Source organism: Nyctereutes procyonoides, unplaced genomic scaffold (assembly GCF_905146905.1).
Source record: "Nyctereutes procyonoides isolate TBG_1078 unplaced genomic scaffold, NYPRO_anot_genome, whole genome shotgun sequence".
NCBI classification, from domain to species: domain Eukaryota; kingdom Metazoa; phylum Chordata; class Mammalia; order Carnivora; family Canidae; genus Nyctereutes; species Nyctereutes procyonoides.
The window spans coordinates 14,356,079-14,477,974 of NW_026575147.1; the positions used below are offsets into that span (position 1 = coordinate 14,356,079).

General features: G+C 46.0%; 1 protein-coding gene across 1 annotated transcript; it reads left to right on the forward strand.

Moving 5' to 3' along the window:
• Window positions 1-42,957: 42,957 nt before the first annotated feature.
• On the forward strand, window positions 42,958-121,075 carry PTGFRN (prostaglandin F2 receptor inhibitor). The gene is made up of 9 exons (XM_055312145.1): window positions 42,958-43,141; window positions 80,369-80,737; window positions 84,120-84,533; window positions 89,571-89,951; window positions 102,538-102,963; window positions 107,485-107,904; window positions 114,193-114,297; window positions 118,858-119,163; window positions 120,655-121,075. The coding sequence occupies exons 1-9, from the start codon at window positions 43,093-43,095 to the stop codon at window positions 120,819-120,821; spliced, it is 2,637 nt and encodes an 878-aa protein (XP_055168120.1). The 5' UTR covers window positions 42,958-43,092; the 3' UTR covers window positions 120,822-121,075.
• The last annotated feature ends 821 nt before the right edge of the window (window positions 121,076-121,896 follow it).

The window sequence follows — 121,896 nt, forward strand, 5'->3', positions numbered from 1 at the left end:
CAGAGGGCACCCAGTAAATGGTTATTATTATTACTTGGAAACTCTTGGCAATCAATCTCATTAATGCCAGGCAAACAATGGATCCAGAATGTGAGTTACCCAGATAAACAGCTCAGGGGTCTAGTTGGAGAAGAGAGCTGACCTATGCCTGTTGACTCACCATGTAAACACAAGTCAGGGTAATTCACTAACAGCGAGACCTATTTCCTGCAGAGCACTTCCAGCTCCAGCTCCAAATCTAGTCACAGGGGAAGAGGTCAAATATGCTCCCATGGAACCTGTCCCCCTTTCCACTAACCTCTGAGCGATTAGACACTTGCTTGTTGCAAAGTCATCAAAATGAGACACGGAAATTCTTCACCTGCCATGAGCTAGACAGAGCTTTTGAGATGCAAACTATAGACATTCTCAGAGGAGAGGAGTGAAACAGAAGAGAGAAGTCACTTTCAAAGAACCATCCCCCTGCCTTCCCTCTCTATACACATGCTAAGCACACAGAGCTTTTGCAATCTGCTACGAAAACAGAATTTTAAAATAAACCCAAGTCTGCTCTCTCAAGTCAGAATCTAGAGGAAGATGGATTTTTGTAAGGTGAATTTGTTTTCCCAAATTAATTTCATTCTCACGCATGCACATCCACACTTACGGGCGCACGTGTGCGCGCACGCACAGACACATGCACACACATGCATGCACACACCCGCAAAATGAGGCATCCATTAATAGGCCAAATACAGACCAGCCAAGTTCACCCTGAGCACAAGAGAGACGGTTGATAATTATGAGACCGGCTTGAAGCTGCATAAAAATAAAACCCACAGAAGCCAGCAGATGGCACTTAATCATAATTCTTCCTATGATTTCTATTAATTGTTAAATATTCTTCATTCTGTCTTCCCAGTAAGATGAATGATATGCTAATATGGCATAGTAAGTAATGTTTTTCCTTTGAGATATTAAATAGGCTTGTTACATGAAATTTCCCCACCTATATAACTAACCCAAGACCCACTTTCCTCATGCATATATTTATATCACAGTAAGCATATGCATGCCCATATATCTGTGTGCTTCCAAGCATGCAGCACATTTGATAAATGCACGAAGTAAAAGCTCACACCTTCATTTCTTTCCAGAAGCAAATCCAAATCAAGGAGCTGTTGTTCCTGAAACAGTCACATAAAACCATTTAAACCACATTGTCTGCCAAAAATAGAAACATAGAAATACCTCAGGGAGGCCACTTTGGCAATTTCCTTCAGGGCTCCTATTACCAGCATTAACAAGGTGGGCGACCCCTTCCAGGCTGTTGTGCTTCACCTGCCAATTCCTGGATTTCGTCCCCACCCCCCCATCCACCTCCCCCGCCATGGCTCTCCTTCCTTCTCCCCAAGCCTCTACAATGCCTCCCTCTGTTCTGCTAATTCCCCTTCTTTTTTTCCGCTTCTCCCATCTTTCATCTCTCCTTCTCCCTCGTAAGCCCTGGAGTTGGTTTCCTAAGTCTTGCAGGGACAGATGCTATACCAGTCAGGGGTCTTGGTTTCTGACACTTGAAATTGACTCTGTTAAGCAGGAAAAAAAATTATTGGAAAGTGATCAAGTAGTTCACAGAATCAACAGGAAGCCCGGAGAAGCTGGCTTGGCCAACAGGCAAGAACCAAAGGAGACTGGCACCAGAGAAGACAGCCAAGGTCACACCACTGAAAACTGCTCAGTTGGAACAGTGCCACCCGCACCGCAGCCACCAGCCACTAACGGCCACCACTGCTGCCGCTTGACGGTACTGAATTAGCATGTGCTCACTCCAAGGGCTTGCTTCGTTCCTTCCAGATTCCCAGTCCAAACCAGAGAGCCCAGTGCCAAGGCGGGGAGGGCAGGCCGCATGTGTTGCTCTCCAAGAGCAGAGCTGTAGCTCTGGCTCCTCATGAAAGGGGGTTGGGTGCAAAGTGGAGGGCTGAGGAATCTAGAGAAAGCAGGACAAAGCTGATCTTCGGGGCGCCTGGGTGGCTCAGTGGGTTAAGTGTCTGCCTTTGGCTCAGGTCATGATCCTGGATCCTGCGATCCAGCCCCACATTGGGCTCCCTGCTCAGTGGGGGGCCTGCTTTTCCCTCTCCTTCTGCCTGCCACTCCCCCTGCTTGTGCTCTCTCTCCCTCTTTCTCCCTCTTCCCCTGCCCTCAAATAAATAAAATCTTTAAAAAAGAAAGAAAGAGAAGAAAGCAGATCTCCAGAAACACTCGAGGTTAGGAAACTCCCAGAGCCACAGACACCACTCACTTCAAACCCACCCTCTCTCTGGTGCACAGATGGGAGGTCTGCACTTCTGCTATGTAGAGACAACTTGGGGAACCGGAAAGCTTTGGGGCAGGATACAAATCAATCATGCCGGTTCTAGAAAGACAGACTGAAGTGAATTTCGGCTGATGCTGTAGCCCTGTGTGGTCACCCTGATTATCTCCTACATACTGTATTCTAGACAAAGCAAGGAGCCACACTTACTAATTGCAGCACCCTTTGTTTGCCATTTAAATTCCAGCTCCTGAGCACTCTGCCTTTGACCTCCCACATCTTAACCCTTAAAGGAGCAAGTCAAGCTTCTTTCTAGGGATGAAATTTGTAACATGATTCCTGGCTCTGCAGGGGCCTCCTTTCTCCTCCTGCCAGCTGGTCCCAATTATGAGCTGGTTGGGGTAATTTAAGAGTAAGGAGGGTGTCTGTGCTGTAGGAGGAGCGTTCTCTAAGTACTTTGCTTCCCTTAGGATCCCAAGCCCAACTAGAACTAATGGATTCTTTAATATTCTGAATTATGAGGTGATTTTCACCGGTTTTCTAAAAAAAAGACAGAGAAAAGGAAATAAAATATATAAATAAAACCACTCGGTAGCGTGCCTGATAACCACTGCCAACACAGAGTGAGAAATGAAGGCAGCTGTTTATATCATTCTGGCAAAGCTCCCAACTTCGCCTACATATTTTGGGTGCTTGCCTCAATTTTCCTCTGTGCTTTAACAGAGTAGGCCTGTGTTGCAGCAAGTTTCCTTTGTGATAGGTGGCACCACTGGGGAAGTCCAGTTTTAAAGGGCCACAAGCCTATCTGAGGTCAAGTTAATGTTTGGCCAACTTAGTGTTTATTGAGCATCTATTACAGCAAGGCCCTGCCAGTCCTGCAAATTCAAAACTAGATACAACTCACTGTCTAGGAAGATGGATCTCATCCAACCAGTGGCATTCCAGGGTGGCGGAGGGTAGAAGAGTCAGCCTTTGGCTAGGAGGAGCATTTTGTCACTGACATTGTTTAGGATCACCATAGTACATGGTGATAATACTAACCAGATGGCTTTAAGTTGGTTTTATTATTTTTAAACTCTCTACAGACTAATACACTCCTTATTGGCTGCACCTGGGCTGACTTCTCCCACAGGCCCCTTGGCCATAGCCTTCTGCTTCCAACCACTCCCCCAACTTAGGCCATCAGGGGCAGTCTGAGTAGGTGCAGGAGGGAGAAATAATGCATTTGAAGACAGAAATGTGACCGGAAGACAAGGGCCCATCGCTGAGTGGGCATGAGCTCCCCTGGTGGGTTAATGCCAGTGTTAGTGGGGGAGACTTCATTGTTGTGGGGCCTGAGGCACTCCCTCGCCCTCACCCCTTGAGTCACATTGTTGGCATTTCTGCACCAGCTTCTTTCCTCGCTAAGTTATTATTTTCTGTCTTTGGGCCCAAGTGTTTTCACTTGTAGAAGAACTAAAAACTGTCATTCCCTAAAAAAAAGAACAAAGAAAACAAACAAAACAAAACAAAACAACTGTCCTTCCTGGAAGGATTATTGTAAGGATTAAACAGTAGAGCATATGTAAAGCACCCAGCACATGGTAAGCACTCAATAAAGGTTACCTGTTATTACTATTCCTTTTTTTTCTTTTGAGAAGAGTCTTCATTTTATATGTGTAACACCAGTAACCAATTAAGTGGGAAGCATGCCACATGGTTAAATTGCCAATGCTTTGTTGCTAATTTTTAAAATCAGTGTGAGGGTTTTTTTAAGTATAGTAGACGCATAATGCTACATTAGTTTCAGGTGTACAACATAGTCTATACATTACGCTATGCTCACTACAAGTGTGGCTACCATCTGTCACCATACTACGTTATTACCATATCTGACTATATCCCTTATGTTGTGCCTTTTATTCCCATGACTTATTCATTCCATAGCTGGGAGCCTGGGTCTCCCACTCCCCTTCACCCATTTTGTCCTTCTCCCTTTGTCATTATTCTATTAGAAGACATGAGGTATATGGTGCTTAATTCCAAGGAATAATTTTTTTTAAATCTTTCCATAAAATTCAAGCTTGTGAATTAGGTTGTAGACAATAAAAAAAGAGAGAGAGAGAGAGAGAGAAGAAACCCAGGAGACAGGCAGAAGTATGTACCCTGGTCAGCTTTATTCTTTTTTTTTTTTTTTTTTTTTGTGAGAGAGAGAGAGAGAGAGCAGTACGTGAGTTCATGCGGAAACATGCAGAGGGAGAGAGGGATAATCCAATGTGGTGCTCGATCTCATGAGCCTAAGATCACAACCTGAGTCAAAACCAAGAGCTGAACACTTAATGACTGAACCACCCAGATGCCCCTGCACATGTAATTCTGAGGGACTCTTGCCTGAGCACTACCTCCCACTCTGATACAGGAATGGCCAGGAGATACAGGGTGGAGAGGTTAGTTCTTTCCTCACACCATATTACCCATATTCACCACTACCTATTGAGATTTATTTCCTAAATTATTACACCAACAATTGTCAAGTGGTTACTTCCTTATACCATTATTTCTTCTGCATTTATTAGTGACAGTCTACTGTAAGAAATAATTTTCCTCATTTTTTTCATTTATATCTCTACATGGACTTACAGTTTTCCATTTTATTCAATGGGTTATCGTTATTTTGATCTTCAAATTGTCCCAAAGTTGATCAACAGAAGCCCCCTTTTAGACTGTTTCTGTGTCCTTTGATACATCCTCATCATTCTTGGAGAAATTCCTTACATTCTGGTACAACAACATGTTCTTATACCATCTTGATCTTTCCCTGCCCCACTCCTGGAATCAGCCATTTGTTCAAGGAAGCCAATGTCTCTGATGGTGGAGAGTAGTGCTGGAAACTGACATCCGAGCACAAGGAATTCTTTTTGCTACATTGGGTATCAATCCTTCTAGGTTCTTTCCCTGGACAGAGCTAGCAAACACATATGTGTACACATACACACACATTTATTTTATTTTATGTATTTATTCATGAGAGAGGCAGAGACACAGGCAGAGGGAGAAGCAGGCTCCCTTCAGGGATGCAGGACTCGATCCCAGGACCCCAGGATTATGACCTGAGCCAAAGGCAGACACTCAACCACTGAGCAACCCAGGTGCCCTATACACACACATTTATATTTCCTTTCATTTCCTGTCTATCCTCTATCCATCTGTCCATCCATCTATCCTCTATCTATCCATCCATCTACTTATCTTTCCCACAATTTACACTGATAGATCCAGCTGCAATCCAACACCATAACGTTTATTTTTGTTTCCCCTTGCCCTGTGTGCCTCCCTTCTCCAAGAGAAATAAACCTGGCTTCCATTAGCTCAACCTACCTCTAGATAGCCCATCTCTCAACACCACTGACTCATGCCACACACGACCACCCCTCCTTGAGCTTGCAGTTCCCATGTTCATGTTTTTTGTTTTTTTGGTTTTGGTTTTTTTTTTTTTTTTTTTTTTTTTTATGAAGAAAGAAAGCAGGGACGCCTGGGTGGCTCAGTGGTTGAGCATCTGCCTTTGGCTCAGGACGTGATCCCACGGTCCCAGGATCGAGTCCCACGGGATCGAGTCCCACATCAGGCTCCCTGCATGGAGCCTGCTTCTCCCTCTGCCTGTGTCTCTGCCTCTCTCTCTCTCTCTCTGTGACTATCATAAACAAATAAAAATTTAAAAAAATAAAAAAAAGAAAGAAAGAAAGAAAGAAAGTGAAAAAGCCAATCAATTTTTTTCTAAGACAGGAAGTAAAAGGAAGAGAAAGGAAAGGAATGGAAAAGAGGAGAGCTGGGTCACTTTTTTATTTGCATGTTTAAAAAAACACTCCAGAAGATTTGTGGAGAAAGACTTGCAAGTAAACAAGAATAGATTCACCACCACTGACTCATCTTGGCATTCCTAGCACTTGGTAGCACGTTTTCAGAGAGGCACTATATAAATGTTTGGAGAAGGAAGGAAGGGTGGGAGAGAAGATAAAAAGGGAGAGAGAGGGACCAGAGGTTTCCCCCAAGGGATACACCACAGAGGAACTTGTGGTTTGCTTTTCTATGGTGGAAGTTGCCTCTTTCTATAGTCAAGGATAGAAAATCACATTGAAGTGCTCTGTGAAAATCTCTTAAGTGGCTTCCTGCAGTCCATATAAATGGAGTAGGGTTAGGCCATTGTCCTGTTGAGGGGTAAATCATCCTGAACCAGATATTCCTTGCTCAGTGACAAGCCACTCACAATCTCTTTTAGTTCTATAAATGTAGGACAAGTGGGCCCTTTGTCCTGGGAGAAGTTGTAACAGAAATTTTTTCCTCCCTCACCTCACCACTGAAAAGCTTCCTCATTCTTTTATTTTAATTATTTATTTATTTATTTATGATGGTCACAGAGAGAGAGAGAGAGGCAGAGACACAGGCAGAGGGAGAAGCAGGCTCCATGCAACGGGAGCCCGACGTGGGATTCGATCCCGGGTCTCCAGGATCATGCCCTGGGCCAAAGGCAGGCACCAAACCGCTGCGCCACCCAGGGATCCCAACCTTCCTCATTCTTTCACATGTAGATGAAAACATTCTGGAACCGAGGACCTGTTTTCCTGAAAGCCCAGTGCCTCCTGGGAGGGAAAGGATTAAAATCCATGACCCTGCTCCCTGAGGTTCAAAGTTAAGAGTCTATTGTTCAGTGGCATGACTTGGGCTAGGCAGTAAAGTTCCCATGAGGCTACAGTGCACCTGGCATCTCTAGCTCTTGATAGCAAGCCTCACAAGAGGGTGGGATCCTCCTTAAGTCAGATGGGTCCTCTAGGTAGCAAAGGCTGGCACCTGGCCTGAACTTACTACTTACAGCTAGCATGATTCCAGGGAGGTGGCTGTTTGTTGGCGTGGACAAAAGAGTTGACTGGTAAGAGCTGTATAAACCAGTGGTGTTCTGGAACGGGTTCCTACTGGCTTGCAAGAACTCATTGTCAACTTGTCAGGAGTTTTGCCAGCCAGTTGTTCAATGTACCCATTATTAAATATTCAATGATGTAAACTTTCAACTAAATCATTATATCAAAAACAAGGGTAATAAATACTCAAAACTCATCACTTACTAATTATTTGACCACATCTTACTATTTTTTTATGCTCCTGAGATTATATACATCTCTTGTATCTGCATGATGCAGACTTTATACCTACTGTGGTGGACTGCTACACACCTGCAACTCTGCCTTTAGTGCCATGGTTTTGGTAGCTTGCAAGCAGCCATGGTGGGAGTATTTACACCATGAGAATTGGCAAACTATGAATCAGCACCCCCTCCTCTCCCTCCAGCCAGTTGCCAAACGGTTAGCTGCACTTCTTTGACCAACCCTTGAGACTTATTCATTCTATCAGCCTTTATCAACTGAGATCAGCTAGGGTGCAGGTCCTCACAACTGAGCACACTAACAGGGTGGATCCTGAAGGAACTGGAGCCGTGGACTCAGGTACTATCTCTATCCTCCAGACTTGAAAGATTCTGGAATTGCTTCAGCTTCCTGAAATTTTTGCCTTCTACCAGGGAGATTCAACAAACTATGAAGTTTCTATTCCAACTTTTCTTCTACCGAGTTTCTAAGTCACCTTGTGGCAATATTGCTCCCCAGTCCAAATCTCTGCTCTTGTGTGTCCATGAAATGCCTTGAGGGAGGAACAAAATGAAGGACCCCAGGATCTTTCTTCTGAGCAGTCCTGGACGTTGGTTGAGGAGTGTCTATCACAAAAACATAACTCTGGTGAGTGGACCAGCCCTCAGAAAGATGCTATCACAAGGCATAGCATTGCATTGTCAAACCAGTAGCTGTTACAAGAGGGGCTTGGCACAATTTCCACGTTTTGAAACATGACCTATGATGATCAATCTCTGTTAAGTAGCTAGCATCTCTCTGCCCAGTGAGCACATTAAGAGAGGAGCAAACTGGACTGGACACTCATTTTCCCTCTAGAATTCCTGGACATAATATGGTGGTTACAAACATGGAGGGGAAAAGCTCTCCCTTTAGACTTCCTGTGTATCACCAACATACAGGGTCATGAATAACACGCTCTGGAAACCAACTGGACACATTATTTGCATCTCCAACTGGGTAGAGAGAGAGCCCACTTCAACAGGAAGGAACAAAGGACATAAGTTAGGAAATTAAGGAAGAGCACCAAATATTCTTCCTCAGACTACTTCCTCCCCACTATCCTCCATCTCAATTAATGGTATTTTCATTTTACAATGGCTCAGATCTTGGTATCATCCTTGATTCCTCTCTTTCTCAGCCCAAATTCAAACCGTTATCACCTACACTTTCAAAATAAACCCAGAATTCAACCTCTCCTCACCATTTCCCACTCCCATCACCCACCTAAGCCATCATCACATCCCTCCTGTACAGTCACAAAGGCTCCTAATGGGCCTATGTTTACCTTCTCTATTTTCTTTTCTTTTTTTTTTTAAGACTTTATTTATTTATTCATGAGAAACGCACAGAGGGAGGCAGAGACACAGGCAGAGGGAGAAGCAGGCTGCCTGTAGGGAGCCTGATGTGGGAGTTGATCCCAGGATCCCAGAATCTTGCCCTGAGCCGAAGACAGATACTCAACTGTTGAACTACCCAGGTGTCCTGACCTTCTCTGTTTTCAACACAACAACTGGAGTGATCTTGTCCAGTCACAGGCCAAATGACATCACTCACCAACTCGAAGTCTTCCAGTAGCTCTCATCTCATCCAGAATGAAGGCCAAAGTCCTTCCTCTGACCCACAAGGCCCTGCTGATCTGCACCCCCACCCTCTTCAACCTCTATCACCAGCTACTTCACCCCCCTTCACTCTGTCCCAGCTGTATTTGCCTCTGCTATTCTTGATTTTCCCAGAGACACTTCCACTTCAGGGCTTTTACAGTTACTATTTGCCCCTTGAGACACTCTCCAAGTAGCTGCATGGCTGACCCTTCATTTCTGACTCACAAGTCATCTTCTCAGTGATCTTTCCCCAGCCACCTTAACCAAACTTTCCTCAACCCCCACTCCTCCATAGTTTGTATTTCTCCTTTCTACTTTATTTTCTCGCCTTGGCTTTTATTGCTATTTGTGTATTGACTATCTGGCCTGCTAGACTGTGGATTCATGAGGAAACAGATTTTCATTTGTTTTGTTCACTCTCCAAATTCTAGTCTGGCTCATCTCAATTGCCTATTGCTATGTCATAAAGCATCCTGAAGTGTAGTGACTGAAACAACAGTTTGTTCTAATCTCACAATCCCATGGGTTGACTGGGCTTGGCTGGACGGTTCTTCACTGGGAGTCTTACATGTGGTTGGAGCCCATGGCATCTAAAGAATACAGCTGGCCCCTGATGCTCACTGCTGGCTAAGAGTTCGGCTGGGGTGGTGGTCTGGAGTGCCTTCACATGACATTACCTCTCCAATTTCATTGGAGGGGGGGTGACATCTACCACAGCATTCAAGAAGTATCTGTGGGCAGAAGGAAGGCAGGAAGGGAGCGGAGGTGGTAGTAGAGAAGGGAGTGGAACTTTGGAAAGATGGAAATGAGGAAGGAAGGGAGGGAGGGGTATATGAGGGAGAGAGGGGAAAACGGAGCTCCACTTCCATTTCTGAGTGTGATGATTCCATGTGATAGCCCTGGAATAAAACCCTTCTCCTGCTAGACTCTCCTTTCCCATCTTCGTCAAGTTGCACAATGACCTGGCTTGGAAGCAGAGATTCATCCAACGCTGCATATCAGAACTTGGAGTGCTCTTGGCAGAATCTTTTACAATTTATACCCCAAGTTCCAATTTGAACCAAGGCATATTTCCAAGGGAAGAACAACACAGCACTTCATCTTGATGTAGCTTGTTCCCCTTGGTAATTTCAAAGCAGTTTTATAAACAAGCACTATCATTGTACAAGAAAGGAAACGGAAGGGCGCTGGTAACATTTAGGTAACCAAGAGCAAAATCACTGAATCCATGCTATACAGAGGTGATTAAATAATGATGTGGAATCAGAGGCAGGCTTCAACAGTGTCAAATTAATAAAATATACTTTGAAAGAAATAGAATATGAAAATTTCCATATAAAAACTCAGCCAATAGAGATATAAGGAATTAAGAAATAAAAATGGGTTTATACCAAACTAGATGGAACAAAATTTAAACAGTTGTTGGGATATTAAGAATAGATTTGCTTTTAAAACAGTTTGGAATAGTTTAGTCATTTTCCAGAGCCACAGATATTCTGTGCCAGTTGGGAAATTTTTCCTAAACCAACCTGGCAGACAGTTGTCTAATAAGGGAGCTTTGCAGACAAGCTCCCTGGCTAAAACCCAGAGAAGTAAATGAATTTGGGTTTCTGAAGCTCCAGTATCTCAATACAGAGGGTTAGGTATTAGTGTTTCCTAGAGAGACTGACATTAATGTAAATTGTGGTGTAACAGGATGTGAATTCCCTGAACATGGAATTCTCCTCTAACTTATATATCAAGGGCAAGGTGACATCTTGTTTACTTCCATTTGTGGCCTAAGCCACTTTTGGTCTTCAGTCTCCAAAATATCATCATCTTAAGGAAGTTGGGATAACTCAAGCAAGTCATTTCTCATGTAATAGTTAAAATTAACTTTGGCACAGGAGGTTGAACTCTTCTTACCCTTCTCCCCTATGAAACAAAGAACAAAAACAAAAAAATACAGTGGCTTAAACAACATGGAAGTTTATTTCTCTTTTCAATGAGCCTGGTCAAGTAGTTCACCGATTATAAAGTGCTCCACAGTATCAGTGACTCAGATTTCTTTTTTTTTTTTTTTTTGAGATTTTATTTATTCATGAGAGACCCACAGAGAGAGGCAGAGACACAGACAGAGGGAGAAGCAGGCTCCCTGTGGGGAGCCTGATGCGAGACTTGTTTCCAGGACCCCAGGATCATATCCTGAGCCAAAAGCAGACACTCAACCCCTGAGTCATCCAGGTGCCCCAGGGACTCAGATTTCTTTTCCTTAATTTTCTGCCTTGTATGAAATCCCATGATGTTACCAAATCATCTCATAGTCCAAAATGGCTGCTTCAGCTCCAGCCCTTTCATTGCACTCCAGAGAAAGAAGAAAAAGATAAAGAGAAGGAAACTCGCCCTTCCTTTAAGAACACTTGCTAAAAGGTGCGCACACTGCTACTTACATCCAATTGACCAAATCTTAATCATGTGAACTTACGTAGCTGGAAGGGAGTCAGGAAGACTGGGAAATGTAGTCTTTCCAGCAGCATTTGCCTGCTTAAATATTAAGTATTCAATACTCTAAAATCAAGGAAAACAAATGTTTTCAGACAATTTAGCAGTCTCTGCCATAGTTTGCCCCTTTGACTTCCCCAAAATATATGGGTACCCTTCTTTTACATGCGGGATATATTCCTTCCCCAAAAGAAGAAACACCAAAATTGTATCAAGGGACTACCTCCAGCTTAAAATGAAGATCAGTGGATGATGTATAGTCTCTTGGCGTGAGTCCAGAGATGATGTTCCGTGGTCTTGCAAACCATCAATTAAAAACTGGTTATCTGCCCCCTACCACAAAATATATGTGCACAAAATATGTGCCCCATACACAGTGATGGAGTTAGAACCTGAAAACCACCATTAAAACTACTATTCAGAAAATGGGAAAGCCCAAGAAGTCGCAGTGTACAGCAACGATCAAATCCTGCTGAGCAAGAATAGAAGAGGCCAACCTCTCAAACAGAAGAGGCCAGCCAACTGTCCTCTGGGAGCCTCCCCTGTGTCCATTATCTCTCATGGCCTTAGCTGAGGCATGGAGCAGGGAGTATGAACTCTGCACAGCTTTCATAGCTTGTTTTGGAAGGTGGAGGGTGGTGGAGGAACAAGGCTTGCTTTAGCACTGAACAGTCTTTGGCGTTTGCAGATTTGGTCTATGGTTCCTCTGGGAATGCAATTCTTTCAAAACTCGGTAGGCCTCTCTTCCATTTGCCTTCCATCAGTCCCATGCATAAGGAACAACAGCCCAAGATCTTGTCTAAAAATGGTGTTTGAAGGTGAAGACTCAGGTTTTTACTTACAGACATTTGTCCTCTGCCCATCCCTCCCTCCAGTTTAACAGCAGTTAGTTGAGCTACCCCAAAACAGTACATTTTAGAAGGAAAGCAATACCTTTAATTGGATATTAACAGCTAAGCTGTCACCCATCGTCTAGCAGAGAGCTTTTAACGGCACTCACCAGAATGGAACTTACTACGGTTTTAGAGCCATTGCTTATGAATGGATATTTTGGGCAGGGGCGGGTGTCAGAATATCTATCTTCGTCACTTTTAAGTTCCCAAACCACGGGACTGCTAGTCAATTTAAATGGCAGGCAAAAGGTGGGAAGCATATCCCTTCTCACTTTCCTAACATCTTATAAATTGGATAGATTTAGCTTTAGTAGCTTTTTCTACTCTTCCTGCTGTTCAAGGATTTTAGGATTGTGTAATGACAAGACCCCCCAAACCCCAAATCCCAATACCAACTTATGTCTTAGCTAAGATGGGCAAAATGGTTCCTGGAATATACCTAAGCATTTAATCATGCTAAGACAGAAGAAGTCAATTTCCCTTTGACATAACTGATGGGGATAGGTGCTCCAGAGATTTCGGGTCCCAGACCATACGAGGCCATCTTCAGACACAAAGCAGCTGGACTAATATTAGTGAATAGGCTGACTAAGGGCCTCTTTTCGCAGACCCTGGCCTCTGAAGAGGTGTTGAGAGAACCTACCCACAACCTGCACAGCAGATTGCTATGTAGGCAAAATTCAAAGTTTTTAACTAATAGAGTTTCATGAGAATGACAATAGAGCATCCATATAAGAGAATGTCCATTCCCAGGACGCCTGGGTGGCTCAGTGGTTGAGCATCTGCCTTTGACTCAGGGCGTGATCCCAGGGTCCTGGGATCGAGTCTGGCATCGAGGTCCCCTCAGGGGGCCTGCTTCTCCTTCTGCCTGTGTCTCTGCCTCTCTGTGTGTGTCTCTCATGAATAAATAAATAAAATCTATAAGCATATAGCACAGCCATTATTAGTACGTTATAGTCATTCGAGATGAGATTATCATTTTTGCTTTTTTTAAAATCATTTTTGCTTTTTATTTGTTATTAAGAAGACAATGTGTGCTCCACTAAGTTTGAAAAATACACAGAGTTAGGAAGGAGAAAAATCAGCTGAACTCCTACTACCCGGGATGACACCGTCAATGTTATATCTCGATGACTTCATTATAGTCATCCTCTTTCTATCAGGCTATTATTTTTAAGGCTGTGGACCACGAGGTACCCTTTGATTCTATTACACACAGGCAGTTCCCCCGCCCCCGTGTTACGGAAGGGAAGCCAGAAGTCATCAATGTGAAAAATAACTCCTCCATTAGAAACAAAAGGGCTTTGTTAATATATTCCAAGTTTCAAGGGACTAGAGAGTAGCCTTTCCTAAATTAGGAGGCATTGGGATGATCCAGGGGCGTGGGTGAGACTAGGGCTTCTGTAGATGTTGAGCCAATTCACAGTCTCGCCTCAGGCGAGTTCTGCTGAGGAACGTCCAGTGCTCATTCCAGTCAATAGGGTATTCTAGTCACAGAGGGGTTGTGAGATTTGGCAGTAAGCACAAAGCAAGAAATGCAGACAGAAACACTTAAAAAATTGCGACTTGGCACAGGGCAGAAATAAAACCCCAAACTCTGGATTTACATATTCTGACATACCCAGTCAAACCAGAACAAACATCAAAAATTTAAATTGGACAGCCACCACTCAGGACTTATTTCTTCCCCCATGGACTACGTAGAAACTGGCACTCAAGGACGATATGTATAATAATCAGTGATAATCTGATAATAGGATAACAGATCAGTTTGTCATTTTTAATTTCTATACCTCCCCTCGCTATTATTGCCACCTAGGCATTTTGCATTCGCCTTTAAAATGTAAATTTACCTGCAGCTACTCATGCTGCCTATTCGAAAGCCTGTCAAACCGAGATAAAAGAACGCCGCACCAAGGCAAGTCTGAGATCTTCGTCTCAATCAGTAAAATCTTCCGTGGAACCTTGCACTACTCAAGCAAGACAGATCTGAGCTCCTGATATGGTTAGAAAATGTGACCTACTTTAAAACCCAGCAGTGTGTGTGTGATGAAATGAAAGTGAATTGTTTTTGCTGAAATCTGACACTAAAAATAGGGCACCGGATCCTTCCCCTGCTGGAAAAAAAAAAAAAAAAGGCATTAAAATGAGTGTGTGTCTGTATGTCTGGGAATATGTCTCCATAGCAACCATTGTCCCACCTACCCTATCAACAGCATTACCCCTTTCTACAGAAAGAGGTCAGATGAACGCCTTTCCCCAAACCCCTCCCAATCCCTTGCTCCATGAAATCTAATTAAAGAGTGAAATGAATTTTAGTGATGGTTCTTGAGGCTGGGAGAAGCCCAAGGTTGGGGGAAGAGGATGGGAAGATGGCTGGGGAGAGGGACCTGGAGACCTGCCCTTCCACCTCGGAGCCGCAACACACAACTCTGTTCTCCTGTTTAAAAAGAGCCACAGCTCCCACGCTGAGGAGCTGCAAGGGAGTGATAAACCTGCCACGCTAAGATGTTATTACTTTAATGGATACAGGACTGGTTGAGCACTTTATTTCCACCAGGGCTTTTTCACGTGTATCTTCTTCCCCTTACGCAACATCCAATTTTCCTCCAATGCCCCCCCCCTTTATTAAGGAACACTGTCCCCATTTCCAATCCCACTCCCATGGGTAGGGGGAGAGCATCACTGGAAAGAATGGGTCTGTGTCTAGAATGGGGTGTGTGAGACAATCACACTTACAAACACCCCCCACCGCCCTCAATACCCTTTTTTGTATAGATTAGAAGTCAGGAAAGGATGAGTGGGGCAGGGTGGGGTGGTCTAGTGTCTTCCTGACCCTGGGGGAGGTTGAAGCAGTTTTGTGCAAACCAGCCTCATGGTTTTTTGGTTTTTTTTTTTTTTCTTTTAGCATCTGCTAGGGACCTCCCTTCTTCCTTTCCAGCAGCTGCCTCCTCCTCTGTCCTCATCCCACATCTTTAGTGCCCAGTCAGCAGCTGCAGGAGGCCCCCTCTCCCTCCACCCCTGGCCATCCCTGACCTTGCTGTGTAGGCATCTGTGCCTCATTTCTGCCTCCGAATGTTTTCCCCAGGTCGGAGGTCAGTCTGGCATTGAGCCACGGCGGAGTCCCAGCTGGAGCAAAACCATCCTGGAGTGAGGATCCGATCAAGTCTGGACTCGTCCCTCTGGCAGGGCAGGAGGCGAGTGGCAGGAAGGCCTGTGGGGCTTGGGGGAAAGAGGGGAGAGCCAGTCACGAGTAGTCTTCATCCCTTGCACTGGCTCACTGGCAGAGAGGAGGTGCAGTGTGAACAGAAACACAGCATCTGTCTCCAGACTTGTGTCCATCCTAACAGATGGAGCTTGTAGGGGCTGCATGCATGTGGGAAGTGAGAGCCAGGCTTTCACCGGGACAGGGTAGCAGGGCCCAGAGGAGATGTGTGGGGGGTGGCTGGCATGTGACACTGGGCATCCACAGGAGACGGCACCAGCTGTGGCATCTGCAGTAGCTGACACCTCGACTGCCAGCCCTGTGGCCTCAGCAGCAGGCACCCCCCTGTCCTTGGTAGAAATCACCAACCTTTCTGTGGTGGGCAGTCAGCCTGCAGCTAGCATGGCGGGGCTTCCCTCTTGCCAGCCTGCTGAGCTGCAAGAAGCCCTCGTATGCCAGATAACCCCCCCTCCCCGAGGCTTCCCAGAAAAACCCAGGAAAGATCTGCAGGACCAGGTTGTGGTCAAGCCAGAGAAATCCTATGATTTTCAGGGTTTTTGCCCAAACTGATGTGGCTTAGGGAAAATGGCTTATCCACAATACAATCATGAGAACTAATATTTATTGAGTGCACGCTCTGGGCCAGGAAGCTTTCCAAGCACTATACATATACTAACGTAGGCCAACGTTCGCCTATGGCATGGACATCATTCTTATCTCTCTCTCTTTTTTTTTTTTCTTCTTATCTCTCTCTGACAGGTGAGACCAGTATATGCTCAAGGTCATATGGCTAGAGAGTGGCCAAGGGTCTCCAGCCGGACAGTTAAAGCCAGCAGACATGCTCTGGCCTCTCAGAGTGAGATCTGCACGTTCATTAAAAGGCACAAACCTCTTGTCTTCATCAGACCATCTTCATTTTCTTCAAAGTGCTTAGGAAGTTTTCAAACACCAATATCTTTATATAAATAACATCATGAAGAACATGCTCAAATGGAAAAGAAAAAGCAGTGACTGCTAAAATTGCTCCTTTGATTTTATACATACAGGAACTCATGCGTTTCACAGAGTGAACATTTAATTCTGTATTCTGTGGGCTTTTTCATGTAATGTTATAAGGGTATTTTCGTCATATTTTCTTACTAATTTCGTAGTTTCTTACTATCTTAATTGCTACGTAGCATGCCTTCAAGTTGATGTACCAAAATTCACTTAGCCAGTCCCCAGTTTTGGACCTTTAGATTATTTCCAGCATGTGACCATTTCAAAAGGGAAAGACAAAAACAGAACAATCTTTGCTCCCATTTTTTTCCTTTTATTGAACATGTTAAACTGTGTTTAGACAGAGGAAAGGCATTTAATCTGGGCAATTGGAGCCATTCTGATAACCTTTGGCCTGCTCTCAAGATTTATACTCAAAAGTTAGAAATGTGTGAGCTGGATTTCATAGGTGCTCTTCTTTACCGAAGGATTTGGAAGATGCAAAAGAGTGACTAGAATAATGCTCAAAAGTTAGAAATGTGTGAGCTGGATTTCATAGGTGCTCTTCTTTACCGAAGGATTTGGAAGATGCAAAAGAGTGACTAGAATAATGCTCATTCTGGAACGGAACATTGCCGCCGAAATGTCAGTAGTGGTGTGTGTACCAGAGACCAGCAGGTCTTGCAGGAGTGACATTTTTAACTTGGTAACAGATGGCCCACGAGCCAAAGCTCAAAAGGTCAGGGCTCCTTCAGCCAACGGGACACAGGCATATGATTCAACTGCTCCCCATAAGCTGAAGAACTGCTACCGTCCACTTGCCAAAGGCCACAATGCCTTGTGTGAATATGCAGGAGACGTGAATTATTTCTGCTCCTCTAACCTACCTAATCTCTGCTATTTCATTTTTCCAGCCTCAGGTCGAGGTTTTTTAAAACTCTGAATCACCACCAACTGCATTCCCAACTCCATCTGGGCTCAGCTCCTCTGGACTGATGGGAAAACCTCACGGTCTAGTGTATGTTTAGACCAGATGGAATTCTGCTTAAACCCTGGTAAAAATGATCCATCTCAAAAAAAAAAAAAAAAAAAAAAAAAAAAAAAGAAAGAAAGAAAGAAAAAAGATCCATCTCCCCATAGCTATTTATTTTTATTTTATATTTTATATTTTTTTAAGACTTATTCATTTGGGGTGACTGGGTGGCTCAGTCAGTTAAGTGTCTGCCTTCGGTTCATGTCGTAATCTCAGGGTCCTGGGATCAAGACCCATGTTGGGCTCCCTGCTTAGTGGGGTGTCTGCTTCTCCCTCTCCCTCTGCCCTTCCCCACCTCCACCCCACTTGTGCTCTCACTTGAGTGCGCTCTCACACACTCTCTCTCTCTCTTCCTCAAATAATGTGTGCATGTGAGAACAGGGGTGGGGTGATGTGTGGGGGAGGGGCAGAGAGAAAGAAAGAGAGAGAGAGAGAGAGAGACTCTCAAGCAGACTCCCTGCTGAGCACAGAGCCCAATGCAGAGCTCGATCCCACAACAGTGAGATCATGACGTGAGTCGAAAACAAGAGTTGGACACCCAACCAGCTTAGCCACCCATGTGCCCCTCCATATCTCCATATCTTTAAAGGCATCTCACTGGCCTCACCCCAGTCCTAGCCCTGCCCTAAAATCATAGCAAGGTGCTGGCTTGATGTTTTCTACCCTTCAGAAGCTCACCTCCCCAATAGATTCTAATTAAACGTGACATGTTAAAAAAAAAAAAGGCACCTCCACTTAAAGGTAGCAATAATGGAAGGGGATAGGCTGACAGCCTTCCCATGCCCCTTTTGCAAGTATAAGCCTGGGTACTCCAACTGACTGGCCAGGGCTTTTAGTATAGACAACCCAAAGCCTGACTTCCAGCGGACTGGTACTCGTGGGTTTAAGCCTGCTGAGAGAATTAACATTCAACAGCTGTGAGTATTCACGCTGCTGAATGCATATTACACAATATTATCAGACATTCTCCTACGCAGAGCAGTACTATTGGCCCACTGGGTGATTCATGGGGTTCCAACACCAGCCGCCAGCGGAAGAGACCTATCAAGATTTTGGTGATGAGAGAAATTATAGCACATGGCAACAGAGGAAGATAGACCAGATACCTTCTCAGGATGGATCAAGAAAAAGCTTTGACAGAATGAGATACGATTTTTCCTTTATTTGAAACGTTGTAGGTCTAGAAACTCACTGCAATTTGTTCTGTGTGTGGAACAACCCAATGAGTATTCCCACCTGAGCAGCTGGGAATGAAGCGATGTGAAGAGCATGGGGGGGAGGGGGCAGCCAGGTGAGTTCACATTTGAATAAGAGGTTCTCTTGGTAACAAAACCAGGGAGAAGGCTAGGGCTGGCCCAGGTCCCACAGATAACAAGCCCTTCTTCCTGAGTCTCAACTAGCTTGTATTTTCCTTATATGCCACCTTGACTATGTCTGTCCCCAGAGCAAGAAGCTTTCCCCATATCTGAGCCAGTAGGGTAGCATGCGTGTGCATTGATCAGTTGGGGTACGGAGAACATACTAGATCATGTTTGATAATTATTTGGCCTCTGCCACGGTTTCTAGTCTCGAGTAGGTTGTATAATGTAAATCGTATGTTAATACAGTGGTGATGAGTATTCATTTCAATGAGGGGTGCTCCAAAGGTGTCACACTAACAGGCTGCATGATCAAAAAGGTTTGGAAGTGACTGGTCTGAGCAAGCAGAACCGCCTTAGCCTGCTGCACAAGGTCCCCTGTTCTACCTCCTGCCCCGCTGTTTCACTCCCCAGTGCACCCACTGCAGTAAAGTGGATCCAATCATCCAAGATTCCTGAGTTGCATGCCTGTTTTTGTTTTTAACACTTTCTTGCTTTTGTGGCTTGGCTGGTCGAACACCCACAAATGAGGTCGTGTTTGCTGGGATACATTGAGCCTCCAACCACTTTACCAGTAGAGATTCCAGTCCTTTCTAGGATACAACATCCTAAATAGGCTCCCCAAGAGAAACTAAGATGCTTGTAATTCTGAACGAAGCAGAGCCCATTGTTGTCTGGAGAGGTGGTGACTCAGATATAATCAACTCTCACGGACAAATGCTCTAGTTGCTGCCTCCCCCACTCCCAGCTGCTCCCCGTGCTTGGTAGACCGCAGAGCATCCACATCAGAGGAATTATTACTGGCCATGTACCTCGCCACACCAGCCTTGGAGATAAGATATTGGCATCACAAAGTAAAACTAATTCCAGGAGGTACAATATGGGGATCCAGAAAACATTCCGCTCCTTCAGTTCGCGCAGTCAGAGGTCTTCCCTGGGGCCAAGGGTGCCACGTGCGTTCCTGTAGCAGGTACACTGTACAATGGTGCTTGGTGGGGCAGTAGTTCAAGCCTTCAAACTGCTACCTTTTCCCAAGGTACCTCCTGTCAGACAGCATTTTCCAAACATGGCAGCCTTGATATCTCCTATGCATCCTGTTCTTCTGGCAACGTGACACAGACACTCCTCCCACCTACTGTTAAGGCCCAAATCCCCTCCCTTTAAACACGGATAGGTCTTTGTGATTGCTTTCATCAACAGAAATGATGTGCAACCTCTGAAGCTAGGTCATAAAAATGTCATGCCCTGGGCAGCCCGGGTGGCTCAGCGGTTTAGCGTCGCCTTCAGCCCAGGGCCTGATCCTGGAGACCTGGGATGGAGTCCCACGTCGGGCTCCCTGCATGGAGCCTGCTTCTCTCTCTGCCTGTGTCTCTGCCTCTCTCTCTCTCTCTCTCTCTCTGTGTGTGTGTGTGTGTGTCTCTCATGAATAAATAAATAAAATATTTAAAAAATAATGTCATGCCCTTCTACAAGGTCTCCCCAGATACTTCATCATCTGTGGCACCTGCCACAGTATGCTGTGTGACTGTGGGCAAGCTGCCTAAACTCCAGGAACCTTCATTTCCCCATCCATAGAATGGGGATAAGACTAACACTTGGTACATGAGGATGAAATCAGGCAACCCATGCAAGTGCTCGGTGTGATGCCTGGCATATAGTAAGCACTCATGGTTAGCAATTATTTCTATCACCACCTGCCATTTGGTAAGTGGCCAACTAACATCTGTCCACTAATTAATCAAATTGTGCTATACACAGACTGAAAAGAAGACAAAGATCCAATCTGTATCCAAAGACATGTTAGGCTCTTTGTGTCCTGGCTCTGTGAACACCTCTGGCCTCAAGCCTGGGCACCAGCAGCCCTGTGCATACTACCAACATGGCATTCCACCACTGGGCCTCCTTCCCCCAGGCTTCTCTGCCTCTTCCCTCAAACTCCATGTTGACTTTTAGCCTTGGCTTTTGAAGGTTCCTTTTCCTAAGGGATTCCCTTCAGCTCCTCATTTCCCGTTCAACTAGTTTTCACCAGTACTTCAGTTCTCAGCATTGAGGGCACCTTGTTAGAAGATCTTCCTGTCTTTGAGATTCGATCAAGTCTCTCTGCTTACCCTGGTGTACAGTCCGTCACCGTCCGGCAATTGCTTGCTGATTTCTCCATCTCCCACAGCACCTGAAAGCTCTGGGAGGGCAAGATTGGTGTCCTGTTCACCAGTGCATCCTCCCTGCTGAGGAGTGCCCAACCGGTAATAGTCACTTACCAAACACTTATTGAACAAATGATTGCACATCAATAGCAACCCTAAACTATTAAACCCCAAATAGCTACATAATAGCACCATTGCTTTAAGAAAGTAGAGGCCTGTGCAATACATTTTGAAAAAATTTCCATCCCAACAGATTCAGATCAAATCTTGGCACTTAAAGGAGTCAGCTTCAGTTATCTGGAAAAATAATTTGCTTGTAAGGCTTTAACAGAAGATGTTGAGTAAACGAGAAAATGTGCTCTAGTTTTTTCATGGACTTCTCAAATGTGGAAGCTCTTGGGAGGGCGGGAGGGAGGGGAGGAAAAAAAAAGCACATAATTTCCAGAGTGCCAGCGATGGAGCATGGAACACTTAGTCGCACAATCGATATTTGATGACAGACTTATAGAAATGTAAAGCTGAAAGGGACCTTGGTGGCCGACGGCAGATGGTTTGATTGAAAACTGAACCGATTAGAGCCTGGGGAGTGGACCACAGAGCAGCCGTCACTGGCCAGGAGAAGAAGGGAATACCTCCGCTGCTCCAAGGATCTGGCCTCAGGTGTCCACACTGAATAGCTTTCCAGGAACCCCAGCGGTCCCTGCCAAGACTGCATTTTCTGGTTTAACTGCTACAGCTTTCTGTATGAGACAAGGAAATCTCTGCAATACTTTTTGTCCAAATGTGATTAGCGCAGCATTTTGTTGTATTCCTTCCCAAAGAAAGCACACCCTACTTAGGCTGGGAAAACACCCAACATTTCCATTGTGATGGGATCCACCAGGGTGAGGTTCACTTCAATTGCTACCATAACTCATAGAAAGGTTTCCCCACCTTGCTTTGTGTGGCCAGGACCTGTTGGAGTACTGCACGCCATAACCTACACTTCTCGGTCTGTCGGCTGTTAGCAGAAAGCCCAAGACTCTAACATAATAGCAATACTCGGCATAATGCCCAATGAGTCTCCTCCTTGCCTGGGGAAGCCCTCTTCTAGACAGGATACGGCATGTTGGTCTAGGAGGTAGCGGGTTAAATTTTTCTGCCGCCACCCAGGGGAATGTGGAGGTTGGTATGTCCCTTCACGCTGTGTCTATCGTTTTTAAACCTTCCTCAGGTTCTTGCCCCGCAAAAGGTGCCACATTGACCGTCCTGCCCAATGACTTCTAGGAGAGCTGATTCAAACTCACATCAAGTTTTATTTTATTTTTTTTCACATCAAGTTTTAGTACAATATGAAAACATGTGGGGGAAAAAGTACCTGAGCTGTGGGTTGCACAACCCCAGGGGCGCTGTTCACACAGAGTTCTTCTGCCAACAATGTGAGTTGGCTGTCTCACATCATTTCTTAGTTCTCTCGAATGTGACATCTCTAACATTGGATTCCTAGGTGTCTCTCTCATGTTATAGCCCCTTCCCCTAGGCTATGACCCGGGGAGTTGACATTTCTTCTGGTTAATAATGACAGCTTACTTTCATTTATAGTTAAGAAAACACTTTCAAGTACTTTGTACTTGAAACTCTATTCTCCTTTGAAGGGGTCAGGCAGTTATTGAAAACAGGCTCACAGAGGTCACTGACTTGCCAATGGTCACCCAGCCCAGGAAAAGCAGAGTTCTTGACTCCTGGCTTACTGTGTATTCCATCAGACAAAGGAGCTTTAGGATGCAAACAGGATTACCCTCATAAGTGCTGTTACTGACTCTCCAAGTAAGGCCCCTTTATTTTACTTATTTTTGGGACCTCCAGAAAACTCATGTGTGCTCACACACGGCTCCTCCAGCTGTCACATGACATCCTCCACTCTCCCTCTCTGCTTTTCCATTGGTCCTGTGATGCTCTGCTGCTAGTGCTGGCAGTGAGGAACCGTGGAGCTAGTCCTGGATGCCAGAGCTGCCATTCCGGGTCAAGTCCACCATTCTGAGTGGAAAGGGGAAGGGCAGGAAGCTAGGGAACATCCCAACAGCCCCTACTCTTGTCCTAGGGCAGAGAGGTGCCACTAGAGAACGGGAGATCTTGGCACAGGATTGTAGGTCTCATTCTTTGGGATGACTCTTTTTCTGATAGTCTAAACACTCCTTGCCCCTTCGTGCAAATTGTCTGCTGGCAGCCTGTGCTTTTGATCCTCCAAATATGCCCAAAAGCATCTGAATTTCAATCAGAGATAGATTAAGAAGATCCAGCCAAGCAATTGCCCAGTGTTTCAGAACACCACCGTTATAAATAGGAATGATTGCCACTTAATTCAGATATCTCCCCAAGTCACGTGAACATTGGTGTCTTTCCTGAAAACACACAGCATCACTTGAGTGACGAACTAAAAAACGCTGCCAGATTGACCTATCTCTGTGGATTATTCTCAGATATGCCACATACACATGCTCGATGCAACCAAACCTGAAGCCAAAAGTCACAATTAAATGAATTCTGAACCGGAATAGGGCAACAGAGTGCTACTTACTGAGATGGAATGATCTAATTCTTTTTGTTTAAATTGAAAACACTTTTGTATTCCTATCATGAAGCTGTCTTGTTTAGAAAATTGTGAAAGAAAACTGAATCGAGAATAAGAACATCAGAAAAGAGGAAAATATTTTGCCAAGTTTTTTTGTTTTTTTTTATTTTCAAAAACAGAGAGTCTGTTTTGGCCAGTGGGTATAAATGAACAAGAGGATCTGTTTCTAGATGCATTTTTTTTTAATTAATAGAAGATCAATTTATTCCTAAAGTCACTAAATAAGCGTTGAACAAATATTTCAAAACAACTCATTTAGCCTGCCAGGTGCTGGCAATTTTGGTCTAGCGCTGATCCTAGGGGGCAAATCAACTCAGGTTCCTCCAAGCTCAGTTGGCCTCTGGTTTGCTCTCCTGTGAAATGAAGGAATTAAAGTCGAAGCCTAACAAATGCTTGTTAATTGAGTACCTTTAAAAAATCGCATGTATCTTTGCAGTTCTTTCCTGAGAGAAGTGGACCGTCAGCTGGAATGTAGAAATCGTTACTGTGCTAGGGATTTTGCCAAGCCAGGTTTGCTGTGGTTATAAGATTTGGTCTGAAGGAGTGACTGAATGGAGCTCCACCCACGCTGGCTGGATTCCTCTCCGATGCAGCCCATTTTTCTCTACTTCTTATATAATATAAGGAAAGTTGTGAGCAAGACCAGAGCCAGCTTGAGTGATCACAGGGGATGCTTCTAGAGGCTACCAATTAGGGCCTCCTTTGGGGGTGCTCAGACCCCATAAAGAGTGCGTGTTGAATTCATAAACCCAAACACATGCTACACATGCTCACCATTCACCTCAACAGCCTCTAACCCATGGCTTCTCAAAATGGAATATGCATACAGATCACCTGGGGATCTTTTATTATAAAAGGCAGATTCTGATTAAATCAGTCTGGGGCGGGGCCTGAGAGTCTGTTGTTAATAAGCTGCCAAGTGATGTTCGCGCTGCTGGTCTCCAGACCACACTTTGAGGAGTGAGGTTCCCATCTGACACAGGAGCACAGCCTTCATGGAAGTAGGGTCTAGGGACAGGGGGCGAGGCAGGGAAATCAAGAGTCTAGAACAGGAAATAAATACATAAGCCAATGATTACATTACATACAACACAGTGTTAACAAAGGTTCATAGAAATGCAGTTAAGTACAGGGGAGAAGGCGGAAGAGTAGAAGAGCATAAAGGCTTAAAAACAAGATAGAAAAGGGCCACGCAGAATGAGATGGACTTGTATCTATGGATTCTCTTGACAGACTTCAGGAAGGAAACCAGGCCAGTTTGGCACCACTGTATTTGGCACCCTGAAAGGGGGCAGTAGTATTTTGTGCTCACTTTTGTATTCTTAGGACGGCACTGGCATTTAAGTTCATCATAAATTCTTGCAGATTGAATGAATGACTCAGTTATGTATTATGTTTCATTTAGTCTTTTTATTCGGCAAACCATACATAAGTTTACCATTTTAACCATTTTTAGGTGAACCTTTCAAGTGGCATTAAGTACATTCACATTGTTGTGCAACCCACACCAGTAGCCATCTCCAGAACTTTCTCATCATCCCATACAGGTGTGCCATACTCATTAATAATAACTCCCCATTCCTCCCTCCCCCCCAGCAACCACCATTCTATCATCCGTCTCTCTCAATTTGACTACTCCAGGTACCTCATAAAAGTGAATCATAAGACATTTATGGGTTTTGTGTTTGGCTTATTTACAGAGCATCCTCCATGTTGTAGTATGTGCCCGGATTTCCTTCCTTTTGAAGGCCAAATACATCGTGTCTTAACACCACATTTTGTTCAACCATCCACCTATCCATGGACATTTTGGGTCATTTCCACCTTTTCTGCTCAGTGAATAGTGCTGCTGTGAATGTGGGTGTGTAAATATCTGTATGAGTCGCTGCTTTCAGTTCTTTGGGTTATATACTCAGAAGTGTAATTGCTGGGTCATATGGTAATTCTATGTGCGACTTTTTCGAGGAGCCTCCATACCATTTCCTTTCACTTTGAATTTTAAGAACTTAATTAAGTAGAACAGGAGATAAGCAATTTAAACATCTAGGTTCTCCTTTTTGGGAGAAAGGAGGAATGACTTTCAAATCTGGTGGTTTATAAAATGGCTTAGCTTTGCTTACCCTCCCCCATAAGATGTCCTGTAGGTAAAGTTGGAAGGCGGGCTGTTGGTGCCATCATCTTACCCAGGCAGGGTGGACCAGTTAGCAAGGGGACTGTCAGGCCTTGGCAATTCTTCACTGACCAGCCCATGCCTTTCAGGGAGCCTCTCTACAACTTCTCTACAACTGCAGAGAAGGGAGATGGCCCCAGATCGGTGCTGTGTGGCTTTCTCCCACGGGAGAGCCTAAGGAGAGCAAAGCCAGCAAGGCTCCTTATGCCAAAGGCAGGATGGTTTCTGCAACTAGTGACACTAGCAGAAACATTTTCCAGGGAGCCAGTCTAACTCAAACAGCCAAACCTCGGGAAGCACGGTCTGTCCAAAAAGCAGAGCCCACTGAGGGTGTGGCTAAGGCCCAAGGGAGGGGCTGGTCCAGCAGCTGGAGGCCATTAAAATGTGGCAAAGCCTCCCTTCTTTGTTCTCAGGATCAATTTAAAGTGCTTACCAGCCTCTTGGGCAGGGACTTCGGTTCCAGGAATAGGGGACTCAGGACTATCCAGATAGAATCCTGACTCAAACACAGGATGTCATTTTTCAAAAGCTCTTTTTTGAAATAACAGACTTAAAAAAAATGCACAGCCCCACCCCACCCCCCAGCAGATTCTGTTTTCATTTTTCCATGTTCTCCTCCGTAGCTAATGCGATTTTTATTGCTCTTTTTACTCAGTCATGCCTAGATTTCTCTTGTCTCCTCCCCACCTCTGAAGGCAGTTCTACCCAAACTATTGTCATCCGCAGTTTTCTGGGATTGGAGTGGGGAAAGAGTGATGACTCTCCTTCCTTCTCTATGTCTCTTGGCTCACTCCCCACCAACACACACACACACACACACACACACACACACACACACACTCCCACACTCCTTCCCTCCCTCCCTCCAGGTGCCCTCCTCTGATGTGTCTTCAATGACTAGCTGACTCGAGTTCATTGTCCACCTTCTTTGGGAAAGGCACTTGTTAGGAACAGACATGTGCTTTTTTAGCCTCATGCCCCCATTCTGGTTATGAGTCTGCCGGGAGTGTGTCATTGCAGAAGGATGTATAAGTGCAGTTGACCTCCCAGAGTCCAGCCTGGGCATGCTGCCCTGTGCCAAGATCACCCCTCCCCACTCCCTGCTGCTGTTCCTACTACTGCTCCAGAGTCCTCTCTCTCTCTCTCTCTCTTTCTCTCCCTGATAACAGCTCTCGGAACCTTCGCTTACATTAAGTGATTAAGGGAAGGGTTTTTCTAAAGGATTTATAGTGTTTGTATACCATCAGAATGGGTCTCATCTTTTATATTTCTCAATGTCTTAAAACTGTGACATTGGTATTCCTAGCAGGCAGAGAGTGTGATTTAGGGATTTTGGTTCTTGACAATACCTCTAAACTAGCACTGGTCAGGTTCCTGCCCATAATGGGACCACGACACAGGCTCTGGGGCCTCTCCCCGACAACTTCTGTTTCCCCCCTCCTGTGTCACCCACTTCCAGTTCAATTCCGATGCCCTGGATGATGGTCTCAACCTCACTGCATATCGGGGACTCTCATTTCAGAAGACCTTACTATTTCCTGGATGCCTGTTTGCTTAAGTTTGCTGTTTGGGTATTTTGTATTAAGCCTTAGCTAACTGTCATGACTTTGCAGAAAATGTTCAAACTGTTATCTCAAAAATGGGTAGGCAGGGGAAGTTAGGATACAGGCTCAAATGAGAGCTCTCCCCACTATTGAGTCTGGACTAACACTCAGTGTCCTAGCCCCCTGTCTTGATGGGTCCTCTTTTTTCTTGATCGGTTTCCTCTTTTCTAGTGAAAAGAACTTTGGTCTAGATTAAGCTCAAGGACTTGAAAACTAACGCTGGAAGAGACTAAATAACTGTGCAACTTTGAAGACAGAGAGGCCATGATTGGATCCTGGCCGTGCCGTAGACTAAACATTGTAAGCTTGAAAAAATGTGCTGCTGTCTTATCTTCAGATTCTGCATGTATAAAATGGGGTTAATACTAGGTACCTCCTAGGTTTGCTATGATAGTCAGTGAGATAGCCTATATAAAACTCTTAGCACACTACCTGGGTGGCACACGGTGCTCTACTATTGTATTTTAAAAATCACCTACTGACAATTACAGAGCAATTACTATTTTATCAGTACATGAATTCCTATTCATTAGGGTACTTTTATTTTTTTATTTTTTAAAGATTTGATTTATTTATTCATGAGAGACACACAGAGAGGCAGAGACACAGGCAGAGGGAGAAGCAGGCTCCCTGCAGGAAGCCCGAATCCCGATCCCAGGACCCTGATCACGACCTAAGCCGAAGGCAGAATAACAAAAATCCCAATCCAACTGGTGAAAAATTCAGAAAAAAAAAAATTTACGTGGCAATAGGTCTCCAAAGTGGGGGTGGGGGGCATGCTCCAGAGTTAATTGGATCAGTGAATCAATGTCACCAAGGACCCAGGTAATTTCCATCTTTGTTCCCTGCCATTCTCATAATATTGGTTTTGTCTTCATGTCTATAAATTGCCTTACACATAAACAGCATCACAGCCAGGCGTAACACCATCCAAGTAAGAGGAGATCATATACGTATGTGAGTTTTTGTTTTGTTTTGTTAAAAAAGAGAATTTTCTATTTCTGGCCATGAAAGTGTAGCTGATATTGGAACTGCCTTTTTGCCATAAAGAATTACAAAACTGGACAAAATATATGAAAAAACTGTTTTCCAACATTGGACACAGGCAGTGCAGGATGATTCTCAAGAGAAGTGGAAAAATTAGATGAGCTCTACAATTATCCTGGCTTTCTTCCTGGAGACACTTCTGGATCCCAGAGCAGGAGGGGGACCCACACAGAGCATGACAACCTCTCTAAGTTTGGGAGACAGAGATCAGAGTTTGGGGACATGGACTTTAGAATGGGCGGTCAGAATCCTGGAGAGATGAAACCACACAGAAAAAAAAAAAAACCAGTAATATGCTCAAGGGGAAACTTTGAGTCTTTGGTTGAAACTAAGCTGCATTAATTCAGAGTAAAACTGCATGAGACTGCGCAATAAAACAACTCTTGAAGCTGACTAATAATGTGTTCACACAGGAATGACAGCTGTTTGTATTCCAGCCAGCTAGAGTGGAGAGTCTTCTCTTTACACCTGGGCATTCACTAGGGACTCCAGAAGGGTCATGCCTTAGTAGTAAGGCTAAACCAACCCTAGATTAAAAGCAACTTGCTTAACAATGGTGAAAAAAGTGCTCAAAAGAATCAAGGTTTTTGTTTTGGGGGGATTTTTGTTTTTGTTTTTTATTTTGTCTCATGCAATATTTAGGATATACTTGTATAAAAAATTGCTCATTGAGGTTCAAGATTAACTGGGCATTCTGTGTTTTTAGTTGCTAAATCTGGCAACACTGGATAAATGTACTATAGTAATGGAGATGTTAATATCAAGGGAAGCTGGGTGAAGGAGCTGTGCTACCTTTGTAACTCTTCTGTAAATCTAACATTGCTTCAAAATAAAAGACTAAAAAAATTAAGCTTATATAAGATTTTTAATGACATGAGAAAATGTTCTTACATGGAAAAGAGCAAGGAACAGAGCTGTGTATTCATTATGATAATATCTATGTATTTTTAAAAATAAAATGTATCCTTAAGAGGCAAAAAACCATTGAAAATAAATATATAAACAGTGATTATTGCTGGATGATGATATTCTGGACTGCTTTATTTTATTTTTTTATACTTTCCAGATTTCCAACTTTTCTATTAAGAGCAAACATTACTTCAAATAATTAAAACATTTAAGTTGTTAAAAAAGAAACTAAGCTGATTCACAGGTAATTGCCTAATTGCCTCCTCATGCAAAGCCTATTACTCTTTTAAGGAAGACAGCAAAATCCAGATACTTAATATCACAATCACAGTACCCAGCAACCAATATGCAAAGAAGCAGAGAAATGTGACTTCTAACTGAAAGAAAAATCAGACTTAAAGGTGAGAGTCATGGTGGAATTTTCAAAAAAGGAATTTAAATGGCTATTATAAACGTGTCCAAGAATTCCAGACAAAACATGAAAACAATAAAAATGTAAATGGAAACTACTACAAAAATAATGAAATAGAACTTCTAGAACTGAAAATACAATACCGGAAATTAAAAAATTGACTGGATGGGCTTACCAGAATAATCAACACCACAGGAGAAAAGATGAATGAACTTGAAGACATAGCAATAAAAGCTATCAAAACTGAAACACAGACAGAAAAAAGCTTTTCAAACAAAGGGCAGAGCCACAGTGACCTCTGGAATAATATCAAGTGACTAATATACACATCACTGGAGTTCAGAAAGAGATAAAAGGACAATGAAGACCAAAAATATATTTGAGGAAATACTAGCCAAAATTTTTCAAAATTCACTACAAACTATAAAAGCACAGATCTTAAAATTTTAATAAACTCCCGACAGGACAAACACAAAGAATATCACAGCAGAAAACATCATATAAAATTGCTGAAAACCAGTAATAAAGATGAAAACTTAAAGAGAAAGAAATACATTATAAACAAAGATAAGAGTAACGGCTGACTTCTTGTCAAACACCCTGCAAAGCAGAGATAACAAAATGACATCTTTAGACTCCTAAAGAAAAAGAAACCTTACAACCCAGAATTCTATATCCAGGGGAAATAATATCCTTCAAAAATGAAGACAAAACAAGACATTTTTTTGGTAAACAAAAGCTAAAAGGATGTATCACCAGCAGCCTTACAGTACAAGAAATGTTAAGAAAGCTTTTGAAGTGGAAGGAAAACAATACCAGATGGAAATTGTGAACTGTGCACACAAAGAAATGAAGAGCTCTAGAAATGTAAGGATGTGGACTAATATGGGACATTTTTCTTATTTAAAAAAAAATTAAGTCATTGTCTAAAGCAAAAATAGCAATGATGTAGTCTGGGATTTATAACATATGTAGAACAAAATTAATGGAAAAAATAGTACAAAGGAGAAGAGGAGATGGAAGTATGATGTTGTCTTTTATATTTACATGAGGTAGAATATGACAAGTTGAAGACACTGTAAATTCAGAAACTACTTTAAAAAAGGGCAGCAAAGAGGTATAGCAAAAAGTCACAAGAAGAAATAAAACAATACTAGAAAACAAAATAAAATTCAATCTAAATTAAAAGAGAAGAAGAAAAGAACAGATGAGACAAATAGAAAACAAATATCAGGATCATAGACTTAAACTCAATTACATTGAAATTGCATTAAATATAAATGTTTCAGATATCCTCAATTATAATGCAGAGATTGTTAGAATGGATAAAAGAGCAAAATTCAACTACATACTATCTGCTAAAACTGCACTTTAAGTATAAAGTCACCAACAGGTAAAGGTAAAAGGATGAAAAAAGATAAATCATGGAAACACAACTCTGGAAATAAACATCTGTATAAAATGTATTGGATAGAGAACTTATCTTCAAAATATATAATGAACTCTTATAACTCAGGAATAAGAAAACAGACATCTCAATTAACAATGGGCAGAATATTTGAATAGACATTTTACCAAAGAAGGTAGACAGATGGCAAATAAGCACATGAAAAGATATTTCACATAGTCACTATGCAAATTAAAACCACAATGAGATCCTACTACAGACCCATTGGAATAGTTTAAATTAAACGTGTCTGACAATACCAAGAGTTGATAGGGCTCAAAGGAACTGAAACTCTCATATGCTTTAGGGAGGAATACCAAGTAATATATTTCAAAATGTTAATTTAGAAACAGTTGGGCAGTGTCTTATAAATTTAAGCGTAAAACTTAACATATGATCCAATAATACCACTTCCAGTTATTTTCTCAAGAAAAACTAAAAGGTACATCTACACGAACACTTTCCTGTGTTTATAGTATCTCTGTTCATAATAAACAAAAACTGGAAAGAACCAAAATGTGCATCAACTGGTAAGTGGATAAACAAATTGTGTTATATCTATATAACAGAATACTCCTCAGCAATAAAAGGGAATGAATTACTGATGCATATAATGACATGAATGAATCTTAAAAGCATTATGCTATGTGAAAAAAGCCAGACATACACGATTATATGTGTATGATTCAATTTATATAAGATTTTAGGAGGGTGAAACTACAGTGATAGAAAGTTGATCAGTAGTTGCCAGGGCCTGGGTGTGGGATTGACTACAAAGGGGCACAAGGGTCTTAAGTGGGAGATGGAATTTTCTTTTTAAGATTTTATTTTTTTAAGTAATCTCCACACCCAATTTGGGGCTTGAACTCACAATCCTGAGATCAAGAGTTACATGCTTTTCTGACTAAGCCAGCCAGGTAACACTGTAAAGATTCTTTACCATGATTGTGGTGGTAAATTTTATTGTATATAAATTATACCTCAATAAACCTTAAAAACGAAGGAAAACAGAAATGAGAAAAAGCAGTAATCATAAAAAAAAAAAAAAAAAAAGCTGGAGTGACACTCATGTAAGAAAGAGACTTTTGCAAGACCCTTCCAGAAGACTTGCCCTCACATCTCGATGGCCAGAGTTTTCTCACCTGGTCATGCTTCAACCAATCACTGATGAGGGAATTAAAGTTATAAGTCTTCAAGTTTAGAATTTTAGAAATCTGGAGTTGTAGAACAATCAAGAATTCCCCACTGGGACTGCAAATGGAGCCAGCCTCCCTTGCTGCATAGGGCTCATCAGAGGTGGGCAGACCCATCAACAGTGAGGTTTCTTAGGAAGCTCCTGGGTGGCTCAGTTTGTTAAGCATCTGCCTTTGGCTCAGGTCATGACCCCAGGGTCCTGGGATTGAGCCCCAGGTTGGGCCCATTGCTCAGTGGGGAGCCTGCTTCCCTCTCTCCTTCTGCTCCCCACCCTACCACCCACCCTGCTAATGCTCACATGTGCTCTCACTCTCAAATAAATGAAATCTTAAAACAAAAACAAAAAACAGTGGGGTTTCTTAGAAAAAAAGGGAGGAAGCTGTGCTACTGGGATAACTGTAGCAGCTGAAATAAGTAAGCCCCACATTTCAGTGACTTAACACCAAGCTTATTTCTCAGTAGTATAACAGGACCAATGCAGGTGTTCCTCGTTGAGTGGCAGCTTTCCTCCATGTAGAAATTTGGGGACTCTTGTTTGTTTCCTACCTTGAGGATCTGTCATCTTAAGCCTCTGCTTCCAACTAGCAGACGGGAAAAGAGTATGAAAAAGCCACATGACTGCTTTTTAACTTGCTCCTCTCAAAGTTCTATGTGTAATTTCTGCTGTTTCATCTAGGTGGAAAGGGAGCTGGAAATGCAGTCCCCAGAAGGAGGAGCAGTTTAGGGTGATGATTCCACAGTGGGGAATGGGGCACGCTCTTGGTAGGAGGTGGGGACACTCATTGTTGAGTAACAAACCAACAGCTTCTGCTTCATCAATATGTAAGTAATCCTTTCTCATGTCCCAAAATAACACTTTGTCATAAATATTATTATCATCCCCATTTTACAGATGTGCTCATTGAAACCCAGAGAGGTGAAATAACTCCTGCCAGGTCAAAGGGCTTTTGTAAGTGGGAAGCCTGAATGTTCACCTATACTGTGTGAGTCCAGTTCAGTCCTCTTAACCTTCATTTCCACCTTTCCTAAAGAAAAACATCGTCACTTCTTTAGCACTTGACTTTTGGAGCTTTTGGCCTAGTGAGTGTCGGAAGGAGAACTTTTGAGAATGCACCACATGGATGAGAAGCAGGTATCTACTTTACACTCATCAAATTGGTGGGGTTTTTTGTTGTTGTTGTTGTTGTTTTGTCACAGTATTAGGGACTGTAAAAACCCTAAGCCAGGCCCTCTTTTGTAGAGTAATATTGGCCCATGTTCAGGCAAATAAGAAAAGTTTAGTCTGTTCAAATGAGCTCTAACTCTCTCATTTGGCAGGACGACTAGTTCTTATGACTCACAATCTCCCCTGCCCGCTCAAATTAAAGTTTTTCACTGTTTTTTTTTTTTTTTTTTTTTTTTTTTTTTAATATTAGCATGCAGTGAGGAGTGGTAAACTTTTATCTTTCCCGGTTTTCATCAAAATCTTTGACTAGGGATCCCTGGGTGGCGCAGCGGTTTAGCGCCTGCCTTTGGCCCAGGGCGCGATCCTGGAGACCCGGGATCCAATCCCACATCGGGCTCCCGGTGCATGGGGCCTGCTTCTCCCTCTGCCTGTGTCTCTGCCTCTCTCTCACACTGTGTGCCTATCATAAATAAATAAAAAAAAAATTAAAAAAAAATCTTTGACTATTTCTGGCATTCCGTATCTCACACATGTGTTCAAGCCTGCAGCAGCAGATTTTCTAGAGGTAGGAGGGAGCACAGGTGACGGGGTTCAGAGAGTTTTTTCAATTTATTAAGATAATACCATCCACATCTCATCTCTTTTTTAAAAATTAAAAACGAAAACATCTCAGGGTGCCTAGGTGGCTCAGTAGATTAAGTATCTGCTTTTGGCTCAGGTCATGATCTCACGATCCTGTGATCAAGCCCCACATGGCGAGGGTTTTCTGCTCAAAGAGGAGCCTGCTTCTCCCTCTCCTCTGCCCTCCACCCTGCTTATGCTCTCTCTCTCTCTCTCTCTCACTCGCTCTATCTTAAATAAATAAATAAAATCTTAAAAACAAAAAACAAAAAACCTAAAACACCTCTCCCTATAGCTGTCACTGTCAGATGAATGGGTTGGAGGAAGAGAATGCTAAGTAAGTTCATTCTGATTCAAAGTCCTTGGTACATTACTTGAAAATGTGTTTACAGAGGGTGAATTTTTTCTCCTGGAAGAGAGAGCCCCATTCAAGCCATTCACCTCTTTAATCAGAGCTCAGGAACTTTCCAAGTTAATTTGAGCAATTTCCTGCTGGAAATCCAACACAGAGTGGTCATACCCTCCATTTGAAGTGCTAATAATTTACATTGTAACTCCCACTGGCTCCCTTGTCTGCATTTGGCATACTTTGTGGAATCATTTTAATATTCTGTAATCACTCTAATATACTGTGTAATCTCAGACAAGTTACTCAGGCTCTCTGGGCCTCTGACGCCTCATCTGTAAAACGAGGGAGTTGGACTAGATAAGTGGTTTTAGATTATTTTTCCCCCAAATAAAATTTTATGTGACCCTCCATCAGATGAGAGAGCTACAAACTACACAAATTGGAGCTGATGCATTTACTGACCAGGCTTACTCTGTGTCGGGCACTGTGTTGGGTACTGGGGTACAGAGCTGAGTAGAATGCAGCCTCCTGCTCATTAGTGGGGAGACGAACATGTAGAGGAATGTTGTATAAGACACACATTAAATGAAGAGGTAGAGATATCCACCCCCTTGTGTGTGTGTGTGTGGTGGGGGACACTAGCCTGGAAATAGGAGTGATGGGTATCTATAGCAGATGCCCGGAGTCGCATCCCTTGGCCTCTCCTGGGGTTTCCAGGAAGCTGTGGGGGACAGTTCAGTGCATGCCATTAGTGACCCACCTGGAGCACACCTGTGCCTCTCTACTTGCCTGCATCAAGACTCTAGGCTAAGACAGGTGCAAATCAGAGGGATAGAAGAATTAATGCCACAGCAGGGGTGGGGGGTGGGGGAGGTAAGGAGGTAGGGAGGTGGGGAGCCTGGAGAACAAGGGAGTAATACTTGAACCTTCTGTTTCCACTGGGGACAGAGGGGACAGTCCCGAGGCACATTCTACACAGTTGGCCCACAGCAGTCCTCCCTCGATAACACATGTTTGATTGACTCTCTCTCCCTCACTGACTGGCTCCCCCTGCTTCCTCATCGTTGCTTTCTTAAATCACTTCCCAAATAAATGATTCACACCCAAGTCAGTGCCATCTGCCCAGACCCCTCCAACCCTCCACCCATTGTGTGCCTAGAGAAAGCACGTGAAGTCTAATATTTGCCAGCCGGTGCGGACAGATGAACGAAGGCTGTGCCCAGGGTTAGGGGAGGTGAGGCATCTGTCTGCTGTTCTCAAAAGGGATGTCCTTTCTCTGGAACTCCTGGGTGCCTGATGGGATGCCCTTGCCTCTCCCATACGGGACCTCGAGTTCTCGGGTGGCCGACTCAGCCTCATCACATGCCAGCCTTTCTCTGGAAGCAGAGTTCATTGCGATTATTACCTCATTGGATTTAGTTTGCAAATGAGGAGTTAGAATTTAAAATGTCTCTTGCAGGGCAGGAGGTGTGGAATAGAATATTACAGTAGTAGGGAGGATGGGAAACAGGTTACTGTGTTATACATGTGAATGAGCCTCAAAGAAAGGAAGTCAATAAAAAAAGTCAAATGAGGGAAAGGGGAAATAAAGTGGCAAGTAAGGTTATTCAAAGTCTGTGCTTTTTGTCCTATTCATTTGCGAGGGGATGGGGGGTGCGTGGGAGGGTGGGTGTGCACAGATCTGACCAAAAGCTTTCTAATCTCAACCATGAAAAGCAAAACACCACCAGTTATAACACGTACAGAGTCCAGAAGGTAAAAAGAAACCAATTGCTAAGGGAAAGCACAGTCATTTGTAGTACTGAGAACAGAGTAAACATTTTCCACGAGTCCTAAGTAGAGAGGCTGCTGCCTGACGTAATGAAGAGCATCTGTAAACCTGTCCTTCCAGGGAAGACAATGACAAAGTGCACCGGGCTGTTTGTTAGGCCATCCCTCAATATTAACTGATGGCATCATGACAAAATGGGATTCAGTAAAAGCAACTTTATGGAGGTGCCAATATGCTATAGCTAGGTATCAAGCTCACTGATGGTCTACTTAACTCATAATTCAGGGGGATCTTAGGGTATCTAGAGGAGTGTACAGACTGCATTTACTTCAGGTAATCTTCCATAAATATTGTTGCACTCAGTTGGGCTTTTAAAAATATCATGGAGTGGTGAGTTTGCAATCATCATCTGGACGGTGGCTGGGACGGGTGGCTGGTAAAGCACAGAAACACTTACCCTACCCATCAATCAGCCCACCTGGGGTAGGTCTGACATCCTCTCGTGAAGATGCCAGGGCCATGCCAGGACAGCCTACCATGGTTCAGAAGTGGACCTCTAGTGTTTTCATGGGCAAGGTCCCCAAGAGTCTCCTCAGGAAGGAACTTTGTATTCTTCCTAACTCAGAGGCAAATGGGTGATTAAGAACCTCCCCCCCACCCCACCCCCGCCAGCTTTATGTCACAAAGCATGGATACGATTTCAGACCAGAAAAAAATATTCACACAGGTGCTTCAAGCCTGCTTCTGCTACAGGGGACAAAGGTCATTCAGTAAAGTACCGTGAAGTGGCTAGCTGGCAAAATGCCCCTCCCCATGTACCTTCTGAGATAGACAAAATTACAAAATGTACCCCTCTGCTAAGTGACTCGCTGAGGGGGGTTATGAGGTACAGAGTGCTTAAAAATGGGAGATGTTTACCAAAAATGGCAAATGGGTTCTAGAATAAACTTATCTGAGTAATCTCCAGTAGAGAGTAGGTAGGTAGCAGGGGTAGTAATCCTAGTTTTTCACAATAAAGCTGTGGTGTCTGCATGAATTTGCTAGGTTCTCTAAGCTGCAGGATAGACACCTAGCCCAGCCCAAAGGGGTAGAAGTTTCAGAAAAGGTAGGGGCAGAATGGACAAAGATTTCACTTTGGAAGAGGGACTAGGCAAGAGAATTGTCTGGCCTTAGGTAAATCACAGGATCTCAACGTTGGAAAGGATTGCCTCTGAGAGCGGCTTCTCTGGACCCCCCTACTCAATGCAGTAATCCCCCTATGGCTACCCTTACAGGTAGGCATTTAGTGTCTGGTCGAATGCTTTTTAGAGAGGAGAGGATTCCAATAACATAGCTCCCCTCATCACTGAGCTCACTCTGGTTATGACAAATGAAGCCAATTCTGTCTCTTGGCAATTTTTACCCAGTGACTCAACATAACACCCCAAAGCGAGTCTACTCCTCCTTTGAAATGCAAAACTTCAAAATAATAAGAAGATAACTACTTAGAGCTGCCCCCCCCCCACCCTTGTCTTCTCCAAGTCTTCCAGAAGAACCTATTTCCATATAAGGTAACTTCCCTGGACGAGGGTTGCCAGATTCAGCAAATAAAAATACAGGATGCCTAGTTGACTTTGAGTTTCAGATTAATGAGGAATACTTTTTAAGTATGAGGGTGCTCTGGGCAATATTTGGGACATCTTTATCCTAAAAAGTATCCCTGATTTATCTGAAATTCAGTTTAACTGGGCATCCTGTATTTTAGCTAGCAGCCCTACTCTGCATGCATTTTAGGTGGCAAATATTTCAAAAATATAGTGCCTAGGACTTGAGATCATATTCCAGTTGAATCCCGAAGCAGAGCTCAACTGGGGTGAGAAAGGCTGGTAGGGGGGAAATGGTAAGGGGAAGGAAGGAGGGCATCCCTTCCCTTCCCCTCCCTCCCTCCCCATGCTATGGTGAAGTGCTTCCCTGTGAGGGCAGGAAGGCCCCTCTGTGGCACACCAGCTGCCAGGACAACAAGGTCAGGCCTGGTGGGGCAGCCCGGGCCTTAGGTGAAGAGCCTCCTCAGACATGCTGAAGCCCCCTCTCGCTACTTCGGACCTCTGGCACGTGGCAGCTCTTCTCCATCATTGACTCCGCTGAGTGTGCTCATCATAGGAGGTGTTTTCAGTGCAGCCGCAGGAGGCTACACAGAGTGGCCGTGCCTCCCTTACCTGTTCACCTCCTGTTGCACTTTGCACTGGCATCAGTCTGCTTCCCTTCCTTTGCAGCACTGCTGCTCTTTTGATACATTAATCTAGATTATAAACTCTTCTAGGGCAAGGGCCATGTATATGCTGTACTTCATACTAATGCCTCACTTTTCTTTCTTTTCTTCTCTTTTTTTTTTTTTTATAGATTTTATTTATTCATGAGACACACAGCGAGAGAAGCAGAGACATAGGCAGAGGGAGAAGCAGGCTCGCCGTGGGGAGCCCGATGTGGGACTTGATCCCAGGACCTCTGGATCACAACCTGAGCCAAAGGCAGGTGCTCAATCACTGAGCCACCCAGGTGCCATAATGCCTCACTTTTCTAGCGGGCTTTTATTGCAAAAGGCCTGCCTCCATCCATTCTCTTCTTTTTGCCCCACACTCTTGATGCCCTGTGTCCCTGGGGGAGTCAATGCTGCGGGGCAGAGACTCAGGAGACACTTCTGACCTGGCACAAGTGCAATCAGGGGCAGTCCTGGTCACCTAAGGACACTTTCTCCGCTATCTCCTGTGCCAGCCTGAGACCCAAGGTCACAGAGCCCAGGCCTCAGCAGAGTCATGCTTAACTCCTTCCAAACAGATGAGGCCCTCACTGTTTTCCAAGCTTGTAGGTTGGGTGTTTCATAACTTCCCCCATGGTCTTACTGGCGCCGTTGAATGACTGTCACTCATCAGGAAATGAAGGCCTCCTCTCTTCACTCTTCCCTTGTAACTCTTTTTTTTTTTTTTTTTAAGATTTTATTTATTTATTTGAGAGAGAGAGAGAGAGCATAAGCAGAGGGAGGGACAGAGGGAGAGGGAGAAGCAGACTCCCTGCTAAGCAGAGAGCCCAATGCGGGCTCCATCCCAGGACCCCGGGATCAAGACCTGAGCTGAAGGCAGATGCTTACCCGACTGAGCCACCCAGGCACCCCATTCTCAACTTTAAATAATAGGGTGACTTTCTTGATCTCAGTAGGAAAATCTGTCAGGAATGAGAGTGTGAGGACCTTCACCGGGTTTCCAGGGGCAATGCCTATAGACAGATATGTATAATCAAGAGCCAAAGGCTGGCTGTTGTGACCAGAGCCACCCAGGGTCCCTGAGATCTGGCAAAGGAAATGGTAGGGCTCCCAGGGTAGGGCTCATCTCCTTGGGGATGGGTGTGGGTCCGAGTTGCTGGAGAGTGAGCCCTTCTGCCCCAGGCAAGCCTGCAGACTAACCAAACTGAGAACAAAAGGTTGGGGCAAAAGCCTTACCTGTAGAGGAGGTTACTCACTCTGGTAAATAATTATCTTTCATAATAAAAGCATCATCAGATTCCAGAGTCGTGAATTGTCAAAATGTGCTGGTCGGCTGCAGGTGTTATGTTTCCTTAGGATTTTATCCTTTGGTAGTCAGAGCTATGCAAAGGGCGGTGGTTATGACCAACTGCCTGGAGTTTTGAGTTATTAATTTACACTCATTTTCTGCTACAAACGGCTGTCTTGGGCTGACTCTCATGACACAGCTGACTGCCCACTGCCAACAGGCTATCCACTTTAGCCCTTATTCTGCTTGCCCTGCCTGAGACAGTCTTATTTATTATTTCCATTTCAACTACTAACCACTGCTATTTCCATGATTGAAAATGCACCATTAATTTAATAACACCTGGTGGAGAGGGCAGAAGAATCCCTACCACATTAAATACACAACATCTACTGTAAACATCCTACACCTCACAGCTGAAGATCTCCCGATGGTTCCAAACTCATCTCACAGACATCCCCTTTGAGCAGCTTTTCTGGACAATCTTTCCCAGGACTGACTGCTCCCTGTATCACACCTGGCACCTTGCATTTGTTGCCACACCTACCAAGTCACGAAATGCAGACCATAAACACGTCAAGGGCAGGCACTGTCTTATTGATCTCTGCATTCCCAGGGTCTGGCCCAGCACCTGGATCATTCACTCTATAAATATTTATTGAAGACCTATTATGTGCCAGGCACACTTCCAGACTTATACTTATTTGTTAAACAAAGGAGTTTTTAGCACTGACTCATTCCTTTATTAGACAAACATGGGAGTGGTGTGTATGTTGCGTTGTTTTAGTGGGCTCAAGCTGCCATGGCAAATGTCATAGACTAGGCAGCTTAAACAAGAAACATTTATTTATCATAGTTCTGGAGGCCTAGAAGTCCAAGATTTAGTTCCCGGTGAGGGTCTTCCTCCTGGCTTGCAGACAGATACTGTCTAGCTGTATCCTTACGTGGTAAAGAGATCGTCTATATCGTGTCTCTTCTTACAAAGGCGCTAATCCCATTCAGAAGGGCTCCATCCCAACCTTAGGACCTAATTACCCTCCAAAGACCCCATCTCCAAGTATCATGAGGTATTAGGGCTTTAATAAATGAATGGAGGTGTCTGTGTGAATACATTTAGTCCATAGCATGTGCTAACTTGAATGTGACCAAGTGCCAAAATGTGTGGTCCAGACATTAAGTGCTGTGGGTGGTTAAGAAAGGAAAAGATGGGAGCTTCTAGGAAGGCCAGGCCTTCCTCTTCTCTGTAGTTTCAGCATCTTCCAAGGCGTAACATTAGGCTTGCATTTGAGGCTGATTGAATTAAATTCAAAGACTTCCCAGAGAAATTCTAGAGAGTTCCACGGGATGGGAGGTGGAAAGAGATTTCAGGGTGAGTGAAATGTGTGAGGAAAGGCTCAGTGGCACAAACGAAATAAAAATCCTTTCTTTATCGTGTTAAAACCCAATTTACCATTTTTTAAAAAAAGATTTTACTTACTTATTCATGAGACACAGAGAGAGGCAGACACAGGCAAAGGGAGAAGCAGGCTCCCAGAGGGGAGCCCAATGTGGGGCTCGATCCCAGGACTCCGGGATCACACCCTGAGCCAGAGGCGTATGCTCAACCACTGCGCCACCCAAGTTCCGTTTTAACCATTTTTAAGTGTATAGTTTACAGGCACTAAGACATTCACATTGTTGTGCCACCTGGAAAGAATTTTCGAGTCCCTTTTATAGGGGCCCATACCTGGCTAATCACACACTTGTTGGTGGAAAGAAGAACGCTTGTTAGTGGAAATAATGATACTTCAGAGTAGAAGCAGTCCTCCTCTCCCGGATCTGGGCGGTTTGTCCATTAACATCTGTGATGTGTTTTGCATGTATTAATGAAAGGCTGTGGTCTTGGGGGGCACTGGGCCCCAGGGTTGCTCCCTATAGGCGCACCCCCTTGTGAGTCACCCTTGTGAGGTTTTAAACAATGAACACTAATTTTGTTTCAATACTAGGCCTTTTGTATTGAAACTAGAAGCACAAAACCCTATTGTAGGGAAAAGGAGTCTTTATTGGTAATCAGTTGTGTCCACTTAAAGCAACAAATATTTAGTCTTAAGTGTACATTCCATATGAAGAACTGTAGCTATCTATACTCTTGGTTGGCTTGTTTTCCCCCCTTGGGTGTATTCGTGGGGAGTGTTGTAATCACTGCCGGAGGCACCCTGGAAAGGGAAGGGAGGTCCCCCCAGCCGCAGGGCAGCGAGCAGAACCGGGGAGACGTAGGTTGTGCTCTGGCCACGTGGCCGCGAAGCCTTGGGTAGGTCACCTGAACACTCGAGGCCGCTGTAGCGCGGGGAGGTCGGAACTCATGACCTTAAGGTCCTGTCCTCTCTGGGACTGTCCCGCCTGGGTAGATGCAAGCCGGCGCCCGGGGGCTGGAGAGGGGGCGCTGAGCCCGGGGCGCGCGGGCGCGCGGCGGGGAGGCAGCTGCGGGACCAGCAGACACGCGTGGGCGCCTGGGGGGGGGGGCGCGGGGTGTCCCGGAGCCGAGCTCGGGCCACGGGGTTTCCAGGCGCGTCCTTCCCGGGCCAACTTTTAAAGGTCGGAGGAAAGTTTGTCGCGGGGCGGGGGCCCGGGGGCCCGGGGGCCCGGGGGCAGCGCGGGGAGGGCTCCGACTCCTCCTCCCCTTTAAGCGGGGGGCCGGGCGCGGCCTCCGTTACCTGGAGCGGGGAGGGGCTTGGGAAAGTTTGTGTTTGTTGCTGGCAGAGCGCCGGGTGGGAGGCGCGGGCGGGCGGGCGCGGCGGCTCTTCCTTCTGCTTTCGGGAAGCGGTCGGGGCTGCGCGTCGGCTCGGCGGGGCGGCTCCGGCGCCCGGCTCCGGGTCCGGGCCGGAGGGGGGCGGGCGGCGGGCGGCGGGCGGCGCGCGGGGGCGCGCGGGGGCGGGCGGGCGCGCGGACGGCGCGGGGCGGCGCGGGGCGGCGCGGCGCGGGGGGCGGGGGGCGCGCGGGGCGGGGGGCGCGCGGGCGGCCGGGCGCTGGGATTCCGCGGCTCGCGAGCAGAGCGGAGCAGGCGCGCGGCCCGGGCGGGGGAGCGCGGACTCTGGAGCAGCCGGAGCTGGCGGCGGCGGCGGCGGCGGCGGCGGAGAGGCGGCGGGGGCGAGCATGGGGCGCCTGGCGCCGAGGCCGCTGCTGCTGGCGCTCCTGTGGCTGGGTGAGTGCGCGCGGGGCCGGCGGGGCCGGCGGGGCCGGGGGGTCGGCGGGCGCAGCTGCGGCGCGCGGCCTGGGGCGCGGGGGCGCGGGGGCGCGGGGCGGCTCCCGGGAGGGGCGGCGGGCGGCGGGGGCGGCGGGGGCCGCGGGCAGCCGGGCATCCGGGCGCCGATCCGGCCGGGGGGCCCCGCCAGGCCGCGCCTCGCCCCACCTGTGCCGGGGGGAGTGGCCCGTGGCCGCTTCCCGCCGCCCTCCCTACCTGTTGGCCGCCCGCCTCCCGGCTCACCTTGAACTCGGGGCCCAGAAGGTGCCCGCGGTCCGGGCCGCGTCCGCAGCGGGGGGCGGAAGCGGGCGCCCGCCGTGTGCCCCGCGGTGGCCGAGCCGGGCCGGAGGGTCCCCGGCCCACGCCGGCCCTCGCCGAGTCGCCTTTCCAGGGAAGGGACACGACCCGCCAACTTCCTTCTCCGAAGGTCACGGGGCGGCCCAGAGCGCTCAGGGGAAAAACCGGCGTGCGTCCTTCGTCATGTTGGCGGTGGCTCGATTTTCTGCCTCAGTCTCTTTCCTCAGCTCCCCTGCAAGCTGCCTGGCTGCACATTTGCACACAAAGACCCGGGGGCCTTGGCGTCTCCAACTTTTCCTACCTGTTACTTTTCGTCCCTGGACGGTCCCCTGTCTTCCACCCTCCCCAAGCCTGGGTGCCTCCTGGTGATTTGACCCAGCACCCTCCCCCTCCCCCCGCCCAAGGAATCTTTTGATTTTTTTTTCCTCTTTCTTCCTCTCCATTTTCCTTTTACCCCATACACACAGACACCATTTTCGTGTATATACACATGATTATGGTAATATGGTTATTTAACATAACGATGCAGCCATCAGCCCTAGAAATACGTATGTTTGTAAGGTGCTGGAGGGCTGACCCCAGTGCTTTGATATTCTTTAATATTCTTGGATCCCTTTGGTCTGTGTCAGCCAGAACTGAAGGAGTCCTGTGACCTGCCCAGGGAGTTCCCTTCCAGGCCTCTGAGGAAGGCAGATCTGAATCTTTCGCAGAAGGCATGGTGTGTGCTGTTTGTCCCAGCCAGGCCCCAGCTGCACACAGGGCAATCGACTACTTTGCACTTAGAGTCAGAGGGTCCCAGTGGAAGACTTCCACAGCCATCCCCATCCTGCTGACACCGGGGCCCACGTTGTCTCAACCCCTATGACTCCTGCTGCTGATGGGCCCGCCTTTCTAGCTGCAACCGTGTTTTCTTTCTTCGTCTTTGAAGGGTTTTCTGGAATTCACTTCTCAAGAGACCTCATCTAGTCATATTGCTCTAGTGGCAACCATGTGCAGGAAGCTTCCAGATCTTTCGCTTAGTTTTGTAGCATGTCTTGTATGGTCTCGTAGGGCTTTCCCTTTCCTCCTGGGACCCTTGAAGTTCTCTGTTTGCTGTGATAGTTCATGCCCATTAATTGGCTGATGTGTCTGGGTCAAACCAGGCCGTCGCCCATGGTTGCACAGATTGTGCACCGCACAACTCTAGGAGCTGCTATTTAGTTTGTAGCCGATGGGAATGACCCCCTAGAGTTGTGCAGTATACAACCCACGTGCCGGCCCAGTTGGTGGGCCCATGTAGAAATTTGAAACAAATGCCCTTGAGTAGCTATGAATGAGGGAGAAAAAGGGAGAAAGGGCAAAGAGAGATGGGCAAAAGCCAAAATAGAAGTGGGAAAGCCTGGACAGGTCTTGGTTATATGTGCACCAGGGTATCCTGCAGTGGCTGGGCATTTTATGTTAACTGCTTCATGTTAACAGGAATATCTGAGGTGTCACCAGCCAGTGCCTTTCCACCTAACAGCTCTCAAACTTGGTGTTCCAGATGATGGCTCTGCCCTCAGCATTCACTCGGTGTGGCTTCTTTGTGACCTCTGGGAAGCCCTCCATGTTGTACTGGCTCCTGAAACTTAATATGTTGATACACAAGCTCATCTTTCCTCTTGTCTTGCATCCTGGGCATAATCTTGCCGCCACCGTTCTTTCTGACCTCCACATTCACACAGTCCCTCAATTTCGTGGCTTTTCCGCCAGCACAGACTCAAGTCTTCCCATTCTTCCTGTTTCTATAGCTATAGCTCCCCACAGATAACTTCTAACATCTCCCTGGTTGACCTTTCCTTCCAGCCTCCCTTCTTAGTTCATCATTTTCCAGAAGGATCAGTTTGGGGGAGGGGGAGTCCCAACTTTGCTTGTTGGTTATTTATGGTTTTTCTTCCAAGGACATTTCTGCTGCCCCTTGTGTTTGCTTCCCTCCGAATCAAACACTTCATTCTAAGTTTCATTGTGTGAATGTTCTGGCCTTTCCCTTTTGCATGATCTGGGAGCATCCCTCCTGCTTCTTTCTTCTCACCTGTGTATTTTCTTTTCCCCGAAAGTTCGCTTCCTCCGTGAAATTTTCCTAAGTCTGCCTCTCAGTGATCCCATCAGAACCCACTCAGCTTCCTGGAGCAGGTTTTCACTTCCGTTGCCTGTGCCTGACCCGTCTTGTCCATCCATTCCATACAGCATTTCTTGAATCCCCGTGAGAGTCCACAGAACGTCCCAGACAAATGTCTCCCTGAGTGGTTGGTGCAGGTGGATGGTCAGATAGTAAATAAAACAGCTAAATACCAAGACCAAATGAAATACCTGACAGAGAAACCAAGTGCTGGTAGGAAGCAGGGAGGAGGATGATGAATTTTGACTTGGGGTTGATTTTGCTGAAGAGGTGACATTTGAGCTGAGCCTTGAGGATAATTAGAATCTTGAAAGAAAGGGTAGAAGAGCATTCCAGGAAATGCACACTTGTGGAAGGGCATTAAAGTGTGGATGAGTGAAAGTGCTCAGTTTATTCAGGAAGGGCTTGTAAGTTCCATGGCACAGGAGATGGGAGGGGGGAGGTTGTAATGGGAGAGCCTGCTGGAAAGGGATTTGGGGTAGGCTTTTCGTGCAGGGCTGAGAAGTCTGGGCCATGGGGGGTGGATACATTGGTTTTGGGAGTGCTGCCTGCACTTTTCCTGTCATGTCACTTACTTATCTCACTGTGTATAATTGTCTGTTTCTGGTCTAAATCCCCACCCTGATTATATCACCAGGGGCAGGATATCCGTCCTGTTTAGTTGGGTGTCTGGCACATAGTAGGTATTTGGTAAATGTTGGCTGACCGAATGAATACATCTGTATATCCCTTTACCTGTGGGTAATAGGTGGCCGTTAAAAGCTCTCAGGGTGAGATTGACACAACACACTGATGTGCTTGAGGAGGCCAGTCCTCACTAGAATGCAGCATGAATTAGAGAGTGAAAGGTAGGAGGATCATGGGGAGGGATTAAGATATTCTCTTCATTTGTGTCTTAAAAAATATTCTTTCGAATCCATTGAAATCGCTTTAAATGACAAAAGCACTACATCTATATTTTCAAATTCAAATAAGAAGAGTTTTCTATTAATTAGGTAGGCCAAGCTGCTTTAACAAAGAAAGAGGCTCAAAGCATAACTGTTCAAACAATGAAAGTGTCTTTCATAACAGTGCCAAGGGGATGCTTCAGATGAAAAGCTTCTGTGGTATCCCTGCTCCTTGGAGCCATTTTGGCTCCCAGGCTGATGGCAGCTCCCCTGTTTTCCACCCATCTAAGATCACTTCAGTTGTCCTCATCCCCTCTCCAGCTCCATAAGGGGGAAACAGCGTGGAGGAGAATGCATGGAGGTTTCACAGGCCAGGCATGGAAGGGGCATGCATCATTTCTGTTCACATTCCATTCAAGAAAACATAGTCTCGTCACACTAGCTGCAAGGGAAGCCGAGAAATGCAAAGTAGCCTGGCAGCCTCAGAGCACCCCGGCTGTGGAAGAAAAGAACGGATTTGAGGGGAGAGCTAGCAGTCTCTGTGTCAGTTGCAAAGGATGTAAGGTGAAAAGAAAATGTGCACATCCTCCACTGCCCAGGCTAAGCCACTCCTATAACGTGCACGTGTTCATATGCTCAATGTCCTGTTTGTTCTGTTCTCTTAGTTTCTGCAGAGGCCTCTGTACCAAATGGAGTAATGATGGTTGCCATTTAGATAGTAAATCTTGAACATCAGGTTTTATTTGATTTCTCTTATTTAATCCTTACAACACTTTGAGAAAGGTGCTGCACTTTTCTCCATACTGCACATGAGGAAGGTGACACCTGGAAAAGTTAAATCACGTGCCCAGAGTCGTACAGCTGTTCCGTGGCAGAGCCAGGATTTGGTCACGGGATTCCATTCTGCCTGTACTAAGGAAAAAACATTGACTAATGTTCGCCATAACCTTACACTGTGCGTTGCTTGAGACTAGTTTCTGCAGAAAAGGGTGGTCGTGTTTTGACGGCCAGAGCACAGTTGAAAATAGGAGGGTGAGGGGCGGGGGGGGTGAGTACAGTCCAGATGCGGTTCCTGGAGGGGCTGGACCAAGAACCACCTCCCAGATGTGGTGACTGCAACCCCTCTCAGGTCACCACGCCTGCTCAGAGAATTGGGACCAAAAGGCAGCTTCCTCCAGAAAGGACTGAAGGAGGGGGAAGGCTGGCAGGAGGAACCCTAGTGAATCCATCCAGCTTAACGGTCTTTGAAGTGTTGTGGCCTTCAGAGATTCCTTGGCACTCATTTTAGCCTTGTTAACAGAATTCCTGTATCTGCCAAGCTGATTAATGCCTGCCCTGGCTATAATTATTCTTATTAGCCTGCTGAATAGGGACCGTAGTTGTCAGTGATCGTTCCTTACAAGGCAGTGGGGCTGGTCGGCATTTATATGGCTATTTTGTTTCAGTGATGAGCTGCTGAGCGGATTTTTACCCTGTAGATTGAATGTACATTTTCATATCGGCGCCGTGTCTGGCAGTTAAATAAGGTGTGTGCTTGTCTGTCACCGTGTGTCTGTGTCTCACTTTATCAAATGAAGTTGGGGGGAAGCTGTCAGGGCAGTTCAGAGCTATTCAGTTTAATTGCATCGGTTTCTTAAAGGCAGGGTAGCAAGGCCATTCGACTTTCTGCTTTGGGAAAATAACTTGAACTGGCAAAAATTCTTCATAATTTATCTTCTGGAAAAGGCGAAGTGCTGCAGTTGGCACAGTTAGTGGTTTTCAGATCTTGGAATATTTTTCCTCCACACCAACTGTACAGTCTTTGCAAAGCAACAGAATTAGACGCAGTAGTGAATACTGTTGTGGGCCAGCGATGTGATTTCCAGTAGACTGGAGATAACGACACTGTGTACACGTTTGTGTTCTGTGAATGCTGGTTTCTCCACAATACTCGCTAAGTGTTCGTGTGAGATTATGGAGTCGCTAAGCAGCATGATTCAAGTTTAAGTATGATGTTCTGAGACCTTAATTGCATCCTGCTTCGCACCTTTATAAGCAGCTGGAATGTGAGCATTTACATCACTAAGGGTATTTCAGGGGAATCGGGAAACACTGGCTAGTGTTGCTCTGTCGAGGATGAATTTTGCTTAGCACCGTGAAGAACAGAATTATGTTTAAGGGTTCAGGGCATGTTTCAGAATGGGTGCTACCTTTGAATCCTGATGAACCAGAAGCAGTGTACAGACCCATTGGGTTACCTCTCGGGCCTTAAAAGTGACACCAAGCCAATAACATCCTGACAGTGGCTCTTCTTTGTCCTTACTCAGAGCTGGACTGGACCAGAATTTGGCAGCCTGTGGGCCTGATAGGGTAGCTGTGTCATGATGCTGAGGCCCTCAGCTCCTGGAGCTTAGAGGTAAGAGCTGCCTCTAAACCAGAAGCCCTGTTTACTGAAGAGAGTCATATGGATATTATCACTTCCTGTGTGTGCTCTGATCTGATGGAGATTGCTAGTTATCTCTTTTACCTGGTGAATCACAGCCTATTAGGCCTGGCCTGGCCTGGGGATGAGCTGTTTGCGGACGGAAGTTGAGCAACCCAGTGACCTGGCAAGGAGGTCATTTATTCATTCAGTGACCCCCAAGAGTATGCAGCCCAGGCACTATTCTGAGTGCTGATTCCTCAGTGAACTGAGCTGACTCAGGTGGACGATCCTGGGTGGGACAGGTTGCTGCACAGATCTGTGGTGGGTGGTATCACCCCAAAGCGTGGCACCTGGATGACTGAGGTGAGGGTCAAGGGCAAGTTCTTGGGAATGGCTGCAGTGAGGGGGCAGGACCAGGAAAGAAGAGGAAAGGAGAGGAAAGGAGGCGTAGTCAGGGACAGAGGAAGGTCCAGGAGAGCACTCTGTCAAAAGCCAGCAGAGAAGGTTTAAGGAGACTCCTTAAAAGGGATTGGTCAGATGCTGCCGAAAATGCGGGAAGATCAAGAGGAAGAGGAGCCCTGGCTTGAGAGATTGTGTGTCTAACTCAACAGTGAAGGAAGAGGCAGCATTCACTGACGTGGAGGCGTGAGCAGAGCCATAGCAGATGCCACAATCCACCTTTTCAAGTGGTCCCCAATAGGAGAGCACTGTGAGGGGAGTAGCTTGGGGTGCAGGGACTTGAACAGCACTCGGGGCCTCCAGCATGCCTATGGGGAGGCCCAGGCTGGGGAGGACTGTGGGTCTGCACTCAGGGAAGGTGGGGAAGTGGGGGGTGTTCCCAGGGTACCCCTGGCCTTGAAGGTCAGAGTGCCCGGTCATCTCCCAGAGAGGAGGGAAGGGCCAGGTGGAGGGCGAATATGCTGGGAGCAGTACCGTGTGGGAAACATGGTCTCAGCTCTGCTTTCAACCTTTTTAGCCCAAAGAATGGCCACAGAGTTCCCAGGCATGCCAGTTAGAGGTTCTCTGTGTGTTCCCTTTCAGTTTCTGCACAAGTGGAAAGTTCTCCCCCTGCTCTCCTGGATGTCTTCTTCCATGTTGATTGGTGGAATTAACCTACTTTCAATAGCTGCTTTTAGGCCTTCAGCTGTTAGTGGAATCTCCAGCACAGGGACTCTGTGGCCGTTTCATAACCCATCTTTATCTCCTCCTCATCAGCTAAGAAGATTTCATGTTACAAATAAGCCATTCCATGTGCTTTTCTAAAATGGTTTCTGCTCTTGGAAATCCCTTACATAGAGGAAAAGTAGGCCTCAGGCTTTGGAATCTGCCCTCTAGCAGCCCTCCGGCCCTGGACAGGCTTCTTAACCTCTCTGAACCTCAGTTTCTGCATCTGTAATATGAGATGGATATCTCTTGCAGGTTTGTCAGGAAGATTAAGAAGAACGTATCTAGAACAATGCAAACATTACATTTTATGTGATTCCCTCAGACTTCGCTCCTCAAGGTGGGGTCTGGGGGCCAGCAGCATTGGCAGCCCCAGGGAGAATCTCAGGGCCCAGTCCAATCTGCTGAATCGGAGATTGCATTTAAACCAGATCCCTAGGGGATTTGAATGCCCACTAAAGTTCGAGAAGCCCTAGCCTGGAAGGGAGCTCATCATATAGGTTATCTTGTGGCCTCGGCTTCCTTGTTGAACTCTGAGGCAAAGGCCATGGTCAGAGTCAGAGCTAGAGGAAAGTGGGCCGGGGAGGGCTCTATGGGCACATGGCAGGTGTTTAGTTGGCCATGAAGGATGGGATTAGTGTAGGTCTGTCATGTCGTCAATTGGCCTGGTTTCATGACTGTTACATCAAGTTTGGCAGCCTGGAAGCAGGGGAGGGATACGGTATGATCGATCTCTCCATGGGATGAGGGATGCAGGAATCTGTAGGGAGCTAGTGACAGCCGTCATGGAGAAGGTTAGCTAGGGAGTATGGCTAGAACAGGCAGGTAAGTGAGGTTGGAAGCCCTGATGAATTGCAGAAGGTTGGAGGGTAAAAAAGATTCAAAGGCTCACAGGAGTGAGTGGTTTGGGAAGGTAGGAGGTGAGGCTCCAAAGAGGTAACTTCTGAATCTATGGTCTCGGAAGTGGAAATCTGAGGGGGCAGTAGGCTGAGCGGGCAGTAGCCAATATAGACACTTGGCCAGTTTTTACCTCTCTGGGCATTTTGGCCAATTTACCTCTCGTGACTGACTGGGTTGGGCCTGGGTGGATGCAGAGACGGTGGTGTAAAGTTTTAGATGCATTATGTTCTGGTGTTGTAGGGAAAAGGCAATAACCTGAGACTAAGATGAACTCAGGGCTGGGGAGAAACCAATATGGGGGTTATTTCCTCCCCAAGAAGTTTCTTCCTGTTTTTTACATAGCCCTTCTTTTGTGCCAGGCACTGCACTTAGCATATGGGAACTCATTTAGGAGGGCTTCATAACCCATGAGGTAGGTGGTTATTACCCCCATTTGATAGATGAGAACACTGAGTTGCAGAGACATGAAATAACTTGCTCAAGGTTATAGTACCTGACAGAGCTGCTGGGATTCAGACCCCCAGGCCTGGCTCCAGAGTCTGGACGCAGGACCACAGTGTGCTGTTCTGCATCTCCCCATCAGTACAGATGCTCAGAGTCAAGCATGTGGTTGAAAACAAAACATAAGAGCGGGATTGATACAATTAGCCAAAATGTGATAACATTTGTTTCCTTGTCTTTTAAAACAGGAGGCGTAGATTCTGGCCCTTGACCTTCCACTCACTAGCTTTGTGACTTTGGACAAGCTGCTGATTAGCCCTTAGCCTAAGTCAAGTGGGGCCTGGGCTAGTTGACCTGGAAGGCCCCTTTCCACCTCCAGAACTCCTCAAGTCCATGCTGAGCCCCACTAGTGGCCGTATAGGCTGCTTGGTCCAGCCCTGGCGTCCCTGGCTCCTAGAGCATCTTCCCCAGGACTCACCTCTCTGCAGCGTGCCCCTCTCACCTCTCACCTGCCTGCCACCTCTCCACAGAGGGTTGGCTGGTGCCTCAGAGGGCTCTGGGAATACTTTGTTGTTTTGTCCCATATTGGCAACTACTTTCTCCTTCCAGATCCTCTTCCCTTGCTGGGAAACAGGCCATCTTTTCTGGCGGTTCTTCAGGTTATGAAGGTGTCCGACCACCAGGCTCTCTGCAACCTTAGATGGACCTCTGGGAGCAGTTGCAGAAACAGAGAAAGCAACTGGCATTTCTAGATGGCAGACTTTTTCTTATTACTAATTTTTTTCGCCGGGGGGAGGGGGGGCAAGTTTTGTTTGAGGGAATCAGCCGGAAGTAAGTTGGGGTTAAAATAATCAAGTCTCAGTCCTCAGAAAGGTGACTTGTGTTTTCTTCCCCCTTTAGCCTTCAAGTCTAGGGGAGAGCCTGGCACATGGTTTTGCTGCTCAGGCTCTCCTTTTCCGAATACTCTCCACACAGAAGAGACAAAGACATCTTAAAATGTGTCCAAATATTGACACTAGTTTGGATTTTCCACTTTCCTAAAGGATGGGAGAGTCGAAATTCAGACGTTTCCAATCAATAGCCTTAATTGGCTGAGAAATGTGTTCCTCACGTTTGGGGACTTTCTTCCTTTTCATTCTCTCAGTCTGAAGGGGCAGGTAGAAGTGATTTGGGCTGCAACACTAGCTAAAAGGGTGTAACCTCCATGTTGTTGCTAGGGAGCTGTGTTTCTGGCCTTGGTCTTTGCTGCAGCCTGGCTACTTTGGGACGGAACTCTTGCTGCTGACCTAGTGGTGTTCTCTCTCACTCATCTTGGATGTGAAGATTTCTCAGGCTTACGGAGAGCCTTCTAGGGAGTGAGTTCTCGCAGATGTTAAAAGTGGCTGGCTGGCTTGCACAATCTCGGAGGTGAAGGGGTGCATTGTGCATCATAAACGCACTGTCCCCTAGGATGTCCTCAAAGCAGAGTATTAGCCGATTTGGTGTCTGTCCAGTGTTGCTGCTGCTTTGCTTAGATTGCAGTGAGGACTTAAAACAAAAAACAAAACGAAAAAAAAAAACCACTTTTGGCACAGCTATTCATTTTTCCATTTTTCGAAGGCTGGCATGTCCAAGTGTTTTCTTATTTATTAGAAGACATTATAGTCCATCATCTTCGATTGAGAAATTCATCCAGTAAGTTTCAAGTTCAGGCCGTAGTGCCTTGCCCAGAGCCGGGCACTTGGTGGGTGCTTAGGTTAGGCAAAGTGAATATGGTTGTGAATAAATCATTTGTGCCCAAGCACCACCCTATTCTACAATATAAGACATTTCTGCTCTTTCTTGTGATCTTAATTTTTAGGACCTCAGCAGCATTTAGGGACTGTGTACTGTTTTTCTGACCCTGGGAGATGGCAAAGGAATTAGGAAATGGGGCCAACCTGGAGACCGAATCCATTATAACAGAATTGATTGTTGGTGTTTTTCAAACATCGAAGTGGTTGAATCATTAGATAGCTGTGCATATGGGGCTGTCAGAATCAGGGGCAGAAGCAAGGCCAGGAGCTGTTATTATGGAAAGGCTCCACGGAGCAGGTGGGACTCGAAAGCCGTGTGAAATGCAGTGCAGAGCATTTCAGGTGGAAAATGACCAGTGCCATTTCTTAGAGGTGGGAGATGATCGGCGTGCGCAGGTTGGCATTCCAACTGGGAACTAACTGACTTAAACTGGAACAGTAAGAGAGACCTCAGGGGACATGGATATTAAACTCTTAGGAGGGGAGGTTGGCGGAGAAGCAGAATGTGAGCAAAGTCACCCTGAAAGGTGTTGGCAGCATTGTCAGCACCCACAGAGCAGCTCAGAGCCTGCATGCACAAGGCCGGTGAGGTCTGCTGGGGCCTACAGGAAGTAGCCTGCTAAATTAAGGTGATAAGTCAGGCCATAATTCTATTTGGGATTGTTTCCTACAAGGATAATGGCTCACAAAACAATCACCGATAGTACCCTTAGGTAGTTGATCAGAGTGTTTCTTCAAAGGCCTAACACCTGATAAGAGCCACAGATAAGTTTTAGAGGAAAGATGGGGAATTTTAGATCCCTTTCTGTGGAAACCAGGTTTATGCAATCATGCGGTCTGTTCAGAGTTCCACTTCAATAACAGTTTATCCCACCAATAAGCTGCATTCAGGACATCAGTACAAGTCCCAGAAAGTGTCATTTTGTACCTGGCTTGTGGGTAACCGGAGGAGGTGGGCTTTGTCAGCACACCTCTGCAGTGTCACAGAGGTAGCTCCATTTGCAGCCTGAGGACCCACGGGAGTCATTACAGACCTGGGTGAAAGTTTGGTCCTGAGGAAACAGCAGTGCTAAGGCAAGCTCTGTGTTCTGTCCAGCATGTTCGTTGAGGGCACCTGAGCCTCAAAACAGAGAGCAGTGTGAAGAAAGGAACACACAGTCAGGTTTTGAGGACTCCTCTTGATGTTTTCCCAGGTGACCCTCACTCCATGCCCTTGGAAACGACCACATAATCTAGGTATGGAGCACTCCCCTTTTGTTGATATGTCGTCTTGGAATTAATTCCATCTGTTTGATCCTTTGGAGCCCAGGTCCAGCTTCGCTGCCCCAGAGAGGATGACACATTCAGATCCAGGGCAAGGTGGCCCAGAACACATTCCTTTTTCGCAGGTGCTCATTGAGCCACTTCCTTCAGAGCGCAGCCATCAGTTGATAATGATCTTTTTATTAGGAGGGGTATTTGTCTCATTCCAGCCATGAAAACAGGACAGAGTCCATTTTCATTTATCTGAGTATCCAGGAGTTCAAGTCCGTGAGTGATTAATTTGTGCGCTTAGAAAACATCTGTAGAGCAGTATGCATGTACATATGGCATCTGTGCTGCCTGTGACATAAGACACCTGTGTGAAATGCACATATGAAATCTTGAGATGCAAAGGAGGCAGAGGTTATCCATGTGTCCTTGCTAGCTTTTTTTTTTTTTTTTTTGTTACTCCACTATTCCTGAGAGAATGGCTTGTGACTCCATTTCTAGAATCGAGCATTGGGGAGCAGAGTAGGAGAAAAGAGAGTGTCCCCCCCGCCCCCCCCCGCCATGAATACAAAAGGATGGACAAGTCTTCATTCTTCCTTGTGAGAGTTTCTCCATGTTTCTTCCTTGGCAGCATGTGTGGAGGACAAACGACTCATAGTTTCTCATTACTGTCTCCACATTCCCTCCACCCCTTTCTCCCTTTGTGGTGTCGACACAATTTCCCCCATCCCAAACTGGCATCTCCTCCCTTTCTGGGCTTCGTCTTGGTTGTCTGCAGCATGGAGAAACAGACTTCTTTCCTTGCAGGGCAGGCTTCAAGTGTCTCGCAGCTGCATTAGTCCCAGCCGCAGACCTGACTGCTTGTCATCACTGGCCAACAGCCAGCTCTGGTCATGGCTGAGGGCAGGGGCAGTAGAGCTGCCCGTGGCAGGTGCCTTGTCTTTCTGTCTGCCTCCTTCGAGACTCCTACTTACCATCTACCCTGTGCCAGACATGATTCTCAAGCTCTGGGCACTTGAGGACGTAGACACAGTCCTGTGACTCCTGTAGCTGCCTGTCTAGATGTGGAGGTGTGATACATGCACAGGAAGAGAGGTGGCATTGAAGAAGTGTCCAGGATGGCTAGAGTCAAAAAAATGTTGAAAGTTTGGAGAAAAGGGAGAGTATTGGAGGCCAGTTCAGACAGAGGTGCTCTTTACAGACAAGGTAAAATGACTGACCTAATCCTCTCTGCCTGTTTGTATTACTACCTGTGTCTCCTCTGTACCTGTCTATGCATTTTTTTAGGCTTCGGTGCCTTGTCCAGAGTGAGAACCTTCTACAAGGTTCCGAAGCACCCGAATACGTTGGCTTCTCTAGCCCCAAAGAAGAGTGGTAATAAAACTGATCATCAGAACTTGGGATTTGGAATATTGTGATTTGTGTTTCACATCCCAAGGGGCTGAAGTCCCCACTCTGAGATCTCTTTTTTTTTTTTTTTTTTCACTCTGAGATCTCTTGACTGCTACTGTGTGTTACGGTTGCTCTAGCCATGTGTGCTTCACTTTCTGTGATGAGCTTAGCAAACAGCTTTTTTGAAAATGATTGATCAGGGGACTCCAGATTAGTTGAGCGTCAGCCTTCGGCTCAGGTCATGATCTCGGGGTCCTGGAATTGAGCCCCATGATAGGCTCCCTGCTCAGCAGGGAGTCTGCTTCTCTCTCTGCTCCTCTCCTCACTTGCATGCGCACTCTCTCTCTTTCACTCTCCCTCTCTCTAATAAATAAAATCTTAAGAAAGAAAGAAAAGAAAATGATCAGGAGTAATTTCTTTCTTTCTTTCCTTTTTTTTTTTTTTTTTAAGATTTTATCTACTTATTCATGAGAGACCTAGAGAGAGAGAGAGAGCCAGAGGCAGAGGCACAGGCAGAGGGAGAAGCAGGCTCCATACAAGGAGCCCGACTCAGGACTCGATCCTGGGACTCTAGGACCACGCCCCAGGCTGAAGGCAGGCGCCAAACCGCTGAGCCACCCAGGAATCCGATCCGGGGTCATTTCTGATATACATGAGATTAAGTAACTCCCATTGATTTACTAGACAATGATCCAAAGATTGGTTTCTAAGATTCCAGTTTGCAGAAGTTCCTTGAGATCGGCATGATGACCATCATTCTGTCACCAGGCATGTTGCTGGGCTGGGAACGTGGTGATGAGCTGGGAATGATCTGGGGCTCCCAGTCCCATGAGGGAGGCAGATAAGCAAACAGGCTGCTAGCAGTGGCTGAGCCAAGTTGACCCTCAGCAGACACATTCAGAGCTCTGGCTGGGGACCAAGGCAGGGGAGGATCAGGAAAGGCTTCCGCAGGGTGGACTCATGAGCCCACTGAGTCTTGTTTATCAGTGGGGTTTTGTCTGGCTGAGAAGGGCTGGGCTCTTTGTTTTAGGCAGAAGGAAGAAAATGGGTAAAAAGTGAACCTATACCTATTTATAAGAGCGTGCTGGTCTTGCATGAAGGAAGAAAACCCTTTGTGGTTGGACTGGAGGGTTGCCTTGCAGGTTCTTCAGAGGGAATGAGCTGGGACTGGAGAGAAAGGCATGAGATTGGGAAGCACTTTGAATGTTACCTGGAGGAGTTTAAGCCTGATGTCATGGGGGAATTTGTCTGGTTTGTCTGGTTGTTTGTTTTCTTTTTTTACTTCCTGGTTCTGTCTTCCCTAGAATGCTTTAAGCCCCTCAGGTCCTTTGGTTACTTGTATTTTAAGATTCCCACTGTTGGAGAACTCATCTCTTCCTGGCCTTTCTGCATAGCTGCCACCCTGTTCCCTCTCCTCAGCTCTGATACTGGGCAAGGTACTGGCTCATCACCTTCCCTGGTGATGTGGTTCAGCACATACTAGGTGTGCAATAAAGAACTGCTGAGTGGAGGAGTGAAAAATCGGATTGAGGGAGCCAGAGTCTTCTGTCCAAGGCAGATTACCACACTATTCATCACTGGGCCTCAGTGGGGAAGCTGGGCAGAGACTGCCACACCACCCACGGCATCTGGCAACATGCCTAGAGATGTCAAGGGTGGGCCTGAAGGCTTTGTGGTGGAAGAAGGGTGGACAAGGCAAAGGAAAAGCAGGAAAAGGATACCAGAAATAGTAAAATGGGGAGAGAGGACAAAGCTGCTCACCGTAGGGAGTGGAGGAGAATTTCAGCTACTACCGTAGGTGCCTTTCATATCCACATGCAAGTTTAAATCCAATAGGAAGCCCCATTCTCTTTACTAGAGGCTGAAAGGAGGACCAGGTGTTCCCACAGAACTTGGCAGACAACATTGACTAGTTCGAACATGGGGAGAATTGAAAATGGTTGAGTAGTGACGGATGCTGGGCAGTGCCTGGTCTGCGAGCGCTGTTAATTTGATAGAACGCTCTAGAGTAATCCTTGTGGATAGATAGGCCTTTTCTGCCTCTGGTCCCCGGACAGAGAATCGTTCCAGTCATTGCATGAGTATTGAGTTATTTTGGTTCTTCTTCAGTGTGGCCTGCTGCAAAGCGGTTTTTGCACCTGTCCTTTGGTCACCTGACTTCTCTGAACCTCAGTTTCCTTATTTAATCCTCTCAAGGTTGAGTATTCAATCATGTGAACAGGATTTGCAGACTATAAAGCAGTGCTATCAATGTAAGGTGGTTTCTGTCAATTACTGAGTCCTTGAGGGCAAAGCGGTCTGCTCAATACTTGGTGTACTGTGTCCGTTAGGGTTCCATCAGGGAAGGAGAGCCCCCCTAAATAGAATGGGAGAAGGCGTGTGTTAGAGGGATTAATCTTTACACAATTACAGGAGGAGCTGGGGAAGTGACAGCTTGGAAAAGGGGACCTGGAGGATCAGAAGAGAAGCACTAGTCAGCCCTCCTGAAGCACGGGTGGACAGGTGGAGGCCTGCAGAGGGACCTGGGAGCCATGCAGAGTGGGGTGGGGAAGAGGATGGCTTTGCAGCCAAGCACCTGGTAGTCTTGGGGTACACGATGGTCGGTAAGGATAGTAGTTGGGAAGGAACCTGGAGCAGAAAGAAAAACAAGGACAAACTAGTGCCGGCCAGCACCTGTGCATCCACCTCTCATCACCATTAATGATGGTGATTGCCAGAGCATGAGGGCTGCGGCTTCCCTGGCTTCTACCTCCCAGATTCACACGCTCTTCTAGTCTGTCTAACTCTTAACCTGGAACTGCACAGGGAGGAGGAGTCTGGGAAAGTAGTTCCAATTTGGCCAAGCAAACACTGTATCCTCACAATTTCGTAATAGAGGATTCAAGATTTGGTAAGGCTCTGGCCTCCCAGTACCTCTCAAAGGCCACGGAACTGGAGGTGACATCATGGTTATATGATACAGCATTTCACTAGTAAGAAGTGCAGTTAATGATCCGGTCTTTTAAGAAGTGACTTACAGTTGTGTTTCTCAGTTGCTGGTGGCCCTGCAGCTCTGTCTTCCCTGCCATCTCCTGTCTGTAGAGCCACAGGTGCTGGTTATCTCAGCCCCAAGAGCTAAGTCAAGGTGGATTGGTCCTGAAGAGCCTGTCCCTTCCAGTAGAGTCTGTCTCCTTTCTATATCAGAGTTCTTGTTTGGCTCAGGGATTATAGACACTTACTCCTCCTTGCCCTGTGTGAAGACTCCAAGATCTCCAGGTATGAATGGCTACAGACTAGAGCCAGAAGCTAGCATGTTCAGATTAGGTGAGAACCAGGTTCCGGACCACCCTTCTCCTCCCTGTGGTCTGTTGGGCACACCACCACTTCCTCGTGCTTCGGCAGCCAGCCTGCGCCACCAAGGAACCAGGGAGTGCCTTCATGGTCATCCCAGCCCCTGGGAAAATAACACAGTTTGTGAGATTTAATGGCCATACCTGGACTTGGTTGTCACTCAGAAGTCTTTCGCCTTCTTGATTGTCCTCTCTGATATCTTCCTCTGTGACCACAACCTCTTCCCTTTACTCCTTTCAAATTCCCCTGTGTCAAAACAAAACAAAACAAAAAACAAATTCCCCCTCCCGTCTCTGGAACCTACTCTTCATCTTCACTGTGATCCTTGATCTAGGACATTGCTTTGTCCAGCTCTCTGGGCCATTCTCACCATCCTGGACTCTACTCCCTGTGATGTATGTTTCAGCAGTGGGCTTGTTAGCATCCCGGGACCCTCTCCCATGCTCCTTTGCTGGTCCTCACACTCCGGTTGAGTGATCCCCACTGACCACTGTCTCTGAGCCTGAGCTGTATCAGCTTGCTGGGGAAAATCTCAAGCCCTGCCCACCCAAGTTTCCCAAAAGTCAGCGTGTCTTTGCCGTGTGTCAGTCCTCCTTGTGTTCATTCTGTGATGGCTTCCAAGTACCCTCCTTCTAATACTTGTTCTGAACCTTTTCCATGGTAAGGGTCTCAACCCCTCTCTGCTACTTGACAGAGACATTGGAGACGAACCTAATGTCCCTCCAGCTTTTTCCTCAAAACTTTTCTATAATTTTGCCCATCCTTTTCTCCTAAATTCTAACAAAAGTAAGGGCTCTAGCTTTGGCTCCTTTTTCTTCTTTATGTAAATACTTTCTCACTGTGTGAACCTCTGCAACCTGTGGCTTTAAACAGGTCTCTGCTTGGGCCTCCCCCAAGCTCCAGAGACACACAGGTGACCTTGGAACAACATGGGTTTGAACTACATATGCAAATTCACTTACATGTGGACTTTTTTTTAAGATTTTATTTATTTATTCATGAGAGACACAGAGAGAGAGGCAGAGACACAGGCAGAGGGAGAAGGAGGCTCCATGCTGGGAGCCTGATGTGGAACTCGATCTCATCCTGGGATCATCCCCTGAGCCAAAGGCAGACGCTCAACCGCTGAGTCAGCCAGGGGTCCCAACTTTTTTTTTTTTTAAGGTTTTATTTATTCATTCATGAGAGACACACAGAGAAAGAGACAGAGAGAGAGAGAGAGAGAGAGGCAGAGACACAGGCAGAGGGAGAAGCAGGCTCCACACAGGGAGCCCAATGTGGGACTCTATCCTAGGACTCCAGGATCATGCCCCAGGCCAAAGGTAGGCGCTAAACTGCTGAGCCACCCAGGGATCCCAGGACTTTTTTTTTTTTTTTTTTTTTTTTTTTTTTTTTTTTAGTATTCTTCCTTTTTCTTTTCTTTTTAAGATTTTATTTATTAGAGAGAGGGAGACCAAGATAGTGACAGAGAGCACAAGCTAGGAGCAGACGCGGGGCTCCATCTCAGGACCCTGGGATCATGACCTGAGCTAAAGGTAGATGCTTAACCAACAGAGTCACCCAGGCGCCCCTACATATGGATTTTTTTACAATAATAGTACTATAAATGTTTTTTCTCTTTCCTATGATTTTCTTAATATTTTTCCCTAGCTTTATTGTAAGAATATATCATCCATATAACATGTAGAATATGTGTTAATTGACTATTTATGTTATATTAATAAGGCTTTCAGTCCAGAGTAGGCTATTAACACCTAAGTTTTTGGAGAGTCAAAAATTTTTATGTGTATTTTTGGCTATATGGGGATGTCAGCGCCTCTAACTCCCATGTAGTTGAAGGATCCACTGTACGTGACATATCCTAACTCCGACCCCTTCTGACAACCACTACAACCTGAGGCCTGGTTTCCATCATCTTATTCTTGGCTTACTATAACATACTCCATACCCGTGTCCGTGCTTCTAGATTGGCCCTGCCATAATCTCTTCTTCACACTGCAACCAGGGCGAACTTCATCCAAAACAAGGTCTGTCATTCCCTAGCTTATGTGCTTCCCGTTTCAGCCAGAACCCAAGGCCTCTGGCCCTCATTCATTATAATCCAGGCACGCTGATCTTTTTTCTATCCTGTGAACACACCAAGCTTGCTCCATCTTAGAGCCTTTATATTAGCTGATCTCTGTGCCTGGAACAGTCTTGCCCCAGAGCCCCTCCCCCTTTCCTCTTCATTCTGGTCTGAACTCAAGGTCAAGATGACCTTGTGAGAGGGTCACCTTTCTTGACCATGCTGGCTAAAGCAGCCTACACCCCTCAACCCCCAGCCCCAGTCACTATCCTATCAGGTCCTTTATGTTGAGAGCATTTATCAGCCCTCCGGGGCTGTTCCTCCTTAACTAGAACACCAGCTTCTGATGAGTAGGGACCCTGGGCTGCATGTCCACAGGGCTTAAAAGGTTCTTTAGGGAACCCACAGGGCTGACTTTACAGAATAAACTTCCCATTTGCTCCCTTTATCTCCTCTGGCCAGCTTTGGATCTTTCTCGTGGTTGTGCCCTCTCTTTATTGCCTCCTTGATCCTTCCGTTTCCCTTGGCTCTTTCTCTGCAGATCCCACATGGCGTCACTGCAAATGCACTCCTGTGGCGGTTACCAATGATCTGCGGTCATCAATTCATTTTCTTTTCTTAGCGGTTCTCTCCCTTGACTTTTCTGCAGGTTGGACATTGCTGTTCATCCCCCCCCCCCCAAACTGGAACATCACAGGAGTCTGCTGTAGATACCATGCAGGATGCAGGGTAGGTAGGAGGCAGGTCCTGCCGGGAGCAAGGAGATGGGCATGTCCAGGAATGAATGGCAGATGTATTCTCAGCCCTTTCTTTTTGAAATCCTTGCATCCTGTGGCTGCTAGGATATAAGCCTTTTCTGGTTTTCTTCCTAACTGCCTGAGATTTTTTTTTCTCTTTCTTCTGCTGTGTCTGAAATACAGGAGATCACTATGGTTTGTCCCTCCGGCTCTTCTCCGTACAATCTTCTGGTGACCTCAGTGATCCCACATCCTCACCGTTAAGGCAGGGTTCCTCTTCGCCCACTTCCCTCCATGCGTGTGATTCCACGTTAATTTGGGGAGCTCAGAAACCTTTAGGGGGTCTACCTCCCCACTGCCTGGTAGACCTTTCACCTTGCCTAAATCACCTGGCTCTTTTTCTGCAGCTGGTAGCTTCCCTGTGCTGTCTCCCTCATGCCACCGGTCTGTCAACTGGGGTTGCTTCTAGCATGGCCCTCAGAGCTGCTGCCTTTCCATTCCTGGCATTGCCCTAGTTTGGGTTCTTATGTGTCCTCTGTCCTCGTGTAGAGGGCTCCCGACAGACCTCTCCTGTGTCCATTCCAGTCTGCCCTTGGTACACTACCCTAACTCCCCTGCTCCCCACCTGCCCCCTCTCCTGCTCCACCCTGGTCTTTGTTTATGCTCCTTCTTTGAGCTCTAGTCACCTTTGTCCTCAGTGTCCCCTGTCCAACGCCCCACCTCCCAGCCATTTTTCAAAGGCCTCATCCAAATGTTGACACTTGCATGAAGCTTTCCACTGATCCCTTTGGGTGGACATGCTGTCATTCTCGAACCCCAAGGCATTTGTTAGTACCTTGCTTTGGTTTTTTTCTTTTTTTAAAATTAATTAATTTTTTAAAGATTCTATTTATTTATTCATGAGAGACACACAGAGAGAAGTAGAGACATAGGCAGAGGGATAAGCAGGCTCCCTGTGGGAAGCCCAATGTGGGACCCAATCCCAGGACCCTGGGGTTAAGCCCTGAGCTGAAGGTAGATGCTCAACCCCTGAGCCACCCAGGTGCCCCTCTTTGGTTTCTTATATGTTTCCTTATATTGCAGTTTTCACATGGACCTGATGGCCCTTAATGTACTCTGAGTCTCTTAAAAGAAGATCCAGAGACTGATTGACCCTTTCTCTCCCATATCCTCTAGCACATGGGCTTCTTGCTCAATAACTCTTTGTTGAATGAGTAATACTGTCTTATATTTGTCTAGTGTACCTCAGCGAGGTCTTAGCTGAACCTTTTTTTTTTCTCTTTAATGATTATACGGCCTGCTCTAGTAGAACCTTATTTGCGTTCAGATGGGATTTTGAAGTACTGCCATATGTGACTTCATTACACATTCTCTGCTGGCTGTAACTTGTTTAATGTGTACATTGCTGCATTTTCATCACTTAGGGAAAGCTGGCACGATCTCTTCCTGCCAGAGCTCTCAATGGCAGACGTGAAGAGACAAAGGTTTTTCGTTTGTTGAGTCAGATCCTCCAGTTAAGGCTCTGTGAGAGCTTACAAATTTGACCTTCTCTTTGCTCGTCTCTGGCTCACGTGTGGACTGGGAACTGCATGTGAAAATCCATAGCCCCCCAGTCACTTTTAATGGCCTCGTAAGGACTCAGAAAGAAGGATTTAGGTGTCCTTTGACAAAGCAAACTGAAATACCATAAGCCCTTTGTTAAAATATTTCAGCTCTACCTGTACCAATGGATTCAGTAACTGCCAATATTTATCTTACAAATGGCTCAGGTTGGAAAGTCAGATTGTTTGCTTCTAGGCAGTTCAGTGAGATGATAGAATTTGAGCAATAATAGAAACAATTGCGAAAAATCCTTCGCAGATATGCTGTACTCTGTGGGTCTTGATTTAGAATAATGTTGATGATAACCCAAGAAATAAAATCTACATATTTCCCATGGATATCGTGAAGGGGTGGAAGAGGGTAGATAAATACAGTTTAGTCTTCATTAGCTTGTCTCTCTTAATGATTCCTCACGGTTGCCAGTAAGCACTTATTATTGAAACAAGTATTGCAGGAATAGCTTACCTTGAAAAACTTGCCTGCCTTTCTTTCCTATCCCCATCCATTCTACATAATACAAGAAAGTGGAAGGCATTTATTTATCCCCCCCTCCCCCCAAGTACTTCAAAGGTAGGGAAATGGTAATCTGGAAATAATGACATCTTGCTTCTTAGTTATTCATACCGCTGAAAAGTCACAGCAATAGGATTCCAAAAGTCCTTCCTTTGTGATTTTGGGATAAAGTTCTTTTCACCTTTTTTGAATATGAATGTGTGAGATGTTAGAGTTAGCATTGCTTAAAATAATAAGGGCCATAGGTCAGGAAAGGTTTTGAAGAAACTGGAAGTTACTTTTAACAATTCTGTTTCTAACAATTCTGTTTCTCTTGTCTAGCCGTTTCATACTGAGGATCTGTAATATTTCCTCTTAGGACCTCATTGTTACTTTGCTGCCTATCTGGTTCACATTGCCCTTGGAGAATTTGAAATATTTTATAGGGAAATTGAAGCTGTTTTTTCTTCTTACCAAGAGCAAGGAAAAAAAAAAAAAACAATAGAAGGTGGCAATATTGAGAGTGCAATCGAAAGCAGACCAGTCCAACCTATCTTTGTCTTGATAGGGCTGTGTAAAGGCCAGATGAATCTGGGTTTGGGTCTCTCATTTAATAGCTCTAGTGACCTTCAGCAAGTTATTGAGCTTCTCCGAATCTCAGTTTTCTGGGTTTCAGTCCTTTGTCTTGTCAGTCCTATGATAGGGGAGGTAGTATCTACCTTAGGGTTCTGTTCTGTGGGTTAATTAAGGTAAGTTATAAATAGCACCCAGCTCAGTGCATGGTGTAAGAGACACATAGGATGTTCTTGTTCCTCCTTACACTATACCAGCCTTACTCTTGAGAGATATTTGCTGATGAATCAAAGTAAACAGATGACAAAATAAATGAGAAATGCTTTTATGATTTTAGCTGAAATGATGGATTCTTTGATTAATCGGGTATTTTGTGTTATTCCCCTCCTCCCATTAGTTTGTTATCATTCTTTCATTTTCGTGGTCATCTTAGAGATTAGAATATACATTGTTGACTTATTAGTGTTTAGTAGTGGTCCTTTTGTCACCTCCAGGATCATGCAAGACCTTAAAACATGAAGTACCATTTATTCCACTCTTTTCTCTCACTTTTCGTGTTGTTGGTGTCATATATTTTAAATTATGCATATATTTTAAATTCCAGAAGGCATTAGTAATATTGTAGCATATAGTCAATTTTCAGTAGATTTACACAGTTATCTTTTTTTTTTTCCCCCATCCTTTCTGTTATCTTTCTGTTGCTCTTTATGCCTTCTTATGTTTCCATGATTCCATCTGGGATCATTTTCCTTCCATTTGAAGAACTCCCTTTAGTATTCCTTTTTGGTATTTCTTTAGTATTTTTTAAATTAATTCTCTTTCCATTGTTGGGAGTTGGTGGAAAGCACATTTATTTTGTTTGCCTTTTAAGGAAATTTTTTTCTGTGTAGAGTTGTAGGTTGGCAGTTACGTTCTTTCATTACTTGAAAGATGTCATTCTATTGTCTCATGAACAGTGTCTGTTAAAAGTCAGCTGTCAATTGTGTCCCTTCTCTGCTCTTACAGTTTACCATCTTACCATGATGTTCCTAGGTGTGGTTTTCTCTGTATGTATCCTGCGTAGTATCCATAGGACTTCTGGAATCTATGGCATAATGTCTTTTGTCAGTTTCACATCTTGGCCATTATCTCTTCAGAAGTTAATTTTGCCTGATTCTACCACATTCTCCTGGAGGACTCTTACACATATGTTTAACCTTTTCTGCTGTTTCGATATGTCTTGTACACTATTTTCTGTACTTTTCATCCATGTTTTGCCCCCTGGGCTTCAGTTTGGATAACTTGTACTGACTTTCTTTCTGCTACATCTAACCTGCCCTCAAACCTTTTTGAGCTCTTAATTTCAGATATTCTGAAATTAGTTCTAAAATCTCAATTTGATTTTTTTAAGATTTATTTATTTATTTATGAGAGACACAGAGACAGAGGCAGAGACACAGGCAGAGGGAGAAGCAGGCTCCGTGCAGGGAACCTGAAGTGGGACTCGATCCGTGGACCTGGGACCACACCCTGAGCTGAAGGCAGATGCTCAACCGCTGAGCCACCCAGGTGTCCCTCAATTTGATTTTTTTTCATAGATTTTAGGTAAAGGGTGAAATCCTGTTGTCTATTTCTTTAGTAAATGAATCATTTATTTTAAAGTCCATACTGATAATACCAATATCTGGATCCCTATGGATCTATTTCTATTGTCTGTTGTTTTTATTTTCTCTTGTATTCAGTTATTTGGTCCTGTCATATGGAATGTCTCATAAATCCTGGTTGAATACTGAAAAACTGTGGAGACTCTGTATGATGTTCTCTTTTTCCTAAAAAGATTTACTTGTATTTTTTCTGGTAGTCCAGCAGAAAAAGAGAAGCTCACTGTGATCCAGGGAGGAATTGAGATGTTTTGAGACTGGATTTCAGTGTCAGTGAAAGCTAGTGTTTTCAGCTTTGCTGGCACTCCAAGGGCATATGGGCCTTCCAGAGTTGTAACCAAAAGCCTGGAGTGTTTACTATTGTCTACCTTCCTTTGTAAAGTCAGAATTCCAATTTTTGTCTCCCCAGTACTGAGAGATGGTTGAAAACTTTGCTTAACCTTTTAGCCTCCTCCTATTTACTTTCTTCTTAGCTTCTCAGCCACTTACTCAACCCCAACCCTTTCCCTCCCAGTGTAGCTTTCATGATGTCTGTTTGGCTTGAGGAGAAAGCAGTGCAGCATGTCAGCCTTGCTTCTCTGCTGTTGCCTTTCTCTCTGGGGCCCTGGCTTCTCAAACTATGATTTTCTAGGGGTCCATAACTTTACTTGTCTTCTTAGCCCTGTGAGGTGTTGAAATACTCTGGAGCTACTAACTTCTGCTTAATTTCTGGCCTGCATCACTTAAAAGTTGGCAAATGTGGGATCCCTGGGTGGCGCAGCGGTTTGGCGCCTGCCTTTGGCCCAGGGCGCGATCCTGGAGACCCGGGATCGAATCCCATATCGGGCTCCCGGTGCATGGAGCCTGCTTCTCCCTCTGCCTATGTCTCTGCCTCTCTCTCTCTCTCTGTGACTATCATAAATAAATAAATTAAAAAAAAATTAAAAAAAAAGTTGGAAAATGTTCCAAGAGAAAAAGCAGTGGCCATTGTGGTGTTCTTCTGTGATCCTGGCCCCTTGATCCCACATACCTTGTTTATGCACCCTGCATTCAATTAGCTATTTCTTGCACTTTATCTGTCTTTTGTAGTTGTTTTCAGGACCAGAGTTGATCTGATGCAAGATGCTCCATCATAGCAGAAAGCAAAAATCTCCCAAGAGGAAATCTTAATTATTGATCTTTTGAAATTTATACTCTACTTACCTCTTCTCTTTCCAAAAAAGTAGTTGAGGCAATTTACAGTGAAATACACATGCACAACCAAGAAAGACCTTAAAGTAAGGTTAAAAAAAACAAACAAAAGCAAACAAACCCAAAAGTGCAAGGGCAACGGAAGATGGAGGAAGGTATAGAGATAGAAAAAGGAAATCATTAGAAATTTTGACAATGTATGATTTCCATCATTGACCATCACATTTAGTACTGAGCTTAAAGCTAAGATACAAATCACAAGTGACTTTGATAGAAGTTGGGGGAAACAGGACTTGGAATTGGTATAGAAAAAGAGAGATGAAGTTAACAGTAACAATTACATTGTTATTTTTTGTTTAGGCCTTTTTTTGTAGGCTTAGGCAATTTTCCCCCCCTTTTTTTTTTCTTTTTCTTTTTTCTTTTAAGACAGGAGTTAGCAGACGGTAGAAGGTGCTGAGAATTAGCTATAAGGGTTTAATGGAATCAGGACATTGGGATGTGGTGTTGGGCCACTTAGGAATTGGGAGTGTAATGCTTTGGCATAGAAGCCTTCATACCACTGCACAGATGTGATGTTAGAGTGCCCTTATTTTGTCTTGAGTTTCAAAGGTACTCTGGGGCCATGTGAACTGGCTTGAATGCAAGAGATACCTGCACACTTCTTGTTTTGGGGAGGAAGAATGTACAACGGTCCATCAGTAGGTATTTTTTTCTAGTACTGAATTTTGAGGGAGTTTTATCATACGGATTCTTGGTTATTGAACAACACAGTAGTGTCCCCAATAGTACTTTCAAGACTGATAAGGAAATGCTTTTTTTTTTTTTTTTTAAGATTTTTGTTTTATTTATTTGAGAGAGAGCATGAGTGGGGTGAGAGGCAGAGGGAGAAGCAGACTCCAGAATGTTGGACGTGGGGCTTGATCCTGGGACTCTGGGATCATGACCCAAACCAAAGGCAGAGTCGGTGCTTCACCAACTGAGCCACCCAGGTGCCCCAAGAAATTCTTTTCATGTGAAGGTTTATTATATTGACCCCTAAAAGCAAATGAAACCACAATTTAAAATTGTTACTTTGTAAGGACATATTTATGGAGAGCTGAATTAACACAGTTGGGTTACCTCTAAGGGTCTGGGGCTGTTACTTTGAAATACTGGTAGAGATTGGAAAATTGGAGGAAAATTTTGTTCTTTTTCCCTCAGTTATCAACTGTTACAAGAGGTTTTGACAAAAATTGGCAATGTGTGGCTATGCAGATATTCTTTTTGATTTGAAGAGCCATATGCTTTAATTTTTACAAGTTACATTTCTTTAAAAATATTATTAGCTGTTATTTAACAATATTAAAGGGAATCTGTGCTGAGTCCCAGACTGCTCATAGCAAGTTGAAATTCTGTTACCAAAATTTAAAATCTTGATCTGTATGGAAGAGGATGTCTCTGTTCTGCATGCAAGACACTGCTTGGGTTTATATCTTTTTGGATTAGAATTTGATCTTTCAAGCATCTGTTCATACCTGCTTTACTTTTCCCAGTGGCACAATAACAGAGCCAGCATTGGAGGTATTTTTGCAGGTTGAGTTGGAACATGGAGGCAGGAGTACCCAAGTGATCCCAGGAGAGATGAGGAAGGCTTCACAGAGGAGGTGGTGCTCGAGCAGTTTCTTGCAGGAGGATAAGGAGAGCATTCCAGGTGAAGGAGACACAGAAGCAGGGGCCGTGGGTCACGAGAAAGCATGATATTTGCAAGAAAGGAATGGTCATTTGTTTTGTTGGAGAATAAACTTTAGAGAGTAGGAGAATGGCAGGAGATAAGGTGGTAGCTATGGGTCAGACCATGAATAATCTTGTATGTCTTTTATTCACCCATTAAGCAAATATTTATTGAGCAACTGCTACGTACCAAGCCCCGTTCTAGGCACTGGCATTCAGCAATGAACAAGGCAAGTCAAAATCACTGCTCTTGTAGAACTCATATTCTAGTAAGAGGAAACAGATAATAAATAATAGTAAAAATGTACAAATACACATAAAGTGTATTAGTGGTAAGTGATAAGAAAATTTGGCGGTACACAAATGTGTGTGGGTGTGTATGTATGTGTGTGCATGTGCACACATAAGAGGCTGACCCAGGAATTAAGATCTGAAGCTGGTAAAGGAGCCTGCAGGTGGAGTATGCACCACTCAGGGAATGTGTAAGAGGGTGAAGTAGATCTGAAATAAGGGGAGAGCATGACTGCCTACCATCCAGGGAGTCGGTGGGAGGTTCTGGAAGCAGAGGGCTAGGTTCTGTGAGACCTCTGTGGCTTTGGGCTTTTACCTGAGATGGGTAGCGGTTGGCAAATTTGCAACAGGGTGATGATATAATCGAGCTTAAGTGTTTAAAATAGTGCATTGGCTGCTGTGTTGGGAGTGGAGGACACGAGTGGAGGCCAGAGGCCAGATGGGAGGCTGTAATAATTCATGGGAGAGGGATGGTGGCTTGAACTGGGGTGATCACGTGGGGAGGGGGAGCGCTGGGAAGATCGATTGTATCCTGGGGGTGATGAGGAGCTGTTACGGACCTGGACCACTGAACTATGATTTGTGTGTTACAGAGACAATTTTGGCAACAGTGTGGAGCAAGGATTACAGAGCTGAGACTAGGGGCTGGGTCCGGTTCCAAAGCTCCAATCACTAGGAAGAAAGAGTGGGGACCTTATAAGGGCTGTGGGCTCATGCTGGAGGGCGCTGTGGGCAGCTTGTTAACCCCAGTCAACGTCTTGACAAGGGGACAGGAATTGACAAGATTTACATGTTAGGGAATTCCTTTGTAAACCTTGCCAAGAAAGCGGAGTGGAAGGATTGTGATCAGGTTATTCTGAGTGCAGTCTGTGGAGCAGATAGCTGCAGCTCCATCGCAGCCCAGCCCAGGGCCCTGTGGTGAGGATGAACAATCTGGGGGTGCGGTGGGGGGCAGAGGGGAGGGTATGGCTGTTTCTGTTTCACAGATGAGAAACATTGGCTCCAAAGAGGTTAAGCTCCAGGCTGCCCTGTGCCTCAAGGGTTGCCCCCACCACCACCACCACATGACTGAAAGCTCTCTTAGGGAGATTCAGAATTGTCTGGTCATCACTAAAATTAAACGGAAAAAAGAGGCTGCACCTTCCTTTGTGAACCCTGGTGGCAGACAGCTTCAGTGCAGGATAGTCATGTAGTAATTTGAAGGCCCTGGGGTTGCCAGTGACAGAAATGCTTTGAAGGAGTGTAAATGCGGAGGGGTGAAATTACAAGAAAGTGAGGTGTGTGTGGGAGGAAGTACGTGCATGTGCGTCCAAATGGAATGAAGTACGTGCATGTGCGTGCAAATGGAATGATTTAGACGATGTGGCTGGATCCAGTGGCTTGTGTGATGCTTTTGGCTCATTGGGTCACTAGGTCACGTTCATCTCACCTCTCTGTGGCCCAGGTGCTGCTGGCCTGGCCCTCTTTGCCCTAGATGGCCTCCTCTCCTAGTTAGGAGGGCTGCCCAGTGCAGCTTCAGAGGAAATCCTCTCTCTCTCTCTCTCTCTCTCTCTCTCTCTTTTTAATTGAAGTATAATTGCCGTAAAATACCATATTTGTTTCAGGTGTACAGAATAGTGATTCAGCCTTTGTATATGTTTTAAAATGATCACCTCAGGAAGTCTAGTTACCATCTGTCAACATACAGAGTTAATACATTATCACTGACTTGTATTCCCCATGTTGTACATTATATCCCCATGACATTTATTTTTATAACTGGCACTTTGTACTACTTTTTTTTTTTAAGATTTTATTTATTTATTTGAGAGAGAGAGAGTACAAGCAGGATGAGCATCAAGCAGAGAGAGAGGGAGAAGTAGACCCTGTGCTGAGCAGGGAGCCAGGACCCTGGGATCATGATCTGAAGCCGAAGGCAAACACTTAACCAACTGAGTCACCCAGGAGCCCCCGGAAGTTTGTATTTCTTGATCCCCTTCACTCATTTCACCTCCCCCAGCCCTCCACCCCCCACCTCCTTGGGCAGCCATCAGTCTGTTCTCTGTATCTAGAGTCTGGCTTTTGTTTGATTGCTTTGTTCTGTAGATTCCATGTATAAGTGAAATCATACAGTATTTGTCTTTTTCTGTCTGATTTGTTTCATTTAGCAGGATACCCTCAAGATCGGGTAGATACCCAGAAGTGAAATTGCAGGATCGTATGGTAGTTCTATATTTAATTTTGGGGGGACCTCTGTACCGTTTTCCACAGTGGTTGCAACAATTTACATTTCCACCAACACTGCACCAGGGTTGTCTTTTCTGCCCTTCCTTGCCAACACTTGTTATTTTGTTATTTCTTCTCTTTTTGATTATACCCATTCTGACAGGTTGAAGGTGATGTCTCATTGTGGTTTTGATTTTCATTTCCCTGATGATCAGTGATCTTGACCATCTTTTCATGTGCCTGTTGGCCATCTGAATGTTTTCTTTCTTTTTTTTTTTTTTCATCTGTATGTTTTCTTTAGAAAAATGTCTATGTAGATTTTCTACCCTTTTTAAAATCAGATTGTTTGGGCTATTATTATTATTATTTATATGAGTTCTTTACATGTTTTGGAAATTAACTCCTTATTGAATATATGATTTGCAAATATCTCCTTCTGTTCAGTGTGTTGCCTTTCCATTTTGTTAATGGTAATCTCTGTTGTGCAGGAGCTTTTAGGTTGGATGTAGTCTGTTTATTTTTGCTTTTGTTGCTTATGCCTTTGAAGTCAGATTCCCCCCAAAAACATCACTAAGATGAATGTCAAAGAGCTTACCACCTATGTTTTCTTCCAGGAGCTTGGTGGTTTAATGCTCACATTCAAATATTTAATCCATTTTGAGTTGATTTTTATATATGGTAGTAAGATAGAGTGTTCATTCTTTTGCTTGTAGCTGTTCAGTTTTCCCGGCACCAACTGTATATTCTTGCCTTTTTGGTGGTAAAGTAATTGACCAGATATGCATGGGTTTATTCCTGGGCGGTGTTCTGTTCCATTGATCTATGTGTCTGCTTTTATGCCAGTAACATACTGTTTTGATTACTATAGCTGTGTAGTATAGGTTGAAATTTGGGATTGTGGTTCTTCTGACTTCATTCTTGTTTCTCAAGATTGCTTTGGTGATTTGGAGTCTTGAGGTCTTTTGTGATTCCGTAAATATTTTAGTTTTGTGAAAAATACCATTGGAACTTTGATAGGGATTATACTGAAGCTGTAGGTTGCTTTGGGTAGTATGGACATTTTATTTTATTTTTTCTTAATTTTTTATTTATTTATGATAGTCACACACAGAGAGAGAGAGAGAGAGTCAGAGACACAGGCAGAGGGAGAAGCAGGCTCCATGCACCGGGAGCCCGACGTGGGGCTCCAAAGGCAGGCGCCAAACCGCTGCACCACCCAGGGATCCCTGGACATTTTAACAATATTAATTCTCCCAATCCATGAGCATGGAATACCTATCCATTTATTTGTGTCTTCAGTTTTTTTCATCAATGTCTTTTGTTTTAAACATTTTATTTATCTATTTATTTATCTATTTATTTATTTATTTATTTGACAGAGAGAGAGAGAGAGAGAGAGAGAGAGAGAGCCAGAGAGCACAAGGAGGGGGAGGGGAACAGCAAAGGGAGAGAGAACCAGACTGCCTGCTGAGCAGGATCCTGGGATCACGACCTGAGCCTAAGGCAGATGCTTAACTGAATGAGCAACCCAGGTGCCCCTATCAATGTCTTATAGTCTTCAGTATACAAGTCTTTCATCTCCTTGGTTAAATTTATTCTTTAGGTATTTTATTCTTTTTGATGCAGTTATAAATGGGATTGTTTAATCTCTGGCATCATGTCATCTGCAAATAGAGTTTTATGTCTTTTGATTTGGATTCTTTTCATTTCTTTTTCTTGATTAATTGTGGCTAGAATTCCCAATACTATGTCAAATAAAGGTAAGGAGAGTGCTCTTATTGTCTTATTCATGATTTTAGACGAAAAGCTTTTAGCTTTTCACCATTGAGTATGGTGTTAGTTATGGGGTTGTCGTATATGGCCTTTGATGGAGTATGTTTCTTTAGTACCCACTTTGTTGAGAGGCTTTTTTTTTTTTTTTTAAGATTTTATGTATTTATTCATGAGAGACAGAGAGAGAGAGAGAGGCAGAGACACCGGCACAGGGAGAAGCAGGTTCCATGCAGGGAGCCTGATGTGGGACTCCATCCCAGGACTCCAGGATCACACCTTGAGCCAAAGGCAGACACTCAACCACTGAGCCACCCAGGCGTCCCTAGTGAGAGTTTTTTTTTTTAATTATTATAAATGGATATTAAATTTTGTCAAATTCTTTTTCTGGATATATTGAGATGATATGATTTTTTTCTTTCATTTTATTGATATGGTGTATCATATTGATTGATTTGTGGGTATTGAACCAGCCTTGCTCCCCTGGAATAAATCTCACTTGATAGTGGTGATCCATTTAATGTATTGTTGATAATATATGATGGTATGTGTGAATGCTATGTGATCCATTTAATGTATTGTTGAAGTCAGCTTGCTAAGTTTTATTGAGGATTTTTACATCTGTGTTCATCAGAGATATTGGCTTGTAATTTTCACCTTTTTTAGGGTGATAGTTTCTGGTTTTATTATTGGGAACGTTGGCCTTGTAAAATGAATTTGAAAGCATTCCATCCTCTTCAATTTTTTGGAAGAGTTTGTGAGGGATAGGTATTAAATTTTCTTTGAATGTATGGTAGAATCCACCAAAGAAGCCATCTGGTCATGGACTTTTGTTTGTTAGGAGGTTTTTGATTACGGATTCAATCTCCTTACTAGTAATTGGTCTTTTTCGGATTTTCTATTTCCTGTCTCCAGGTCAGGGGAGTTTTCGGCCATTATTTCTTGAAATGTTTTTTTTAATTCTTTTTTTTCTTTCTTTCTTCTTTTGCTGCTCCATCTGGGTGATTTCCAGTGGTTTGTCTTCCAGTTTACTTATCCATTCTCCTGCTTCATCCAGTCTGCTCTTGAACCTTTCTATATATTTTAGTTCAGTTATTGTATTCTTCAGCTCTGTGACTTCTGCTTGGTTTTGTTTTTGTTTTTGTTGTTTTTAAAGTAGGCTCATGCTGGGCCAACATGGGCTTGAATTCATGATGTTGAGATTAAGACCTGAGCTGAGACCAAGAGTTAGATGCTTAACCAGCTGAGCCACCTAGGCATCCTGCTTGGCACTTTCTTATAGTTTCTTATCTTTGTTGAAGTTCTCACTGAGTTCATGCATTCTTCTCCCAAATTTGGTGAGCATCTTTATGACCATCACTTTGAATTCTTTATTAGGAAGTTTTCTATCTCCATATCATTAAGGTCTCTTTCTGAAGTTTTGCGTGTGTGTGTGTATGTTCTCTTGTTTGGAACATATTTCTCTGTTTCTTTATTTTGCTTGGCTCTCTGTTTCTGCATATTAGGTGAAACAGCTACTTCTCTCAGTCTTGAAGGAATGGCCTTGTGTAGAAAATGATCCTTCTTGTTCAACCTTGCTCTAGTTCTTGATTGTCTCTTAAACTTTTGTGATTATCTAAGTAGCCTGATTTATTCTTGATATGTCCCTGTTGTTGAGGTTGTGCCAAGACCTGTCAGTGTTCCAAGGGGACGAATCTCATTTATCACTGAGTTTCAGGTTGATGAGAAGCCAGACCCTTAGGCAGCAGTTTTTAAAGTATGCAAATATGTATAGTCCTGTGGGGCTGCAGTTGTAAACCCCACTGACCTCCAGACCAAGGAGATTTGCAGGTGATCTCTGGGTAACAGTTGAAAAAGTTGGAGCTCTACACAAGTGTATAATCTCATTGGAAAGTCTCATCAAGCTGTAGTGAGGCTAGTCTGGTGCACAGGAATGGTATCTCTTTGTTTATGTTCCCTGGGAGTGCCCCTTAGGGCCTCTGGGTGTGTTGGAAACCTGATGATTGTCCCTTGGTGTGAAGCTTTAGGTTAAGTGAATAGACCTTTTTGCCCAGGAAAACTGTACATATGTGTCAGTGTGCTGTCTGTGCAGGGCCCTGTGGGTATTGACCTGCTAAGAACTGTCTTTCTGATTGTTACAATCCCTTGGAACTCAGTAACACCAGCCCCCTGGCCACCAGGCCCTGGCCAATAAGGAGTGTCTCCTGTGTGGCTTCTGTGTGTCTGCTGGCTTTAGCAGAGCAACTGGAGGTTGTAGGTGTGGGGTACACTCACCAGCTTCAGAAAGGCAGGTGGGGGGGGGAGGGGAAGAAAGGCAGTGGGAAAATGCCTCCACCATGCATGCCTATGGGGTTCAGTGATGCAGCAGGAGAGTACCCTGTCTGCATACAGGCTTTGGCCCAAGTTGGGCATGGGAGAATGCCATGACCACCAATGCTCACCAGCCCCAGCCAGAGTGTGGGGGAGTGTCACAACTGCCACCTGCACTCATGGACTTCAGCAAGGGAAGGAGAGAATGCTGTGATTGTTTATGTTCACTTGACCCTGCCAGGTTGTGGGGAATTGTGGCAACCGCCCAAGATCTCCAGGCTCAGCGAGGCAGCAGGACAGTGCCATAACCATTCACCCCTGCCTGACCCAGCAAGGCAGTGGGAGGGTGTATGGCCAGGCACCCAGGCTGCACCAGTAGGCTGGAGGGCTATAAATGGTGTCCACCAGTGCATCTGTCTCTTGAGAGAGCACCGACTATCCCTTGCCCCTCCAGCAGATGCCCCCAGACCAGCAAATGAATCTCCTTTACAGACAGTCCAGGTGCTTTTGAAATTGGGGCTTTTTCGGGGGGATTTAGAAGGGAAGTGAGACTGCAGGTACTTCCTATGGCACTTTGGGTTCCTTGGATGTCAGCTCAGCTGGCTTTCTTAGCCAGATGTTTCTGGAAGCTCATCTCTGATGCAGACCGAAAGGGTTGGAGTGCCTGATGTGGGGCACTGACCCCTTACTCCTCCAGGAGAAGTGCCTGTCTGGTGAGATCCTTCCCTCTTGCATGTCACTGCAGTGAGAGTGGGTGTGTTGTAAGGCTGTGTCATCTCTTCTAACCATTTCAGTGAAGTCCTTTTATCTTTTGTTGTGAGAGCAGTTAATCTAGTTTTCAAATCTTCCAAAGGGAAATTATCTGTATGTGGCTGTTGATTTCATGTGTCCTTGAGAGAGGGTGAGTTCAGGTTCTTCCTACACCAACCACCTTGGACTCTTTTTTCACAAATCATCCATATAGTGCTCTGATTCTAAAGGAAGTAAAAATTTCTGAGTAGCTTCAGCAAAAATGAGCCAGGAGGATCCTGATTGACCTGGTTTCAGCCAGTATCCATCCCTGGGATGGGGACATTCAGCGTCAGCCAGATCTGAGGAACAGTTGAGGAACCCTGGGTAGCAGGCACGGATATGCTGCATGTTTGTCAGAAGTAGTAGGTATGAGGTCATGGGTGTCATCCTATAGGCATTGAGTTGCCTTAGGAAGAAAGCAGCATGTTTCAGCACTACTCTAAGAATATTTGGGGTTGGTTCTGTTATCTGCAGGAAGAGATGTAATCCATAGTTTTGAGTTGCTAGCACCAGTAACTCTATTTTTAAAGAGAGTGCTTTTGGGTACCACATCCTTTCTTTGAACTTGGCAGCAGTCTAGACCCATCCCCGGCCAGGATGGCAGAGAGCCCCCTGCTCAGAGCACACACTAACCTTCTCCCCATCTCTCTCTTATGGATGCTTTCTTTTTCCCTTGTCTTTTTCTTTTCTTTTCTTTTTTTTAAAGATTTTATTTATTGATTCATGAGAGATACACAGAGAGAGGCAGAGACATAGGCAGAGGGAGAAGCTGGCTCCCCATAGGGAGCCCGATGCGGGACTTGATCCCAGGACCCCAGGATCATGCTCTGAGCCGAAGGCAGACGCTCAACCACTGAGCCACCCAGGCATCCCCCTTTTTCTCTTTTCAAAGAGAATGATAGGGGGAGGAGAAAATAAGATGGCTTTTAAAGAGTGTTCAACACTTTTTTTTCTTTTTTACCCCACCACAAATTAAGATAAATGTTTTCATCATAATCTGGTACACACAACTTTGTGTACTTAACAAAATTTAATGAAACAATATGTACTCCTTACTAAATGCAGAGGACTCTAATATTTCCTCTTTTGTTTAATTGTATTAAGACACACACACACACATACTCTGGTCACAACCACTATTAATTCATTTCACAACTACTGAAAGGCAACTTTGACTTTGAAAAACATAAATTAAATCACTGAAAACAAGCAACAATAGTATATTAGTTTGCTAGGGCCACTGTCACAAGGAATCACTAACTGGGTGGCTTAACCAGCAGAAATGTACTCTCTTGCCCCTCTGGAGACTAGCAGCCTGCTTGTCAGCAGGGTCGGTTCCTTCAGAGCACCATGGAGAGTCTCTGCTCCAGGCCTCCTCGCCAGCCTCTGGTGGTTTGTGGGCCATCTTGGATATTCTTTGACTTGTAGATGCTTTATCCCCATCCCTGCCTTCATCTTCACTTGGCGTCTCCCTGGATGCATGTCTGTGTGCTGGCTTCCCTTTTTAAGGATACTAGTCATTGGATTAGGGTCCCTCCCTATTCTCATATGACCTCAACCAATGATGTCTAACAGCAACTGAAAACATCTGCAGTGACCCATTCCCAAATAAGATCACTTGTTGAGGTCCTGGGAGCTAGGGTTCATCATATGAGTTTTGTTGGGGGAAGCATAACTCAATCCGCAACAAATTATAAAAATACAAAATTGAAAAGACATCATAGAAGTTCCCATCTCATTGAGCTCTTATTATATGGCAGACTCTCAGCCAGGCATTTTATTGCACAAATTCAATAAATTTTTCTTGCCCTATTTCATAGTTGAGGAAGCCAGTGGTGAGAGAGGTCAGTCTCTCAGATTTAAACTTAGGTCTCCTTCAGAGTTTATATGTGAGGGTTAAGTCTGGTGTGGTAGTTGCTCTTGGAACTAAGCTTTTTTGGGATAGTTACTCAATTTTGTGTGTGATTTCTGTATAAAACATAACTGTTTCCTTTATAAAAATATAATCTATTTGTATCAGGAATGAGCTCTTTCTGATAGTTCTAACGATTTCATGCTTTTTCTTTCCATTATAATTGTTAGTATAGTGTTGATTTTATTCCATTTTTTTAAAACTGAGTATCCTTTTCAAAATTCTTATACTTTTTGAGTGATTTTTTTTTTTTAAGATTTTGTTTATTCACAAGAGACACACAGAGAGGCAGAGACACAGGCAGAGGGAGAAGCAGGTTCTCCACGGGGAGCCCAATCCCAGGACCCCAGGATCACGACCTGAGCCAAACGCAGGCACCCCTTGAGTGATTTTTTAAAAACAAATAATATTTATTTATTTTAGAGAACTCGAGCAGGGGGAGAGGGAGAGAGAACTTCAAACCAACTCCAAGGGGAGTGGAGGGCCAAGGTGGGGCTGGATCTCGCAGTGGATCTTTGACTACTGAAATCAAGAGTCAGACGCTCAATTGACTGAGCCACCCAGGTGCCCTGAGTGATGTTTCTCAGTAACATAGTAGTATGCCTGATGTTAATATTGAAGAAGTTAGTTTAGAGAGACTTACCGAATGTGCCCTTATCCCAGCATGAGGAATATGTGCGGAATGCAGGTGTTTTGTTTTGTGTTACGTCACTGGAATACAAAATAAAGGAAATTTTGAATTAAGAAAAATAAATAAATGGGGATCCCTGGATGGCTCAGCAGTTTGGTGCCTGCCTTCGGCCCAGGGCATCGCCCTGGAATCTCGGGATCAAGTCCCATGTCAGGCTCCCTGCATGGAGCCTGCTTCTCCTTCTGCCTATGTCTCTGCCTCTCTCTCTCTCTCTCTCTCTCTCTGTCTCTCATGAATAAATAAATAAAATCTTTAAAAATAAATAAATAAATAAATGAACTTAGGTCTCCTGGAGTTCAGAGCCCATGGTTTCCCATTTGCCTTAGCGCTGTACCTGTTCATAGAAAATGGTCCAAATTGAAATGCTCTGCACAGATAAGAAATGCACTACAAAATCACACTGAAGTTCACAGCAAAGATGACCTCTTAAAGGACCTGCAGGTGTTAGGGTCCCTAGGGCCCTATGAGTCCTGGGAGGTATGTGCCCTTGGGGCAGGGAGTACCAGTAAACACTTGGCTTTGTCCACTGAACTCATCATCCCCAGCAAGCTGCTGCATTCCTAACAACGCCCAGCAACCAGCCAGGCAAAGCACTGTCTCCCTTTGTGCTTCCCTACCCTCATTCTGAATTTAGATCAGGGTGAAGAGTAGAGAGAGAAGGAAATGAGCCAGAAAATAGAAAATTAATACTTGGTGGAGTCGTCATATTTTAATATTAATTTATAGGCAATGTCAGATCACCAGAGTTAAATCTTTTTATCAGCAGGCTGCTCTAGGGTTTGAAAATTGGCATCCATCATTGTAAATCAGGTCTCAGGAGCCCTAGGGAATGGTCTCTAAGGATGAGGGTTGATCCAGGGTGGGCAGAAATGTAAATACTTGATTAGCTGTGTCCTTTTCTTTCACACCAACCCTAAAATATTTCTACATCACATTGAGTGGCAATGGTATGTTAAATAGTTACGGGAGGTAAGAAGCTATTCAGGTTTATATGATTAGCCTACTTTTAATACTTGTCTTCTTCCCTATCAATCCTAGGAAACTGTTTTGGGAGAGGCACTTGTTTCGGGGTGGTATTCCTGGCTCATGGGTCTAGGAATGGGCTTATTCATCTCCTGTCTGCTCAGGCCCTAGCAGCATACCATTTCTCCCAGCTGGCCAGGTGTCCCATTTTTTGCCATGAGCCTGGGAGCAGGAGCACTAAAATGACTGGGATGACCTCCTGTGAGTCTCCTCTCTTGTCGTTGCAGCACTCTGCGGAGGGCGTGTGGTGAGAGTCCCCACGGGGAGCCTGGTGCGGGTGGTGGGCACTGAGCTGGTCATCCCCTGCAACGTCAGCGACTACGATGGCCCCAGTGAGCAGAACTTTGACTGGAGCTTCTCGTCTTCGGGGAGTGGCTTTGTGGAGCTGGCCAGCACCTGGGAGGTGGGCTTCCCAGCCCAGCTGTACCGGGAGCGCCTGCAGAGGGGCGAGATCGCGTTGAGAAGGACCGCCAATGATGCTGTGGAGCTGCACATAAAGAACGTTCAGCCCTCAGACCAGGGCCACTACAAGTGTTCCACCCCCAGCACAGACGCCACCGTCCAAGGCAACTATGAGGACACGGTACAGGTTAAAGGTATGTCCTCACTCATCCTGTCCGGGGCCAGACTTTTCTCTGCCACTCTGCTTTGTTGAGAAACTTAACTCCTCTGGGACTCTGCCCCCTCCCCCGCCCCTGGCCAAGGTACAGAGGTCTCTTACTTGACTGATTCAAAGCAGAGGCTAGGCCAGGTCACCCTTGAGGGCCCTTTCTCTTCATCACGATTCTGAACCACCCGTGACTGGTACAGTGGCAGGGCCCAGCTCTCTGCCGGGTAGCCTGCACTCGGTCCAATGGCTGGCTCTACCGTTTGTCAGCTGTGTGGCCGTGGGCATGTCATGGCCCATGTGGCCCGTTCTCCTCCTCTACAAAACAGTGCTTCCCTTAACCGTTGTGATTGTGAGGACAAGGTGAGTTAGCATGTATCAGGCCTCAGAGCAATTCCAGAGTCAGCATTCCTAAGGTTTGCAGTGAGAAGGTGATGGTTATGATGACATTCACTTTGATGGGAATATCAGATACTTCAAAGCTCATATCTTTGTGTCCTTCATGATTTAAGTGACCACTTGTGGGCAGCCCTGGTGGTGCAGCGGTATAGCGCCGCCTGCAGCCTAGGGCGTGATCCTGGTGATCCTGGAGACCCGGGATCGAGTCGCATGTCAGGCTCTCTGCATGGAGCCTGCTTCTCCCTCTGCCTGTGTCTCTGCCTCTCTCTCTCTCTCTCTCTCTCTCTCTCCTTCTGTGTGTCCCTATGAATAAATAAATAAAAAATCTTAAAAAAAAAATAAGTGCCCACTTGTTCTGGAATTTGGGTGGGTTGTATGTAGAGAAAGAACGATGTAGTCACTGCTAGCTTATGATGGAACCCTACTAACTTTTTGTTCTCATTCTGCAGAGAATCAAACCTTATGTATCTAGAAGGTTTAGGGTTTTTTTGGGTTTTGTTTTGTGTTTTTCCATTTTCCAAATTCTATTAGATTTATTCCCACATCCAATTTTCTGAACCCCATGTAGAATATCAGGCAGGATATTTCCCTGATTTACATATGAGGAAATGGAAGAGCATAGAGAGGTTAATTACTTGCCCAAAAATCATACAGCTGATTGGCAAATGAGCAAGAACATAGAAAGATGTTTGGGGCCAACAACATAGAAAGCTGATTATTGTTATTATTACTTAATTACACATTTATTTGTAACCTGCCTTATTCCAAAAAGTATTTATATCAGAGTAGGGAGTGTAGGTAACGATCGGGAAAGGAGAAGATGTATGTGATGATATAAGAAGAAGGGGATGATCCAGGTATTCATCCCCTCTGTAATGATGTACAGAACCCTGCCATGTCTCAGGTGCTGTTCCCCACATTCGACCCATGAGGGAATAAAACAACCATATCCATTATGGAGGTATTAAAACATGGAATCCACCTCTTTCCTCACCTCTTCCTTATAGAAAATCCTAAAGCTGTTTTGTTAGAAAAAGTCTCATGAGACATTCTTGCATTGCAGGTAAATAATGTGTTTTTTTAGTTATCACACACATACTGTACCTCCGTTAGGTCAGATACACACCTGTCTCCCCTGTAATTCTCATCCTGAGGAGTAGGGGGCAGCAGGAGAATTCACTGGGACCCTGTCCCCCAGTGTCTTCCTCTTTCTTCTCCAGTCTTAGGAAGGAAAGAGCAAAGAAGCAGCTTTTCTTGGGTGAGGAAAGCAGTTAGATGGCCATGAATGAGACTGGCTGGCTGCCCAGGTAGGGCCTCTGGTGGCCGCCACGCATGGCCCAGGGTCTGTCTGGCCGTCAGCTCTGTGGGTCTTGAAACCATTCAGCCATGTGTTGACAGATATCTGACTACGAGAACGGAGTCATGTTAACTGGACTCGCAGACTGACGGATATACTAGGTCATTATATTCATTTTGCAGTAGACAATTGTCTTTGGGTTAGGCCTTTCTAAAAATGAGGCAGTTCTTTTCCTTAAGGACACAAATTCATTTCTAAGTGGAATTTCAAGAAAAACCAAAGACCTAACGAATAGTAGCATTTGAGGATTCTTTTATCCAGCTCATAGAGGAGCCTAAGGGTGTAGAGCCTTGGTAGAGCCTCCTCTCTGGTTATCTTGATTATCACTTCCCTTTCCTCAGTAGCACTCACCAATACTTTAGTTTTTTTTTTTTTTTTTTTTTAAGATTTTATTTATTTATTCATGAGAGACACAGAGAGGGAGACAGGCAGAGACACAGGCAGAGGGAGAAGCAGGCTCCATGCAGGGAGCCTGATGTGGGACTTGATCCCGGGTCTCCAGGATCGCGCCCTGGGCCAAAGGCAGGTGCTAAACCACTGAGCCACCCAGGGATCCCTACTTTAGTTTTTTCCCCCCACCAATACTTTCTTGATTTCTGGCCCCCTTATTCTAGACTCTAAAGAGCCAGGCTTTTCCCAAATGGCCCTAATACAGGGTACGCAGCTGAGGGTTCTGCTTCCTTTGACTGGTTCCTATCCTGCACATACTTTCTGCTCACCCTAGTTATTCTTTTTTTTTTTTAATTCTATCTGTCTATCTATCTATCTATCTATCTATCTATCATCTATCTATCTATGATAGAGAGAGAGAGAGAGAGAGAGAAGCAGGCTCCATGCTGGGAGCCTGACGTGGGACTGGATCCCGGGTCTCCAAGATCACACCCTGGGCTGAAGGCGGTGCTAAATTGCTGAGCCACCGGGGCTGCCCTACCCTAGTTATTCTTAATGCATTTCCCAGGCCTCAGGCCACAGGCAGCTCTTGCTGTGCTTTTGCCCTCTTGGGATCATGTTGCTTTAGCTGGTGGAAGATTCTTCAGGCTCCCTGCTGTAGCCAGGTGCTCAGCCAGGAGTGTTGAACGGTAGGAGCCAGTTATTTTACCACTATTGCTGAGTGCCAAGCACCTCAGCTTCTCACTCCAGCAGTCATCCTCCTCCCCCCACCCCCCCTGCCCTCACCCCAGACCGGTCCAGTCGTCATCCCTTTGTAGAGCTGGGGAAACTGAGGCAGAGGGGAGTAAAGTAGCTTGCTCAGGGGTGGCAGAAACACATACCCAAGGCATCGCTCCCAAAAGGGGGAGGGTGCTCCGCCCAGTTCTGGTGGGAGTAAGGGTCCTTTTAGTGCCTCTTTTTCCTTTTCTCCCCTTCCTTGTTCTTTTTTCCCTTTTTCTTTTGTTTTTTCCTTGTTCAGATCAGAAAGTCGGCTGAGATTACACCCTAATTACAGTGGGAGAGCGTTCCCCCCACCCCCCCTCCCGTGGGCATCAGAACAGGGCCAGGGCGCAGAAGGCCCTGGAAGGGGCAGGAGCCTACGGAGGCGGGAGGGGCAGGGGCAGGGGCAGGGGCAGGGGCGCGGAGTGGGGCGAGGCAGGCTGACGGCTGTGCTTCCTCCCCGCAGTGCTGGCCGATGCCCTGCGCGTGGGTGCCGGCCCGCCGCCCGCCCCGGACCTGAGCCTGCGCCTGGGCGAGCCGTTCGAGCTGCGCTGCGCGGCGTCCACGGCGTCCCCGCTGCACACGCACCTGGCGCTGCTGTGGGAGCTGCGGCGCGGCGCGGCCCGGAGGAGCGTGCTGGGCCTGAGCCACGACGGCCGCTTCCGCCCGGGGCCCGGCTACGAGCAGCGCTACCGCGCGGGCGACGTGCGCCTGGACACCGTGGGCGGCGACGGCTACCGCCTGTCGGTGGCGCGCGCGCTGGCCTCGGACCAGGGCTCCTACCGGTGCGTGGTCAGCGAGTGGATCGGAGAGCAGGGCGGCTGGCAGGAGATTCAAGAGAAGGCCGTGGAAGTGGCCACCGTGCTGATCCAGCCCACGGGTGGGTGAGCCTCTGGAACGTGTCGGGCTGAGCGCTCTGCCCTGTGTTCTGGTGGGTGGCGGGAACGACCCAGGCGGAGCCCCGTGGGCCTTGCTGGCCAGGTTTGCGCTGGTCGGGTGAGGCCTCGCGTCCAGGGGCCGGGGGACCAGGTAGGATGGTGGTGAGAGTTTGGCGAGGGTGCATTCTTTTTTGTGCCCAGTCCCTAAGCTTTGCTTTACAGCTGCCTCTCGTCTGGATTCGTACTCCTGGGACGCTCGCTGCAGGCTGCGCGAAGTACTAAGACGGTTGTTGGCTGACAGATTAAGGCCCTTTAAGTGCCAGAATGAGGTCTGACCTGGTGTTCAGAGGGGCTTTGGGGCAGAGCTTCCCCCACTCTGCTCCCTTTGTCTTGTTTTGTCTTAATGGAGTGTTTCCTGAATTTCTGGATGTGCAACTGGTTCACCCCCACATGTCTGGTCTCCCTTCAGTCCTCTAGATGTGCCTTTCACGTCTCCTCAGATGTGCCATCCCAGCTAGGTGAGACTTCTCTCGAGCTGGGCCTCTTCTTGTTTTGTGTATGACACTTATCCCAGGAGCGTGCATATAGCCCTGGGGTCTGTCTCCCTGCAAGAAGTCCTGTGTCCTCTCACCTGTGAACCAAGCTTTGTTTTTGAAGAAACACACACACACTTTCTTAGTCCTGCTAGAAAGTAAGAAAATACAAGATACATTTTAGAAAACCCGTAAAAAGAAAAGTTATTATTGACTTAGTGTCCAACAAGCATTAATAAAGAACCTATACTGGGTGATCAGCTATGTCTGCGCCCCGGGGTCAGAAGTGCTTGAGGAATGTCCCCAGGCCTCATAGAGCCTCCTCCAGCTTTGGCAGAGACAGCATAAAGAGACCATGTCAGGATGAGATCATTGCTGTGGATGGATGACTGTCCCTGGTTTTCCGAGAGTCTGACATCTCCAGATCTGTCGCTGTGGCCTCCTGCTTTATCAACTGGGAAGACCATGGGCAGACTCATTTCTTGCATATAAATGTGAACGTGTGGCCGCTCTGTAGCTCAGATGAGAAGGGAAGCAGGAGATAGTACTCTTGGGGAGTATTTTTCCTCTGCAGGCTACATGGTCCTGAGCACTACACTCTGCATGTATACCACTGCACAGGAATTAGATTTTGTCAAAAGCAGGACTGGGGTTCCTGGGTGACTGCGGCCAGCAGTGAGGTGGGAGGTGCTCTTGCTGAGGAAAGGGACTACCCGTCATGGTCAGTCTTGGTTCTACTGGCTACAGAAATCACTTTCTGGGCAGCCCGGGTGGCTCAGTGGTTTAGCGCCGCCTTCAGCCCAGGGTGTGATCCTGGAGACCCAGGATCAAGTCCCATGTCAGGCACCCTGCGTGGAGCCTGTTCTCCCTCTGCCTGTGTCTGTGCCCCCCTCTTTCTCTCTCTCTCTCTCTTTCTCTCTCTCTCTCTCTGTGTGTGTGTGTCTCATGAATAAATAAATAAATAAATAAATAAAATCTTAAAAAAAAAAAAGAAATCACTTTCTTAGTGGGCTCAGGTCACCTTCCCTTAAGGAAGTGATCAATCTGTCCTAAGAAACTGGGATATTTACCTTGCATCACACAACTGTTCTCCGGGGTCAGAAGGGTTAAGAGTTTCATATTTGCAACAAGTGGGACACCTGGGTGGCTCAGTGGTTGAGTGCCTGCCTTCGGCCCAGGTCATGATCCCAAGGTCCTGGGATTGAGTCCCACCTTAGTTAGGCTCCCTGTATGGAGCCTGCTGCTCTCTCTGCCTATGTCTCCACCTCTCTCTGTGTGTGTCTCTAATGAATGAATGAATCAATCAATCTGTAAAAAAAAAAACAAAACAGATTTGCAACAAGTTATCTTTTTATGTGCTATTTCAATTGTAAAGGTATATTTTATTTCAAATAGGCCATAAAGGGATCCCTGGGTGGCGCAGCGGTTTGGCGCCTGCCTTTGGCCCAGGGCGCGATCCTGGAGACCCGGGATCGAATCCCACGTCGGGCTCCCGGTGCATGGAGCCTGCTTCTTCCTCTGCCTATGTCTCTGCCTCTGTGTGTGTGTGTGTGTGTGTGACTATCATAAATAAATAAAAATTTTTAAAAAAAGTTTAAAAAAAAAAAACAAATAGGCCATAAAACCCATAATATTGAGTGTAAGACTTGACAACTCTGAACCTCTTAGGCACCTAATAGCATCTGGCTGTCATTTGAGCCTGGGTTTTGTAACCATTTTGTGCCATGGGCTGCTGCTGCTGCCTTTTTTTTTTTTTTTTTAAGATTTTATTTATTCATGAGAGATACAGAGAAAGAGGCAGAGACACAGGCAGAGGGAGAAGCAGGCTCCATGCAGGGAGCCTGAGGTGGAACTGTATCCCAGGACCCTATGATCACAACCTGGGCCAAAGGCAGATGCTCAACCACTGAGCCACCCTGGCGTGTCCCGTCCCATGGGCTTCTTTGACAGTCTTTTGAAGCCCACAGACCTCTTCAGAATTAACGTGTTTTAGTTCAGTAAATCGTCTATAAGATGACAAAGGAAAATGATTGTATTGGAATAAGTATCAAAATATTTTAAGACAAATTTTTTATATAGTAATATTGGGCTTTGTTAATGCCTTAAGTAATATATAGTGGCAGGTTTAACAACCACTGTAATTTCCCAAGTAGCAATGAATGCAAATGATTCTTTAAGATATCATTTGCAACAATTGCAATGTAACTTGAAACAATTTATGATTTCTGTTGGGCCAGAGTTCCAGGGACAGATAATACCATTAGTGGTTTTCACTTAGTTTCGTAGTGAGAGCAGATGCTATATTTCAGGTAGAGATTAGTCAAAACAACGATGTTTTCCCGCCTGGGTCACAGACTTGCTAAATTGTCATCTTGGACCCCAGGTTAGGAACCACCACACTAGAGTGCTGGCTTTTCTCTCTTTGTCAACACCTGCAATATCCATAGCTAGCTTCTTAAAAATCTTATTGCATTGTCATGATAAACAGCCCAAAGCTACCTAAACAGTGGGGCTGTGTTACATATGTGGGATTACCCCTCCCCCCCATGTCAGGAGTGGTCTGGTTCACGCCCAGATCTTGGTGTCTAATTTATGGACGCGGTTATATCCAATAGGAGAAATCTTCACCACCACAGGCTTTGTCTGGGGTGCCCCCTTGCATTATGAGTCCTTAGAAATCTTTTTTTTTTTCTTCTGCCTTCTCCATCCTGTCTCCCAACCATGAACCCCTCCCAATCCAGAACATACGGGGAACAATGGTCAGTTACGTGGCAAGCTATTTAGCAACTTGCAGAGAGAAGATTGCAAAGTGAATTCTTCCACTGAAGAGACATTTCTGCCGATATTCCTAAACCTAAGAATCTGGTTTCTCCATATGCACAATCCACAGCTGCATGTCTAGCCCTTCTTCACTCACCTCCTTCCCTCCTGAGCCACCTTTTGCCTCCGGCTGGCACAGAGGGACTCCAGCAGTATTCCAGCAGCCCTAACCGTAAGCATTGTACGTGGGACTATTGGAACCACAGTGCAGGCTCAGAGCAGTGGTTTCCATACGGACTCCTTTCAAAAGATGCCCTCAAATTACCTTTAGCCCCTTTAAGGAGGTGAAGGAGGAGGAAGAATTTGGAGGGTGGGTGAAGGTGAGAAATCAGACTTTTAAATTGCCTTTTATAAATACCCATCTCATTTTCTGTATTTGTCAAAGTGGGTCTTGAACTTGGCCTGAAGGGCTTGTGGGAAATGTTGTCAGGCTTTGGAAATAGGCAGAGGAAAGCAGTCCGCTCTGAAGGGCAACAAGGCCTGTGGGGTTCGGCCTTTTCTGAACCTGCCACCATCCTTTGTTGCTGAGCTTACTCAGGAGAGCCACTGATGAAGACCAGGGCTGTGCCTCCACTTGAATCCCCTGGGAAGTGTTAGCTATTTCTCATCGAAAGGGTTGTTCCCAGAGCATTAGCACAAGTCAAATGTTTTTCTACTCTGATTACAGATGTTTGGCTTCTTAAAAAACAAAACAAAACAAAACAAAAAAACTTCAGTAACGTAAAATGTTTCCATGTAAAAAGCTTTGACAGGGGAATGCTGAAACCAGATCTGCCTTGAGACTGTGACACTAGATACTTCAGTGCTTCATCTAAATATAGTCTACTTTTAATTATCCACACTCCTGTGAGAAGGCAGCAGCGTGGATAATCCAAGAGTCATTGTGTTTTGGTTTTAGAATATGCTTTATGTTTGACTTTAAGGCGGATATGCCTAATAGAATAAATGATGCTCTACGTCTATTCCATTGCATTGCATTTTGAAGGCTTGACTCATAAGGCATTTTTGTCTGGTTTCATTTTCCTGGTCCTTCTGTTTAGGATTTTCAACTCTTTTACCCAGAAGATGGTTGTACCCTCACCTCCTGCACTCCAGCCTCCAACGCCAAATCCCTGGTCCCCAAGTCAGAACTGAACTGTCCTTTCTCTGTAAAATCACCCAAGTCTTATCATGCACATGGAGAAAGTATAATTTTAGTTTTGTGAAGTCCATCTTCTTTTCAAACAAGTGTTAACAGTTAAGAGCAGGGTCCCTGGAGGCAGACAGCCTACTTTTAAATCCCAACTCCGCAGTATTTTACCTGTGTGACCTTGGGCAAGTTACTTAACTTCTCTGCCCTTCAGTTTCCTTATCAGTAAAATGAAGATAAAAATAGTAGTTACAAAAAAAAAAAATAGTAGTTACCTCCTAGGGCCGTTTTGAAGGTTAACATTTCCAAGGCACTCAGAACAGTATAATATTGTAAGTGTATGTGTTTCCCATTCTTAGTGTTTTCATGGAATGAAAAGAAATACGTTATGATTTCCTTTATTTATTCAGTAAATACTTCTCAAGCGCTTACAATTTTGGTACAAAACCTTCTAACTTTAATGCCATAAATAAGAACATAAAAGGAGATGATCTAAAGGGGAGGAGGGGCACACATAACCCAGATTATCTAGATTTTTTTTTTTTTTCATTTTCAAGTTCTACGAGCGGCCGTGGCCAGGAGTATGTCTGTGGCTGAGGGAAAGGAGCTGGATCTGACCTGCAACATCACAACAGACCGAGCAGATGACGTCCGACCCGAGGTGACATGGTACTTTAGCAGGACACCGGATGGCACTTTGCCTGGCTCCCTCATGTTGGCACGGCTGGACCGGGATTCCCTGGTGCAGAGCTCTCCCCACATTGCTTTGAGTCATGTGGATGCACGCTCCTACCATTTACTGGTTCGAGATGTTATCAAAGAAAACTCTGGCTACTATTTCTGCCACGTGGCACTCTGGGCACCCGGACACAACAGGAGCTGGCACAAGGTGGCCGAAGCCAGGTCTGCCCCTGCCAGTGTGGACGTGACCAGGCTAGGTGAGTGGTTGGGAAGATGGCTCTTAGCCTCTCTGGCTTGCTCCCTTCCCTGGGAGATGAGGATGAGTCAGAGCACTGCGCCTTTTGCGTTATCTTGGCATTCTTTACATCAGGGTGAGTGTACTTGAGCCTGGACAGATCCCAAGCTGGGGGTGGGGAGGAGAGCAAAGCGGGCTGAAACAGAATCTGGCAGGCAAGGGAAATGTTTAGATAATGTGGCCTTAGTTGTCTCAATACCCTCATTTGAGAGGATATAGTTTCCTTTTGTTGTCAAGATTTGCAGGGTCGGCCCTGCTGAATGGCTCTTTGAAATGGATCTTTGTTGGAGCCAGAACACTGCCATTCTTCCTTTCCTTTTCCTAGACTCTGAGGTGCTCTCTGGCAGGAGGTGGTGGTTTCCTAAAGTCCAGAGCAGAAAGAATTCCTTGAGCTAACGGAATGTGCTTGGGTTTTTTTTGCCCCCCTCCCCCAATGCCCTGGAATCCCACAATGATTTTATTTGTCGATACCAGTTAAATAGCATGGCCTTCCTGTTTCCCCAGGCTCTTGCACCCGCTACAAGTCCCCAGTGGAGGAGCAGAGTGGCTCTCAGCTGTGGGCCACCGGGTCCTCACTTTGTAACTGCTTGGCATATATGTGAAATTGTCATACCTTTCTTTTTTACCACTGTCATCTTCCCTGCCCCTCGTTTCAATAAATGCTTGCCCTGCAGGCCCAACGTTTTTAATTTTTGTCACTAGCTTGTGATTAATTACCGGTTAAGCCTTAAGCAGGACAGGGTTGATTGGAGGATGGGGTGTTTCCCTTCCTACCTTGTCCAAAGGTGGAGATGAGCCTACCAGTCAGTCAGCCTACCCTGCTGTTTTGAGCTTGATCTCTCTGCTGTCCCGTGGCTATTCTGAGCCCCAGTGCAGGCATTTGGCATCCCTCTGACGTTAGTGGGCAAACCAGATCTTTAAAGGCCAGGAAATCATTTCCCCTGTTGTCTGATACTGAGCATCCTCCCACCATGACCCCCATCTCACGCTGTGCTCTTCCTGGTCTCTGCATCAAAATCTCCTGGGTTAGTGGCACATTCACTGTCTGTTTCTCCCTAATACGCCTTTATTTGGGCCTTTATTTGGCAGAGTGGGGGAGTTGGCAAGTGGGGACCGAGGGGGCAGGGTGAAGTGGAAGAAGAGAGTGAGCAGAAGCTTGGCCAATTCAGAGTGAGACCAGGCAGGGTGTTAATCATCCCTGGTAGCAAAGTGATTCTTTGATATCTGCACAGTAAAAGGCACAGGCTTTATCTGGCGAGCTTTTTATTCCTGCCGTCTGAACCTGTGCGAGACTCTCGCTAGGAAGTACTGAACTGGAACAATGTTGGCCCAGCTAGAACTCTCCTTAGCAACCTTCAAAATAAAACAGATGTTGTCAGCACCGAAAAGAAGATTTTTCATCTCTGGAGCTGAATTTGTCTCACGGCTCTGATCCTCGGTGCATTGTGTGCTGCTGTCAAATCCCTGCGCTGACTCCCAGTACCCCCTCCCCCTCCAACTTAGAATCAGCTCTGGTGCTGGTTTTTTTTTTTTTTTTTGAAAGCCTGGTCTGCGCTCCAGTGTGAGGGCCTCTTTGAAGTGCTGTCGTTCTGATCCCAGCATCGCCTGGGGGAGATGCGCCTGGGGGAGACGTGGGGTGGGGGTGGGGAGTGGGGGTGTCAGAAAGCAGGAGGGTTGCTCCGGGAGGGAATGGGCTCTTTTAACTGGAAGGGATTTGTTGGTGGTGATGTTCTCCAGAGGGTGAGAAGAAATGAAAAGATTAAATTGTGGGAAAAGGCTCCATTATTATCCTGGGGATCCAGTTGTTTGTTTTCCTGCAGAGTGCCAGGAAAACCACTGTCCTGAAAGTCACAGCCTGCTTTATGCTGACCCATGGGAGGTATGCAGGACCCGCACCTTGCACGTTGTTTTGCACATGAAGGGCACACTCAGTAAACATTGGCTGAATTGAGCACTTGGCTGTGCTCAAGTATGTGCACAGGAAAGCAAGAATTGCAAAGAAAGCAGTGACAATTAATTTAGAGAATATGCAGAGATACACGCACATGGGTAAACCTTCTGGGAGCGTAAATGGTAGAAAAACCGCTTGCATTCTTCTTTCTTCCTCTTGAATCTCCTCCTAACCCTGCCTATGACTCACACCATTACAGCTGCTTGGACACTCATTCAGGAGGCGAGTTGGGCAGGAGTACAGCTGCAGACCTTTCCCTAGGACCTCCAGAGATGGATGGGCCTGGCCTGATGCCATAGGATTGTTGTCTCTAGATACACAACCTGTACGTGCACGCATGTGGATACGTGACCGCGTGCATCTTGGGGCCTGTTGGAGGTGATGGAGGAGTGTCCAAAAAAGACAGGAAGATAGGTGACCCGCCAAGGACTCTGTTTATGTAGGCCATCCTAGGTTATGTGATTATGGGATGTTGTCACAAAAGAGTTCTTGAGGAAGTTGGTTCCTTATGCGGGTGTTAACACAGAACTTTGAGTTTTGTTGCTCGATAAAAATAATCATTACTGTTTATCAAACGGTTACTAGAAATTGGGCACTAGTCCAAGGGCTTTACGTGCATTAAATATCTGACTTCCATATAACCTTGTGAGTGAGATACTGGCCACTATTCCCATCTGAAAATCACTGATCTTTATTTTGCTTATGATTCTGAGGATCAGGATTTAGGGAAGGACACATCAGGGTTCATCACTCATGCACACAGGGACAGCTGGGACGACTAGAGATGGGGATCCCCTTCCATATGGCTTCCTCGTGTGCATGACACTGTTCTCCTGGCCCTCCCTATCTCACCCAGGTCCTTTGCATGTGGCTTGGGTTTCTCATAACATTCTTCTCGGGACAGTCACACTTCTTACATGGTGACTGGCTTCCAAGAGCAGGAAGTACATGTTCCCAGCCAGTTGAAAGCTGGCCCTGGCCTTGGCACAGTGTCACTTTGGCTGCTTTCTATGGGTCATGGCCATCACAGAGTCTGTTCAGCTTCAAAGGGACAGAGAGAAAGAGACCTCATGTCTCTTAAAAAAAAAAAAAAAGATTTTATTTATTTATTCATGAGAGACAGAGAGAGAGAGGCAGAAACATAGAGGGAGAAGCAGCCTCCCTGCAGGGGGCCTGATGCAGGACTGGATCCCTTGACCCCAGGATCACAACCTGAGCCAAAGGCAGGTGCTCAACCACTGAGCCTCCCAGGCGCCCCAGAGACCCCATCTCTTAGAGTAACAAGGCATGGAAGATGGGAAACATTACTGTAGACATCTTTGGAAAATAGAATCTACCGAATGGTGAAGGCTTTTTCTTTTATTTCAAAAGAAATGTTTAGAATGACTTACAGAGAATTATGTTCCAAGACAAGTCTGTCCCAAGTATTGTCATCTTATGTGGAAACATTTTGGCTCTGGGAATCAGCTTTATTCCTGAACATTTAGCATTGAGTCCTAAAAGCTGGGCCATTCTTGTCTTTATTTGCTTGGGGTTAGTGCACAGAGCAGATGAGGGAGTTGAAGCTGATTTGGGTCTTCTCATATGTTCCATGGAGATCAGGGCAGTGCTGTGCATGGGTCCAGCGAGTCCAGGAGTACTTGCAGCAGCTGGGTGGCCTGTGGTGATTTTGTAGAGGGCAAGAAAAAGCCTCTTTTACTAGGATTTATGTCCTACTTTTGAAGGAGGGAAAAAAAAAAAACACACACACAAAGTTGACCTGCAAAATTAAGCCCAATTTAAAGTAAGGGGTATGGGGAATCTGGGTGGCTCAGTCCATTAAGTGTCTGCCTTCAGCTCAGGTCATGATCTCAGGGTCCTGGGATCAAGCCCTGCGTCAGGCTCTCTCCTCATTGGGGAGCCTGCTTCTCCTTCTTCCTCTGCTGTGCCCCTTGCTTGTGCTCTCTTGCTCTCTCTGTCAGCTAAATAAATAAAATCTTTAAAAAAATAAAGTAAGATATAGAATCAAGATGAAAAAGGGTAAAAACAAATCAGGATAGATATCGCAAGGTGGTTGGGATGCATTAGTTAGCTGCACTCAAGCACTGAATTTGCCTCTGAAGTTTTGAAGAGTTGGGGCAAAGAGAACTGTGATTGCACAGTTCACCTCTGATGAAGGGAAACGGAGAGCCAAACTTTTTGTTGACACTGAATTTATCATGCGCCTTTTTATGTAAGGGCATTGGATAACATAATGGACAGTGCTTTCAACTGTTCTTTTATGAAAGGCTGAGTGATTGTTTAAATGGATGTTTCTCGTCTCCACTCTCTATAAAAGCTGAGAGCGTAAATCTTAAGTGTGTGAAGGAGTTTCTGTAAGAAGCTGAGTTACCGTAGAGGACAAACGTTGCTTTGTGTCGATCCAATTTAGTTTATGGCTAGAACTGGAGAATCTGTGGAGGAATGGCTAGTTAATCTGCATAGTAGGCCATCTCTCTCTGCAATCAGAGGTCTCAAATGAGCCTTTGGCACGGATTGGATACTAATCAGTTTATGGTTGAGCTCTCTGCCCAAAGTACCCGACTTCTGCGGTGTTAATTGGAGAAGGTTTCGTGGGTTTCAGCTACAAGAGCAGGAGGAGGCAGAGCTGAGTTGGGCTTTTTAGTCTTAAAAACCTGATTTGCATTCTTCCCCACTAGAGGACTGTCCCCTCTTCCAGCAGTGTGCCAGCAAGGAAGGTAATTATTTTTCTTTAAAAGGAGCTGCTAATCTGCTAAGTACTTGGTAGAGACTTCAGAGTTCTGTGCCATCCATGGGAGATAAGATTCAGATCTGCAGAACATTAGGGGCCGCTATTATCAGCTCTCTGTCCACGGTTACCTCTGAAGACAGAATAGCAAGTGGGCCAATCCCGGAGTCCTGCTCCACCATCTTCTAGCCGTGTTGTGTTGGGTGTGTTGCTTTGCTTTTCTTGGTTTCGTGGAATGTGCACGAAGTGCTTATAGCACTTAAAGTGCTTATAGGACCCTGGGATCATGCCCTAAGCCGAAGGCAGACGCTCAACTACTGAGCCACCCAGGTGCCCCTGCACCAAGTTCTTACCTAACTAAGGCATACAAGTCTGTCTCAGGGCATGGAGGGGCTAGGGATGTGTGTCCTGGAAGCTGCTGCTCCCAAGGAGAAGGGGTTGAGATGACCACACCCAGGCCCCTTCCTGTCCCTGCTCCCAAATCTGGTAATTCACTCTTCTGCCTCTGGGAGCAGCAAGTAAGGATGAAGATAGAAAAACTGCATAAGGGTTATCCAAACGATACTACTATTTTTTCCAAAATAGGCTAATGCTGGAAACCACCTCATAATAAAGGTTCTACTAAGGAAGGGTCAAGTGTCTCCCCAACACAACAGACTTTTTGTAGCCTTGTCTGTTTAAACGTTAGGGAACAGGGATGCTTGGGTGCTCAGTGATTGAGCGCCTGCCCTTGACCCAGGGCATGATCCTGGAGTCCCAGGATCGAGTTCCACATTGGGCCCCCCGCATGGAGCCTGCTTCTCCCTCTGCCTTGTCTCTGCCTCTGTCTCTGTGTGTCTCTCATGAATAAATAAATAAAATCTTAAAAAAAAAATTAGGGGACATTTAATTGTTATGCAAATGACAAGAGTAGCAACTCTGACCGTCAACTTGCTCTACCTCGGTGGAGTACCTGCCCAGTTCAAGAAACTAGAACTCTGCATCAGCAAAGACAAGGGCCCGCCTTCTCCTGTTCCCTGTAACTCATGCACGCAGCTTGCTCCTCTGATTAGCTCTCCCAAGCTAACGAAGCTTCAGTGCGGGTATTAGAACAGGGCCCTGTTGTACACAGTTCAGGATTAGTGCCTCAGCTATGATTACCACTCTTGCCTTTTGGGATGTAGTGGGCTTCAAGAAAGCATTAATAACCAGGTGTGTGAGGAGGCTGTGCAGTTTGGTCCTGGTGGGAGCCCGGCCATAATTCTGCTCACACATGTCGCGCAAGACCTTAGGCTCCCAACCCAACTTGTCTGGGCTTTGGGTTTTGTTTGGCTTTGTTTTTCCTTTATTCCATTTGGAAAACATACATGAAAATTGTACCTGTCATAAGGTTGTTAGGCTTAATCGAAAATGCAAGGAAAGAGTACAGCGCAGCCCCTGGCATATAGGAAGCCCTCAATCCGTGCCAGCTGCTGTGACTGTCATTGTAAAACAGGGATGATGATAATACCATCTTTACGGAATTATTGTGAGAGAGGCAGTCAGGACACCTGGGTGGCTCAGTGGTTGAATGTCTGCCTTTGGCTCAGATCATTTTGGGGTCCTGGGATCGCGTCCTGAATCCTGTGTCTTCCTCTGCCCATATCTCTGCCTCTCTCTCTGTGTGTCTCTCATGAATAAATAAATAACACCTGAAAAAAAGAAAAAAAGAAAAGAAAAAGGAGGCAATCTATGTGAAAACCTTCAGTGCTGGTCCATGTACACAGTAGGTTCAGAGAATTTCCTTTAATAAATTAGCCAAGGATTCTGACAGCTTTTCACCATTTTTGAAAGTGATAACACGGGAGTTTAATGACCTGTATTTAAAAAAAACAAAAACAACAAGTCTTGCTTTGGGCAGGGGGTGGGGAAGGAGTTGCAGTGTTGGTGGCCCTAGCTTTAGGAGATGGTGTGCATAGGAGCAGATAGCATCCTGGAGCTAGATTAGGGGGCAGGTCCTTACTTCTAAGAATAGAAGTATTGCTGTCATGCTTAGACTGGCCTCAGTATTTGGTGAAAGGGCTTACAATGCGGGTGGGCTGTTGTTAATTTTTTTTTTAACTTTTCAAAATACAAATTTTAAAAAACTTAACACAGAATTAGAAAGAGGTACCAGCTTCCATAATTACCAGTATTTGGCTAATCTTATTTCATCTCTCCTGTCTCCTGCAGTTGTGCACGTGCATGCATGCAAATACACACACACTTTTTTTTCTGGAAGAATTTAAAGCCTATCCTAGACACATGTCATTTTGACATTAAGTGCTTTAGCATGCATCCTTAACTGATAAGCATTTTTGCAACATAACCACCATTGCATTCTTAGCTGATTTCTTGATGAGATCAAGCAGGATATAGTGCTAATCAGTAGTGAAATGCTTAGGCCAGAAATGAGCATTTTTTTTTATTAAAGATTTTATTTATTTATTCATGAGAGAGAGACACACACACACAGAGGCAGAGACACAGGCAGAGGGAGAAGCAGGCTCCATGCAGGAGCCCAATGCAGGACTCAATCCCGGGACTCCAGGACCATGCCTGGGGCCGAAGGCAGGCGCCAAACCACTGAGCTGCCCAAGGATCCCCAGAAATGAGCACTTTTATGCAAAGTATTAAATTTATTCCAGTTGAGCAAGTGTATTAATATCTTTTATGTACAAGGCACTGCAGGCATAGTACATGCAGATGAATTACGTAGGTAGTCCCTGACCCTGGGCAGAGTCCTAGAGAAGGTCCATAAGGCATACATACAATAATAATCAAAGATCAAGGCAGCATTGAGATAAAATCCTTGGAGAGCCATAAGCCTGGTGGGAGGTAGGGTCTCTGTGAAGGCTTGTTGAACACAAAGTCGAGGTGTGACAGGTGAGTTCAAAGTAGGCAGTCTCCATTAGTAGGAAAGGCTAGATAGAAGACGTGTGTGCACGATGGATTTCAAAGAATAGGCACAGTCTCTGCCAATGATATTTATAATTGTAAAACAGCAATAAAGGGAAATTTTTGTACACTAAAACACAGAACCCACCTGTACTCCTGACATTCTGACATGGTAAAGCCATATCTTCTGCTTGGAGGTGGTTTGGAGGTTATCCTTGTTGTCTTGGCCAGAGGCAAAGGGAGCCCAGATGAGGGTGGTGTACATGAGGTTTCCACTTTTGTTCACAAATATTTATAGAGCATGTACTGTGTGCAAGTCCCAGAATGGGAGCCGTGTGAGAGTTAGGGACCCTCAGAGTGGACAGTCAAAGATGGCACACAATTCTGGTGGAGGTGACTCAGGAGAGTGAATAATAATAATTGAGAAGTTAGGAGGTGTGGCAGCAGGAATAATAATTGAGAAGTTAGGAGGAAGAATAGCCATGTCTGTTTAGAGTGGGAGTCAGCTGCATGCACGTGTGTATATATGTATGTGTATGGATGGATATGTGCTTCTATATGTGTGTATGTGTGCATGGATATATGTGTATGCATATATGTATGTGTGCATGCATACGTATGTGTGTATGTGTATGAATGTGTGCTTGTGTGTGCGTGGACATAAGAGTGTGTGCATGCATGTGTGTATAGGTATGCATGTGTATGAATGTGTCCTTATGCACGTGCATGTATGAGTGTGTATGTGCATGCATGTATATATGCGTGTGTATGAGTGTGTGCTTGCGTGTGTGGATATGAGTGTGTGTGTACATGTGTGCATAGGTATGCATATATATGAATGTGTGCTTATATGTGTACATGGATATAAGTGTGTGCATGTGTATGAATGTGTGCTTATGTATGTGCATGGATATAAGTGTGTATTGCATGTGTGCGTATATGTGCATGTGTATGAATGTGTGCTTGTGCATATGCATAGATATGAGTGTGTGTATGTGCATGCATGCGTGCATAGGTGTGCATGTGTATGAATGTGTGCTTATCTGTGTGCATGGATGTATATATTTGCATGCATGTATATGTGTGTATGTGTATGAATGTGTGCTTATGTGTGTGTGTGGATATAAGAGTATGTATGTATGCGTGCATATGTTCATAGGTGTGCGTGTGTATGAATGTGTGCGCGTGCATGGATATGAGTGTATGTGCATGTGTATGAATGTGTGCTTGTGTTGTGTCTTGCATGTGTACATGTATGAGTGTGTTGTATGTGTGTCTGAATGTGGGATTGTGCATGTAAGCTTGCATGTGTGTGTGTGCATGCAAGTGCACTGGCAGAGGGAGGTGGGAAGTGAGGTGATTAGGGTACAGATGTGCTATATGGTGATGCCATGGAAGCATGAAACCAAGATGCCTAGAAGCCCACTCTGTGCCCATGTTAGGGTCCTAGTTTAAGGAAGAACCCAGGGGAGCAGCTGGATTCTGATCCAAGGTTCCCAGGGCCTTGACCCTGGGTTTGGCCAGGCCAGAGTGTAGAAGGAGAGGGAGAGAGCTGCTCAGGTGGTTGGCGTGGGAGCTAGTGCCCACCTTTTCCATGTATTCCAGGGTTCTGACCACATATGTCACCAGTTCTCTGCCGTCTTTCATTCTAACTTTGACAGCCTTTATTTTCAAAGTACCACTTTGAAGGAATATGCTCAGAGGAAGGAGGTAAACCATGAAGGACTGAAGGATTTACTTTTAAGAGCTGGTAACTGATAAGGAGACAGAAGAGAAATCCAACAGGTTGCCTTTGGCCATTTGGATTGTGCTAGTCATCCAGGCTGAGGTGATGACCCGTGGGGAGTTGTCTTCCTGGGTCAGATTCCTGGTGGTGGTACCGTGGCAGTGTTGTTGCCAGTTGTGGCATTCCATGTTGCTACGGGTCATTAGCCAGTCAGTGGTAGTGAGAAAATACAGAGTTTAGAGGACAGGGAGCTTGGGGGCGCCTGGCTGGCCCAATTGGTTAAGCCTCTGCCTTGGGCTCAGGTCATGATCCCAGGGTCTTGCAGTCAAGGCTTCCGGCTCAGCAAAGAGCCTGCTTCTCCCTCTGCCCCTCCCCCACTGCTTGTGCATGCATACACTCGCTCCTTGCTCTCTTTCACTCAAATAAATACAAATCTTAAAAAAAAATGAAGTCAGAGAGCTTGGTTCATCTGAGAGGTGAGGATGTACTTCAAAGGTAGCAGAGATATGGCACTGGATTCATATCTGCCACTTTTGAGCTGTATGGGCATGTTACTGACCTCTTTAAATCTCTAAATGGTGAAGAGTAGTTCACAAATACCTACATATGTGTGTGTGTGTATATGTGTATTAATACGTATGTGTACATATACATACGCACACGTTAGGCACCAGTTTAAGCATTTCATATATATTTTAAATACATATTTATATATATATAAATATATAAAATATATTTTATTTTTAAATAATTTCTACACCCAACCTGGGGCTTGAACTTAACCTGAGATTAAGAGGCACATACTCTGCTGACTGAGCCAGCCAGGTGCCCCTGTATATGTTAACTCTTAATCCTCACAGCCACATTGTGAGCTAGTTACTATTGCTGTTTCTGTTTTTACAAGGGAGGCACCAGACAGGTTAAGAAATGTACGCAAGTGTACAACGAGTAGGTGGCAGAGCCAGGATCCCAACAGTCTGCCTCCAGATCCCTGGCTCTTCACCATTGCTCTTCACTGCCTTGGTTTGTTGTTTGGGGGAACAGGGGAATAGGTGAAGGGTCTTCGTGTTATGCCCCCCAGGGAGGTGGGCTCTGTGAGGGGCAGTGGCCACTGCTGCCGTGTCCTGAGCACTCTCAATGGTGCAGCCTTCCAGGGCAGCCCAACAGAGGGATGCGATCATGCCAGGTGCACAGCCAGTCCGTGGCTGTCCTTGCCATGTGAGAGGAACCTGGTTGTCCTGTCTGCACCTGGGCTGCTCTGGCAAAGTCCACCAGGCGGAAAGGGTCTGAAGCCTGGGATGCAAGGTCATTTGGGAACACCTTGTCTTACTCACCAGACGGTGTAAGAGCATTTTGGTGGTATTTACTCCACAGTCGGGGTTACGGCAGAGGCAGTGTGGAGTGCTAGCCCTCTGCCCAGGAGGCAGGACACCCCCCAGCTCTACAACCCTAGCACACTCGCCTATGTGGAGCAAGAGACAGGGTGACATTCTGGCAGCTGTGGTGTCTCTGTACAGTGTCCACCTTGCAACACAGCGTGTTCCTGTTTGCCGGCTGGGTCCCGTCGGTTTAACCCTGTATGCCATGGGGTCCACACTCACTTGCAGTTAAATGCTTGTGAAGCTGACATTTGAAGGAATGAGGATTTTGAGTTCTTTCCATTTCCTGGCCACTGAATCATTCTTGGAGAAGTCACAATGCTACCCGTTTTATTAGAAGCATAAATCACAAAAGAACAGGTCCCTCAACCTCAGCAGTTTATAATCTGAATGAGTCGTAAATAAGAGCAACATTAAATAAAACTAAACTGTTTGATTGAGGTAATGGGAATAAAGATAGTGGTGGCAGATGGAAAGTTCTGTTTAGGGGGAATTGGTTTCCTCCACGCAGACCAGTCACCACAGTAGAAAAATGTGGCCTTTTCTACAAGCCAGGTGGCATACAGTAACCGAGTGCCTCCTGCATACAAGGCTGGGTATTTGGAGCTTGGGGAGGAGATCTTCAACAGGGCATGATAACAGGAGGGGCTGCTACTGAACAGGTGTCCCTCCACGGCTTCTGGAAGTATGGAGAAAGGGTACCACATTCTGGGGACCCAGGAGGGGACCACAGAGGAGGTTACGTTGAAGAATGAGTGGAAGTTGGCAGGGCGGTCAACAGGAGAAGGCCACTGCCAGCAGGTGACCACAGTAGTGTGACACGGTGTGGGGGCTGGAGATCCTCAGGTCATTGGGAATAAGCATTGGGAATGACCTGAGGAGGGTTGGGGACAGAGGGACGAAGGCGAGGAAGAGGTTCCAATACCAGTTCTTGGCAGGTGTGGAGGATGATGGCCTTGGAGTCCGTGAAGACAGAAATGTGGAGCTGCAAAAGCGGATGAAGTGGGTGCAGTGAACATCAGAGGGAGGAGGGGTGTCCACACAAATGGAGACTGGGAGGGTTGCGACGGGTGGTAGGGGACTCCAAGAGGGGGCTGGCTATCCTCCCTCACCTGTCACAGTTTGTATCTGGCAGGGGAGTGGAGGGGTCCTAAGGGAGTGGGCTGAATTGGCTGGGACAGTTAACGCGTGGCTCCCAAATGAATGTCATCTGGGGAGTGTGAGGACAGGTGTTTATTGACCATTGGACACAGATTGAGCGGAAAAGGTCAGAGGATCAGGAAAGCGAGAATGAGAATTGTTAGGGGGAGCGATGACCCGAGGGCCTTGCATTTAGAGTGCGGCCAAGGATGGCAGGAACCCAGGCCACTGTGGGGATTGGCCTCGAGTGCTAGAATATTCTCTGGTGTGGGGTTTTCCTGTGCTGCTCCCACAGGCACTATCGAGGTCCATAGGCACCTCTTGGCATTCCATGCAAAACCTTGGCAGAGTGTGAGCACCGAGCTTCTTAGATCCTTCTTAAAGACTAAACTCCCCGGGGAAACTGATAACATGATGACAACCCCCATGCCCCCACTCCACCATGGAAAGGTCAAGACTGGGACTGCAGGCCTTTGGCTTCTGGCCTTGAAAGCTTTCCTGGGGACCATAGTGGTGGCAGTATTGTTGTAACAAGTTTTGCAGTAACAGACTCTTTCTGGATCCTTCCAATCCAGGGCAAAGACTATCATTTCCATCCATGTAGTTGGCAGGATGGGCCTCTGATTGTCAGGACAAGAGTAGTGCTTGTCTCGTTCTTTCCAATTCTTAGTATGTTGCTGTCTGATTTTTTTTTTTTTCTCTAAATCCTGGCCCCTGTCTCTCATTCAGAACCAGACTACCAGGTGTACCTGAATGCTTCAAAGGTCCCCGAGTTTTCAGACGACCTCACGGAGCTGGAGTGCCGGATAGTGGACATGAAGAGCTCTGAGGCCAGTGTCCGTTTCACAGTATCCTGGTACTACAGGGTGAACCGGCGCAGTGATGATGCGGTGGCCAGTGAGCTGCTTGCGGTCATGAACGGGGACTGGACTCTGAAGTATGGAGACAGGAGCAAGCAGCGAGCCCAGGACGGAGACTTTATTTTTTCTAAGGAGCACACGGACACATTCAGTTTCCGGATCCAAAGGACTACAGAGGAAGACAGAGGCAATTATTACTGTGTCGTGTCTGCGTGGACCAAACAGCGCAATGACAGCTGGGTGAAGAGCAAGGATGTCTTCTCCAAACCTGTCAACATATTTTGGGCATCTGAAGGTAGGTGCTTTGTTCTTCATTGACATTTTGGTGTTCTGTTTTGGCCCACGTCGTCCCACTGCACATTTTTAGATGCTGGGTCTCCCTGCGAGGAATCCGAGACACTGCAAGCTCAAATGCCTGCTGCTCTTACCAACAGCACGAACCTCTTTAAGATACTGATGCTGGGGAGGGGTCCATCGCAGTGAGAGAGCTGGGGCTTAGTGGGTGGTAGACAATCGTCTCCTAGGTGCCCGCAGTGGTGGTGGTGGGGGCAGCGCTTGACACTATTGCTCTGCTGGGTGGTCTTAGGCCGTTGGGGTGTGTTCATGTCTTTGAGTTCCTGCTGGATGTGGTGCCACAAATGGGGGCAGCCACAGACTGTTGCACCTGCCCCTGAGGTGCCGGTCATCCCTTCAGAGAGGTTGTTTTGGGGAGGGGTGACAAGAACTTGAGGGAAACAGTTTCTTTGCTACGTCTCCTCTCAATGCTCAGAGCACTATCTGCCCTGGAGTATCAGACTCATCAGCCCAGGCCTCTGAGGTCCCCCTTGTACCCAGATGTGCAGTACCACATGTCCCTCGAAACACCTCAGTTGGCTGATTACCCCCCACTCTCCCCCAACGCCAAACAGGGCCCCCTCAGACTCAGCACAATTTCCTGTTGCCTGACGCTCTGCTTGGAATGTTCCTTTCTCTTTCCCACATTGAATGTGACCAACCTCACTCCCCACTGAGCCCACTGTTTGCCCTGGGGTCTCCTGAGTGGAGGTGTTTGCTTTCCACGCTCCTCACACAGCGGGGCCTGTCGGTCAGCTCATGCCCCCTCCTCTCATTGCACTCCTGGGTCCTCTCGTGCCCTCGGGGAAGCAGTTAACTTTTGGTTTCATAGCCACGCCCTCAAGTACTCCTACTGACTTGTAGCTTCTCTCCACGTACAACGCTGGCCCGCACTTGGACCACGCAGCATGATCACCTGAGGAGCTTTAAAGCAAACAGTGATGCTTGAGCCCCAGCAGAGGTCCAATCGTGGTTGGTTTGAGGGTATATATGCAATCTGGGCATTGGAATTTTTTCTTTTTAAGATTTTATTTATTTAAGAGAGAGCACGCATGCACACACACGAATGGGGAGAGGGAGAGAATCTCCAGCAGACTCCAACCAAGACCTGGGTGGAAACCGACTGAGCCACACAGGCGCCCCTGGGCAATGGAATTTTTAAGCTGGTTCTCCTGCACAGCCAGGGTTGGGAACCCTGGTGAAGATAAGCCTTTCTTTCTCAGTCCTCAGCCCTCCTCTGGAGTTCTTGTGTCCTCTGTCTGGTTCTGCCATTTCCTCCTGTGCTCACACCCTGCACTAGATCATCTTGGTTGTGACAACTGAAAACCCTCCGTGCTCTCACATCCAGGCATCCTCTTCTCCAAACATACCTTCTGTCTTTCTAGATCACTTCCTCCACTCCTCCAGCATCACTCATTCAACCCCCCAAGGCTGGCAGACCATGAGCCCTGTCGCCTTGCTAACACCTCCGTTTCTCTCTCTTGGTAGGACCAGTTGTCCAGGGTAGTCCAGTCTGCACCTGTTGCCCTGTGTCATTTCTAACAGCACCCTCTCCCATCCTTGGATATGTCCAGGGGCAGAAGGGAGGGTAAGATGTGCAGTCACCCCACTCACAGTCCTAGCCAGCTATAACGCTCCCTTGCACCCTGAGTCTCCTTGTCCTGCTCTTGTTGTGCTCTGTGCTCTGGCCAAACCACAAGCCAGTTCAGAGCCAACGCTCTGCTACTTGCCTACCTCCATTTGTAGCTGGATGAAAACATTTAAATGTGTTGACTGGCTTCACTTTAAATCGGTGATCATTTATGTCAACGGGGCTCTCAACACTGCCTGGCAATCATTCTACATTTCCATAATCTGTTTACTTCTCTCCTCTCCAAAACGATAATGGCATACCACCTTCTCTCTGCATACCTCCTCTCCCAGCCTTACTCTCAGCTCTTGGTCCCAGTCTCTCCTTCCCTAAAGCAACAGAAATAATCAGAGGAGAACTTCCACATGCTCAACCCGCAGCCTGTGTCCTAGCAAAGGCCAGCCCCTCTCTCTCTTATGTCGTCAATATTCCTTTCTTTTCTGCACCTTTCCTGTTGACCTATAAACATGACTAGACCTCCTGTTCCCGTTTTTATATTTTATAAAGTAATTTTTATCTGGCTTCTCCCTCTGTCTTTCCCTTTGCCAAGCCCCTCTACCCTCTCCCTTTACTCTTCCTTTCCTTTTATAGCCAAAGTGTTTGAAATGTCTGTACTCCGTGTCTCCGCTCTCTCTCTTCCTGTTCTCTCTGGCACCTGCTTCCTATCAGACTTGTCCCCTAGACCTTGTGTTAAGATTGGTAGTGATTGACATCCTGCAGAATCCAGTTGTTCGTTGTCTTACAGGACATAGCAGGATGTAATGCAGGTGGTCACTCCCCCACTCCCAGAAATACCTTGGATTTCCCTTGGCTGTAGGATGCCACCCTCTCTGGGCCTTCCTCCCACCTCACAGCAACTCCTTTCTCTGTCTCCTTTGCTGGATCTTCTTCATTTCCCTGACCCTCAGACATGAGACTGTCTCAGGATGTAGTCCTCAGACTTCTTTAGTTGACTTCCCCTCCCTTAGTGATGTCTTCTTCCCACCCCCTTGGTGACGTCTTCTAACTTCATGGGTTGAAATACACTTAACACACCAGTAACTCCCACATTTACATTTCTACCCCAGATCTCTTTCCAGAATGCCCAATTGAACACTCTTTAGCTTTGTTGACACCTTCACTTGTCTAATGAGCATCTCAAACTTCTGTCCCGAATGGTGCTTCTGGTCCCCTTTTTGCCTTCTCCAGCACCTTCATTGTCGGTTCAGTCCAAAACCTTCATCCTTAATTCCTCATTCTTCAAGATAGAGTCTTGCCACTGCCATGCTCCCCTGTTAGCCAGCCACCAACTGTCTCCTGCCTAGATTATATCACTGCTCGCCTGACCGCACTCCTTGCTTCTGCCCTTGCACTCGGCAGCTGGAGCAGTCTTATTAAAATGTCAGTCAGATCATGAAACTCCTCTGCCCTAACCTTCAAAGGTTTACTATCTCACTGAAAGCAAAGCCCAGAGTCCTGTTGGTACCCTTGAATGCCCTATGGTAACTGGCCCCCAGGCCCCCATTACCTTCTGACCTCACCTATAACCCTTCCCAGTGGTCACTCCACTTCATCCCCTCTGCCTTTCCCGTGGTTCCTCCAACACACCAGACCTGCCTCTGCCTTTTGGCCATCTGCTGCCTCTTCCCTCTGCCTGGAATGCTGTTCCCCACGTGGGTACAAGGCTCATTCCCTCACCTTCTCAGCTCCTTGGTGCCTCATCAGGGATGCCATCCCTGGCCACTCTGTCTCACATTGTGTTGTCTTGTCTGCCACTCCCCAGCACCACCCCCCAACACACACTTTTTCTCCTCTTTCCCTGGTTTATCCTCTGTCAAACACCTTTCAGTATCATACCATGTATTTTACTTATTTATTTTGTTCATCGTCCTTCACTAGCACATAAGGGGAGGGATTTCTGTATCCTTTGTCTACTGCAGCATATTCCCAGTGACTGTGGTATGGGAGGCTCTCCTTGAGTACTCGCTGAAGGAGTGAATGGGTTACCAACCCCACAGGAGAGTGTGCGGGTGGCTCACTAGAGCCTTAGGAATCAGTGATACCAAAGATGCTATAACACGCGTGTTCTGCTTAATAGGGGGAACAGCTCTTCCCACAAACCCCAACATAAAACTTTCATTGTATAATCAGACAGATTATAGAATTAATAGTCTTATTAAAGGATAAAAAGAATGTGTTTCATTTATTCTTCCATTCAACAAATATTTAAGTACCTTCCAAGTGCCTGACATTGAGCAGTTATAATAGAGATGACTTCTAAAGTATGTATGCTTCGGGATTTCTCTTTTCACAGAGAAGCAGGGAGTAATGTACTTAAACCTAAAGTGAGTGTAGCCATGGACACTTGCTCAAAATGGTAAAACAGTATCTCTGTGGAAATCACTAGATTGAGGAGCATGTGTTCCAGTTGCCTGAGTAATAATCTGTTCTGTACTGTGACCATCATATGATTCAAACAGAAAGAGCCCATATCTCCCTTGCTCTGCTCTTCCCAGGAGACTTTCCCTGCACACAGCAGAACCTCAGGGGAGAGGAGGCACCTGGCGTGGCCTACGGCCTTGATCTGGGTGTTGTGTTCTGCTATGTCTCCTCCTCTTCACAACGAAGAGTGAGCTCTGCCTCACATCCTTGAGGGCACCAGTAGTCTCCCATTAAATCACATCAGACTGTTCTGCTTTATCCAGCCTGGTGGTTTGTAGCCTGCTTACAGACACTCATGATTTTCCTTCTGATTTCCTCAAGTGCTATCGCACAGCACTTTGCACATAAAGTCCAATTTCCTTGTCATTTCAGACACATATCTGTTTTCACTTGTCCTGTTGGCAATCACCTCTTTCTGGTACTTCATTCTAGATTCTGTGCTCGTGGTGAAGGCAAGGCAGCCAAAGCCTTTCTTTGCTGCAGGGAATACATTTGAGATGACTTGCAAAGTGTCTTCCAAGAATATTAAGTCGCCTCGCTACTCTGTTCTCATCACCGCTGAGAAGCCTGTGGGGGACCTCACCAGCCCCAACGAAACCAAGTACATCATTTCCCTGGACCAGGATTCTGTGGTGAAGCTGGAGAATTGGACAGACGCATCCCGGGTGGATGGCGTCGTGTTGGAGAAAGTGCAGGAAGATGAATTTCGCTACCGAATGTACCAGACTCAGGTCTCGGATGCAGGGCTATACCGCTGCATGGTGACAGCCTGGTCTCCTGTCAGGGGCAGCCTGTGGCGAGAAGCAGCCACCAGCCTCTCCAATCCTATTGAGATTGACTTCCAAACTGCAGGTGAGCGAGGGACCCTGTTGAACCACAGACTTAACCAGAAAGCGACCCTAGGATTTTGATCCAATGGCTGTTTTTTCTTAAGCACTTTTCCTCTTTGAGATGTGATTCACATGTCATATACCTTACTCATTTAAAGGGTATCCTTCGATGGCTTTCAGTATATTCAGAGTTGTGCAGCCATCACCACAGTCAACTGTAGAGTATTTTCATTATACCCCAAAGAAATCCTGTATCCCTTAGCTGACACCCTTCCATTCCCAGCCCTCTAGCAACCACGAATCTATTTTCGTATCTCTGTAAACTCGTCTGTTCTGGACATCTATGTTACATTAATGGAATATAACGTATGCTCTTCATGTCTGTTCTCTTTCCTTGTAGCATACCGTTTTCTCTCTTTTTTGGTCTTATTTCGAGGATCATCCATGTTGTAGCATGTGTCAGTACCTTTCTGTGACTGAATGATACTTCACTGTGTGGAGACACTGCATTTTGTTTTATCCATTTATCACCTAGTGGCCATTTGCGTGTTTCCAGTTCTTGGACTATTAGGAATGATCCTATGAATTTTTGTGTAAAAATTTTTGGGTGTACCTGCAATGCTTATTTCTTATTTTTAATGGATAAACCAAAACCCAGCTATTTTAGCTCCCTTAGAGAACACGGTGGAGTATAATTAAAGAGGGCACTGAGTCTCCAGAAGGGTTACATGACTTGCCAAATGTGTACGGTTCAGAGCCAAGACCTCAGTTGCATCAAGCCCCTGGCTTTCGCTCTTAGGGGTCCCTAGGACTGAAGGTGCTGGGTACTGTGTTTGGCTTGGCTCATAGACCAGTATTTCCACGCAGGAAATGAATATCCCAGCCTATGCCTCACCTTGCTTTGGGACTAGAAAAAGATTTCCCATCAACTAGTTGAGTTGCCAGAGCTGTGGTGGTATGGATGAATATATCTGTCAACCAGTTCATTAATAGTTATTGGTGGTAGTCGTGTACGACAAGGTTAACTAAAAAAAGGGCATTTTTGTGTCTATCCTGAATTGACTTTGTTTTTGGTTAAGTAAAATGTTTTTATGCTATAAGAACATGCCTCTGTTTCCTTCTAAGGAGTTTTACAATTTCGGCTCTTATACTTAGTGCTATGATCTGTTCTAAATAAAAATTTTTGAAAGATTTTATTTATTTGTTTGAGAGAGAGCATGTGTGCATGCACACACCAGCTGGGGAATAGGGAGAAGCAGGCTCCCCACTGAGCAGGGAGCCCAACACAGGGCTCAATCTCAGAGCTCTGAGATCGTGACCTGAGCTGAAGGCAGATGTTGAACTGACTGAGCCACCCAGTAGCCCTGATTTTTGTGTGTAGCAGAGGGTGGGATTCAGTTTTATTCTTTTGCATGTGAACACCCAGCCATTCTTACACCACTTGTTGAATAGCCTCTTCCTTTCCCCTTGACTTGTCTTGGCACACTTGTCAAGAATCATTCAAACATGAATTTAAGGATTTTTCTAGACTTCCAGTTCTATGGTGTTGCCCCATTTGTCTTTTCCTATACCAGTACCACACTGATCACTGTAGCTTTGTAGTAAGTTTTCAAATCAAGAACTATGACCCTTCCAGCTTTGTTCTTTTTCAAGATTGTTTTAGCTATTCTGGGTTTCTTGCATTTCTGTATGAATTTTAGGATTACCCATTGATTTCTGCAAAAACGACATCTGGGACTTTGGTAGGAATTGTGTTGAATCTGTAGATCAGTTTGGAGAGTATTGCCATTTAACAGTATTGCCTTCCAGTCCATCAACATGGAACATTTTTCTATTTATTTGGGTCTTTAATTTCTGTCTATAGTGTTTGTAGTTGTCAATGTACAAAATTTTGAACTTCTTTCATTAAATATATCCTAAGTATTTTAGTTTTTGATGCTATTGTAAATGGAATTGCTCTCAATTTCCTTTTCCATTTATTCCTTGCAAGTATAGAGAAACAGAGCTGATTTTTTGTGTATTGCTATTGGATTCTGCAACCTTGCTAGACTTATTAGTTTTAATTGCTATTTGGTTGATTCCTTAGGATGTTTTATTTATTTTTTAAGATTTTATTTATTTATTCATGAGAGATGCACAGAGAGAGGCAGAGACACAGGCAGAGGGAGAAGCAGCCTCCCAGTGGGGAGCCCAATTCGGGACTCGACCCCAGGACCTGAGCCAAAGGCAGACACACTCAACCACCGAGCCATCCAGGTGCCCCTCCTTAGGATGTTTTAAATACAATAAAACGGCATCTGTGAATAAAGACAATTCTACTTTTTCCTTTCCAAACTGAATACCTTCCAATTATTTTTCTTGCCTAATGGCCCCGGCTGGCACCTCTAGAATAATGTTGTTGAATAGTAGTGCACAAGTGGACATCCTTGTCTTGTTCCTGATCTTACGGGGAAAGTTTTCAGTCCTTTACCATTAAAAGTCATCATAACTGAGTTTTTCATAGATGCCCTTTATTGAGTTGGGGAAGTTTCCCATTTATTACCTGTTTGTTGAGTGTTTTTACCATGAAGAGATGCTGAATGTTGTCAAATGCTTTTTCTGTGTCTAGTGAGATTAAGATGATTATGTGGTTTTTGTCTTTTATTTGTGTATCTGTTTTACTCTCTGTAGGAATTTATTCCATCTTGTTTTACATTTGTTATTTGATGTTTCTCTAGAATTTTTATGGGAAACTGGGGAGACATAAAATCTTTTGTATTTCTGGGTGAGGAATAGGTATTGCATCTATTTTTCAATTATTTAAATCTCTGCATAACAGATAAAATGACTGTGGCTTCCTGCCTGCGGCTCAGGGTATGATCCTAGTCCAGGGATTGAGTCCCACATCAGGCTCCCTACATGGAGCCTGCTTCTCCCTCTGTGTCTCTGCCTCTCTCTCTTTCTCATAAATAAATAAATAAAATCTTTAAAACAAAAATGACTGTAGCTTCCAGGCTGAATAGACTGGCCAAGATTTTTATTTTATTTAGTCCACGGAGTTGTCATGGCCAGTTGACAATTTAATTAGGAGAAGTTGCCATCAGATCCACCTAGCACAGGTCCTTTGCCCCAAATGGCTCCCAGTAAATACTGACTTGATACTGAAGAGTCTTCACTTCCTAAAAATCAACAGCACACCATAAGATACACATAACAAAGAGGTCCTTCCTGGTGTCCACCTTTCTATCCGCTGGCTATGGGGTGCTTGCTTCTTGGTTGTGAGGACTGTGTTTCCAAGGGGCGCTGCTGAGTCGTGAATTTCACTGACCCAAAGTGTCAGGGAGAATACAGAATAAATGTTACCGTGTTCAAGGCGTTTACCATTACAAAAGGATAATAACAAAGTTTTTCTCCTGAATAGAGAAAACTTGGAAATACGATAAAGTAGAAGGAAAAGAGTTACCCATAACCAACCAGACACTGTTAATTTGTGGTGTTTGTCTTCCTGGAAATCTTCCCAATGCGTGTTTTCTTCATGACTCTGAGATCAGGCTGGGTATACAGTTTTGTGATCTGCTTTCCTCCCTTAACCTTCTAAAATAAGCAGTTTTCATGTTAAAACAAATTCTAGGTAAATAACAACTTTAACGACACCTCCTAGAATTTAGTTAGCCATTACCCTATTGATGGACATGCAGATGGTCGGCAATTTTGGCTTTCACAAAAATACTGTGTACAGCACTTTTTAGGGGGTGGGGTTAGCACATGATTCTGTCAATGTTTGTATTTAAAAGCTCAGTGTGACCCATGTACTCTCTGCAGACTTGCAGACTAGGAATCGGGGGACATCTAGTGACTCTGGTGTTCACTTAAATTCTCTGTGCCGGAGTCTGTCATCTGTGAAGTTAACCAGACAAAATCCCTCACAAAAACAGCATTACCACAGAAATTGACCATAATAAAAATATTTCCCAGCCTGGGATAAGATAATGACCCACATTAACAGTGAGTTGTTGATTTCATTAGAAGGAAATCCACTGCTGTGAATATTTTACAATGAAGGCCTTTTCCCCGATCCATGTCTGCATGGTGAGCCTTAGCACAAATATTCTGTTGTTCCCACATCCACAGCCAATAGGGGAAATGAGAACTGTAACTTGTGACCTAGAAGGCATTTTGGGTTTTCTTTGGAAATGTAAAGAAAAAGTGAGATTTGTCCAAATTGGTAAGTCTGTCTTTGCTGTTTCCAATTTAGAAACCTAAATCCATTTTGAGGGTCTTTACGTTTTATCATTTTGTGGTTTCTTACCATGAAATTTCTAGTCAGAGAAAAAAACGTCCTCATTGCTCACCTTGGTTGCTACTAACCTGTACTCCCAAGTGGCCAGGTATGGAAGTGCCCCCCCAGGCATGAACACCGAGCCAAGGCAGAGCCACTGGCTTGATCTTGTCCCAGCTCGCTGCAATAAACAGAGCAAATCCAAGGTGGTCAGGACCTGTGGGAACCATGGCTGGGAGAGGAGTTGATCAAAGGGCAGGCTGCTCACAAGTAGGTCAGGTTTCCCCGTCCTCTCTGCTCTCATCCCTTTCCCTATGCCCTGTGACCACCATTCTGTTACATTCTCCCCTACTCCCGGAGTCGATGCCCTTCTGCTGCTCTCTGGTTAATCTGAACTCTCACCGCCACCTGCTCAGGGCTGCCCCGCCTCCCTGGGTTGCTGGGTCCTGCACCTGCCTGTTACCTTTTTCCCAGCAGAACACCAACTACTCTGGGACTTGGCATGAGGAAAGCAGTCCGAGGAGTTTGTCTTCCACTCATGGTGAAGTGAAAATACAGCTTTTTTAGCTCTTTGCCTCATTGGTTTGTGTGACCTTTACACACTTCTCAGTCATTTCTTTTGGATGTTAAAGCACTTTTTCCTTTTTGGTGATGTGATTTAAAAGTAGTAACACTTGTGTTCTTAGCTTCTGATGAGTTTCAGAATCAGTGTCCAGGGCTGTCTCTTTTTGCTTCCCAGGAAACCCAGGGGAAATCCCACGGCACTGGTATTCTGGAACCTTCTTTAGGTTTGCCTGTTCTTATTAGAATAAGGTAAATATCAGGCTCTTAGGATCAGATGGGCTTAAAGCTGTGTAACACTGTCACCTAAAACTGAAGAGTAAAAGGTTTAAAAAAAAAAATGCAGTACATTGCCCCTCTCTCTAAGAAGGGGATAGGAGCCAGATTCCTTCCATGCAAGGCATACTTTTTTTTTTATTCAAAACTCACTTATTTATGCCTCGTAATCAAATAGCATAATAATTGTACCTACAGTCAAATGCATCCAACTGACACTGTGGTAAATATTATTAAATTCTAGCACTAAATTATCTCCATGTGTTCCGTCTTTATACTTCATATTTTGTAGCCCATTTTTATGCTTACAACTCAGAACCTTGGCACATCTTTGCCTTGCACAGTTTGGGTAGACACATCTTTTGGCCTCTGGAAGAAGGAAAGAATCTTTCAAAGCAAACTGAATATCAAGGGGGGTTCTCAGGAAGGTGTGTGAGACCAATCCTGTCTGGGTAGTGTTTTGAAGCAATGCCCGTGTGCTGCCTCGGTTTCCCGACAGACTGCAGCCATGCCTCTGGTGCTCCCATTGTCCCCTATGGAGTGTCGTCATTGTAGGCATGTCTGTCAGCTGACAGCGTTGCAGCCTCCTAATGGCAGAGCCCCTGTCCCCAGCACAGCGAGGCCACTCACTCCATCGGGCCCAGAATGGGACTAGTTCAGTCCTGTTCCCTCTGATCTCCCACCACCTCTGTCAGAAAGTGAACCACGCAGAACCAGAAGCCTCCTGGGCTGCATCAGGATAGTAGGTGGGGATGGCCTTCAAAGAGGACCGTGTTTGTCATCAGAGAAGAGGGAAAGGAAAAGCCAGAAGCAAAAGTAATTTTTTAAAGATTTTATTTATTTATTCATGAGAGACCCAGAGAGAAAGGCAGAGACACAGGGAGAAGCAGGCCCCATACAGGGAGCCCAATGTGGGACTCAATCCCAGAACCCCATGATCATGACCTGAGCCACAGGCAGATGCTCAACCACCGAGCCACCGGTGTCCTGCAAAAGTAGTCCTGTAGCAAGAGTTCTGTTGTGGTTGTAATTAAAGAGGATGCTTATTTGGATGGCCTGATGCACGTGTCTGAGGAGGAGAATAGCAACCTGAGAGCACCACCCAGCCCAGTTCCAGGGAAGATGGGCCACACGCGGATGCCCATTTTAGTGCCAGGAATGGAATATAAACAACAGCCTGAGCGGGAATAATGCGGTGCTCTCACTTTCTTCCAGGGCCTATATTTAATGCCTCCGTGCATTCGGACACACCGTCAGTCATCCGGGGAGATCTGATCAGATTGTTTTGTATCATCACTGTTGAAGGAGCACTGGATCCAGGTATTTCATCTTCTCTCCTTCCCCTACCCCGTGCTACTTTCTTTTTTTTTTTAATTTAATTTTATTATTTTTTAAATATTTTATTTATTTCTGAGAGACACACACACACACAGAGAGAGAGAGGGAGAGAGAGACAGAAAGAGGGGCAAAGGGAGAAGCAGTCTCCATGCAGGGAGCCTGACGCGGACTCGATCCTGGGTCTCTAGGATCATGCCCTGAGCTGAAGGCAGCGCTAAACCGCTGAGCCACCCGGCTGCCCTATTTTTTTTTTTAAGATTTATTTATTTATTCATTCATTCATCCATTCATTCATTTATTCATTCATTCATTCATGAGAGACACACAGAGAGAGAGGCAGAGACACAGGCAGAGGGAGAAGCAGGCTCCATGCAGGGAGCCCGATGCAAGACTTGATCCCAGGACTCCAGGATCATGCTCTGAGCTGAAGGCAGGCATTAAACCACTGAGCCACCCAGGAATCCCCCCCCTTGTTGCTTTTTATAAACGCTTCTCATGTCACCATGACACAGATGTGGAGGTCAGGGCTTGGGCTGCGTGAATCCCCAAACTGCCTCACTCTGTACTGGGTACTCAGGGGGAGCTTAAGAAATACTGTTTAATGGATGCATCCGTCTGTTGGATGATTTGGAAACACATCCAGACCTTGGGCTCGGAATTGCCAAGGCTGTCGGTGGGCCACTTCCAGGGCCGATTCAATCTCAAGCTGGTTTAAAACCTGCTGGCAGAGTCCCACTCCTTTACTTTGTCTTTGATGCATTTATTCACGCAGATGATTTATTGAGCTGCTTCTGTTAGCAGGTACTGGCAATAGGGAAGGGATGAAAACAGTCCACATCTGTCGTCATGGAGCTTGTGGCCGGGTTAAGGAGACAGACAAGAAAGCAGTCCTCTTATATACAGTATCAGGTAGTGTTACCTCTGTGATTAGGCACAGAGTGGAGTAAACAGGTAGCAAGTGACCAGGCGGTGCTGTCATAGTTTAAGTTCCTGGGAAATCTTTATATACCTTTTCTTTGCAAAAAAATATGTGTTGCCAACGGGATGCCGTAGAGCCGTGGGCCATCAGTTTTACGCTTTTGCTTCAGTGACCAGATAGTGTCCTTGCCTCACTCTTAGACCCTCGGGGTTTAAAAGAACTGAAAGCACATAAGGTGTCTGTTGCCGAGAGTGACTGTACCCACCACCGCGTTCTTCTAATGAGACTGGAGAACCTTCTTCACTGCCTGGGGGGCCGCTCTATCCTTGGGCAGCTTTGTATCACCCACCCCATCACAAGCAGAGCCATGGCCTCTCTGCTATTGGCCCCTTGAAAAGGCCAAATTGTACAAGACTCAGAGTTCTGTGCAGAGACCACTGGACCTGCAGCTCTGGGGTGGAATCTGGAAGCAGGTTCGCCTTCTGTAGTAAGGGTAGGTCGTAAGCAAAGCGCAGAGGGCCTGCAGTGGAACTGGAGTGGACAGCATGAGCAGGGGCCTAGGCAGAGCTTGTGTTGAGTGGAGGCCGAGCTGTCTACCAGCTGAGATCCAGCTCCTCCAGGACCTCTGGTCGAGGGTGCAGGTGCTAACTAGTTCAGGGTCAGCAGTTGTTTTCTGGAAAGGGCCCTGGGAGGAAGTATTTTTGGCCTTGTGGGCCAGATGGTCTCTGCAGCAACTACTCAGCTCTGTCGCAATAGTGTAAAAGCAGCCGTACACAGCATGTGAGCAAATGGGCTCCACCCTGTTCCAGGGAAGCTTTGCTTACAAAAACAGGTGGTGGGCTGGATTTGGCCTGTGGGCTGTAGGCCACTGACCCCTGGACTAGCTCACTGATACCAAAATGGCTCTCGCAGGGAACCTGGACCTGGTTGAGCTGCAAAGGTAGGAAAAGAAGTATTGGCAGAAGATGGAAGAAAAGGAAAAGAACCCATCCAGTTGGTTGGCTGTGTTCTCAAGGGCACAGGGTGGGGAGCCTCAGTTCTGAGTAAGCCGAGGTGCAGAGGATCAGGGACACAGAGAGGGATTCAGAAGGGAAAATGAAAGTGAAAGTGGAGAGGAACCGGGCAGGGATTCCCGTCCAGAAGTCGTTACCATGTTTACAGTTGAAGCTCACGTAAGCTGTATACACAACTTATTTAAATGTTCTTTCTCAGAAAAAAAAAAGAAAGAAAAAAGAAATGTTCTTTCTCAGCAAATTAATGGGTCAGCATGTGTGCCCTTCATGTAAAAGTCTTTTTCCTCCAGTATAATTACAGAAGCTATAGGTGGCTGTTATCATGCAGATCACAGTTTTCCAGAACTTTGCACTGTTGGACTGTGTGGGTGGAAGATTCTGAGTAATTAAGCACACACTGTAATTTAGTATTTCCTCACTCATCTGATGGGCTGTGAAGGAATTTTCTTTTGGAAAGGACATACCGTCTGAGTGGGCCAAGCACCCAGGCACTTCTGTGCCAGGACGGGAGGGACAGGGCAGGTCAGTGTCTTAGGTCAGGTTCTTGAGATGCAAAGCCTGAGACCAGCGTGCAAGTGACTAATTAAGGGTGCGCTTCCAGGGAGCAAGGAAGTCAAGACAGAGCAGGGAAAGAAGCCAGGCAACGGTGTGAATTCAGAACAAGTCTAACTATCCACCACCACCTGCCGGGAAGCTCTGGGGCGTGGGTGGTACCACAGAGTAAAGGGACTGGCCTTCTAGATCCCTGCCATTGGTGAATCACCATGCATAGGCTGAATGATATGGGAGCAAGAGTGTTTCTGAACCTTCAGGAGGTGGCTTCCATCAGCTGAAGCCTATCCTCCGGAAGAGGGTACAGGGGTGAGAATGTTAGTAGCCCACACCATCAGCAGCTGGCCAGGGCGGGCCCGAAGAGGCTCCGCTACAGGCAGTGAGGCCCTCCCTGTTAGCAGCATCCATTCCTAGACTGTGTATGTCGTAGTGTGGAGTCAGGACATTCACTGTGGGCAGGTCATGAGCACCTACTATGTGCCAGGCAGGTGCTATTCTAAATTTCATTGCATGAAATTGCAGTATTCGTTTTACAGCTGAGGAAACTGAGGCACGGAGCATTAAGTCACCCCTCCGGGCCACATGGCTAGCAAGTACCGGTGCTGGGAGTCTAGTGCTATAACCTGGCCCTACAGGCTGTCCACAGCTCCATGAGGCACGGCCAGACTGGGGCTAGATTCTACTCCCAAGTAACTTTTTGCCTCCAGTAACAACCCAGCCCCTGCAGGTCACAACAGCACTGAGCTGGAGTTTTCGATGAGCATACAATCGGGGTCTAGGGACCCACTCTGCTCCGGCACCCTGAGGGTGGGAGGGCATTGACAGCACTCCCTCTGCCCCCGGGAAGCCAGGCTTCTTGGTCAGAGGTGACCCGTAACACTGGCAACCATCAGATTTTCTGCTCAAGGGTCACAGTGGGCCCACAGGCAGGGAAAGAAGGTACTTTGAGCCTTAGAGTGGCGAGCCGTCATCCTGTAAGTGGGATCGAGGTTTGCATGGGCCCTTGACATTTCCAAGTGAGTTGGGAAGGAAACATCATTGTATAATTTTATAGAAAGTCTTGCTTTTCATTTTGTTTATGTTCCTTTTTAGTACATAAGCAGGTATGATTTGCCTTCAGACAAAGGTTATTAGTATATTTTCATTAAATGAGTAGATGTTACTTTTTATTTAATGAAAATGGTGCTATTTAATGTTTATAAAGAAAGCTTTGTCAAGTGCATGGAAAACAAAAAGTGTTTGTGGCCATACATTCCTTCCTGGCCTGCTGGGTGTGCCCCAGGCCTGCCACAGCTGGTGTCACTAGGGACTTGCCAGAAGAAGCCAGGGGCTTATGACCTATACCCTTATCTTTACGTTCTGTGAGAATTACCACTTGTGCCAGAGTCATCTTTTTTTCCTGTGCCCACATTAATTTATTCGAGGCCCTGAGAACCTTAATTTTGCAGAGTGCTTTGAGATTCAGCAGCGTACTCTCTGGGACTGTTCACCTGTTTTCCACTTTCTCAGCTGGACATGTCTTTCCTGTTGTTTTGGACTTCAGCACATCTGTAGGGGAAAAACCACAGCGAACATTGAAACCTAACCTCCTTATAACTCTCGATTTTGTATGGTTCCCCTTGAGGTACCCTTTGTCCTAGACTATGTTAGCGTCCTCCTGGTCTTGGGCTCTTCTGCTTGAAACATCAGAGGGCCCTGCTTTGGGAGGCAGAGCCTGCAGTGTTGCCGCCTACCAGCTCTATGTCCCGTGTCCCCTGCGGGGGATGGTTTTGGGCATTCCATGGGCTGGGTGGTGGCGGCGGCACAGTTGAGAGGGTGGACTGTGGAGCTACACTCCCTGGGTGAAGCTGTGTGCACTGCTCCTGGCCCTGTGACCTCGAACAAGGTAGGGCAGGGCACATGGTAGTACCTTCATTGTAGGGTTGGGAGGAATCCGAGAGATTAAGGCATGGGGGGCAGCGCTGGCCCCTGGGGAGGTGCATGCGTGTTAGCCATAGGTGGGATTTCTGCCCGTTGCACTGACTCAGGCTTTCGGCTTGGTCTGCAATCAATCCACAGATGACATGGCCTTTGACGTGTCCTGGTTTGCCGTGCACTCCTTCGGTCTGGACAAGGCTCCTGTCCTCCTATCATCCCTGGATCGGAAGGGCATCGTGACCACAGCTGAGAGAAACTGGAAGAGTGAGCTCAGCCTGGAGCGTGTGAGCGTGTTAGAATTCTTGCTGCAGGTGCATGGCTCTGAGGACCAGGACTTTGGCAACTACTACTGCTCTGTGACTCCGTGGGTAAAGTCCCCAACAGGCTCCTGGCAGAAGGAGGCAGAGATCTACTCCAAGCCCATCTTCGTGACTGTGAAGATGGATGGTAAGAATGACATGCTGTTTGAGTGTCTGTGCCATGCTGCTACTGATGGATTCAGGTTGCTACCATTTGAGGAATGTGCCACAGCACAGCCTACTCGCTCTAGACCTCGCCTGGGCCTGTACCCAGAAGGAGCGCAAACAGGCCTCCCCAGGTATGGTGTGCAGCACTGGAGCCACCACCAGGGAATGATTTTCAAGACTCCCTGGAAAGATTTTTTGATGCTTTCTGCAAATCCTGTGCAAACCCATGTTCCTTGGTATGGGGTCAGCATGGACTGCTAGGCAGAGGCAGAGAAAGTCATCAAGAGATGGGCTCTGGTCCCCCCGGAGAGCAGTGAGTGGGCTCCTGCCACTCCCGCCCCGCTCTTGGTTTTGCTTCTTGAGGGGGCTACACCTGATGTCATTAGCATGGAGGGGGATCTTTCAGAAACCTGGGGATAGGAATGGGGCTCTCTGCTTTGTTAGCTCACACTGACCACCAGAGTCATTCTAACTAGGTGCTCAGAGAGTCTCCTCCCCACCCGCCTGTTCCCCAAGCATCCCAGAGTGGGGGCAGTTGTTCCTTGGCTAATGAGAAACATGTCTTCTCTGCAAAAAGCTTCAGAATAAATGAGAATGGGGAGATTCCATGGAGAGAATAAAAGCCCCAGCACCTCTGAGGATCAGGAGAGCCTTTGAGTGTGCTTCCCTGTTGAGATGTCAGTTTGGAGGAGACTGGAATGGGAACCCAGCTTGTCCACAGATGACTTAGCCTTTGTGATCCTTTGTTTCCTCTCTCGTGCAGTGGGGTAACAGTCTCTCATAGGGCTGTTTTGAAAGGTGAGCCACATTAAATGTCAGGCACCAGCCAGCATGCCAGCCACCGCCCAAGGAGAGCTGGTGCTTCTGGGAGAAGGGATTTGGGATTTGAATGTGTGCAATCTGTGTAGTGTTTGTGCATTCCTGACACTTCGTCATTTATACCCTATTTACATCTTAGAAATTCCTTGCTTGAAGTAGCTCCATATGAAAACCCAGATTTCCCATACAAGGGAGCGATTATTCACTTTGCTAGATAATTTACTACAGTGTTACTTAAAATAGCTCCCCTCAACACACTTCAGTTATTTGATGCACAGAATTGATTTATGAACAGTTTTTTTTTTTTAAAGGATGCATCTGCTGTCGAACGCACGGTGCCCTTATACTGACTTTTAAAGATCCATCTCCTGCCAAAACCCTAAAAAGCAAGCCGACACTCGCAGACATCAAATGAAATCCTTTTTCCTTTTTTTTTTTTTTTCTTGTTTTCTCCCCCACGGATAGGGGTCAGGTGTCATCTGCTCACTTTGTGGACGGCTCAGAGGGCTCCTGTCTCTAGCACCACACTAGGTGCTAGATACAGCCTGAGCCCGAGCTGCCCCCTGGGGGAGACAAGATGGGGTGGGGAGGTGAGGCTAGGTGGTGGGCTTCCCGAGGCCTAACCTGGTATCCCTCTGTTGCTCCCTCCCAGTGCTGAACGCCTTCAAGTACCCGCTGCTGATCGGCGTGGGCCTGTCCACTGTCATCGGGCTCCTGTCCTGCCTCATCGGGTACTGCAGCTCCCACTGGTGCTGCAAGAAGGAGGTGCAGGAGACGAGGCGCGAGCGCCGCCGGCTCATGTCCATGGAGATGGACTAGGACCACAGTGGGGGGAGCGGCCACCGAGGCGGCGCAGGAGCGGTATGGGCGGGAAGAGGACAGCAAGCTTTTCATGCGAAGTGTGTGACACTAAAACCCAGTCCTCTCTAATCTCAGGTGGGACCTGGCGCTCTCTCTCCTCTGCATGTCCAGTCCTGAGCGCGGACACGTTTACCAGCACATGGCTCTTCTTCCCACGGCACTTTCTGGTAGAACAATCACGTGTGTGTCTTCCCAGCTGCGGCTTTTTAATGGTTACCCTTTGTCTAATTTTTTTCTCCTACCGGTTTATAGATCTCTGACCTGTGTGCGTTAGTATGTTTGGTTTTGAGGGGTTGCGGGGAGGGAGGATGATGGCTCTCAGAGTTCTTGGTCTTGGGGAGGTGGGGAGAGCGGAGCTGCCTGTCGGGAGTGCCGCTGGCTGCAACCCCCTGGCCTGCATAGACCTGTGCTGAAGGCTAAACTGGTGGCTTTGACCACCCTACCCATCCCCGTATTTTCAGGGGTTTAGACCACATTTGAAATCTAAACTTGCAGTATCTAACTTCTTACTGAGCCCAAAGGCTTTTTTTTTTTTCTACTTTGCCCCTTTTCCATTTCTTTTATATTTGCTTTTATGTGAGTGTGCTGACATGGCCCTGGAATCTAGAATTTGGCTCTCCACCAAGCACCTTATCTTGCCACCTTAGCCTTAAGAATGAACATGAATATGAAGAAAATACACCGCCTTCTCTGTCCAGGGCAGTAAAGAGGGCCTCAGGGAGGAGGAGACTGGGGACAAGGGAAGGAGTGGGCCCTCCCTCCAGTGGTGCTGAGGTCATGGGGCCCCAGGGAAAGCAGACACAAGGGGGTCCTAGGAGCTAAATGTCCGTAGTTCACGCGAGCTGCAGAGAGGCTGTGGCTCCCGGGGATGGCATCTGGAGGACAAAGCCACCTCGTCCCCATCCCTTGCCCTCGGTGGGTGGCAGAGGCTTTGGCCACCGGGGGACTGGCGGCGGCACCTGCAGACGCCCCACGTCCTTCACGGGCTGCGCGGTCTCCGTCACCTGAAGGTGTGCTGCTGCTTGCGAGACTG

What these genes read in the sequence shown, in the direction of transcription:
- PTGFRN (XM_055312145.1), top strand. Translation starts at nt 43,093, where the DNA reads ATGGGGCGCCTGGCGCCGAGGCCGCTGCTGCTGGCGCTCCTGTGGCTG. An exon ending in GCTGGCGCTCCTGTGGCTGG is followed by an intron (nt 43,142 to 80,368) that starts GTGAGTGCGCGC and finishes TTGTCGTTGCAG; the next exon opens with CACTCTGCGGAGGGCGTGTG. An exon ending in TGTGGACGTGACCAGGCTAG is followed by an intron (nt 89,952 to 102,537) that starts GTGAGTGGTTGG and finishes TCTCTCATTCAG; the next exon opens with AACCAGACTACCAGGTGTAC.